Source organism: Oncorhynchus gorbuscha, linkage group LG04, assembly GCF_021184085.1.
Source record: "Oncorhynchus gorbuscha isolate QuinsamMale2020 ecotype Even-year linkage group LG04, OgorEven_v1.0, whole genome shotgun sequence".
Lineage (NCBI taxonomy): Eukaryota > Metazoa > Chordata > Actinopteri > Salmoniformes > Salmonidae > Oncorhynchus > Oncorhynchus gorbuscha.
The window spans coordinates 77,054,415-77,198,593 of NC_060176.1; the positions used below are offsets into that span (position 1 = coordinate 77,054,415).

Sequence of the window (144,179 nt, forward strand, 5' to 3'; positions counted from 1 at the left end):
CCTCATTTACTGCCTTAAAAAAAACAAAGCTAATATGGCTGACTTGCTTAAACAAATGTTTTTTCTACTGACAATTGAGTTGTACAAACTATGGCATTCGAGGACGACCAGTGTTTAAGAGGCAATCTGTAATTTCAATTAAGACATTAATGAGTGAGCTAGGATTAACAGTCAATATAACAATTTGTTCAGGACTTTTGAAATGTTTTTATTTTTTATTTAACCTTTATTTAACTAGGCAAGTCAGTTAAGAACAAATTCTTATTAACAATAACGGCCTAACAAATTCTTATTTACAATGACTGCCTACCCCGGCCAAACCCAGGATGACGCTGGGCCAATTATGCGCCGCCCTATGGGACTCCCAATCACGGCCGGTTGTGATACAGCCTGGAATTGAACCAGGGTCTGGAGTGACACCTTTAGCACTGAGATGCAGTGCCTTAGACCACTGTGCCACTCGGGAGCCCCTGAAGTGTACAGCGACAGAATTCAGAATCATTCTTACAGTATTCTCCCTGTACACCAAGTCAGAACCGTAGGATAAATAAAGGGGGCATTTAAGCAGACAATGAAAGCTCTTACAATATTCAATTGTTACATTTCTCTAAAACAGGCTAAAGGCTACATGTGCACCACCAAGCCAGAACTGTAGGCAAAATTAGGAGGGGAAACGGGACCAAACTATTATGATGAGGCACGTGAGCTACGTACAGCTTACTGCACAACAAAAAACGTAGTATTATTTTCTTAGCTACAGTATAAATATCTCCCATATTACATCATTCATGAAGCAACATACAATACATTTTTGGACTCACCTTGTTGTGCTATGATCACTTGAACAAGAAGGTGGCGTGGTGGTCCTTCGTGATTAAATGTTGTCATCAAACTTTGTCAACAAAGTCTGGCATTCTCTGGATTGATGATGATTCAAGACAACTGGGAACCCAGAAAAAAAGGTAGAATCGTGATGATGTCAGTGATCTTCAGGTCAGAGCTCTAGAAAGAGGCCCGAGTTCCCGACTTGCAATTCCGAGTTAGAGGACCGTTCAAAATGTATTTTCCCAGTCGAAGTAAAAAAATTTCAGAGTTTCCAGTTGTCTTGAACTCACTAAAATCAGATTTCCTAAGTTCTGAGTTTCCAGTTGTTTTGAGCGCAGCAGAAGACGTGCTGGATTGACACCATAGCCAATGTTGAATGTTTATAATTTTAAGCTTGGAAAAGAGACCCTTAAACCCAGACTTGGGGCCAAACACCCACTCCACTGAACACCAATTCCTTCCAAACCACTCATTGTTGAATTTGCGATTTCCAACTTATGTAATGTTTATGTCCAATGGCCGATGAGCACCGATACGTTTGATTTGGTACGGCAACTGCACCGCCCTCAACCTCAACCGCAAGGCTCTCCAGAGGGTGGTGCGGTCTGCACAACACATCACCTGGGGCAAACTACCTGCCCTCCATGACACCTACAGCACTTGATGTCACAGGGAGGCCAAAAAGATCATCAAGGACAACCACCCGAGCCACTGCCTTTTCACACCGCTATCATCCAGAAGGTGAGGTCAGTGCAGGTGCATCAAAGCTGAGACCGAGAGATTGAAAAACAGCTTCCATCTCAAGGCCATCAGACTGCTAAACAGCCATCGCTAACTCAGAGAGGCTGCTGCCTACATTGAGACCCAATCACTGGACACTTTAATAAATGGATCACTAGTCACTTTAAACAACGCTTCCATTAATTCCACTTAAATGTTTACATATCTTACATTACTCACATCACATGTATATACCGTATTTTATACCATCTACTGCACCTTGTCTACGCCACTCGCTCATCCATATATTTATATGTATATATTCTTATTCTATCCCTTTAGATTTGTGTGTATTAGGTAGTTGTTGAGGAATTGTTAGATTACTTGTTAGATATTACTGCACTGTTGGAACTAGAAGCACAGGCATGTCGCTACACTCGCATTAACATCTGCTAACCATGTGTATGTGACTAATAAAATTTGATTTGATTTTCAAGCTCTACCCTTAGATTTGGTGAAGACGTAGTGTCCCCAAGCTACTAGAGAACATTACCAACCCAAACACTCCGTATTTCCACTGGCTGCCCCACCACCACAGAAAGCACTGAGCTAGGCTGAAACACCTGCATTTTGGAGCTGCCTTACGCAAGAAAGCAAAAAGGAGATCTTAGTTTGTATGCTGCTTTATTAACTAAATTGTTGTATATATATTTATTACAAACTGATATGTGACACGTATTAATGCCAAAGTGCAAAACAGGCATGTTTTTGTTTTTATAGCTAGCTAGAAAGGTGGGGCACTGCTCTGATTGGTCGCCACTACCCCGTTGGCACAAATTTGAGGGAGTTGGAATTTTACTAACAAATTAGTTAAAGAAAGCGTACGCTTAATCCATTATAAACCGATCTATATAATTTATTATACAAGAGACAAAATCCACAAAATCTACAGCACAACGACAGAGTCATGTCTTCAGTACACTGGACATGAATACGACCTTTAGATCGCGAAAACGTCCATCAAACATGTCAGATTTCAATACTGGTCGATGTCATGAAGCGGGAGGTTGTCTTCTCTCGAATGAGACATTGGTCATACTTTTCTGCGATATTCCTACCTCTAGAAATGTGTAACTTAACAGAGAGTCTACACATATATTTGTGCATTGCATAGTGCCGTCGCGAAGGTCAGACTCCACTCTTTGAGCCACATCGACCTGCAAGGTGAACGTGATGAGATTGTAGACCCCATAAAAAGCAATCCAACCAGCCCATAGAGAGAACATTACATTCTGGGTTTTGTTGTCGACTTCAGCTGCAACATATTTCAGCAACGAGTTTCACCAACCTTATTATAACGACAAAATAAAAAATATTGTTCTCATATATTAGTGTTATGTAACACTGTAAAGTATATGAATGAGTGTATTTTTCCTTTAATGTTTAGTGATACTTCTCTACTACTGATACTTCTCTACTACTCGAAATTCCGTTACCCGGAAGTAATTTTTAAGTGTTACTGACGAGACGCTGATCCAGTCTGGATTCATCAGTCTTCACAACGGTATCGCCAGTATTTATCACTTCTTCCACCTTCAATCCATTTCACCCTCAAAATGTCTAAACTACAGCTGCTTAATGTGATTCTCAAAGAAAAATTAACTTCAGTCCCTTTGGAGATATCAGTGGCAGTCCAAAAAACGATGGCAGAGTACCTAGAAGAAATCATCCGTTTGAAACGGGCGAATGCACGTCTACGAAAACTGCTGGATTTGGTTTTTAAACCAGAGATAAAGTTGCATAGATTAGCAGGTTTGTGTCTTTTTGGCATTCATTATGCATTGTAGCCTAATTGTCGTCATTCACATTTTAGATGTATATCATATATGACCGCGTTATTCATGAATCTCATGATATTTTGAAGCATTTTCAAAACTGTGGTACTGGATACCGGAAGTAAAGCAGAAATTGAAGTAACTGTCCCTATTTTTAGTGGAAGTCACTAGACCTATTTCTTGTCTCTTTTCAGTGTTTACGGTTTAATGAAATGTCATCCTTTCTCGTTCCCTCCAGTCCTCCAGCAGCTCAGTCTCACTGAAGAGGAGATTAACCCAGAGCAGCAGGAATGGAACCCTGGTCTGGGTCCAGTGGAGTCTGATGTAGAAGAGTCTATATGGGACTCTTTCAACATCATAACTGAAGAGAACCAAACAGAATCTGATGGCGAGAGCTACGATGAGTCCGAATTAACCAGTGATTATGAGCCCCCCTCTGAAGTAAATGCAGACAGTGACAACAGTGGAAGTCATAAAGGAAAAAGGGATGGAGTGGAGAAGAGAATATCACTGTCAGGGTTAAAGCCTCTTAAATCAAAGCGAAGAAGAGGTCGGCCAAGAAAAGAAACCAGTGAGTTGCCTGATCTGATATGTGACGTGTGCGGGAAATGCTTGGCTAATGAGCGTAGTCTGAAAAGGCATCGGCAAAGCCGGCACAGTAAAGACAGACCGTACATGTGTGACACATGTGGACACTGTTTTGCCATGAACTGCTCCCTGAGGAGGCACATGAAGATTCACATGGAGGAGAGACAACATGGCTGCACCGAATGTGGCAAGCGTTTTTTTCACAAGAAAAGCCTGAAAAATCACATGGATACTCATAAAGGGCTAGTTTTTAAATGTGATTTTTGTGGAAAATGTGTGACGACAAAAGCAAGTCTGAAACTGCATCGGCGAATTCACACTGGGGAGAAATCGCATCCGTGCAAAGAATGTGACAAAGCCTTCTACCGTGAGTCAGACTTGATAAAGCACACGAGAACTCACACTGGGGAGAAACCATTCCGGTGCAAAGAATGTGGCAGATGCTTCGTGGAGAAGGGAACCCTAACAAAGCATATGATGACTCACACAGAGGAGAAACCACATCGCTGCAACATATGTGGCAGATGCTTCGGTCTGAAGGGAAACCTGACAGTGCATATGAGGACCCACACAGGGGAGGGGGTTCAGTGTCATATGTGTGGAACTCACTTGAAATTAGCATCAAGTCTGAAAAGACATCTACAAACACACAGAAGGAATATTAACAATAACGCACTCTCCCCTGGTTCCCAGTCGAAGCGTACATCCTCTTCAATACCCTGGTGCTTGCCTACAGAGCAACAAGGGGAACTGTCCCTCCCTACCTTCAGGCTATGCTCAAACCCTACACCCCAATCCGAGCATTCCATTCTGCCACCTCTGGTCTCTTGGCCCCCCCATCCCTATGTGGCCCACCCATCCCTATGAGGGGCTGGCCCCCGCTCATACCAGTCAAACTCTTCTCTTCCCTGGCACCCAAATGGTGGAACAAGCTTCCCCCAAATGAAAATGACTGAAAACCTACTTCTTCACTAAATATCTTGACTAAATCCCACACCCCCCCCCCAACATTTTTTAAATAAAAACAATAACAAACAAGCATTTGCACTTGTCATTTCTAGCACTGACCTTGCTGACTACTTTGAGGTAAAATGTACTTACTAAGACTGATATGTGGTTGTCTCACTGAGCTGTCTTAAAGCTATAATCAGCAGTTGAAACATTAACCAAGCGGCACCCTACCACTGTTTTGGTAAACAACTGAGGGAAGGGCCTGGAGAAATGTAACCAGTCAGATTCATAGACCGAGGTATGGATGCAAGTTTTAACCATGCTTTGAGTCTATGCAGTGTTCATATTTAAGTTGTTTACAAACATTGGAGTAAAACAAGCTTATATTTTGGGTTCTGAAGTGAACTAAGTTGAACAGTTGAACTAAGCTATTTTATTTATTTAACCTTTTTTTAACTGGGCAAGTCAGTTAAGAAAAAAATGTATTTTCCAATGACGGCCAAACCCTCTATTAACCCGGACGACGCTGGGCCAATTGGGAATCCCGATCACATCTGGTTGTGATACAGGCCCGGGATCGAACCAGGGTCTGTACTGACGCCTCTAGTACTGAGATGCAGTGCCTTAGACCGCTGCACCACTCGGGATCCTTATAATGATGCATTTAAAGTTTTATATTCTTCAAGAATCAATGGGTATTTCTAAATCATTTCTAAATCCAAAAATGGATGTAGCAACGAAGGACTTGAGCTTTAAGTCGAATGCACTAACTGTAAGTCACTCTGGAGAAGACCGTCTGCTAATGTTAATGTCTGAGAACACGTAACAATGCCTTTTGTGTAAAATGGGTTTGTTCGAAGATCGAAGAGACAACTATCAAGAGGACATACCCATCAGGTAGGTCACTGCTCTTGGTTAAAAGAACAGCCTGCAATCTTGGAATCTGTTCAATGGTAATTTGAATTAATACAGCCTACCCTATTCATTTCTAACATATGTAACTTTGTAATGCACAACTGAAACTCAGAATATAATATTATATTAATATGTTGTTTACTAACAAGAAGAATGTAAACAACCAATATCTTCAAAATGTTAATATCATGTGGATGTTATGGCTGTCAGTCTTTGTATATAGAGTGCTGTCTATGAATGTAAGGGGGTTACATTTCCCTATCCCCATTTTTGTTGGAAAAACAATTGGTGGGGGCAATTATAGCCTTGCATACCTTTGGCATTCTAGTTGTCAATTTGTTGAGGTAATCTGAAGAGATTTCACCCCATGCTTCCTGAAGCACCTCCCACAATTTGAATTGGCTTGATGGGCACTTCTTTCGAACCATACGTTCAAGCTGCTCCCACAACAGCTCAATAGGGTTGAGATCCAGTGACTGTGCTGGCCACTCCATTATAGACAGAATACCAGCTGACTGCTTCTTCCTTAAATAGTTATTGCCTAGTTTGGAGCTGTGCTTTGGGTCATTTTCCTGTTGTAGGCTCCAATTAAGCGCCACCCACAGGGTGTGGCATGGCGTTGCAAAATGGAATGAAGATCCCTTCAAGATTCCTTTTACCCTGCACAAATCTCCCACTTTACCACCAACAAAGCACCCCCAGACCATCACATTGCCTCCACCATGTTTGACGGTTGGCATCAAGCACTCCTCTAGCATCTTTTAATTTTTTCTGCGTCTCAGGAATGTTCTTTGTGATCCGAACACCTCAAACTTAGATTTGTCTGTCCATAACACTTTTTTCCAATCTTCCTCTGTTCAGTGTCTGTGTTCTTTTGCCCATCTTAATCTTTTAATTTTATTGGCCAGTCTGAGATATGGCTTTTTTTCTTTGTCCAGCCTCCCGGAGTCGCCTCTTCACTGTTGACGTTGAGACTGGTGTTTTGCTGGTACTATTTAATGAAGCTGCCAGTTGAGGACTTCTGAGGCGTCTGTTTATCAAACTAGATTCTAATGTACTTGTCCTCTTTCTCAGTTGTGCACCGGGGCCTCCCACTCCTCCTTTCTATTCTGGTTAGAGGCAGTTTGCCCTGTTCTGTGAAGGTAGTAGTACACAGCGTTGTACAAGATCTTCAGTTTATTGGCAATTTCTCACAACTTGGATAAGCTAACATAACGTGACATTGGAACACAGGAGTGATGGTTGCTGATAATGGGTCTATAGATATTCCATTAAAAATCACCAGTTTCCAGCTACAATAGGCCTTTACAACATTAACCATGTCTACACTGTATTTCTGATCAATTCGTTATTTTAATGGACAAACAAAAAGCTTTTCTTTCAAAAACAATGACCTTTCTAAGTGACCCCAAACTCTTGAACGGTAGTGTATATACAGTAACATGCTGGATATTGCACAGCTTTTTTATTTTAAAGAATCTCGTGGGTAAAAGGGATGTACAGTTGATAACCAAGTGCTAAAAATCCAATCTTACTGAAACATATGGTTGGTTTATACCTCTGTACTGGTACAGATCTATTACTCACACCACTCCTCTCAGGATCCCTTCCCCTTGACCCATCTTCCTCTACTTTCTTCACTGCCTCAGCATATGACAACTTCTGCACGACTCTAACCCTGGAAACCTCAACCTGCCTCTTTTTTTTTGCACAGGACATTTCTGATTCCCTATAATTAACACATACCAATACTTTCCCCAGTACTACACATTCCTTTGTCTCATACCCTTCTGCACACTTCTCACACCTAGGAACCTCCCCCCTACACACTGCTGCCACATGCCCATAAGCTTGACACCTGTAACAACTGTGGATGCACGATATATCAGTGAGCATTTCAGAATCGACCGATATTAGCTAAAAATGCCGCTATCAGCATCGACCCGATGTCTAGTTTAACGCCGATGTGCACAACTGATGTCAAAGCTGACGTGCATATATAACGTAGGTAGATGACGTGCATACCTATATAACGTAGGTAGATGACGTGCATACCTATATAACGTAGGTAGATGACGTGCATACCTATATAACGTAGGTAGATGACGTGCATACCTATATAACGTGGGTAGATGACGTGCATACCTATATAATGTAGGTAGATGACGTGCATACCTATATAACGTAGGTAGATGATGTGCATACCTATATAACGTGGGTAGATGACGTGCATACCTATATAACGTGGGTAGATGACGTGCATACCTATATAACGTAGGTAGATGACGTGCATACCTATATAACGTGGGTAGATGACGTGCATACCTATATAACGTGGGTAGATGACGTGCATACCTATATAATGTAGGTAGATGACGTGCATACCTATATAACGTAGGTAGATGACGTGCATACCTATATAACGTGGGTAGATGACGTGCATACCTATATAACGTAGGTAGATGACGTGCATACCTATATAACGTGGGTAGATGACGTGCATACCTATATAATGTAGGTAGATGACGTGCATACCTATATAACGTAGGTAGATGATGTGCATACCTATATAACGTGGGTAGATGACGTGCATACCTATATAACGTGGGTAGATGACGTGCATACCTATATAACGTAGGTAGATGACGTGCATACCTATATAACGTGGGTAGATGACGTGCATACCTATATAACGTGGGTAGATGACGTGCATACCTATATAATGTAGGTAGATGACGTGCATACCTATATAACGTAGGTAGATGACGTGCATAGATGATGACGTGCATACCTATATAACGTGTAGGTAGATGACGTGCATACCTATATAACGTAGGTAGATGACGTGCATACCTATATAACGTGGGTAGATGACGTGCATACCTATATAACGTGGGTAGATGACGTGCATACCTATATAACGTAGGTAGATGACGTGCATACCTATATAACGTGGGTAGATGACATACCTATATAACGTGGGTATACGTGCATACCTATATAATGTAGGTAGATGACGTGGTAGATACCTATATAACGTGGGTAGATGACGTGCATACCTATATAACGTGGGTAGATGACGTGCATACCTATATAACGTAGGTAGATGACGTGCATACCTATATAACGTAGGTAGATGACGTGCATACCTATATAACGTAGGTAGATGACGTGCATACCTATATAACGTAGGTAGATGACGTGCATACCTATATAACGTAGGTAGATGACGTGCATACCTATATAACGTAGGTAGATGATGTGCATACCTATATAACGTAGGTAGATGACGTGCATACCTATATAACGTAGGTAGATGACGTGCATACCTATATAACGTAGGTAGATGACGTGCATACCTATATAACGTAGGTAGATGACGTCATGACGCCACAGAAAATACAGCGCTACACAGATCAAAAGCAGAAAAATACTAAGCGCACACTTCCAAATAAACAAGTTCAAGTCCAGCAGTCATTTGAAAGAGTAAGAACATTTCAGCGAGACAACTCAAAAGGCGAAATCCATTAATGCCAAGATAATGAATTTCATTGCCCTTGACAATCAACCATTCTCTGTCGTGGATGATGTTGGCTTTCGCCGACTGGTCGAGCACCTCGAGCCCTGGCACACAATGCCAAGTAGGTGCTATTTTTCAGCTGTTTCCCTACCGGAGTTACACAGTATTTGAGCTACTTGCTATGGGCGTCACTGCTATTAGCTTCACGACTGACATTAGGACCAGCGACGTCAGCCCCATGACCATGCTGAGTCTGACAGCACAGTGGGTCGTCGAGGATCTCGTACTGAGGAAAGCCGTATTGCATGCTCAAGAATGTGCTGGTTCTCATACCACTGCTGCCATTTTCAATGGCATTTGAGAACATGTTTGAAACTTGGAATGATGAACACACAACTAGCTCCATTCGAACAACTGACTGGAGAAATAAGCTCATCAACTGTGCCTGCAGCAGAAGTGATACCCTCTGACATGGTATTGAAATGCCTGCTCAACAAAACTGCCGACACAGACCATGGGGTTAACACTTGCAAAAGTACTGTACTAGAGGCTGTGAACAAATCAAATCAAATCAAATCAAATTTATTTATATAGCCCTTCGTACATCAGCTGATATCTCAAAGTGCTGTACAGAAACCCAGCCTAAAACCCCAAACAGCAAACAATGCAGGTGTAAAAGCACGGTGGCTAGGAAAAACTCCCTAGAAAGGCCAAAACCTAGGAAGAAACCTAGAGAGGAACCGGGCTATGTGGGGTGGCCAGTCCTCTTCTGGCTGTGCCGGGTAGAGATTATAACAGAAAATGACCAAGATGTTCAAATGTTCATAAATGACCAGCATGGTCAAATAATAATAAGGCAGAACAGTTGAAACTGGAGCAGCAGCACAGTCAGGTGGACTGGGGACAGCAAGGAGCCATCATGTCAGGTAGTCCTGGGGCACGGTCCTAGGGCTCAGGTCTGGAGCAGGAGCATGGCCAGGTGGACTGGGGACAGCAAGGAGTCCTCATGTCAGGTAGTCCTGGGACATGGTCCTAGGGCCCAGGCCAGTTGAAACTGGAGCAGCAGCATGGCCAGGTGGACTGGGGACAGCAAGGAGTCATCATGTCAGGTAGTCCTGGGGCATGGTTCTAGGGCTCAGGTCCTCCGAGAGAGAGAAAGAAGGAGAGAAGGAGAGAATAAGCGATTCAGTGGCATTCTCTCCGAGCCTCTTTACTGTGTCGCCACCATGCTCGATGCTAGGTACAAGGACCGTTACTTCGATGCATACAAGAAACAGGGTTTACGTGAAATGTTAGACACAGCTGGACAAGATGGAAATGGACACAGTGACAGTGAAGCACAGAGGAAGAGAGACCACGAACAGACAGAGCTGAAACTTCGCTGCTTGACATGTATGATGAAGTCCTGGTTGAGACTGAACAAATTAACAATGAAACAGCACAGCAAGTAGGTGAAAGAAAGAGGTTTTGATTATGTTTTACTGGTAATGGGGACATACCATGGGGCGGCAGGGTAGCCTAGTGGTTAGAGCGTAGAGGTGGCAGGGTAGCCTAGTGGTTAGAGTGTTGGACTAGTATCCGGAAGGTTGCAAGTTCAAACCCCCGAGCTGACAAGGTACACATCTGTTGTTCTGCCCCTGAACAGGCAGTTAACTCACTGTTCCTAGGCCACCATTGAAAATAAGAATTTGTTCTTAACTGACTTGCCTAGTTAAATGAAGGTAAAATAAATTTAAAAAATACCGAAATGCCAACTAAATTTCCTTGCGAGCAAAACAATTCACATCTCTTGCCCCAGAAAAGTGGGATGCATGCCAGCAAAGCCACTAAACAATACATTAATTGCACTATAACGGTGCCAAACTGTGCCCACAAACTGTTAGGGACCACATAAAGCTGTCCCAACATCTTACCGCTGCTACACCTGGCTATCATTGAAACAGTTCATTTACTGCCTTAAAAAAAACGTGGTTTCTAATAACAATTGAGCTGTATAAACTATGGCAGAAGGGGACGACCAGCAGATAAGCGTAATTTCGATTAAGAAATTAATGAGCGAGCAAGGATGGACGTCAACTATGTAAAGAAAAAAGTATTTAATAAGAATATTTCATTCATTCAGATCTAGGATGTGTTATTTTAGTGTTCCCTTAATTTTTTTGAGAAGTGTATATATATATATATATATATATATATTAGTATGTTGTTTGTTTGCTGATGTGACACATATTAATGCCAAAATAACATGCTAAACGGGCAGCCCCCCCCCAAAACTGTATATATATATATATATATTATTTTTTTTAAGTCGGCTGTTTGCATACACATTAGCCAAATATATTTAAACTCCGTTTTTCCACAATTCCTGACATTTAATCCTAGTAAATATTCCCTGTTTTAGGTCAGTTAGGATCACCAATTTATTTTAAGAATGTGAAATGTCAGAATAATAGTAGAGAGACTGATTTATTTCAGCTTTTATTTCTTTCATCACATTCCCAGTAGGTCAGAAGTTTACATACACTCAATTAGTATTTAGTAGCATTGCCTTTAAATTGTTTAACTTGGGTCAAACTTGGGTTTTCAGGTAGCCTTCCACAATAAATTGGGTTCATTTTGGCCCATTCCTCCTTACAGAGCTGGTGTAACTGAGTCAGGTTTGTAAGCCTCCTTGCTCACACACACCTTTTTGTTCTGCCCACAACTTTCCTATGGGATTGAGGTCAGGTATTGATGGCCACTCCAATACCTTGACTTTGTTGTCCTTAAGCCATTTTGCCATAACATTGGAAGCATGCATGGGGTCATTGTCCATTTGGAACACGAATTGTGATACAGTGAATTATAAGTGAAATAATCCGTCTGTAAACAATTGTTGGAAAAATGACTTGTGTCATGCACAAAGTAGATGTCCTTGCGAAAACTAACTTTAACAAACCAACTTGCGAAAACTATAGTTTGTTAACAATACATTTGTGGAGTGGTTGAAAAACGAGTTTTAATGACTCCAATCTAAGTGTATGTAAACTTCCGACTTCAACTGTACATACATACGTGTACAGTACACTTGTACTGTATGTACTTGTACTGTATGTATGTACAGTACACTTGTACTGTACATACATTCAAAACTGCCCCCCCCCAAAAAAAAATTCATCCTCCATATTCCAAGTATACGTCTCCTTATTATGATAATACTGAACTTCTCCTGACAAACATCTTGTTCTTACCCTCTCAAGGGACGCGATTTTACTGGCTGTCACAATCTCCGTACAATCAGCACGAACCCCTCGAGATGTAGCGCTCAACTGTGCATCCCACTTGTAAAGTCATTGTGAATATTTTCCATCATTTGCGCCTTAATTACTGGTATTAATTTAGTGACCCGGCAGGGGTTTAACTATGCCGCGTTCATGTACTAGTCGGAACTACTTCACTTGGAAATGTCAGACTTGCTAACTGGTTGTAGTTATACACGTGCTGCGTTCAAATCAGCAAGTCGGACATTTCCGAGTTTTCTATTTGCGACTAGCACGTGAATGCGGCATTATTCTTGCTGACTTCATAACGGTGTTTCTTCCGGGATCACCGTCATCACTCCGCTACGGAGGTGTCCTTACTGGCAGCTAATTGTTAATCTGTATTTAAACGGACCTAATTTAATACAATTGACGACTGGAGTAGTATTGCACATCTGAAATATGAAGGGAATGAAACCGCACCTCATTCTGTTGCTGCTCTTCGCGTCTTTGCTTTGTGCAGAGACGGCCAGAAGCCGGAAAGATTCCACCAACCAGAATAGTTTCAGAAGGGCGGCTAACGGATTCTACCAAATGTTAAGCAATATTTTTGGAGAGGACAACATCAGAGGTCTTTACAAGGTTAGTAATGATTGATCAGCAAACCAAGTGTTCCGTCCGATTTAAGCTCATGTTATATGACAAGAGGTGTACAAAGAAATGGTGGTAGTAGCTAAAGGGCAGGTAGAGAGCTTGCTAACCAAGGGCGCCTAGACATTAAATGCATAAATGGTTGCCATTTTGAAAATAGTCTTGCTAGCAAGATAAGATGGACAAGCCGATAAGTAATATATTTAGATATCTCATTTTTATGTGGCACGACACATTTTCATGACTATTTATAGGTAGAAGAAACTACCTGACACAGACTTCATGCACCTGACCTAGCCTCCGAGAGGAAAGGGGAATACCTAGTCCGTTGTACAACTGAATGCATCTTCCGCATTTAACCCAACCCCTCTGAATCGGAGCGGTGAGGGGAACTGCCTTAATCGATATCCACGTGATCGGGAAACGTGGGTTCACTTCCTTGCTCAGGCGCAGAACGACAGATTTTTACCTTGTCAGCTCGGGGATTCGATCCAACAACCTTTCGGTTACTGACCCAACGCTGTGTCTCGGTTTCGGCCACTCATCTGCCTTGGCAACATTTCAGTGTTCTCCTGGAATCGCATCTTTAAAAAAAAATGAAAGCCTATTTGAGTTGTCCCTGTTGAAATTCGAGACATGAGGCTATCATAGCGTCTCCCTCTCCATTGAATACCGTCACATTTTATATCTATGTATCTCACACACACACTGGATTTGACTGTATAATTTAAAACAGATATGTCCATTCAGGTCAACGTTCTCTGATGTGCGCACCAATTATCTTTGTGGTATCATTTGAATGTTTACATTTGAATTTATTTATATTTTCATTTTAGTTCGGGCTGTGAAGATATCAATATCACTATTTTTTTCTCCCCGTGGATAAAATGAAACCACAAAGCAAACTCTGGTCCTTTTATAAACCTGCTATATGCAAAATAATGTGTGCTATATCTTGGAAATAAATACAATTTAATCTAGATGAAAACATAATGATGTTTGTTTCCAATATTAGGGCTGTTTGCCTAAAGAAGTAAAATTATTTTTTGTTTAATTGCCACGACACTATCAAGCATCTTGATTAGAGGTCGCCCGACTAATCGGCATGGCCGATTTGATTAGGGCCGATTTCCAAGTTTTCATAATAATCAGACATTTTGGACGCCGATTCTATTGCACTCCATGAGGAGACTGCGTGGCAGCCTGACCACCTGTTATGCGAGAGCAGCAAGGAGGTGAGGTAAGTTGCCAGCTAGCATTAAACTTACCTCATAAAAAAACAATCAATCTGAACATAATCACTAGTTAACTACACATGGTTGATGATATTACTAGTTTAACTAGCTTGTCCTGCGTTGCAAATAATCAATATGGTGCCTGCTAATTTCTCGTCGAATCACAGCCTACTTCGACAAACTGGTGATGATTTAACAAGTGTATTTGTGAAAAAAGCACTGTCGTTGCACCAATGCACCTAACCATGAACATCAATGCCTTTCTTAAAATCAATACACAATATATTTTTTAAAACCTGCATTAGTTAAAAGAAATTCATGTTAGCAGCCAATATTAACTAGGGAAATTGTGTCACTTCTCTTGCGTTCTGAACAAGCAACGTCAGGGTATATGCAGCAGTTTGGGCCGCTGGCTCGTTGCAAAATGGGTAAACTTTAAGCACCTCTTCAGTGTTTTGGCATTCAGTTCCAAAAAGTACATTTTACAACGGGCAAATACATCTGGAAGGTTTCGTTCAAATCAAAAGGGGTGCTGTCAAGAAGTGATTGAAGTCAAATGGATTTCCCCAAAATGTCACCTCTTTGTTTACAGTTCTTCTCCAAGACGACGGAACGCTTTGTCCATGGTGTCGACTCTTTCCTGGACACTGTTTGGAAGATGTGGACAGATCTGTTGGATGTGATGGGCATTGATGGTAAAGTGGATTTTTATTTAGTGGGTATGTTTGATGTCAGGACATGTCTGTGATATGTTGTAAATTATGACTGTGCCTGGGAAGTTTGTCCATTGTCCTCTGTTATCCATGTACTGTTGCTCATTCTTTCCTCTCTCCCCAGCCTCCAACCTGAGCCACTACTTCAGCCCAACGTCTTTGACAAACTCCCCGGCTCGTGCCCTGCTCCTAGTGGCTGCTGTGTTGGTGGCTTACTGGTTCCTCTCCCTGTTTCTGGGGGGATTCTTCTACCTGCTGCACATCGTATTTGGCCGCTTCTTCTGGCTGGCCCGAGTTACACTCTTTGCCCTCTCTTGCCTGTATATCTTGCAGAAGTTTGAGGGGGACCCAGAGCGTGCTGTGCTCCCTCTCTGCTTCGTAATGGCCGTGTACTTCATGACGGGGCCTGTGGGGGCGTACTGGCGTAGAGGTGGGGGTACTGCCTCTCTGGAGGAGAAGATCAATCACCTGGACACCCAGATCCGCTTGCTCAACATCCGGCTGAGCAGGGTCATCGACAGCCTGGAGCGCGCCGGGGAGAAGTAGAGCTGACTCCACACCCCCACTGCTGACAACGGCTGTATCCATAGGGTGGCTGGAGGTTTGGGTGTAATAAGGGCAGGAAAATCTAAGCAGATCGAGGCTTTCTGTTATGAGAAAGAGCTTGTTTTTTAGTGTTTTTTATTTTATTTGTATTTTTATCCTGACTTGTTGATATTTTGTTATATTGTTTAACAACTGCTGATAGTTGCTCTTTTTGGAAATTGTGTTCAATGAAAAAATGGGATGGATGTTTGTTTTGGGTATGTGATGGTGTCATAGCGGGACCAGACACAACTAAGTATTTCATCCCAGTTAGCTCAGTAGTTAGTAGACCAATGGCAGTTTTTACTTATTGCATTTTTTCCGTCCTGACACTGAGATGTATAGTCAAAAATAATGTCACCATTCCATTTTAGCAGTCGGTCATTCCTGGCGTATTTCAGGACCTCTCTTTCTATATAATGGACATACTGTGTGTGTGTGTGTGTGTGTGTGTGCAAGCGTGTGCGTTTCATGCATGTGAATCATTTGAAAAGCAAAAGTTAAGACTGGCGAAACCTGGGCAGGCACGAAAATCTCAGGGAGACATTTGTCAAGAATATCAAGAACAATTATGTGAATATACCCCACATCAATATCAACTTAACCCTTTACACTCATGGGAATTGACCTATATGGATCGGGCTAAATTGGTAGCAATTGAAAGGGAACAGTTTGGCGATTAGGGGGAAATGATTAAGACAAGTTGAGGACACAATAGTTCACACGACTGAATCCAAACATTACACTGTCGATTTTATGTTCATTTTACATTGACTGTACTTTTCACCCCATTTGTTGATAACGAAATCTGAAAATACTCTGGATACATTCAGTAACATGATGAGAATATTCCTGAATTACAAATAAATAAAAAATCCTCTCACTAATAGGTCTGTTGACCAGGGAAACGGATCATATTTTTGGTGCACATAGAAAAGAGTCACTAGTGTATTCAGGTGTGTGTTCTTCAGCGATATGTTTTTTCTTCACAATAGACAAACGGGCTCATTTTGTTTAAAACAACCCAGGGTATGACGCCATGTCATCTTGTAAACTATCCATCAAACAAAGTGATCATAAACGGTGACACTGTATATATCAGTTTAATGAGATGGAAATGTGAAGGGCACATTTGGACTCACAGGTGTTTGGCTTGTATCACATCAGTGGTATTTATTCTGATCCTCAATGTCTCATCTTTGAAAATACATAGAGTCCTCTTCATTTACAGCATTTCCCTCGGACAACAGAAAAAACAGAAGTTGCCAAATTAGTGGGAGGGATGGTGACCACTTCTTGTCGCTTGAGGTGCTCAAGTTCAGAACATCTGTCAGTCAAAACCCAAACAGAGCTGTGAAGCGCAGAGCCTGAGCTATGATGTCATGTATAGCATGTTACTGTATAGACACTGAGCTATGATGTCATGTATAGCATGTTACTGTATAGACACTGAGCTATTATGTCATGTATAGCATGTTACTGTACAGTCACTGAGCTATGATGTCATCTGTAGCATGTTACTGTACAGTCACTGAGCTATGATGTCATGTGTAGCATGTTACTGTACAGTCACTGAGCTCTGATGTCATGTATAGCATGTTACTGTACAGTCACTGAGCTATGATGTCATGTATAGCATGTTACTGTACAGTCACTGAGCTATGATGTCATGTATAGCATGTTACTGTACAGACACTGAGCTATTATGTCATGTATAGCATGTTACTGTATAGACACTGAGCTATGATGTCATCTGTAGCATGTTACTGTACTCACTAAGCTCTGATGTCATACAGTCACTGAGCTATGATGTCATGTGTAGCATGTTACTGTACAGTCACTGAGCTCTGATGTCATGTATAGCATGTTACTGTACAGTCACTGAGCTATGATGTCATGTATAGCATGTTACTGTACAGACACTGAGCTATGATGTCATGTATAGCATGTTACTGTACAGTCACTGAGCTATGATGTCATGTATAGCATGTTACTGTACAGTCACTGAGCTATGATGTCATGTATAGCATGTTACTGTACAGTCACTGAGCTCTGATGTCATGTATAGCATGTTACTGTACAGTCACTAAGCTATGATGTCATGTACAGCATGTTACTGTACAGTCACTGAGCTATGATGTCATGTATAGCATGTTACTCTACAGTCACTGAGCTATGATGTCATGTATAGCATGTTACTGTACAGTCACTAAGCTATGATGTCATGTATAGCATGTTACTGTACAGTCACTGAGCTATGATGTCATCTGTAGCATGTTACTGTAGTCACTGAGCTATGATGTCATCTGTAGCATGTTACTGTACAGTCACTGAGCTATGATGTCATTTATAGCATGTTACTGTATAGACACTGAGCTATGATGTCATTTATAGCATGTTACTGTAGTCACTGAGCTATGATGTCATCTGTAGCATGTTACTGTACAGTCACTGAGCTATGATGTCATTTATAGCATGTTACTGTATAGACACTGAGCTATGATGTCATTTATAGCATGTTACTGTAGTCACTGAGCTATGATGTCATCTGTAGCATGTTACTGTATAGACACTGAGCTATGATGTCATTTATAGCATGTTACTGTACAGTCACTGAGCTATGATGTCATTTACATTTACATTTAAGTCATTTAGCAGACGCTCTTATCCAGAGCGACTTACAAATTGGTGCATTCACCTTATATGTCATGTATAGCATGTTACTCTACAGCCACTGTGTTCCAATTTAGGCGTATATCAGTGCCCAAATCTGTCATTTTCAACCCGTATTATAGGTGTCAGTGTAAAGGCCTACTATGTTACAGTGACACTGGTTTTGTTGCACAGCCGTGTTTGAATCGTGGCCAGCCATCTGCAGAAGGATGGAAGGTCTACCTTTATACTCGGGCTCATCATCCACATTGAGATAAGGGTGTTAATGGTAGAAATACCATAATAAAGTATAGTTATAATGGAAGCGTATTAGTAGTTCCCATAAAAACAGAATTCTATTTGCCGTGTGACAAGTCCTCCCTGTTTCCGTGGATGGCACATTATGCATGCCTAGACTATATCTGTATTTGTTGTGAATTTGGATGCACTTTTTGGTCATTCCTGCTTTGCATAATTGTACATCGCAAAGTGTACATTTTTATAGGGCCATAGTGTGTAATTTCTTAAAAGGGAATTTTATCATTTAACTCTATATATATATATATATATATATATATATATATATATATATATATATATATATATATATATTGTCCCATAGAAGTCCATTTTGTTGGGCGGGTGTTCAGTAAGTGGTTTGGTTTAGTTGGTGCCAGTTCAAATGTTGTCATTGGCTACCATACCATCTCTCCAGCCCCACCCCTCCAGAAGTGAACTTGTCTACACAAATGTAGTTTTGATTATGTACTGTATAGCGTATGTGCTATTCTTTAGCAAAATGTTACAATGTTGTATTTGTTTAAGTCAGTATTTTAACATTGTAAACGTTGGAAATATTTAAGAATTTAATGAGTATTAAATGTGTATTGATTTGTAAAATAGGTAATCTTGGATCATTTTGTACTGATTCATGTACTGTAGAGACAACCATGTATTTTCCAGCCAACACACATCATGCTGTCATCCATAGGTTCATCACAGCAGAGGGTAGCCTTGAGTATTTGCAACAACTGTAAGATGTAGTCTGCTGCTGAGTTGTCATACAAATCCTCAATAATAGAATTCTCAACATTTTATCTTTATTTCAGGTTTGAGAAAGGACTAGGCCCAATATTGAATGATGGTGTATGAGGTCCCAACTTCTTATTCATTATCTTGTCTCTTTCTCTCTCTCTGTCTCTCACTGTCTCTCTGTCTCTCTTTCTCTGTCTCTCTCTTTTGCTCTCTTTCTCTCTCTCTCTCACTGTCTCTCTGTCTCTCTCACTGTCTCTCTGTCTCTCTTTCTCTGTCTCTCTCTTTCGCTCTCTTTCTCTCTCTCTCTCACTGTCTCTCTGTCTCTCTCACTGTCTCTCTGTCTCTCTTTGTCTCTCTCTTTGTCTCTCTCTGTATCTCTCACTGTCTCTTTCCCTCTCTGCATCTCTCTCTCTTTCCCTTTCGCTCTCTCTCTCTCTCTCTCTCTCTCTCTCTCTCTCTCTCTCTCTCTTGTCTCTCTCTGTCTCACGCTGTCTGTCTCTCTCGTGCCTCCTTGGCCTTGACACTGCAGCAGATTTAGTCAGATCTTTACTATCCATCACCTTGATGATGTTGACACAGTAAAATGGCAGCAGAATGTCTAGACTTGATGAACTTTAAATCTCTCACTGAGTAGAGTAATAACTATAACGGTCAATAAGACCCATATTCATTCCAACTGAACATCCGTTCTTTTCTGTCTATGTAGTCCCCACATGTGCTGTGCCAAAATGAACGTTCTTCGTCTTTCTGTTTGAAGCACTTAGTCTTGTGAAACTTGAGTATATTTCCCTGTAGTTCTTATTTCCTTATGTGTTCATATCTTGTTTTTCTACCTCTGTTTTCCTTTGTGGGGATGTTCTTCTACCCTACTGCCTGCTGTTGAACCGTGTCATGTATTGAAAAGTGTTGTGGAAATGAGTCTTCGAGAGGAGTCATTTTGAAGTGAAATTGAGGTCCCAAGATTTGAATAAATCAACTTTATCACCACATTAAGGCTTGACTGTTTGCTTTGCACAAAGTCAAAAACATAAGCAATTCAAAACATAATTTGAGTGACGTGACCACTAAGTACATGTTCTCTTCACTCTCTTTGTGTTTTGCGTAATGAATGCTGAATAACTAGAAGGGTTTGGTTTCCACATAAGTGTAACTGATTTGTAAAGTACAGACAAAAAAAGTAAAGAGACATCTTGCACATCACATCATTGCTCAAAATTGGCAGTGGCTATCTTTCAAGTGATGTAATTGTGATTTGGACACAGGAGTACACTCACTCACTCCCGGCAATTGCGGCCTTGACAATGACCTTAGGCCACTGTTACAGGAGCCTTTTCCAAACTTTTACTTTGGCTGTCCCTTCGTTCATATTTCAGCCAATCCCACCAAACCGGGCGTTTTTGGCAGGTGGAACAGGTCTTTCACATCTTCCCAAGCCATGTACAAAGATCTTTCCCAATTGCTGCACTTCAAGCCAGCTTGTTTGTCTTCTCACTGCATAGGCTGAGTGTACTCCAATGCTTCCCGCAGTTGTGTCAAGTTGGCTGGATGTCCTTTGGGTGGTGGGCCATTCTTGATACACATGGGAAAAACACAGCAGTGTTGCAGTTCTTGACACACTCAAAACGGTGCGCCTGGCACCTACTACCATACCCCATTCAAAGGCACTTAAATATTTTGTCTTGCCTATTTACTCTCTGAATGGCACACATACAAAATACATGTCTCAAGGCTTAAAAATCCTTCTTTAACCTGTCTCCTCCCCTTCATTTACATTGATGGAAGTGGATTTAACAAGTGACATCAATAAGGGATCACAGCTTTCACCTGGATTCACCTGGTCAGTCTATGTCATGGAAAGAACAGGTGTTCCTAATGTTTTGTCTTACTCAGTGTATAATGAGCATGTGTTGGTACAGATGGCATTGATGCCCTCAACCTATTGATTCAAATCTATAGGCTAATTAGGCTTGATTTACTTACTCATCAGTGAATCAAGGTCTATTCTTTCATTAGGCTGAGTTGTTCATTCTTGCTTTATTTGCACTATTATTTAGGATTTCTCATATCCAAGGAATGCTTCCATACACTAATGGTCATGCAAACAGATGGACAGTGGGCTTTCATTTTTATGGCCTCACTAATACTCATGTTGGTAAGTCAAAAACATACCAATTTATGAATTTCTCTCTTAAAAGGTGCAATCTGCAATATTATAGTGCTCTTGAATGGTCATTTCAATTCATAATCTATACCCATTGCTGAAGAATAGAATTTATAAATTCCCAATGAGCTTTACAACGGTCTCAAGTGTCATAAGCAAGCAATGCCTTTAAAAACAAGTAATTTATAGGTTCAATGTGTTATATGTTTCGAACAGGGGTGTCAAACTCATTCCCCGGGAAGGCCTGAGATTCTGCGGGTTTTCTTTCAATTACGACCTAGACAACCAGGTAAGGGGAGTTCCTTACTAATTAGTGCCCTTTATTCATCAATCTAGTACAAGGGAGGAGTGTGAAACCCCACAGACACTCAGCCCTCCGTGGAATGAGTTGGACATGTGGTTTAGAACTGTCATGTTGATTGAAGTCCTGGACTGTCAGTCCTTGTGTTCATAATTCTGTCAATTTGGCGGAATTCCCCTAAGCTTTGTATCAAACCAAGTGGTGGGGTTGCTGTACGACTGGAAAACAAATTAAGGATGGTGTCTTTAACTGTAACAAATGAGTGATATCTACACATCCTGTTAGAGGAAGCTGGTGATGAGATACCACTTTTCATGTGTATTAACTAGTTCACTCACTCACTGTTAAAAATGGAATTAGTATCAAACACTGTATGCTAATATTAACAATCAAGAACGTGAGATATGTGCTAAATAAAAGTTGACCGTGTTCAGTGCTACTTTTACTGTAGTCGATGAGCAGGACACAGGTACAGCATCTACTGTACATGGTGCTGGGATCTTTTGTGGGTTTCACAATCTGATATAAACCAAAGTTTGAACTATTTCACAGTTTTTCTTACTTGGGTAGAAGGTGGCAATGGATGTTATCTGACCTGCACTGGGCTTTATGTTGCTGGTCCATCAACTAGCTACACAGGTCTCCGTTCTAAGTCCAGGGCGTAGTGCGTTTTCCTCCACTCGTAATCACACCATGACCTGGACCAGAGCTATAATATGGCATGTTGCGTTAGACACACTGATCTACAGACTCCCTCTCATTGATCTTTCACAACACACGTTCTCGCTCTCTTTTCACTTGCATCATCGCTCCGATCCATAATCAGACTTTGATTTGGCATTCAAGAGTAATGAAAATCCATCCACTCAGCTCTTTTTTTTTTCGTAAACTGGACTGCTGCTTTAGAAATAATTATCTAGGTGTTTCAAAACTCTTTGCTTTTCAAAACTATTTTCTCTTTCACTGTGAAACAACAAAGCATATGTGTCTACCTCATGCTGTAGCAGTCTGAGAGTATTAAGAAAAACAGTGAAATTATTTATTGAATGTAAGCATTTGATATAGTTTATTTTCTGAAAATAAACAACTGATCTTCTCTTTCACGGTTCTGGACAGTGAACGTGACTGAGGAGGGGCATGACATATAGCAATTTGATTGGGAACACCTCTAAAACGCTCTCTAGTTCTGAGAGTTTTATTGGTGAATCCCCTCATTCGAGAGCTGTCACTGATCAAGATTGTATATTTCATTGGACATCAGTGCCGCCAGTCAACACGGTCGACCCACTCTTTTGCATACGACGTGTCTCGGCTGATGTGGAGCCAGTTTTTATTCGACCAATCAGGTTGCAGACAAACTGGTGGCGTGCCCCCGCGTGATATTATTCCGCTTGAACGTTCTGACCCCCAAAGATCACAGTCTTTTTGCATGTATTTTGATCAAACATATTTTGTACCTTGAACATATTATGCAATTGCAACCATTCTACAAAGTTAACAGCGTATTGTCATGATTTTGTAGAAAAGTGTGCTTGTTTGTATTTAAAAATAAATTTACCCAAAAAATATTCATAACAATGCACAACACCCGTTTATGCCCCAAGTGCATGTTTTTTTGTGAAAGAAATGAGGCTGAGGTGGGACAGTTTAAACAGGACTTGAACCAAACCCGATAGTCAGGGGTCCGCACAATACCATCTGTGCTAAAAAGGTCCAGACCTATTGGCAGAGGCCTCAGTGCACATGCCACGCATGCATTTTGCTCTCTCAAAAAACAGCCTGCCATTAAAATCCCTTTGGAACAGTAGGTCAATAATTCTGATGAGAAAGGACAGGTACACCATCCCTTGCCACCAGTGATTGAGGGAAAGTACTTTTGTAATGCAATTTACTCGTATTTTTTTTTAACAGTTTGTATGTAATAATCATGCACAATTCGAGGATATTGGTTAGATATCACACTGGTTTGACACTAAATTGATTTATTATGCAAGAAATAGATTGCGTCTTTAAGCGGAAGGATACTTTGTGTTATTGTGACAGCCGCGTCACCTCACGGTGGGAGGGATCTTTACTGGCTTTATCCTTGCAGTTTGTCCGCATGGAATGACAGTCCAATCTGGCCTTCTGTCTCATACTCATTCTTGGAAGTGTTTTTGCTACAGTAGCTAGCTTGCTATAAAGGACGACAGACTCATTTTTTTTTTAACGGAGGCGACAACAAGGCAACAACAATGTCAAAAGACACCGAACGTATGAGCGAGAAGATAATGGAGTCGAAGGTATTATGGTACCCAGACTCAAAGAAGAACACACAGATGGACAGATTCAGGACACAGGTGAACAGAGACTTTGGGCTTAATCTAGGTGAGTGACCCGGCGAGGGAGCAGCTTTTCAGACGGAGGACAGTCATGCTAGTCACCTCTAATTTTAACGTCATACATTCGGTACCGATCGATTCATTTTGCTAGGGAGAATCAACACACTGCATCATTAGCAAATGTAGCTGTGTGCATATTTTATAATATTGCTATAAGGTAGCCTAAGTACTGTAGTTGTCCCACGATGGAGCTGTCATCATTTCCAATCGTTTTTCCACCATACATGTTTTTCCCCATAGGGAATTTTAGAAACACTGTTTCGTGTAGGTTTACCGTGGCGTGTTTTGATAACTATGTAAATGTCTCTCGGACAATTTATCAAATTGCTCAGCTGTATTCACTCTCAGATTCGGAAATGTTAATTAGCGTCAAAGTAGACGAGATACATAACAACAAATCCCTGCAAGCTATCTCTAGCCGACACCTTTGCTAACCGGTATTGTGTCAATTTAAAACTTGCACAAGACCGCTTTCAGAATTGTCCATTTAAAAAAAAAGACTTTATTAATGACTAATTGGTTAATCCAGAAATTCTGACAGTACCGAATCGAACCGAATATCGTCCAAAGCATGGCATTTGTAGTTCTTTATGATAGCCACATTAGAAGTTTAACATTTCATTTTGCCGGGGTGTGGTGAATATATTGATGTCACCTTGTCCTAGAGAGATTGACAGTTATCAAAACATCACGCCAGGGTAAGCCTACACAAAACACATACCTTATTTTAAGTGTTTTTAAAATCCCCCTATGGGGAAAATTGAATAGTGGAAAATCGATTTGAACCATTTCCTTGTATGACCGCTAGGTTTTATGGGTATTATGAAACATACTGTGGTTCTCTATAGTTATTTAACCAAGCATGCCATGACAATGGTATATTCTGAATCAGGGGAGGATGGCGAACAATCAACACCTTTTTTTTTATTGTGACTTATATTCTTCAGAAGATTTAAATCTGTAAAAATGTTGTTTTGCTTGATTGGTTCAATAGCTATTGACGAGGGAACTGAACATCCAAATATAAAACTAACTTTACCAAGGTGCAAAACCAAACCATTTACAAAATAGGGCAAACGGTACGTTCCTGTAATTATTTTTTGTCTAAAATGTGTAGCAGCTGGAGGACAAACCTCATGATTGATCTCTCTGATGTCATTCCCCCTTGCAGCCAACTACAATGACCTGTACCAGTGGTCTGTGGAGAGCTACCCTGAGTTCTGGGCTGAGGTGTGGCGTTTCTGTGGGGTAGTAAGCTCCAGGATGTATGAGGAGGTGTGTCTACCCACTGTTTCCTGCTCTCTTATGTACATAACACTGAATAAGTGGATGGGTGCATCCTAAATGCCACCCTAATCTCTATAGTAGTGCACTTATTTTGACCATGGTCCATAGGACTCTGACAGCTGTTTGGGACATAGACATTGCCTTTTTTTATTGTGCTTTTTCATCCATCTAGTGCAGTAACACCTTCTACAATGTGATCTCTCACAATTTGTGTCATTATGATTAGGTAGAGTTTATAAAGTTCTTTGAGGGGTCCAATCGATTTTATCTATTCAGTCATTTACTTATCGGTACCCTTGTGCTTAGAGCAGAGCAGTATTACGCTGTAGTCGTTATTCCCTTACCCCAGGTTTGAACCATGTAGAACATTAGCCATTTCCCATCTTCCTCAGGTGGTGGATATCTCCAAGAGGATATCGGACGTCCCAGAGTGGTTCAAAGGAAGCCGCATGAACTATGCTGAGAACCTGCTAAAGCACAAAGACCAGGACAAGGTGGCCCTCTATGCTGCTAGTAAGTACGGCTGGGGCAATTCAGTCCATCTATTAGGCTTTTTTCCCTCCATTTTTATTGGTCAGTTTCCAAGATCCCATTCATCTGCAGTTGAGTAAATGTCCTAAATCAGCACCAGCACCCTGTGCTTCCAGACATGTTTTTATACTATAATTATTGTGCTTAAAAAATATATATTTATAGCTAGTGTGTCAACTATGAAATAAAGGGTCACAATGATATTCTTAATGGCCATTATAATTCCTTAGCTTAATTCCTGCTGGGGCCACGCAGACTGTACATTTCTTTGGATAAAAATGTCTGCTAAATGGCATATCTTAAACATATAGATCATTTTCTGAAGCACTGAGAAGATTATTCCAAAGGTCACCTTGACAACCCCCGTCCAAAATAGCACCTGTAATTCTGCTGTTTTATTTCCCCCAATAAGTTCTCCTAATTCAACATGTTTTTGGCCGACGACGGGTCCATACGGTATGCAGGGCAGTGTGATTTCATTAGGAGCCACAGGGTTTTCAGGCTCCTGCTCGCTCCTTGGGTTTTTAATATCCTGATGGGGATCCTCTTGTTATCATTCGATGCGGTCTCCACCCCACCCACCGCCCGCCCACCTCCTGTAAGTTGATTAGGAGAGGAGCGCTATTACTTAGGTGGCAGTGCACTACTGCTTAATGTGTCCTGTATTGGCACTGTAGGTCAGAGCAGGTTCCTGTATCGGCCCTGTAGGTCAGAGCAGGTCCCTGTATCGGCCCTGTAGGTCAGAGCAGGTCCCTGTATCGGCCCTGTAGGTCAGAGCAGGTCCCTGTATCGGCCCTGTAGGTCAGAGCAGGTCCCTGTATCGGCCCTGTAGGTCAGAGCAGGTCCCTGTATCGGCCCTGTAGGTCAGAGCAGGTCCCTGTATCGGCCCTGTAGGTCAGAGCAGGTCCCTGTAGGTCAGAGCAGGTCCCTGTAGGTCAGAGCAGGTCCCTGTAGGTCAGAGCAGGTCCCTGTAGGTCAGAGCAGGTCCCTGTAGGTCAGAGCAGGTCCCTGTAGGTCAGAGCAGGTCCCTGTAGGTCAGAGCAGGTCCCTGTAGGTCAGAGCAGGTCCCTGTAGGTCAGAGCAGGTCCCTGTATCGGCCCTGTAGGTCAGAGCAGGTCCCTGTATCGGCCCTGTAGGTCAGAGCAGGTCCCTGTATCGGCTCTGTAGGTCAGAGCAGGTTCCTGTATCGGCCCTGTAGGTCAGAGCAGGTTATTACTCGGATAGCTTTGCATACACTAACTATAGCCCTATTCTCTGTAATTTGGTCTGGTAAAGCACAGGACTAGTATTACAAGAGAACGTTGGTTATGTATTTATTACCCCAGAATGTCCATTATTCCAGAGGACGATTCGGCCTGGATTTGTGTTATTACCAAACTGACCCACTGTAATTCACGTTCATTGATTTATTTTTAATTAAATTGACAGATATGACTGAAGCCTGGAGATTTGTCATCTAGATGTGAAGATATTTCACCATGTCTAGGTGATTAACAGGCAACGCTGATCACTCCAGTTTGGCTCCTAACGTTCTAGAAACATAGCGACGCGTTCTAGAAACATAGCGACGCGTTCTAGAACCATACCGACGCGTTCTAGAACCATACCGACGCGTTCTAGAACATAGCGACGCGTTCTAGAAACATAGCGACGCGTTCTAGAAACATAGCGACGCGTTCTAGAAACATAGCGACGCGTTCTAGAAACATAGCGACGCGTTCTAGAAACATAGCGACGCGTTCTAGAAACATAGCGACGCGTTCTAGAAACATAGCAAAGCGTCCTCGCTGTAGTGTCGCCACAATGTCTGGACTGAGGAAGTTTAATCATTAGGATAGTTTAGTGCTCTGCAGTACAAGACTTCCTAAATGGCCCCATGCCTGCAGATGCAGTTTAGCTGCTTTGCGATGTATTAACCACAAGGGTTGCGTTAAATGGGCGTAATGGTTTTTATACAGACTCATTTGGCGACGTGCAATTCATTGGCGCACAACCTATAAGCACAAGCATTCACTGAAACGCTCTTCATATATTGTCTACTTTGTTATATTTTTTTTTACCCCCTTTTTCTCCCCAATTTCGTGGTATCCAATTGTTAGTAGTTACTGTCTTGTCTCTAGAACTTCCGTACGGGCTCGGGAGAGACTAAGGTCGAAAGCCATTCGTCCTCCGAAACACGACCCAACCAAGCCGCACTGCTTAACACAGCGCGCGTCCAACCCGGAAACCAGCCGCACCAATGTGTCGGAGGAAACACCGTACACCTAGCCAACCTGGTCAGCATGCACTGTGCCTGGCCCGCCACAGGAGTCGCTAGTGTGCGATGAGACAACAAGGATATCCTTACCGACCTAACCCGGACAACGCTAGGCCAATTGTGCGTCGCCCCATGGACCTCCCGGTTACGACAGAGCCTGGGCGCAAACACTGAGTCTCTGGTGTCACTGCACTTTGTTTTTAAGCTCCATTTATCAAATCAAGTTACTGTTTTTTTTTTTTCTTGCTGAAACTGCGATAAACACTTGTCAAACATTTCTCTCATTTCTCTTCGCACGGGACTAATGTTATCAGAGGACCTTAGAATTAGTCGATTCGGACGGGATTTAACTTACGGATGTGCTGATTTGTGATCATGCACCTAGGTTATGTAATTGTCTCCACCAGCAAATCTAATCCAGTGCGAATAGGGCTTTAGTTTCTGTCTACCTCTCATTTTCTCTCCCTCCTCTCTCTCTCTAAGCCGAGGAAAATGACGAGATCACCAAGGTTACTTTCGGGGAGCTGAGGCGCGATGTGGCGCTGTTCGCCGCCGCCATGAGGAAGATGGGTGTCGGGACAGGCGACAGAGTCGTAGGTGAGTCACCATGTAGCATTACCACCAAACCCCTACACTCACAAAGGTCAAGAGGAGAGGCTCTCTGTCTGACGACAGTGTGACAGTCCAGCTAGAAATATGCACACCACAAATCACCCCGACGTTTCGTCAAGCACTAGGCTCTGCATCTGAAATGGCACCCTACTCTCTATACCGAGTGCACTACTTTTGACCGACCAGGGTCCAAAGGGAGAGTCCTACCATAATCTCCCACCTCTGTAGAGTCCTACTATCATCTCCCCTTCTCCCTCACTCTGGGCCCCCTGCATGGAGATTGTCAGACCTTCTCTTCTGCAATTGGTCAAGAAACACCCCAGCCTGCTTCATGCTGACCTGTGATTGGTGCAGATTTTAACCCCCCCGCTGGCCTCTGTCTATATAGAGGCCTTTGTTGGCATGGGGTAACTGCAGCAAATTCTAAATGGCCCTATTCATCCATCCCTACTCCTCACCACAGTAGAACACTGTAATATAACGCAGGCCGTCTAACATGTTTCACCCGACTAGTCCTACTTGAAGAGCTGGTTTACTTTGATTTGATCCAAAGCAATATGTTTTGGTACTTGACTCGAACCCAGTATCCTGGTGTGGCAGCAATATGTTTTGGTATGGGACTCGAACCAGTATCCTGGTGTGGCAGCAATATGTTTTGGTATGGGACTCGAACCAGTATCCTGGTGTGGCTGCAATATGTTTTGGTATGGGACTCGAACCAGTATCCTGGTGTGGCAGCAATATGTTTTGGTATGGGACTCGAACCAGTATCCTGGTGTGGCAGCAATATGTTTTGGTATGGGACTCGAACCAGTATCCTGGTGTGGCTGCAATATGTTTTGGTATGGGACTCGAACCAGTATCCTGGTGTGGCAGCAATATGTTTTGGTATGGGACTCGAACCAGTATCCTGGTGTGGCAGCAATATGTTTTGGTATGGGACTCGAACCAGTATCCTGGTGTGGCAGCAATATGTTTTGGTATGGGACTCGAACCAGTATCCTGGTGTGGCAGCAATATGTTTTGGTATGGGACTCGAACCAGTATCCTGGTGTGGCAGCAAAATGTTTTGGTATGGGACTCGAACCAGTATCCTGGTGTGGCAGCAATATGTTTTGGTATGGGACTCGAACCAGTATCCTGGTGTGGCAGCAATATGTTTTGGTATGGGACTCGAACCCTGTATCCTGGTGTAGCAGCAATATGTTTTGGTATGGGACTCGAACACAGTATCCTGGTGTGGCAGCAATATGTTTTGGTATGGGACTCGAACCCAGTATCCTGGTGTGGCAGCAATATGTTTTGGTATGGGACTCGAACCCTGTATCCTGGTGTGGCAGCAATATGTTTTGGTATGGGACTCAAACACAGTATCCAGGTGTTGCAAGCCCCAACTGAGGCAGACCGGACCGTCTTCCCTCTTCACAAGACACTAGTATTTATTAAAGACGCTGCTTCCAGGAGTAGTACTTCTATTCAGTTACTGTTAATCCGCCTTGCGGGGGCGTCCAGTATGCCAGTGGGGGGCGGGGCTCAAGCTCTAGGCGCCAGTGTTCAAAAGCTCATATCAGACCGAGAGCCTAATGCTTCTTATGTAGTTATGAGTTTTAGTTTAGAAAATTCTCTCTCCACAGAAGCGACAGTTACAGGGGTGGTTAAAAACAGCTTGGTTACCGTAAGAACATCAGGAGAAACTGTACGGAAGGGAGGTGTGCTTCAAAATAGCCCTTTTACATAGACAACAGAGGGACAACCACTGACCGAGAGCTTTTTAACAGACAGAATTAGGGAAAAAAGAGACACACAGAGAAACAGCCAGGAGGACTTCTCAAGTTTACCTTAATTGCAGCATATTTGTGTAGTCTTTTAGCCAGACAACCTGCTGAGTTCAACTGTAAATAGAAGCTACATTTATCCTCAAGCTGACTACTACCCCCCCCCCCCCATTTTGATGTGTAATTTTTATTCAAGTTTATAAATAGCAGCTAAATACTGCATAAATCTATAGATAGTAGGCTACCCCGCCTAATGAAACCATCCTGAGTAAGCCCGTGTTTTGATGGTGGGCTGACTGTATTATTTGGTGTTAATAGATGGGGTTTTTTAACCCACAACCACTTTATATTCACTCTGGAACAGCGCGTGAATACAACTCAAATCATGCAGGGTCAGGTAGGCTACATAGGAGCGGCAGGGTAGCCTAGTGGTTAGAGCATTGGATGAGTAACCAGAAGGTTGCAAGTTCAAACCCACAGTTAACCCACTGTTCCTAGGCCGTCATTGAAAATAAGAATTTGTTCTTAACTGACTTGCCTAGTTAAATAAAGGTTAATATATATATATATATATATATATATATATATATGACAGTTTATTATATATACAGTTGAAGTTGGAAGTTTACATACACCTTAGCTAAATACATTTACAATCCGTTTTCCACAATTCCTGACATTTAATCCTAGTAAAAATTCCCTGTTTTAGGTCAGTTAGGATCACCACTTTTTATTTTAAGAATGTGAAATGTCAAAATAATAGTAGAGTAATTATTTATTTCAGCTTTTATTTCTTTCATCACATTCCCAGTGGGTCAGAAGTTTACGTAGTTGCAATTAGTATTTGGTAGCATTGCCTTTAAATTGTTTAACTTTGGTCGAATGTTTTGGGTAGCCTTCCACAAGCTTCCCACAATAAGTTGGGTGAATTTTGGCCCATTCCTCCTTACAGTCAAGGAGGTTTGTAGGCCTCCTTGCTCGCACACGCTTTTTCAGTTCTGCCCACACATTTTCTATGGGATTGAGGTCAGGGCTTTGTGATGGCCACTCCAATACCTTGACTATGTTGTCCTTAAGCCATTTTGCCACAACTTTGGAAATATGCTTGGGGTCATTGTCCATTTGGAAGACCCATTTGCAACCAAGCTTTACTGATGTTGCTTCAATATAGCCACATCATATTTCGTTCCTCACGATGCCATCTATTTTGTGAAGTGCACCAGTCCCTCCTGCAGCAAAGCAACCCCACAACATGATTCTGCCACCCCTGTGCTTCACGGTTGGGATGGTGTTCTTTGGCTTGCAGAGCTCCCCTTTTCTTCCAAACCTAACAATGGTCATTATGGCCAAACCGTTATATTTTTGTTGCATCAACCCAGAGGACATTTCTACAAAAAGTACGATATTTGTCCCCAGGTGCACTTGCAAACCGTAGTCTGGCTTTTTTTTTATGGTGGTTTTGGAGCAGTGGATTCTTCCTTGCTGAGTGGCCTTTCATTTTACTGCGGATATAGATACTTTTGTATTACAGAACGCACACACCCTCACAGAGATACATCTAGCATTACAGCACGCACACACAGAGATACACCTAGCATTACAGCATGCACACACAGAGATACACCTAGCATTACAGCACGCGCGCACACAGAGATACACCTAGCATTACAGCACGCGCGCACACAGAGATACACCGAGCATTACAGCACGCGCGCACACAGAGATACACCGAGCATTACAGCACGCACCGAGCACACACAGAGATACACCGAGCATTACAGCACGCGCGCACACAGAGATACACCGAGCATTACAGCACGCGCGCACACAGAGATACACCGAGCATTACAGCACGCGCGCACACAGAGATACACCGAGCATTACAGCACGCGCGCACACAGAGATACACCTAGCATTACAGCACGCGCGCACACAGAGATACACCGAGCATTACAGCACGCGCGCACACAGAGATACACCGAGCATTACAGCACGCGCGCACACAGAGATACACCGAGCATTACAGCACGCGCGCACACAGAGATACACCGAGCATTACAGCACGCGCGCACACAGAGATACACCTAGCATTACAGCACGCGCGCACACAGAGATACACCTAGCATTACAGCACGCGCGCACACAGAGATACACCGAGCATTACAGCACGCGCGCACACAGAGATACACCGAGCATTACAGCACGCGCGCACACAGAGATACACCGAGCATTACAGCACGCGCGCACACAGAGATACACCTAGCATTACAGCACGCGCGCACACAGAGATACACCTAGCATTGTAGGGGCAGTTTCACCACATAACAAGGCAAGAATACCGACATGGGCTAGTCTGCTAGTTCTATGGTAGCTTCAGTAGGAGAGCTGAACAAACCTTTTTGAATCACAGAAAAAGACCAACGACTGTGACTTGTATTATTATTTTTAGAAATGGACTCTCCTTGCTGTTCTGTGTTGTCATTTTGGGTTTTCAATTTGTGCATAATATTCTTCAATCATGTTTTCAAATTGTCCGGTGCAAACCTAAAGATGGCGGAAGCAGTATATCATAACATTACTCAACCTGTAGGTGCACTGTATCTGCACAGTGTACAGTAAACCATAATTGGTGATATGTGTGCGTTCTGTAATACTAGGTGTATCTGTGTGTGCGTCTACGTGCTGTAATAGTAAGTGTATCTGTGTGTGTGCTGTAATACTAGGTGTATCTGTGTATGGGTGTGTGCGTGCTGTAATGCTAGGTGTATCTTGGGTGTGTGTGCTACGTGTCCTTGTCCCACTCTGTTTGATAAAGTGTGGACTTCCTTTTCAGTGTGGGGGGAGAGAGAAATATAACCACTCAGCAGATGAAACCAGTCAAGGTTTATGGCTGCAGTCAAAACACACCTCCATCTATCCTTCTAGAAATGAACCCTTCAGCTGCAGACTGCTGGTTCTCACTGTTCTATCCTTCATTTAACCTTGTGTGTATTACATAGAAATGTCATTCTAGTTCTGTGGTGTGCTGCTTGACCTGTGTCTGTCTATTAATATCACATGTAAACTGCAGATCAATTCATTTGGTAAGAGAAACATGAATACGTGTATTGCTGAGTAAGTTCCAGTTAAATGTGTTTCTCTCAGAAGCTTTTGGAAGATGGACATGTAAACTCAGCAAAAAAAAAAAAGAAACGTCCTCTCACTGTCAACTGCGTTTTTATTTTCAGCAAACTTAACATGTGTAAATATTTGTATGGACATAACAAGATTGACCAACTGAGACATAAACTGGACAAGTTCCACAGACGTGACTAACAGAAATGGAATATTGTGTCCCTGAACAGAGGGGGGGGGGGGGGGGGTCAAAATCAAAAGTAACAGTCAGTATCTTAATATAATAATAATAATATATGCCATTTAGCAGACGCTTTTATCCAAAGCGACTTACAGTCATGTGTGCATGTGTGGCTGCAATGTACTGCAGTGTATCTCCTCCTCATTGACTGTACCAGATTTGCCAGTTCTTGCTGTGAGATGTTACTCCACTCTTCCACCAATGCACATGCATTTTCCTGGGGGGAATGGCCCTAGCCCTCACCCTCCGATCCTACAGGTCCCAGATGTGCTCAATGGGATTGAGATCCGGGTTCTTCGCTGGCCATGGCAGAACACTGACATTACGGTCTTGCAGGAAATCATGCACAGAACAAGCAGTGTGGCATTGTCATGTCAGGATGAGCCTGCAGGGAGGGTACCACATGAGGGAGGAGGATGTCTTCTTTGTAACGCACAGCATTGATATTGCCTGCAATGACAACAAGTTCAGTCTGATGCTGCGACACACAGACCATGACGGACCCTCCACCTCCAAATTGATCCCGCTCCAGAGTACAGGCCTCGCTGTAACGCTCATTCCTTCGACAATTAACGCAAATCCAACCATCATCCCTGGTGAGACAAAACCGTGAAGAGCACCTTTTGCCAGTCCTGTCTGGTCCAGCAATGGTGGGTTTGTGCCCATAGGTGACGTTGTTGCCGGTGATGTCTGGTGAGGACCTGCCTTACAACAGGCCTACAAGCCCTCAGTCCAGCCTCTCTCGGCCTATTGCGGACAGTCTGGGCACTCATGGAGGGATTGTGCGCTGCTGGTGTAAGTCTGAGTTGTTGCCATCCTGTACCTGTCCCACAGGTGTGGCGTTCAGATGTACCGATCCTGTGCAGGTGTTGTTACACGTGTCTCCCTGTTGTAGCACTGTCTTAGGCATCTCACAGTACAGACATTGCAATTTATTGCCCTGGCCACATCTGCAGTCCTCATGCCTCCTTGCAGCATGCCTAAGGCATGTTCACGCAGATGAGCAGGGACCCTGGGCATGTTTCTTTTGGTGTTTTTCAGAGTCGGTAGAAAGGCCTCTTTAGTGTTCTAAGTTTACATTACCGTGACCTTAATTGCCTACCGTCTGTGGCTGTTAGTGTCTTAACAACCGTTCCACAGGTGCATGTTCATTAGTTGTTTATGGTTCATTGAACAAGCATGGGAAACGGTGTTTAAACCCTTTATAATGAAGATAATGAAGATCTGTGAAGTTATCTTTGAAAGACAGGGTCCTGAAAAAGGGAGTTTTTTTTTTTTTTTGCAGAGTTTAAACACTAATACTTTGACCAGGCCTATATCTAAACTGTATGATCAATGCCCCAACTAAGCAATACCTACAATATGCTTTACTGTTGAAGACAAACCAATCTCCTCTTGACTATCTCCCGGGACTTCCTCATTGTTCAGACTGATACTGTATCCTCTTAGCACTTCCTTATTACCCCAGGCTCATTAACATGGTTGTACACTCACAACTTTATCACAGTCAGTTTCTCTCTACCACACTAGTTCCATCTAGTTTGTGGAGGGAGGAAGTAGGTTACACAATATAATTAAAGTTATTTAAAAAAAAAAATTTAGGATCACAATAAGCTATTGCCAGTGGCGGCAGCTAGTCGTAATGGAGTCCAGTGTTGTAGGTTACATTAATTGGCCCAGTGGATCCTGGTCCTGGGGGCTGTCCAGTGTAGTAGGTTACATTAATTGGCCCAGTGGGTCCTGGTCCTGGGGGCTGTCCAGTGTTGTAGGCTACATTAATTGGCCCAGTGGGTCCTGGTCCTGGGGGCTGTCCAGTGTTGTAGGTTACATTAATTGGCCCAGTGGGTCCTGGGGGGTGTCCAGTGTTGTAGGTTACATTAATTGGCCCAGTGGGTTCTGGTCCTGGGGGCTGTCCAGTGTTGTAGGTTACATTAATTGGCCCAGTGGGTCCTGGTCCTGGGGGGTGTCCAGTGTTGTAGGTTACATTAATTGGCCCAGTGGGTTCTGGTCCTGGGGACCCAAAGGGTTGCACAGTTTATTTATTTTTTCACACCTGATTTCAAATAATCAAAGGGTTGGTGATGAGTTGATTAATGTGTTTGTACGAGGACCAAAACAACTGAGTTCTTAGTGTCCCAGGAACAGGATTGCGAGTCTGACAGCCTATAGGTGTGGCTCTTGCTGTTGAAGGTTTCCACCGAGTAAGTGCAAGGGGTGTGTGTGTGTCACAACTCTACAGACAGTCATGAAGGCTTCTACATTTGTTTTATTTTAAGGCTTGGATTGTGTCCTTTCTCCCTACCCCCTCTGTGTGCCTCTAAACCAGTTAGGGGATTACCTGATCACCAGGATATCAGGTCAGTCCGTTTGCCACACTGACTACCTGGATTAACCTACCTGAGACACACACACACACACACACACACTCATACTGGTTATCTGATTTATCAGACACTCTTACTGTAAGGCGCTAGGTAAAACTACACGGCACAGTTCATGTAAGTCCATTTTTGTTTTTCAATAAAGCAGCTATCGGCTAAATCAGTCCGAGTAATAAAAAACAGACAAGTGCAGAACACACAATAGCCAGCGAAAGTGTGATTTGTGACAGGGTTATGGTTGCAGGCCGATGCTTGACATTGCTGGCATACTTGTTTTGCCACCTAAACAGGCTGCTGTTCACCTAAGTTAGCGTATGCTTCCCAGACAACATTTTATTTTAGGTTTGTTTTGGTGTTTTTCTGTGGGGCTGTTTGAGCACATTTCTTTCTGGAGGCAAGCTGACGTTCGGTAGCCGAACGTACTTGTACATTAAACACCTTTTTCTCCCCAATTTCGTGATATCCAATTGGTAGTTAGTCTTGTCCCATTGCTGCAAATCCGTACGGACACGGGAGAGGCGAAAGTCGAGTCATGTGTCCTCCGAAACACGACTGTTTCTTGACACACTACTTGCTGTACCAATGTGTCGGAGGAAACCCCATCCAGCTGGGAACCAAGTCTGCTTGCCCGGCCCGCCACAGGAGTCGCTAGAGCGCGATGGAACAAGGACATCCCAGCCGAGTCTGTAGTGACGCCTCTTGCACAGCGATTCACTGCCTTAGACCGCTGCTCCACTCGGAAGGCCTGTCGACGCCCCTTTATCGGTGATTGGTCGACTGTAGGGAATCTTCAAGTCTTTGTCTCTGCAAAAATGTACGTTTAGGGCAGATTTTTTGATTTATCTTAGATTGGTTTTGACTTTTGAAGAAGTGTTAGTGGGTACGCTGTTGATACGGTGTCTCAAGAGGGACAAATTAGTAATATTGCGTTTTTTTCCCCCCTTGTTTTTCAAGAGGTGTTTTAGGGAGTATGAGAGACACGGACTTGCACTTCACCTAGCCCAGTTCTGCTAGGAGCAAACTGAACCTAGCCCAGTTCTGCTAGGAGCAAACTGAACCTATGTATGCAGACACCTTCTTTAGACGGCGTACATATCACTGCTGATACCTGACTCCTGACCTGAGGCAGCACTCAAGCTGCTGGAGCCATGTAGGACTCAACTAGGGCTTGCGTCCCAAATGGCACCCTATCCCTTACAGAGCTCTGGTCTAAAGTAGTGCACTATAAGAGGGGAAAGGGTGCCATTTAGGATGCTCTCTGATTTTTCACTCTTATTGGGTTCTTCCGGGGATGACTACCTGTTCCTAGAATGAATGCTCTCTGTTCCACAACCTGTCCTTTATTCTCCTGCTCTTTTCCAAGACCTGTCCTTTTATCCTGCTCTCTGTTCCAAGACCTGTCCTTTTATCCTGCTCTCTGTTCCAAGACCTGTCCTTTTATCCTGCTCTCTGTTCCACGACCTGTCCTTTTATCCTGCTCTCTGTTCCACGACCTGTCCTTTTATCCTGCTCTCTGTACCACGACCTGTCCTTTTATCCTGCTCTCTGTACCACGACCTGTCCTTTTATCCTGCTCTCTGTACCACGACCTGTTCCAGTTCCCTAAGCTGCTGGTTTCTCTCCACCCTATGAAATTAGATTTGTGTCCTGGTGAGTAACAAGTAACAAGGGAGATGGCGTCCTGACGGAGAAAGGATTCATGAGTTATCGTAATATTGATCATTTGAATGCCCTCCACAATAAACCATCTCTTTTTCCTCTCTCCTTTCTCCCCTCTCTCTGTCGCTCTCTCAGGCTATCTACCCAATGGGATCCATGCGGTGGAGGCCATGTTGGCTGCGGCCAGCATCGGGGCCATCTGGTCGTCCACATCTGTGGACTTTGGAGTCAACGTAAGGATGACCTCGACTGCATCTTATATGACACCCTATTCCCCATCCAGTCCACCACTTTTGACCACGGGGAAGTGAGGGAGGGAGTGTAAGGTCTAGGTCAGCAGTCATGGTTAATGGGCAGGTGAGGGTTTCCTCTAATTTAGGAATAGTACTTTGTTCGTCTTGCTAATGGCTCCTGGGGGGGAGGGGTGTTAAGCTCTGTTATGGCCCCTAGTTCGATATACAGTACTTTTGGGACTCTCTGAATGATCTTTTACTGCCCCCTTGTGGCGAAAAGAGATTATTTCAACACCAAGCAGTGGAGCACATCAGCATTGTCAAAATGCACGTTAGATATGGCTTGTATGTAAAACTAAAGGGAAAGTCTTGTCTATTTGTAGTGTTTCACTGCCGTTTCGTATGATTTGGATCACAGTTCCCTAGCTGACTGTCGAATAGGAATTTCCAGGTGAACAAGGAAGAGCACTTGTTGATAATATCCATAAGAAATGACTAGTTTGGAAACAGGGAGAACAATATCCCACACAGGAGCAGAGAATGTCTAGTTGGCCTTCTTTGAGGAGAACATTTTTAAATCTTATTTCAAAATAGTTTAAGCTAATTTACTTTAAATTTATCATTTTAAAAACTTCATGCTTTGTGGAGAACAGTAGAAATGGCCCCAGTCATTATCACAATGGTTGCTGTAGCTTCGTTCACCTCAGGCGATCTACAAACACACAGCCTATTGGCTATACGATTAGCCGCTACCCATTAACTCCGCACCAGGATTAAAAACTATAATTGAATAAGTTCACAGGGATCTGTTAGCAGAGTTTTTTTTTAAAGCATTTATTACAATTTTTTTTTTCTATTTCTACAGCTAATATTTCTGCACATTTTGCCGTAGATAATATATTAACATGGCATAAGCTGAGTGAGAGTAACTAAAAAATCTGTGGGGGCACCCTGGAGGTCAGGGGGCACCCTGGAGGTCAGGGGGCACCCTGGAGGTCAGGGGGCACCCTGGAGGTCAGGGGGCACCCTGGAGGTCAGGGGGCACCCTGGAGGTCAGGGGGCACCCTGGAGGTCAGGGGGCACCCCGTGCCTAGTTTTGAATTTTTCCATGATAGCTGACTAGACTAATTTGACCAATCTACATTTAAAAAATATATATATACATTTTTTTTTTACTAACATGGTCTATCTAATTGGGGTGACTTTTCTTTGAGTGACAGATAACATGTGGGGAAATACTGGTGCACGTTGTGTATTCTACTATTCTAACTGTCAACCGGAAGTTGAAAACAAGACTTATTTCCTCATGTATCTACGGCCCAGTTGGAACTGTATGTATGTATGTATGCTCCGTGCTCATTAGAAACCCTTTGTGACTAACGTCCATACTGAGGACCACATTAAACTCAGTGTGACTGTAAAGTCCACATTAGAAACTAGTAGAAACCAGTGTAATCAATGTCATCCTCTGGGATTCTTTTTTCATTTTATGTTTAACTGTATGAATAGTTTTTTTCCCAAAATGTATCCATTGTCTCTGTGCTCTCTCTCTCTCAGGGTGTGTTGGACAGGTTCTCTCAGATCCAGCCAAAACTCATCTTCTCAGTTGCAGCGGTGGTGTACAACGGCAAACAGCACGACCACATGGAGAAACTACACAGTGTGGTCAAAGGTAGTGCAATACCTTGTTTCTGGGTCCTTTTGTGTGTGTGTGTGTGTGTGTGGTTAGTTAGTATTGGGGTGTGTGTATAATGTCACTACCACGGTCTGTTCATAGGACTGCCCGATCTCCAGAAGGTGGTTGTCATTCCCTACGTACGAAGCAAACAAGACACTGATCTTTCCAGGATCCCTAATAGGTGTGTGTTTCTGACTGAGTCAGGTTGACCCTTTTATGGGAGCTGGTCAAACGTAGTGCTCTAATATAGGACACAAGGTGCAGTTTGGGATGTACTTTCTGTGTTTTCTCGTTTACCCTCGTTTACCTAATGTGAAGTGTTTGTGGTATGTTAATTTCCTTCAATATATAACTAATACTCTTGCAGTCTCTCCTACTTGGGCTAAACATTTATCTGAGTTGTCTCTTTTTAACCTCTTCCTGTTTTTACTCTTTTACCATGTCTACATCTCTTCTTTTTCCCTCCCTCCCAGTGTGTATCTGGATGACTTTTTGGCCACAGGGAAGGAGGGGGACCAGGCCCCTCAGCTGGAGTTTGAGCAGCTGCCCTTCTCTCACCCCCTGTTTATCATGTACTCCTCTGGGACCACCGGATCCCCCAAGTGTATGGTGCACTCGGCAGGGGTAAGATACAGCTGTCTCTCTGATACCCACGCACACATATGGCTGCTGGGTCAGACCTCATCTGTACACAGTTCTGTCACCCACATCACACTGAACTCCAACAGACATTGGAACACAAAGTAGGATTCTGAAAATGAATAACATTCCAGAAGAAATGCCAAACCAAAGCAACTATCCTGCATTGTTGGGTGCATAACCGTGTGACTTTTTAAAACCGTTATTATTTCTAAATTAAAACCACATTCAAACAATATCCTTGCTACAAATTAGGCCACAACACTGCCCTGGTTTCTTCCACCAGATGGCAGCAACTGTCCATCAGACAACTTTCCCCATTTTTTTGTATTTTTTTGTTGTTGGTCTGTCACATAAAGGCCTGTTTTTATAGAGGCGTATTAATCTATGTTTTTATTAGGAAAATAAACTGTAGACAACACTATTTTAAATGGATGAAATAAGGCTTGAGCAGATGAATGTGGATGTTTTTAGTTATGGTGAGCTGTTTAAAAACACTGGAGTGTACTGTATGTCTAATTCACAATCATTTATCCTTAAAGGGGCAAAACAATTGACATTTCCCCCCCCCCACTAAGTTCACTTGTTAGTTCAGACATCTGTGTCTGTTTGAGGGTTTCTACACCACTTTTAGCTTCTCTCGGTCTCCCTCTCTCTCTGCGTCCTCCTTTCCTTGCATTGTACAATTTCCACTTCGTTCTCTCTCGCTCTTTCCCTCCTCTCCACCCCTTCTCCGGATAATTAGATAGTTATGTGGCATTCGACTCTGGTGGTGCCCGCCAGCACAGGCAATTAAACTGGCACTAGAGGCACCTTGTTAGGCTTTGTTAGGAATGCTGTCAAACCCAAACATCGCCCGCTATGGAAACAAGAGAAGAGGCATGGCATCTCTCTCACAAATCAGCCATCGGAGCACGCTCTCCGCATACACTTCTCATCCCGCTCTCCTCATCTCGTAATTACTTACCCCCCCTCCGGCTCCAACGGCCCTGGCACTCACACAGTCACTTAAACGCCAAAAGTCCTTCTGCCAATGCACACTTAGATGAGAGACAAAGGGATCCCGTTGTGTCAGGGATGTCAACTTTTTTAATTTTTTTTCCCTCAGGCATAAGGACAATGTAGGAATGTTGAGGGCTGCACTGACAAATGATTAGCTAGCCTATTTTCCCAGACTGGGACATTTAGGCAACACACACTGAAAAATATAATAAATAAAAAAATCTACATTTCCATAATTTGACTAAACGCTGTTTAAACAACAATCTTTGTTTTAAGGAAAGGCTTTGAAGTGTTTGTCAAAGATATTGGGATGTTCAGGAAAGGACAATCAACATGTCAAAACACTCTCCGACCATCTTGGTTGGACACACGTGGTACGTTTATGTAGTGAAGTGAACTAGCAGTTTATCTCGTGTAGATTTTGGAGAGAGAGGCCCTGGACTGAGAGGCACGTCGTGAGCTGATCTACTGTAGGGTCAGTTCAGAGAGAGGTGCCTCTCAGTCCAGGGCCTGTAGAGGGCTGATCTACTGTAGGATCAGTTCAGAGAGAGAGGTGCCTCTCAGTCCAGGGCCTGTAGAGGGCTGATCTACTGTAGGGTCAGTTCAGAGAGAGAGGTGCCTCTCAGTCCAGGGCCTGTAGAGGGCTGATCTACTGTAGGGTCAGTTCAGAGAGAGAGGTGCCTCTCAGTCCAGGGCCTGTAGAGGGCTGATCTACTGTCGGGTCAGTTTATCCTTTTAGATCATAATGAACCAGATGATATGGACAAGAGACGCCTCATTCTAGATTATTTCTTCACATTCCCAGTGGGACAGAAGATTACATACTTGCAATTAGTATTTGGTAGCATTGCCTTAAACAATTTAAACTTGGGTCAAACATTTTTGGGTAGCCTTCCACAAGCATCCCAAAATAATTTGGGTTAATTTTGGCCCATTCCTCCTTACAGAGCTGGTGTAACTGAGTCATGTTTGTAGGCCTCCTTGCTCGCACACACTTTCAGTTCTGCCCACAAAAGTTCAATAGAATTTAGGTCAGGGCTTTGTTATGGCCACTCCAGTACCTTGACTTTGTTGTCCTTAAGCCATTTTGCCACAACTTTGGAAGTATGCTTGGGGTCATTGTCCATTTGGAAGACTCATTTGCGACCAAGCTTTAACTTCCTGACTGATGTCTTGAGATGTTGCTTCAAAATATCCACAATCTATTTTGTGAAATGCACCAGTCCCTCCTGCAGCAAAGCACCCCACAACATTGCTGCCACCCCCTAGCTTCACAGTTGTCATGATGTTGGCCTGGCGGTAGGTTTATGACAGTCATAAATATCCCCCCCCCCCCCCCCTTTGTCCTCTCTCTACCCTACTGTCCTCTCTCTACCCTACTGAGGTTACATTTTCAAACCCCTTGGTTAATATAGGGATTCTGGGAACATCAGAAGGTGGGGGGAAATGAACAATATTCTGGTAATCCGACCAATTGAACATATGCGGTGGTACTTAATGAATATGATGTCAGTTCGGTTGTCATCTGAGACATTCTCATCAATGATAGGATGACAACTCAGTGGACAGTCTGCACATTGTAGTTATCGGGTTCACATGGAATTGTTGTTCAATTTAAATGCTTGAAAAAAAATATTGGTGAAGAGATTAAATGTAATTTTAGCTTCCAAATGAGAGATTTGGGTTTTCATAAGGTTAGGGCTCTGCTCAATCAGTGGCCCGCCCCTGTGAAGAGACATGGGTTAAAACCTTTCAAACACGCCCTCCTCTCCCTTCCTATATAAAGCCTTGACGACAATAAAACTCAGAGGATGACGGTCCAATGCCAGAATGGTTCAGATGATAACTACAGAACGAAGCCAACATCGGCGTGAGCTTTGGTTGCGAATGGTATGAACTTTGAACTCTTATTCACTACAGAAGTGATACCTCCCAGCTGTTGAGTTAGCAACAGCAGCTGCAAATGAGGGTTAGGAAGGAACAGACAAGAGTATCACATCTATTACACAACAATGTTAGTACAACGTATCCAATTGACCACCAGAGACATTCTTCAAAGTACTCGGTTTGGCAATACGGCCTTCCATCTACCACCAACCTACTGAAGCGCAGCTCAGAGTAAATATTTATTGCATTTTCCTTTTCCAAATGGGCGGTAATTTAGAATGCATAAGATACTGTATTTACGAAAGCACAGCTTCTTCCTTTGTTTCTCAGTCTTCCCCCTCTTTCACTCAAACCCAGCCCCTTTTCTTTTGTGTACCAAGCTGTCATATCTGTTACGCCCGCTAGGGATGTTTTCCTTTATGACGTAATTTGTAATCAAGTTGTGATTAATTATTTGTATGTGTGTTTAGTTAGGTATTTAGCAAATAAATAATTAAACCCAATTTTGTATTGCTGATTCAACTTGTTAGCCAGGGTTCGTGCAGATATCTGAAAGTTGTAAATTCTTAGTTGAGACTGAATTAAGATGACGATTAATATCGACTGCTATTGATGTAAAATATTACTACGTCTTTAAGTTTATTCGGAAGATAACCGCTCTAAATATTATTTCGGGGTGCCCCGACTCTAGTTAATTACATTTACATGATTAGCTCAATCGGGTAATATTAATTACAGAGAAATGATTTTATAGAATAGCATGTCATATCACTTAATCCGGCATAGCCAAAGATGCAACAGTTGATGGTGTTCTTTGGCTTGTTAGCCTCCCCCTTTTCCTCCAAACATAACGATGGTCATTATGGCCAGACAGTTTTTTTGTTTCATCAAACCAGAGGACAATTCCCCAAAAAGTACAATCTTTGCCCCCATGTGCAGTTGCAAAATGTATTCTGGCTTTGTTATGGCAGTTTTGGAGCAGTAGTTACTTCCTTGCTGAGCGGCCTTTTAGGTTATGTCGAAATAGGACTCGTTTTACTGTGGATATAGATACTTTTGTACCGGTTTCCTCCAGCATCTTCAGTCCTTTGCTGTTGTTCTCGGATTGATTTGCACCAAAGTACATTCATCTTCAGGAGACAGAACGTGTCTCCTTCCTGAGTGGTATGACAGCTGTGTGGTCCCATGGTGTTTATACTTGCATACTGTTTGTACAGATGAACGTGGTACCTTCAGGCATTTGGAAATTGCTCCCAAGGATGAACCAGACTTGTGGAGGTCTACAATTTGTTTTCTGTGGTCTTGGCTGATTCCTTTTGATTTTCTCATGATGACAAGCAAAGAGGCACTCAGTTGGAAGGTAGGCCTTGAAATACATCCACAGGTACACCTCCAATTGACAGTTAGCCTATCAGAAGCTTCTAAAGCCATGATGTAATCTTCTGGACATTTCCAAGCTGTTTAAAGGCACAGTCAACTTAGTGTATGTAAACATCTGACTCACTGGAATTGTGATACAGCGAATTATAAGTGTAATAATCTGTCTGTAAAAAAATTATTGGAAAAATTACTTGTCATGCACAAAGTAGATGTCCTAACGGACTTGCCAAAACTATAGTTTGTTAACAAGAAATTTGTGGAATGGTTGAAAAACGAGTTTTAATGACTCTAATCTAAGTGTATGTAAACTTCCAACTTCAACTGTAGGTGTGATCTAAAATCGTGTGCGTATTTGGTTGATGATGGACGGACCTGTTCCGGGTCCAGCCACACTAGTCAGATGAAGCTAGCCAGCTGCTTATAACATTGACTTGGGGCAACATGGTTAGGTAGCTGGCAAGCTTCTTTAGTTTGTTATTTAGCTTAGGGCTGTCCCTAACTTTAAAAATCTATATATTAATCAACCGACAGTCTGACCAATTTAATTGGTTGAAAGAACAATTTTTCAAATGTGTAATTTTCCATACAGTGCATTCCTAAAATATTCAGACTCCTTTTTCCACATTTTGTTACGTTAGTCTTATTCTAAAATGCGTATATATATTTTTTTAAAGTCCTCATCAATATACATCCAATACCCTAAAATGACAAAGCGAAAACAGGTTTCTAGAAATGTTTGACTAAACTATTCTGACCCTTTGCTTTGAAAATTGAAATTGAGCTCAGTTGCATCCTGTTTACATTGATCGGATCTTCAGATGTTTATTTAGCTTGATTTCAATCCACCTGTGTTAAATTTAATTGATTGGAAAGGCACACAACCACGAGGTCAAAGGAATTGTCCGTAGAGCTCAGACAGGATTGTGCCGAGGCACATCCCTACAGTGAATCATCATGCTGTGGGGATGTTTTTCTGCGGAAGGGACTGGGTGACCAGGATCCTGGGTAAGATGAACGAAGCAAAGTACAGAGATCCTTGATGAAAAGCTGCTCCAGAGCAATCAGGACCTCACTGTTTGATTAAAATAACTAAGACAAACAAATGACTTGGGAGCCAGAGGTCAAGATAACCAGAAGGGGGGGGGGGATATATCTCTCTGTCGCTCGTCATGTTAACTCTGTCTCTCTCCTCCCCCGTAGGGGACTCTTATCCAGCATCTAAAAGAGCACATTCTCCATGGCAACGTGACCAGCAGTGATGTCGTCATCTACTACACCACGGTGAGTCATTTTTTTCAGATCAAAACGTCTTCCTGTCGTCGCTAAAACCACAAGTTGACAAAACGCCCCATTATAACCCGATCAAGTCGGCAACACAAAACGTCCCAATGACAACCCCCCCCCCACCCCCAAAAGAGGTATTCGCAACCTGTTTTGCCAGTCCGAATACAGGTTGACAAGTAACTAACCAATCAGAGTTTTTTTTTCTTCAAAGACTACAAACACACAGGATGCTAAAAGTTAGAATCCTATTCGTGAAGTGGTTGAAAACCTTTGGGGAAAGGTCAAGACTGATGAAAAGTGCAACCTCGCCGCAATGTAATTGACAGCCACGTACTGACAGGGGTACCAGAGAAATCAGTGGAATTCATTCCTTACACATAGAAGGGTAGCAATTTTTTTTTTTTTTTTTACAGAACAGACTCATTCACGTACGTCACATACCACAAATATGCTCTCTTTTGCATTCCTACCATGGGCCTATGAGGGTGGGAAGCCTGGGTGTTTCCTGACGGTCCCTTCCCCTCTTGTTTCCATCAGACGGGCTGGATGATGTGGAACTGGCTGGTGACGTCGCTGGCCATAGGGGCCTCTGTGGTTCTGTACGACGGCTCACCTCTCATGCCCACACCCAACGTCCTCTGGGACCTTGTGGACCAATTGGGGTGAGTCTAATCTTTACCAACTTCCCTAACTAAATACGTCTGTTGGGAAAATGGGGGATACGAGCGAACAATTCTTCTGATGTGCTGGTTTTTTTTCCACGGGGAGGTCTGCACCTGGCATTTGTGGCATCTATCACATTATGGAACGTGTTCATCTGGCCCATAGGGCAGAGACGAGTAACAATCCACATAGCAGGGCCTTGCCATTCGCAGTATGTCAAACATCTCAACCCCCCCCCCCCGAACCTAATCCAGTAGCTGTTCTGGGATTGGGGGAGGAAGGATGACAGTTTTATGGATGGCATTACCTAGACCAGTGTTTCCCAACCTAGTCCTCAGGGCCTGCCCAACATTCAACAAGATTTCAATGATGTACAAATGTCTGTTCTGTTAGTTCTATTCTGCCACAAGCTCACCTGATCCATGATTTAGTTGATTAGATAAATTGGGTGTGATCATGCTGAAAAGGCCCATAGGGGGAATGGCTCGGGGGGGTGACGTTGGTAAGCACTAACTTACTGCATGTAGCAGTCCACTCAGGTCCCCAGTGTCTGCACCAGTGCCCTCTAGGTTGCGCTTCCCCAATCCTAACTTTAACCATTAGTAGGGAAATGATTCAACATGCTCTGCAATCTAGGGCAAACTTCACCCTAGAGGGAAGGTGGGCTGTTAGCTGGCAGTTACCGTGGAGACTGACAAGCCTGTAAACCAAATGGGAGGTGTGGTGGGTGACATTTATTTAAACGATGTTGAGGGTGGGATGAAAACAACTTGGATTCCACTAGGCTGAGCGCAAGAATATTTTGGGTTTTATCGATTCATCCTTGGGAATCATTCCTCGTCTAGGTATATGTAATAGTAGTCGCCTGTTGAGACTCCCCTCAGAACACACGTGTGTGTGTGTGTGTGTGTGTGTGTACACACCTAATCCTGTGTCTTGGCTGGGATGAAGCGGCCCCTTGTTTTCTCATTGTGTTCCCACCACTGTTCCCCCTCAAAGGGGGGAAATCGACAAAAGAAACTGTTATAAAAATATCTAGTTGTAGCAGCCACTGGTGTACTGCAGGACGTTCAGGCCTATGCACACCAACCTATTTGATGTACATACAGCCTGTATGAAACATCCTCACACTCGTAGTTTATACATCATTATTATACATCTCAAATGAATCCCTAGTCTGCTGTATCTTTATTGAGGGACCACTAGACTCTGTGGGGTTAATCCAGACATTTTGGCTGCTCTTCATCCCACCTTCCTCTGTTCTTTCTCTTCTGCATCCATCTATATTCCTCATGAGTGTGTTATGTTTTCCTGATTATGGTTGTCCAAAGAGGTATCTCACATTGTGGTCGTCTGAGTGTTCAACACTATCTTGCTGCTGCTTTCCAGCATTTCAACAAAAAATGAAAAAATAACCTTTGACCAATGTCTATTTTTCAAGGGAGCAAATGGTTAAAAAAATTAACTAGGCAAGTCTAGGCAAACACATTCTTATTTACGACTGCTTAGGAACAGTGGGTTAACTGCCTTGTTCAGGGGCAGAAGGACAGATTTTTAACTTGTCAGCTCGGGGATTCTATCTAGCAACCTTTCGGTTACTGGCCCAACGCTCTTGCATGACAAGACCAGCAGCAATTAGGTCCTCTACCAACAATCTGTATTGGTGGCTGGCATGTGAGAGCCACGTTTTCCTTGCAGATGAAATCACAACATGTCATCTTTTTTGACTAACATTCTACTAACCTTATCGTCGAGTTACCTTCACGAGCAAAGTTGATCTCGAGTCGAATCCCGAATGTTAGCTCTCTCGCTCTGTAACTCCCTGTTCTCCCCATCCCGCTTTGTGACCTGCTGGTGGAAGGTTGTTTGGGGATTGTCTGAAGGTTTTCAATGGGTTCTCTGATACATGGTGCTTGTCTGAGGAATTGAGAGAGCAGGAGGAGACCTCTAGGAGGAGCTCACACTACATAAATGGCTGATCATTGATTCCCTATGGAAGAAACATGGACAGAGACTGTGGACATGGACAGAGACTGTGGACATGGACAGAGACTGTGGACATGGACAGAGACTGTGGACATGGACAGAGACTGTGGACATGGACAGAGACTGTGGACATGGACAGAGACTGTGGACATGGACAGAGACTGTGGACATGGACAGAGACTGTGGACATGGACAGAGACTGTGGACATGGACAGAGACTGTGGACATGGACAGAGACTGTGGACATGGACAGAGACTGTGGACATGGACAGAGACTGTTCAGCTGTGCAAAGGGATCCCAATGAAGCACTCATTCAGGCAGCCCACTCTAAAAACAATCCCCTTTTTCTTAATATCTCTCCCATTGAATGGTGGAAGTAGATGGTAAAACAGGGTCGATACATGCGATTGTCTTCCTCTTGTATTCTACCTGAATGAGAAGAGGAAAAGAAGGGCGGGTGCGTGTAGTCGAGGACAAAGGAGAGTTGTTCCTCTTCGGCAGAGTCCGAAGACTTTGGGTCCTATTGTGTCTCTGACAATGAATGGGCGACATACACCTAAATAGAAACTGATAATTGTGCACGACTTCAGTATTACTTACTGAAACTGTTACACTAAGGTTTTTATTCTTTAATTTTGGTTTTACTGTAGTACTGTAGCCCACTCCCGATCAGTCATATTGTACAGTGCCTGAGTGGCCCAACGGTCTAAGACAATGCATAACAGTGTCTTGCTACAGATGCTGGTTCAATACCGTGCTGGCCTTGACCGGGAGACTCGAGACTGTCGATTTTTGGTTTCTCTCCCTCTAAAAACAAAAATTATTCTAAATAACAAACGGGCTATATTTACAAATTAGTAACAATGTCTCACCCCATGTTCAAAAATTGCCTTTTTCTCACTCGTTGTATGTTAGTTGAAAACCAAATCATCTCCAAAAATATATATATTTTTAAACAAAGCGATTTATTATTAATTTAGAATTATATAAAACCCTGTTGGATATTCTCACAGATGTGTTATTAGCAGGACAATATATATTGGTCGTATTGGTCATGGCTCCCGAGTGGCGCACAATGGCCTTGCAGTTCTCCAGCTGTATCCACTGAAAGTGCTCAAGGTTCAGAGCACGGGATGGTCCTCAGAGCCGCGCACAGAAGACGTACCTAGCCCATGGGGAAGGACCCCCACCCCGCCACAATAGCAACACGTTAAGGGGCATTAATAATGGCGCCGACTAAGGAAACGTTCGCCCTGTTCTTAGTGCCAGTCTGCACATTCAAACTAAAACAATATAACTAATAATGGCATCTTTATGCTTTAATAAAATAATGATAAAAATAGTCTTTCAAAATGCAAATGTTTATTTAGTTATGGATCCATAATGAATTACTATGGGAATAAATAGCACTGAGTTACAGAAATATCCTCTATGTAGTTATTGGCGGAGAGTCACGTCATATTTTTCGATATACTGTAGGCCTACCGTAGGTGACAAGTCTTCTCTAGTGTTGCGTAATGTGCTGTTAAGTGGTGTAGGTGTTATTTAACTAAAGAGCATATTGAAGTCAGAAGCAATATGATTTATTTAACTAGGCAAGTCAGTTAAGAACAAATGTATTATTTACAAGGACAGACTTCTTCCCTGTCGGAGAATTGAACCCCGATCTCCCGCAGGACACTGGATTCTTTAGCTAAATAGACCAGTACTGTCCTCCCAACCTTCACGTTGTACAGTGCACTCTTTTCCATTCCATCCTAACAGAAACCCAGATGCTTTTTTTGTTTTCCATTGAATAGAAATACCATATTAATCTAATGAATGATATATATATAATTATTAGTACCAGTCATGTCTGGACACACCTACTCATTCCAGTATTTTTCTTTATTTTTACTAATTTCTACATTGTCGAAATAATAGTGAAGACATCAAAACTATGATATATTTTATTTATTTATTTAACCAGGTAGGCAAGTTGAGAAGTTCTCATTTACACACATGGAATCAGTTAAGAACAAATTCCTATTTACAAGGACAGCCTAGTCCTCCCCCCATTGGGAAATTGAGCCCCGGTCTCCCGTGTGCTCGCAATCCTTATTACAGCCATTATCGAAGGCTACCAAATGCTTTTCAAAGATGCCCTCTGGTGGTCAAACTAGCATTAATGGTACCGGTGGTTCACACCGTAAATAACGTGCCATAGAATTCTGCGGCACTGTTCAAGCTACGCCTCAACTTTTAGAGGAGCAACAACCGTATCCTGTCCTAATGAGGTGACAGGTGTCTTGTTGGCATATACACTGCTTGGTCTTAACATGAGTGTAAGCTAGTAATGATATTTAAATACACACAATATAAAAATCCATTTGAGTCTTATTGCCGAAGGCAACTATTTGGCCAATATTAAGGGCTCAATATAGTTTGTTCTAATGATTTGTTGTTGAAACATCATGGCTCATAGCTCTCCCAGGGGCATTGATGTGCAGTGAGTGTGCGAAATGCACTCTACACATTTTAAATATTATTATTGATGTGTACAGCTGGGTGTTTAGTGAAGCGAACAGCGCCATCTAAAGGTTACAGGTGAAAGGTCAGGCCCAAACACAGCTGGCTTTATATCATTATTCTGCCATAAGAAAAAAAAGAGAACTACCTTATGCCTATAAAATATCCAAATAAATGTTGGATAATGTATGGCTGCTTTTAGCTAATATTACTATATTCAGCGCCTTCGGGAGGTATTCAGAGCCCTTGACTTTTGCCACATTTTGTTGTTCCTGCCTGATTTGAAAGTAAATTCAATTTGAGATTTTTGTTTTCTCACTGGTTTCCACACTACCTCATGTCAACGTGGAATTATGTTTCTAGATTATTTAAAAAAATTAAAACAATTAAATAAAAAAATGAAAAGCTGAAATGTCTTAAGTATTCAACCCCTTTTGTTATGGCAAGCCTAAATAAGTTCAGTAAACATTTTCTTAACAATTGTCATAATAGTGATGTAACATTTTTCTAATAACTACCCCAGCTCTAAGGTCCTCTCTAACATACGTCTTAATCCATTCCTCACGTACATGTTGTTGAAACTGTTTGATATTACTGCACTGTCGGGAGTTGGAAGCGACACATCTGCTGAACACGTGTATGTGACCAACACATTTAATTTGTCTTTGTTTTGAAACATATTTTCACTTTGTCATTACGTGGATGGTAGATGGTTGAGGGGGGAAAAAAATGTTTCATCCATTTTGAATTCAGGCTGTAACATAATAAATTGTGGAATAAGTCAAGGGTACCTATACTGTTGATATCCTGGATGATCAGTCCTTGCATCCATAGCTCTGTCTATGAATTTGAGTGGTTACATTTTCTCCATCCCCATCCCTCAGCTTTTTACCAAAATAGGGGTAGATATTTTTGGAAAACTAGATGAATCTGATTACAATATTTTTGCTGGTTTTGTAACTGATTAGTTAAATTTTTTTGTTATCAGATTACATGTATTCAGTCACTCCCCAATCCTGTCGGTATGGAGGAACGGTCTAAGATCCTTCACAATGTTTTCCAACTAATAACACATTATAGAAAAAGGCTGTGCCATTATCCTCGCAAGGAGAGGAATTGAAAACGGGTGTCAAATGTTTACCCCAATTTTTTAGTTTTTTTGTTGAAAAAAAACAATTACTTGTTAAACCAAAAACATTAAACAAATATATTAGTAAAAGTTAAAATAATCTCAAGCTTTTTTTCATACAATATAGCTTAGTATTTTATACATGAATGTTTGCTCTTTTATCAAAAGTGTCAATCATTTCTGTCCCCTCAATGTGTGAGACTGGCTGGTCTAATGAGGTAGGTAAAATTGGGTGGGCTATTTACCGATGGACTATGTACAGCTGCAGCGATCGGTTAGCTGCTCAGACTGGCTGGTCTAATGATACAAATGAACAGTCACATGAGACATTGTAGGAAAAGCATTAAAGGTCCAATGCAGCCATTTTTATCTCAATATCATTTCTTGGTAACGATTTAAGTACCTTACTGTATTTGGTATTTCATTAGGATCCCCATTAGCTGTTGCAAAAGCAGCAGCTACTCATCCTGGGGTCCACACAAAACATGAACCATAATACAGAACATTAATAGACAACAGCTCAAGGACAGAACTACGTACATTTTGGAAAGTGACAAAAACACAGCCTACATATCAATACAAACTATCTAGGTCAAATAGGGGAGAGACGTTGTGGTGAGGTGTTGCTTTGTCTGTCTTTTTAAACCAGGTTTGCTGTTCACTTGAGCAATATGAGATGGAGTTCCATGCTATAATGACTCTATATAGTACTGTACGCTTTCTTGAATTTGATCTGGACTTGGGGATTGTGAAAAGACTGGTGGCATGTCTGGTGGGACGTGTGTGTATTATCAGTGCTGTGTGTAGTTGACTATGCAAACAATTTCGGATTTGCAACACGATGTTTCTTATAAAAAGAAGTGATGCAGTCACTCTCCACTTAGCCAAGAGAGACTGGCATTCATAGTGATTGTTTTCAATTAAAATGGTCAAAAAGGAACAACTTCTCAGCAAAGAGCAATTTCTCAAGCATCAATTTAGCTAGGACTGTCTGGGAGTGGTCTGAGGGGGCGGGACAACTGAAATGGTGCTGTTATTGACCGAAAGGTTTGGAACTCCTTATTGGTCTATTGACTAATTTACTGTCTGGTGACGTCACCATGGAAGGGGAAAACTGTCCAACCAAATACAGGCTGACAATTCAGGCGGTGTTTTTCAAACAGCTCTTACACTAAAGGGGTATTTTCATAATTTTCACTATTGTTTCAACCTCTATATTGTGGAAGTATAAATATATGTAAAACACAGGAAAATCACGTTTTTCACTGCACTGGGCCTTTTTTAAAGCACAGTTCTGATTTTGACGATGTGTGGTTGAAATGAGTAACGAGCTGTCGCTTGTCTTAAGGCCATTCAACCTTTTCAATGCATGCATCCCTATGGAGCCTGATCTAAAGTACTATATAAGCACTATATATAGGGAATAGGGTACCATTTGGGGGACAACTCAGCTGCTCATTTATTTTGTCGGGGCTGTGGTGGGCGGGGCAACAGGACAGGGGTGGGACCTCGTCACCTCATCCATACTACGATATTGCTTTGTCATGAACAGGCTCCATCTGAGCCCCCCCCCCATCGTGTGACCCTCTCACAGCCTTGGTTGGGGGCTTCCATTTACGGGTTATCGATTGCCATCAAGACATGACAATCACGGTCACCAATCAATGTCTGTTTATTGCTGCGGGTCGTTATGTGCTCCACCTGAACAGAACAAGGACCATTTTATATTAATTTGTGTCGCTTACTGTCACAATAGAAACTGTATACATTTGTTGACTGGTCAGGTGGTTGTCGTCCAGATTTGAGTCGTTTTGTCGATTTCAGAGCATTTTATTTACGCATTAAGAAATGTTGCACTCCCCTGGACTTTTTCCACATTTTGTTGCAACAACCTGAATTTAAAATTACATTTTACATTTTGTCACTGGCCTGCACACTGTTCTATAATGTCAGTGGAATCACGGCTTGGAAAGGGAAATCCAACCACGTCACGGACACCGTCTGGCTTCTGGACATGTTTAACATCTTCTTCCCTGGCTTTGAGGATGATACAGCGTCATCGACGCGGTCCGCTATCAGGGACTGTGGGCTCTCCTTCTCCGTGGCCGACGTGAGTAAGACAGTTTAAGCGGGTTAAACCTCGCAAGGCTGCCGGCCCAGATGGTATCGCTAGACGCGTCCTCAGAGCATGCGCTGACCAGCTGGCTGGTGTGGTTACTGAATATATATCCATCTCTCACTATCCCAGTCTGTACACATCACTGACAAACTGAAATGGTCCACCCACACAGACAGTGTGGTGAAGAAGGCTAAACAGTGCAACAGGAGGCTGAAGAAATTTGGCTTGGCACCTAAAACTCTCACAAACGTTTACAGATGCTCAATTGAGAGCATCTGTCAGGCTGTATCACCGCCTGGTACAGCAACTGCACCGCCCACAACCGCAAAGCTCTCCAGAAGTTGGTGCGGTCTGCGGGAGAACTTCCCACCCTCCTGGACACCTATAGCACTCAATGCCATAGAAAGGCCAAAAAGATCATCAAGGACATTAACCACTGGAGGCACTGTCTGTTCACCCTGCTATCATCCAGAAGGTGAGGTCGGTACAGGTGCATCAAAGATGGGACCAATAGACTGAGAAACAGCTTCAATCTCAAAGCCATCAGACTGTTAAACAGCCATCACTAGCACATCAGAGGCGGCTGCCTATAGACATAGATTAGGAATCACTGGCCACTTTAATAATGTCTTCGTATCTTGCATGACTCGGCTCATATGTATAAACTGAACTCCTATTCTACGGTATCTTAGTCTCTTTAATTGTGTGCAAATATTGCATCACCCATCTCTTATGTATATAGTGTATTCTATACTATGCCACTCTCTTAGTCCAATGCCACACATGTATGTATATATTCTTAATCCATTCCTTACACCCAACATAGACGTAAATCGAAGTATGTTACGAAACTGTTACTTTTTAAAATATTTTTTTAATTTTTATTTCACCTTTATTTAACCAGGTAGGCTTGTTGAGAACAGGTTCTCATTTGCAACTGCGACCTGGCCAAGATAAAGCATAGCAGTGTGAACAGACAACAGAGTTACACATGGAGAAAACAATTAACAAGTCAATAACACAGAGAAAAAAGGGGAGTCTATATACAATGTGTGCAAAAGGCATGAGGAGGTAGGCGAATAATTACAATATTGCAGATTAACACTGGAGTGATAAATGATCAGATGATCATGTACAGGTAGAGATATTGGTGTGCAAAAGAGCAGAAAAGTAAATAAATAAACTGTGGGGATGAGGTAGGTGAAAATGGGTGTGCTATTTACCAATAGATTATGTACAGCTGCAGCGATCGGTTAGCTGCTCAGCTAGCTGATGTTTGAAGTTGGTGAGGGAGATAAAAGTCTCCAACTTCAGCTTTTTTTTTTTTTTTTTTTGCAATTCGTCACAGGCAGCAGAGTACTGGAACGAAAGGCGGCCGAATGAGGTGTTGGCTTTAGGGATGATCAATGAGATACACCTGCTGGAGCGCGTGCTACGGATGGGTGTTGTCATCGTGACCAGTGAGCTGAGATAAGGCGGAGCTTTGCCTAGCATGGCCTTGTAGATGACCTGGAGCCAGTGGGTCTGGCGACGAATATGTAGCGAGGGCCAGCCGACTAGAGCATACAAGTCGCAGTGGTGGGAGGTATAAGGTGCTTTAGTGACAAAACGGATGGCACTGTGATAAACTGCATCCAGTTTGCTGAGAAGAGTGGAAGCAATTTTGTAGATGACGTCGAGGATCGGTAGGATAGTCAGTTTTACTAGGGTAAGCTTGGCAGCGTGAGTGAAGGAGGCTGTTGCGGAATAGAAAGCCGACTCTTGATTTGATTTTCGATTGGAGATGTTTGATATGGGTCTGGAAGGAGAGTTTGCAGTCTAGCCGGACACCTAGGTACTTATAGGTGTCCACATATTCAAGGTCGGAACCATCCAGGGTGGTGATGCTAGTCGGGCATGCGGGTGCAGGCAGCGATCGGTTGAAAAGCATGCATTTGGTTTTACTAGCGTTTAAGAGCAGTTGGAGGCCACTGAAGGAGTGTTGTATGGCATTGAAACTCGATTGGAGGTTAGATGGCACAGTGTCCAATGACGTGCCGAAAGTATATAGAATGGTGTCGTCTGCGTAGAGGTGGATCAGGGAATCGCCCGCAGCAAGAGCAACATCATTGATATATACAGAGAAAAGAGTCTGTCCGAGAATTGAACCCTGTGGCACCCCCATAGAGACTGCCAGAGGACCGGACAACATGCCCTCCGATTTGACACACTGAACTCTTTCTGCAAAGTAATTGGTGAACCGGGCAAGGCAGTCATCCGAAAAACCGAGGCTACTGAGTCTGCCGAGAAGAATATGGTGATTGACAGAGTCGAAAGCCTTGGCAAGGTCGATGAAGACTGCTGCACAGTACTGTCTGTACTATCGATTACTTGTTAGATATTACTGCAATGTCGGAACTAGAAACACAAGCATTTCGCTACACCCGCAATAACATCTGCTGAACACGTGTATGTGACCAATAACATCTGATAACCATGTGTCTGGGACCAATGAATTTGATTTGATTTTGAGTGTCTTAGCCTTTGTCTTATCCTTTGTTCTTATTATCCGTTGTCTTATTTTTCCCACCTTGTTTTGTTTTTCTCTTCTTTAGCATCACTATTTTTGGGACCGGGGCAAAATGGCTGGCCGTTCTGGAGGAGAGGGATCTAAAGCCTGGTGAGTAGACCGACAGAGACCCGCAAGACTAGTGGACAGGTATAGCAATGGTTTTATGTGACTCCGTTGTTAAAGGCACGGCGCTTACAACTCCAGGGTCACGAGTTCCAAACTGCTGCTAAATGACATCCTGTATAGCAGCGCATCTGAACCTACCGTCTCCAGGTAACTGCCAGAATAAAGGAAATGCCCATATAAAGAGTCTTAATAGGGCGTTGGGTCACCACAAGCCAGAACATTGGACTGAGATCTGAGACTGAGAATTATGGCGTATGGCTTACAACATCTTCATGCTAATCAAACCATTCAGTGACCACTCGTGCCCTGTGGATGGAGGCATTGTCATCCTATGGTGGCATAGCCATGGTAGTCAAAATAATGGCCTGCCCAGCATTTTTCCGACATGACCCTAAGCATGATGGGATGTTAACTGCTTCATTAACTCAGGAACCACATCTGTGTGGATGCACCTGCTTTCAATATACTGTACTTTGTATCCCTCGTTTACTTACAGGCTTCTGTTATTTTTGACAGTTACCTGTAGCTCTTCGAGGCTTCAGCCTGAGTGTGGCCCAGTAGGATGCTTGTTAAAAGCAAGGACTGCGCTCCTTGTCACCTCCCCAAGTATTCATTCATTTAAAACTCCTCTCTGCTGTTCAGACGCTGGGTGAGTGCGTTGGAAGAGGAATGATGATGAACTAAATTAGTGGAGAGGCCCATCTCTCCTCCTCCCTCGTTTAAACATGCAGATGAGCTTTAATAGCGGAGATGTATTCTACAGTCGGCTCTAGGGGCTCCACAGTCCCAACCCACTGTTATAATCACAACCCCATCTTTATTCAGTGTGTGTGTGTGTAGGCCTAGTGGCTATCTCAGTGGGGAGTTGGTGTGTTGGCATATGCTCCTGGTGAGTCGCTGATATTTTAGGGGATGGGGGATGCTTCCTGGCCCCTCCGGAGGTCCTGTGCCTGGGTTGACATTTTTGACTGACACCTGGTGGCCTGGTGGGGCGTGGCGACTCCTGTGGTGGGCTCAGATCTGGGAGGTACACCCCTCCCAACCCGCCCAGCGGGGAACACTGGCACATCGCCCAACTTCTGTGTGTACGCCGTCCCCGTCTTGCCCTGTTCATCCCAGTCAGTTGTAGTTCTGTGCTGTAGTCTGTTCTGTGCTGTTCTAGATGTCTCTGAGAGATCTGGGCCTATATTCATGAAGTGTCCTAGAGATTTAAAAGGCTCTACTCCCCTCTGTTGAGTACTGGTCTGTCGTCTCATGTCTCTCTCCTTTCTTTCGTTGCAGCGAACACACACGCGCTGCAGACCCTGCACACCATCCTGTCCACGGGTTCTCCCCTGAAGCCCCAGAGCTATGAGTATGTCTACCGCTGCATCAAGAACAACGTGCTGCTGGGCTCCATCTCAGGTGAGACGCACACCACGACACCGTACAACGCAAAGCATCTGACGACTCACACTCATATATGTGTTTTACATTTGACACGGTACCAAACCGAGGGGGAGGGAGAGGGAGTCAAGTGGGAAGGGAGGATTGAGGGTCTTGAACCTCCGGTCTCCGTTGGGGAGTATTATATATCTGTGTGTGAGAGATCATCCTTACCACTAGACGACCGGTTCTGAACAAATCACAGCGGGTACGCTCGACTCAATACAGAAATGGCATTATGTTTGCCAGGTAAAGGAACATGCAGCCTTTTTAACTAGAAGATTCTCAGTACTGCCAGACGACTGGTTGCCTGTCCGTTCGTCCCGATTTTAACTGCACCATTTAATTGGACGTTGCACCCCATATGAAAGCGGCAGGTGTGTATCAGGTCAGGTGGAGTCCACGACTCAATCATTCACTCCTGAAGGAAACGACACCTTGTGATGTCCCTGTATGCGTGCTGTCTGTGTCACTTTCCCATCGGGGGCGTCGGGCACAAAGGAAGGAGAATTGACACAGTAAGCTATGCCGTTGGGCACGTCTGATCCGCTCAACAGCACTCCTAAAATAACATTATCACTTGAAGCTGCTGCCACTCAAGTCCACCGTGTGCATCTGACAGTGGGAACAACTTCCTGCAAGATTAGTTCTGTCTTAGAAAAAGTTTATTCTCAAGGCAGCCAGGACCCAAATACTCCAGGCTTCAAGTGGCACATTTTGGTTGCATTTATACCCATGCAGACCGACTGGCCTGTTACACACTGTCCGTTTGTCCCGATGCAGACCGACTGGCCTGTTACACACTGTCCGTTTGTCCCGATGCAGACCGACTGGCCTGTTACACACTGTCCGTTTGTCCCGATGCAGACCGACTGGCCTGTTACACACTGTCCGTTTGTCCCGATGCAGACCGACTGGCCTGTTACACACTGTCCGTTTGTCCCGATGCAGACCGACTGGCCTGTTACACACTACCATACACACTACCAGTGAGTTAAAGTGTACAGTTTTTCCTACCACACTTCCATCATCTAAGCCTTGACATTATTGTAAATGAGTGTGGGTGTGAGCCCTGTTCCAGGAGTCTGCCTGTATCCCAAATGACATCCTATTCCCTAGATAGTGCACTACTTTAGACCAGGCCCCATATGATCACATGGCCATAAGGTTCTGGTGGAAAAGTAGTGCACTATATAGGTAATAGTGGCATTTAGGACAAACATGTCATTGGTGGTGGGAGTATTTCTTCAGTAGAGAGAAAGGTTCAGCTTTCTACAGTGCTTCGTGCTCGGTTGACAGACGGGCTTTCAGAGAAGTCTCTGACACCCTTAGCACCACTCGGCACTTAACATTTACAAGATGGATTTGAGCGACGTTTCGTGGCAGTGGACGCCATGTGTCTTTCATCAAAATGTCAGCTGCCGCAGGCACAAGTGTCTGCTGCCTGAAAGGAACACACACAAGCAAAGCAGACTGAGGAATCTTGTGTGTGACTGAACGCATGACTGTGTTTTTACAATGTGAACGTACGATGCATTCGGAAAGTATTCAGACCCTTGACTTTTTCCAAATGCTTATTCTAAAATTGAATTTTCTTTTTTTTACTTACCCTCATCACACAATACTCCATTAATGACAAAGCAAAAACCAGTATTGTAGAAATTTTTGCTTATAACAAAATTAAATCACATTTTCTTAAGTATTCAGACCATTTACTCAGAACATTGTTGAAGCACCTTTGACAGCGCTTACAGCCTCGAGTCTTCTTGGGTATGATGCTACAAGCTTGGCACACCTGTATTTGGGGAGTTTCTCCCATTTCTTCTCTGCAGATCCTCTCAAGCTCTGTCAGGTTGGATGTGGAATGTTGCGGGCACAGCTATTTTCAAGTCTTGAGATGTTCAATCAGGTTCAGGTTAAAAAATTCAGAAACTTGTCCCAAAAGCACTCCTTCGTCTTGTTTGTTTGTGTGCTTAGCGTCATTGTCCTGTTAGACTGGGGCGAAAGTTCCCCTTCCGAGGTCCAGAGCGCTCTGGAGCAGGTTTTCATCAGGGATATCTGTACTTTGCTCCGTTCATCTTTCCCTCGGTCCTGACTATTCTCCCTGTCCCTGCCGCTTAGAAACATCCCCACAGCATAATGCTGCCACCACCATGCTTCACCGTAGGGATGGTACCGGTTTCCTCCAGACTTGACGCTTGGTATTCAGGCCAAAGAGTTCAATCTTGGTTTCATCAGACCAGAGAATCTTGTTTCTGGTCAGAGTCCTTTAGATGCCTTTACGCAAACTCCAAGCGGGCTGTCATGTGCCTTTTACTAAGGATTGGGTTCCGTCTGGCCACTCTACCGTAAAGGCCTGATTTGGTGGAGTGCTGCAGAGATGGTTGTCATTCTGGAAGGTTCTCCCATTGCCACAGATGAACTCTGGAGCTCTGCCAAAGTGACCATGGGGTTCTTGAAAACCAGGATGCACCTGAGCTAAATTCTAAATTCTTGCCCCAAGTCCTGGTTAAATACCTACGCTGGTCTGTCTGCGCATGTAAACTCAGCAAAAAAAGAAACGGCCCTTTTTCAGGACCCGGTCTTTCAAAAATAATTTGTAGAAGTCTAAATAGAGCTTCAATGTAAAGGGTTTAATCACTGTTTCCCATGCTTGAACCATCAACTAATGAATATGCACCTGTGGAACGGTCGTTTATTAAGACAATAACAGCTAATGTCACATGAGTTATGAAAACTTAGGACACTAAAGAGGCCTTTCTACTGACTTTGAAAAACACCAAAAGAAAGATGCCCAGGGTCCCTGCTCATCTGCGTGAACGTGCCTTAGGCAAGCTGCAAGGAGGCATGAGAACTGCAGATATGGCCAGGGCAATACATTGCAATGTCTGTACTGTGAGACGCCTAAGACAGCGCTACAGGGAGACGACAGCTGTTCGTCCTTGCAGTGGCAGACCATGTGAAACAACATCTGCACATGATCGTTACATCCTCCTCCCTCGTGGTACACTTCCTGCAGCCTCATCCTGACGTTACCCTCCAGCATGACAATGCCACCAGCCATACTGCTCGTTCTGTGTGATTTCCTGCAAGACAGGAATGTCAGTGTTTTGCCAGTGACGAGCCCGCATCTCAATCCCATTGAGCACATCTGGGACCTGTTGGATTGGAGGGTGAGGGTTATGGCCATTCCCCCCCCCCCCCCCAAACAGGAACTTGCAGGTGCCTTGGTGGAAGAGTCTCACAGCAAGAACTGGCAAATCTGGTGCAGTCCATTAGGAGGAGATGCACTGCAGCTGGTGCTTGGAATCATTGTTCTTCCCATGTCAACCATTGTTACCTGCAAGGAAACATGTGCCGTCATCATTGCTTTGCACAAAAAGGGCTTCACAGGCAAGGATATTGCTGCCAGTAAGATTGCCCCTAAATCAACCATTGATCGGATTAAGAGCGTCAAGGAGAGTGGTTTAATTGTTGTGAAGAAGGCTTTCAGGGCGCCCAATAAAGTCCAGCAAGCACCAGGACCGTCTCCTTAAGTTGATTCGACTGCGGGATTGGGGCACCACCAGTACAGAGCTTGCTCAGGAATGGCAGCAGGCAGGTGTGAGTGCGTCTGCACGCACAGTGAGGCGAAGACTTTTGGAGGATGGCCTGGTGTCAAGAAGGGCAGCAAAGAAGCTATTTCTCTCCAGGAAAAGCATCAGGGACACACTGATATTCTGCAAAAGGTAAAGGGATTGGACTGCTGAGGACTGGGGTAAAGTCATTTGCTCTGATGAATCCCCTTTCCGATTGTTTGGGGCATAAGAAAAAAGCTTGAGCGTTACCATCAGTCCTGTGTCATTCCAACATTAAAGCATCCTGAGACCGTTCATGTGTGGGGTTGCTTCTCAGCCAAGGGAGTGGGCTCACTCACAATTTTGCCTAAGAACACAGCCATGAATAAAGAATGGTACCAACACATCCTCCGAGAGCAACTTCTCCCAACCATCCAGGAACAGTTTGGTGACGAACAATGCCTTTTCCAGCATGATGGAGCACCTTGCCATAAGGCAACTAAGTGGCTTGGGGAAAAAAACATCGATCCATGGACAGGAAACTCCCCAGACCTTAATCCCATTTAAGAACTTGTGGTCAATCCTCAAGAGGCGGTTGGACAAACAAAAACCGACAAACTCCAAGCACTGCTTATGCAAGAATGGGCTGCCCTCAGTCAGGATGTGGCCCAGAAGTTCATTGACAGCATGCCAGGGCAGAATGCAGAGGTCTTGAAAATGAAAGGTCAACACTGCAAATATTGACTCTCTGCATCAACTTCATGTAATTGTCAAAAGCTTCAGTATTCCATAGTAACACCTGACAAATCTAAAGACACTGAAGCAGTAAGCTTTGTGGAAATATGTCATTCTCAACTTATGGCCACAACTGTGTGTGTGCATGGGTCTTAGCATAGGACAGCAGTGCCTGATTCAGTCAACCTTTTAGCAGCCAGGACCACGGGGACCACGGGGAGGCCACCCCTACAGGCTGCTGACAGGGGTCTGCCTTAGCATAGGACAGCAGTGTTCACTTCCTTCTGCTCCTCCTGTCCCCCTGCTAGCCGGATCCCTGTAGACTTTAACACATTCACGGCTAAGACTCCCAACTCTATACTTCCAGCTGACTGCCACATGGCCCCTTCTCTTCTCTACTGCTCCCCCCACGTGTGTGTGTGTGTGTGTGTGTGTGTGTGTGTGTGTGTGTGTGTGTGTGTGTTGTATTTACAATGGTGTTTATTCTTCAGTGGTTGCCCTTTTCTCATGGCAACAGGTCACAAATGTTGCTGCTGTGATGGCACACTGGTATTTCACCCAATAGATATGGGAGGCAATCAAAATTGGATTTGTTTTCAAATTCTTTGTTGGACTGTGTAATCTGAGGGAAATATGTGTCTCTAATATGGTCATACATTTGGTTAGGAAAGCATGAGGTTCAGAAGTGCAGCTCAGTTTCCCCCAGATGATGGATGTGGACAGTGTGCACAGAGCCAGGTCTGCCTACAACTGCCTTTCTCAATAGCAAGGCTATGCTCACTGAGTCTGTACATAGTCAAAGATTTCCTTAATTTTGGGTCAGTCACAGTGGTCAGGTATTCTGCCACTGTACTGTCTGTTTCGGGCCAAATTGCATTCTAGTTTGCTCTGCTTTTTTTGTAAATTCTTTCCAATGTGTCAAGTAATTCTCTTTTTGTTTTCTGATGATTTGGTTGTGTCTAATTGTGTTGGTGTCCTAGGGCTCTGTGGGGCTTGTTAACAGAGCACCAGCTTGCTTAGGGGACTCTTCTCCAGGTTAGTTTCTCTGTTCGTTACTCTCTTTGTTATGGAAGGTTTGGGAATCATTTCCTTTTAGGTGTTTGTGTAGAATTTAGCAGCTCTAATCAGGATCTTGACCATTAGCGGGTGTTGCCCTTCCGCTCTGCATGCATTATTTGGTGTTTTACGTTGTACACAGAGGATATTTTGTTGCGGAATTCTGTATGCTGTCTCTCAATTTAGTGTTTGTCCCATTTTGTGAAATCTTGGTTGGTGAGCGGACCCCAGACCTCACAACCATAAAGGGCAATGGGTTCTGTCACTGATTCAAGTATTTTTATCCAGATCCTAATTGGTATGTTCCTTTTGATGGCATAGAAGGCTCTCCTTGCCTTGTGTCTCAGATCGTTCACAGCTTTGGAAGTTGCCTGTGGCGCTGATGTTTAGGCCGAGGTATGTTTAGTTTGTGTGCTCTTGGGTAATGCTGTCTAGATGGAATATGTATTTGTGGGTCCTGGCAACTGGACTTTTTTTTTTTTGAAGCCATTATTTTGGTCTTACTGAGATTTACTGTCAAGGACCAGGTCTGATAGAATCTGTGCAGAAGATCTAGGTGCTGCTGTGGGCCGTCCTTGGTTGGTGACAGAAGCACCAGATCATCAGCAAACAGACATTTTACATTAGATTCTTGTAGGCTGCATCCCGGTCTTATCCACAGCACTGTGGAAAGAAATGTGTATCTTTTGTCAATTTTAACCGCTTGAGGAGACTTTGCCTTTGTTTTTGTTTGTTTGTCAATTAGGAGTGCAGGTGAACACGGTCTGTCGTATGGTAATTTGGTAAAAAGCCAATTTGACATTTGCTCAGTACATTGTTTTTCGCTGAGGAAATGTACAAGTCTGCTGTTAATGATAATGCAGAGAATTATCCCAAGGTTGCTGTTGACTTGTAGTTATTGTCAAATTTGTCTCTAATTTTTGTGGCTTGGGGTGATCAGTCCTTGGTTCCAAATATTGGGGAAGATGCCAGAGCAGAGGATTATGTTTAAGTATAGAAAATTTGAATTTGTGTTCTGTGTTTTCATAGTCTCCATCCCGTTCATTCTTTGTCTCCCACCTCTTGCTGCTGCTCTCCTGATCAGATCTGGTTTCTGGTGTCTGTTATTTCTCTGCCCTGGTTTCCTGTGTAGTTTGTGTGTGTGCGCTCGCTGGGTGCCACTCCTCAACGGGGAGTTTATTTTTGGAACAGAACAAACCCCTCTCTGACTTTAAAGCGCACCAGAGGATGTTCAAAGTTTTCCTCAGCAAAAATTGGAATATTCATAAGAGCAAGAGGTAACCAATAAGGATGTCAGGAATGTGGGGGGGAGAACAAAACAATTGTGACTGGCTGCTGTAGTGATACTGAAGTGTGCCTAAACTGAGAGGCAGGCATGGCATTTTCCCCACGGATCCAATTAAGCTCCACTAAAGAGCCAGGCAGAATTTGGGGATGCGACGAAGTGACTGATAGGTGGAGGGGTGGCTGGATGGATGGATGAATGGAAAGGTGGGAGGAGAGATGAATAGAACATCTGTCAGAAACAGCAGATTTAAGAGGTGGATAGAGAGAGGTATCACCCACAGATAAAGAGGGGGTGGGAATAGCTCCATGTTGGCTCCATGTTGCGTAACTGTACTACTGTAGAATAACAAGCCTGCACCACAACACTATCCCACACCATATCACACTTTACAATACGATGTCCGTCGCACATCACCTTACTGAATTCCCTAACCATGACCGTATTCTCTACGTTGATCACTACACCCCTCATCACTGTCAAACGCTCCCTAAAACACTTCAGCGAGCAGGCCTTTCTAATCGACCTGGCCCGGGATTCCTGGAAGGATATTGACCTCATTCCGCCTGTAGAGGTTGCCTGGTTATTCTTTAATTGTGCCTTCCTCACCATCTTAAATAAGCATGTCCCATTCAAAACATGTAGAACCAGGAAGAGATATAGCCCTTGGTTCACTCCAGACCTGATTGCCCTTGACCAGCACAAAAACATCCTGTGGCGTTCTGCTTTAGCATCGAATAGCCCCCGTGATATGCAACCTTTTCAGGGAAGTTAGCTTTCCTAACTGCTTGTGTATATAGGTTCCTAAGGCTAGCTTTTTCAAGCAGAAATTTGCATCCTGTAGCACAAACTCAAGTTCTGGGACGCTGTAAAGTCCATGGAGAATAAGAGCACCTCCTCCCAGCTGTCCACTGCACTGAGGCTAGGAAACACTGTCACCACCGATTTTAAAGCCACTATAATTGAGAATTTCAATAAGCATTTTTCTACGGCTGGCCATGCTTTCCACCTGGCTACCCCTACCCCGATCAACAGCCCTGCACTCCCCACAGCAACTTGCCCAAGCCTCCCCATTTCTCCTTCACCCAAATCCAGATGGCTGATGTTCTGAAAGAGCTGCAAAATCTGGACCCCTACAAATCAGCCGGGCTAGACAATCTGGACCCTCTCTTTCTAAAAATTATCGACCTAAATTGTTGCAACCCCTATTACTAGCCTGCTGAACCTCTTTCGTATCGTCTGAGATTCCCAAAGATTGGAAAGCTTCCGCGGTCATCCCCCTCTTCAAAGGGGGAGACGCTCTAGACCCAAACTGCTATAGACTTATATCTATCCTACCCTGCCTTTCTAAGGTCTTCGAAAGCCAAGTCAACAAACAGATTACCGACCATTTCGAATCCCATCGTACCTTCTCAGCTATGCAATCTGGTTTCCGAGCTGGTCATGGGTGCACCTCAGCCACACTCAAGGTCCTAAACGATATCATAACCGCCATCGATAAGAGATGATACTGTGCAGCTGTATTCATCAACCTGGCCAAGGCTTTTGACTTGGTTTCTGAAATGACTGCCTCGCCTGATTCACCAACGATTTCTCTGAGAGTTCAGTGTGTCAAATCGGAGGGCCTGTTGTCCGGACCTCTGGCAGTCTCTATGGGGGTGCCACAGGGTTCAATTCTTGGACTGACTCTCTTCTCTGTATACATCAATGATGTTGCTCTTGCTGCTGGTGATTCTCTGATCCACCTCTACGTAGACTACACCATTCTGTATACCTCTGGCCCTTCTTTGGACACTGTGTTAACTAACCTCCAGACGAGCATCAATGCCATACAACTCTCCTTCCGTGGACTCTAACTGCTCTTAAATGCAAGTAAAACTAAATGCATGCTCTTCAACCGATCGCTGTCCGCCCGTCCAACATCACTACTCTGGAAGGTTCTAACTTAGAATATGTGGACAACTACAAATACCTAGGTGTCTGATTAGACTGTAAGCTCTCCTTCTAGACTCTCATTAAGCATCTCCATTCCAAAATTAAATCTAGAATCGGCTTCCTATTTTGCAACAAAGCATCCTTCACTCATGCTGCCAAACATACCCTCGTAAAACTGACCATACTACCGATCCTCGACTTTGGCGACGTAATTTACAAAATAGCCTCCAACACTCTACTCAGCGACTTGGATGTAGTCTATCACAGTGCCATCTGTTTTGTCGCCAAAGCCCCCATATACTACCCACCACTGCAACCTGTACGCTCTCGTTGGCTGGCCCTCGCTTCATACTCGTCGCCAAACCCACTGGCTCCAGGTCATCTACAGGTCTCTGCTAGGTAAAGCCCCGCCTTCTCAGCTCACTGGTCCATAGCAGTGAGCAACACCCACCTGTAGCAGCACCCACCTGTAGCACGTGCTCCAGCAGGTATCTCATTGGTCACCCCCAAAGCAAATTCCTCCTTTGGCTGCCTTTCCTTCCAGTTCTCTTCGGCCAATGACTGGAACGAACTGCAAAAATCACTGAAGCTGGAAACACTTATCTCCCTCACTAGCTTTAAGCATCAGCTGTCAGAGCAGCTCACTGATAACTGCACCTGTAAATAGCCCATCCAACTACCTCATCCCCATACTGTATTTATTTATATATTTTGCTCGTTTGCACCCCAGTATCTCTACTTGCACATTCCACCATTCCAGTGTTTAATTGCTATATTGTAATTACTTTGCCACCACGGCCTATTATTGCCTTACCTCTCTTATCCTACCTCATTTGCACAAACTGTATATAGACTTTTCTACTCTATTATTGACTATGTTTGTTTATTGACTGTTTGTTTATTCCATGTGTAACTGTGTGGTGTTGTATATGTCGAACTGCTTTGCTTTATCTTGGCCAGGTCGCAGTTGTAAATGAGAACCTGTTCTCAACTAACCTACCTGGTTAAATAAAGTTGGAATAAATCAAAACGTAACTTATTAGCTACGTTGTTCTTTACACGTAACGTATTAACTACGTTGATCTTCCAACGTGAAAGAAATAAAGTTTTTTTTTTTGTGTGTAAAGGTGGAACCGATATTGTGTCCTGCTTTATGGGCCAGAACGTGACGGTCCCCGTGTACAGAGGAGAGATTCAGACCAGGAACCTGGGCATGGCTGTGGAGGCCTGGAGCTGTGACGGTGAGTGTCGTTGGTCAACTGAATTCAGTCACAGGCCTACTTATTTATTTCATTCAAATCATTTCAATTCATCGTGCAGATGGTCAGGGGGCTGGAAAGTAATTACCACAAGAATCCCAAATGAATATAATACTTTCAAACCTTGCGTACATTTGTATGGATCACATGCTGTACTATATGTCTCTATTATGCATGGCAATACTTTGGAACACATTTCCAAAGTTAAAATCACTTGGAGCTGGTGTTTGAGGCGGTTAAATAAATCACCAGAGGGCCATATTTGGTGCACAAACCGCCAGTTGGGGATCCCTGCTCTATATGGTAATTCACCTTGTGTCATTTGTAAATGGTATCCCCACTCTAGGACATGCATGATGACACGTGTGTTTCCCTCCCTCAGGAAAGCCAGTGTGGGGGGAGAGTGGTGAGCTGGTGTGTCTGAAGCCAATCCCCTGTCAGCCCACCCACTTCTGGAACGACGAGAATGGGAGCAAATACCACAAGGCTTACTTCTCTTCCTTCCCAGGTCAGTCCATTAGAGATGGAGCTTCTCCTCCTTCCCAGGTCAGTCCATTAGAGATGGAGCTTCTCCTCCTTCCCAGGTCAGTCCATTAGAGATGGAGCTTCTCCTCCTTCCCAGGTCAGTCCATTAGAGATGGAGCTTCTCCGGTCAGTCCATTAGAGATGGGGCTTCTCCCCGGTCAGTCCATTAGAGATGGAGCTTCTCCTCCCATTCCCAGGTCAGTCCATTAGAGATGGAGCTTCTCCTCCTTCTCCGGTCAGTCCATTAGAGATGGGGCTTCTCCCAGTCCATTAGAGATGGGGCTTCAGTCAGTCCATTAGAGATGGGGCTTCTCCCGGTCAGTCCATTAGAGATGGGGCTTCTCCGGTCAGTCCATTAGAGATGGGGCTTCTCCTCCTTCTCCGGTCAGTCCATTAGAGATGGGGCTTCTCCGGTCAGTCCATTAGAGATGGGGCTTCTCCGGTCAGTCCATTAGAGATGGGGCTTCTCCGGTCAGTCCATTAGAGATGGGGCTTCTCCCCGGTCAGTCCATTAGAGATGGGGCTTCTCCGGTCAGTCCATTAGAGATGGGGCTTCTCCGGTCAGTCCATTAGTTGGAGCTTCTCCTCCTTCTCCGGTCAGTCCATTAGAGATGGGGCTTCTCCGGTCAGTCCATTAGAGATGGGGCTTCTCCTCCTTCTCCGGTCAGTCCTGTCCATGTTTAAATGCTAAATTGTAATTATTTCGCCACTGGCCTATTTATTGCCTTACCTCCCTAATCTTACCTAATTTGCACACACTGTATATAGACTTTTCTATTGTGTTATTGACTGTACGTCTGTTTATTCCATGTGTCACTCTGTGTTTGTCACTTTGCTTTATCTTGGCCAGGTCACAGTTGTAAATGAGAACTTGTTCTCAACTAACCTACCTGTTTAAATAAAGGTGAAATGTAAAATTAGAGCTGGATAGACAGCTTTTCCTTTCCATAGGAGATGAGCGCTCTAGTACATCTCTCTTTGCAATGGCTGCTTCTGTGATGGCATGTACAGCACCATTTGAGGGCTATTTCCATTGTAAAGGAGTCTGTACATGATCCATATCCGTCTCAGTTTACTAACAGGCCTGCTCCTCTGCAGGTGTTTGGGCCCATGGTGACTACTGTAAAATCAACCCAAAGACAGGAGGAGTTGTCATGCTTGGCAGAAGGTGAGTCATCGGGCTTACTAATTACCTCAGGGGACCATAAGCGACTATGCCACCATAGTTTTTTGTTTGGTTACTTTCAACTCATTCTTGTCTCGATCACAGCGATGGAACTTTGAACCCCAACGGCGTGCGTTTTGGGAGCTCGGAGATCTACAACATTGGTGAGCTATGGGTTTTCCTTACCCCCCTACAATGGTTTGTGGTAACATCAGTTTAGTCTCATTTAGCTGGTCATCATTGATATGACGGAATGTAACAGCCCTCTTCTTTCTCTGGTGTTGTTCTTGTTGTCCTTATGAATACTAACGGGCCTAGGCTACATCCCAAATAGCACCCTGTTTCCTGTGTAGTGCACTACTGTTGACCAGAGGCCTATGGGAATAGGTTGACATTTTGGACGCAACCAATATACCGGTATCTGACACTAATCCTGAAGTGTCAGCCGGTATCTGACACTAATCCCGACGTGTCAGCCGGTATCTGACACTAATCCCGACGTGTCAGCCGGTATCTGACACTAATCCCGACGTGTCAGCCGGTGTCTGACACTAATCCCGACGTGTCAGCCGGTATCTGACACTAATCCCGACGTGTCAGCCGGTGTCTGACACTAATCCCGACGTGTCAGCCGGTGTCTGACACTAATCCCGACGTGTCAGCCGGTGTCTGACACTAATCCCGACGTGTCAGCCGGTGTCTGACACTAATCCCGACGTGTCAGCCGGTGTCTGACACTAATCCCAAAGTGTCAGCCGGTATCTGACACTAATCCCGACGTGTCAGCCGGTATCTGACACTAATCCCGACGTGTCAGCCGGTATCTGACACTAATCCAGACGTGTCAGCCGGTCTGTCAGATATTTTCTAAGTGTGTATGCTTTTGTTCTCATCTTCTCTCCAGTGGAGGCCTTTGAGGAGGTGTCCGACAGCCTTTGCGTTCCACAGTACAATGGGGACGGTGAGGAGCGAGTGATCCTGTTCCTGAAGATGACGCCCAACCAGTCCTTCGGCCCGGAGCTGGTACACAAAATTCGCGGAGCCATCCGGAAAGCCCTCTCCGCACGCCATGTACCAGCGCTGTTCCTGGAGACCAGAGATATTCCCGTGAGGACTTTCTTCTGTCGTCATTTTCAATGTGTTAAATAGAGAAGAACCCTAATGTTGATGGGCAGAGTAATGCTAACATTTCCATTATTGTACACGTGTGTACCAGGACACACACACACACACACAGGCCCGTAAGTGCTGTTATGCATCCCTGGGGCTGTATTCACAGACTGTCTCAGAGTAGGAGTGATGATTTAGGATCAGTTTGGCCTTTTGAGATCACAGTGAATAAGATTACATGGACATAAGTGGGAACTGATGCCAGATCAGCACTCCTACTCAGAGAAGCTTGGTATATGTCCCATGACCCTTTGTGTTATGCTTTCTGTCTGTCCAGTACACCCTCAGTGGGAAGAAGGTGGAGGTGGCTGTGAAGCAGGTGATCGCTGGGAGGGAGGTGACCCAGAGAGGGGCCTTCTCCAACCCGGACTCCCTTGACCTCTACAAGAACCTGCCAGAGCTCCAGAACTTCTGAACTTCTACAGTACACATGAAAAACAAACAACGAGGAGAGAAAAAAAAAGACAGTTTCCCCCAGAAACTCTTGTCCAGTTGAAGAGGAGAGGAGCTGGGTCGTTGGGTACAGGCCATTGAATGGTGGCCCTGGTTTCTCTTCCGCCTCTAACTCTTCAGAGACCACCTGACCTCACCTGGCCATCCCATTGGCTCCCTCTGGGTTCAGGACTGACCAATAAAATCCAGAACAATGCGACGTACTAACATCCCCCATTGCCCTTTTGAGAATGCCTTTGCTTTGGCTTGTGTACATTTCTAGATATTCCTCTTTTTACGGGACTGGAGATGTGCTTGTGGTGTTAACGTTGTGGCCTAACTTATTATGATAAAACGGAGGTGAGTAAGTATGGACCTGCCAATGGGACCCAGGTGTTTTAAAAGAACGTGGCCTTTTTGTTTTTATAGCTTTATTGCTATAAAGGGATGAGGGAGTGGTGGTGTTGAAAGATCATTTTGATCACATTTTAACTTTACTGTTAACTTTTTTTAAATGAACACAGCCAGTCAATCTTCAAAACAGAGTTTAAAAAAAAAAATAGCATCCCGTCCCACTTAACACATTGTAGTCGTACCCACCTGCTAGTCCCACCCACACAAACGTCGTTAAGTTTGTTGCAAAGAAGAGCGTGGACTTTGTTATTATTACTCTGGCTATTCACCCTTATTTATGGCAGCTCCTCAGTGGGTGGAAGAGATACACTCTTTTCCAAATGACCAATGAAAAGGCTGTGATGAATACACAGCAGATTTCAGCCAATTAACGAGCCCCCTAGAGACTTCCTGGTTTTATGTTATTACGGCGATCACAGCTGAGCTGGTATTATACTGTATGGGGGTCCCCCCCATAGAGTAAGGCTTTGTTGTTTAACTCTAAAACAGATTTTTAGACACTACTGAACGCTAGTCATTGGCACTGAGATGTTCCTTGATTTTTTCTTTTTTTTTTCTTTGATTTTAATGTTATTTTTTTTAGTTGTGTCGTCAGTTTATATTAAAATTTGTGTTTAGATGCATGTCTCCAAACAGCTATACTTATCTCTTGTTGTGGTGAGCCATGAAATCACCTCAGTTAAACACTGTTGATGGTGGTGTTGTGCTGTAGTCAGTTGACCAATCACTACACTAATTCTACATAAAATGGTCAAATCATCTGTTTTCCTTTTATAAAACTGACCCATCACTGCAGTACAAAAATAAAGCTTGCCATTTCAACCAATCACCACACATTTAGTACGTTTCAATCAAGCCACACGTCAACAAACGTTTTTCCGTCGTCAGCGTATTTTCACCACAAGTTAGACAACGTCATCGACAGTTACTGATATGGACATCGTTCCAAAGTGACCTCGACGGAGACTGAGTTGGGTTTAAGACCCTCGTAAATTGTGTTTAGGGTGGGGGAGCTTTCATGGTTTTACTACAGGGTTTTATTCTCTGTTTAGGGAATCAACTAAGCACTTAGGTCACAAAACATGAATTCTCTTTGTCCATGTCCCAAATGCCATCCTAAATGCTCTACATTTGACCGGGAGTTTAGAGTGCCATTTGGGACAGAACCCTCCGTCAGATTCACATTCCTGAGAATATTCCATTTTAGTCTTCTTTCATCTGGTTTCACTTCTGTTGCTGTACCTTCCTGCCAGAAACCTATCATGTCTATTTGAATGCGTTCATTTCCTCCTAACCTGTTTTTGATTCATATATTTTAAGGTACAGCCTTTTAAAAAATGTAATGTGTTTTTGCGTAAACAATTATATTGGTCCATGTATGATGAATGTGTCATTGACTGTGATACAGTATATGGCGATATATATACGGATATGTAATGTGTTCTTGTACCGTGAACTACTTTGCATTGTCCCTGTAACCAATAAATGGACAAAGCTGCATATTCTATTCAATACAGCACCTGTTGGTGATCAAAAAAAATGTAACAACTCTTAATTTCATCACCGTTGCACGGGTTACCAAGTGGCGCAGCAGACTTAAGCACTGAGGCGTCACTACAAACACCCTGGTTTGAATCTAGGCTGTATCATACCTGGCATTGGTTGGGAGTCCCATAGGGCTGCGCACGCTCTGCAGCATCCGGATTTGGCTGGGGCAGTCATTGTAAATAAAAATGTAACTGAAGTTTAAATAAAATGACTGTTTCAAATACTGTTGTCAAACACCACTTTTGGAAAATGGTACCAGAACTGCACAAACCGGATCGTAATTCATTCAGGTATATCAAATGAAAAACAGAATTTCAATATGGGGTATCCTTGAGAATGAGGGATCCTTTAAAAATAGTTTTCCTTTTGGAAATTAATGGGTGAATTCATGTCATTCACCAACTACAACGAACAGGCACTTTTTAAAAATGTACCTTTAAGAGCAAATTCTTATTTTCAATGACTGCCTAGGAACAGTGGGTTTACTGCCTGTTCAGGGGCAGAATGACAGATTTGTACCTTGTCAGCTCGGGGGGTTTGAACTTGCAACCTTCCGGTTACTAGTACAACTCTCTAACCACTAGGCTACGATGCCGCCACTTAAAGCACACTTGAGTTGTAGACTGATACTGGTTCGGTCCCCTTGGGCCTGGAAGGTTGAATTAGGGTGACGTGGCACCAAGAATCAAAGCTGATTTAAAAAATAATAATAATGTATGTATAGCAGAAGGTGAAATGTCTTGCAGGATTTATTTTTACAAACAAAATAATTGTTGATTCATCAAAAGGCGACGGTGACCCCTGCTTTACATCCTGATGACAATGGAGTCGGTGGAGGAGCACTGTTACCCCACAAGCCTGTTCCTGCTTCAGTCCTTCCTCAGTGTCATATCAGAGGGGGATGAAGTGCAGGAAAAGGCCACGGCTACACAGAGGATCTATATATAGTGTCCAACCCCATGATTGATTGCTGCGACGCGTGATACATGCTTTGTGATGAAAAGATCCGTCAACAATACAACCCCCAGATGCACAACAACCCCGCACAGGTCAGGGATTTCCCTGACTGCAAATCAAGATTCCTCCACCGTCCAATGGATGATATACTAGGGCCATTCTATTGTAAATGAACACACAAAAAAAGAAATAGCATTTGGACTGGCTTGTTTAATTGACATGGACGGACCCATTTAAAGAGGCGGTACATTATTTGCTGAGGCAAAAATGTTCTGTATCTTTAACTGATTATGAAACGGTGTTCACTTTGATTCTGATGCAGTCTGCTGGGAGACTGTAGATATAGTCTGTAGATGCAGTCTGCCGGGAGACTGTAGATGCAGTCTGCCGGGAGACTGTAGATGCAGTCTGCCGGGAGACTAGATGCAGTCTGCCGGGAGACTAGATGCAGTCTGTAGATGCAGTCTGCTGGGAGACTGTAGATTCAGTCTGTAGATGCAGTCTGCTGGGAGACTGTAGATGCAGTCTGTAGATGCAGTCTGTAGATGCAGTCTGCCGGGAGACTGTAGATGCAGTCTGCCGGGAGACTGTAGATGCAGCATGTGACTCCGTGTGCCAGCTCAACATGTTCAGATTTTCCACAGGAGCAGCCAGAGCTGTGTTCAGTGGGGCCCAATGCATAGAAACACACAATGTAAACCTACACATACATACTTGATTACAATACAAACACAGATACACACACACACACACACACACACAATCATGCACTTACAATACAAACACAGATACACACACACACAATCATGCACATTCATATATAATGACATTAGGAGTATATGCCATAGAATTGGATTATTTTAATAGTTCCTTTTCATAGAATTTATTTTAATTTATTTAACAAGGCAAGTCTTAGAATGTACCTAATTATGAAATAGCCACTCAATTGTAATGAGGATTTTGGGTGACAGAAATGCAATTAAATTTACACACACACACACACACACACACACACACACACACACACACACACACACACACACACACACACACACACACACACACACACACACACACACACACACACACACACACACACACACACACACACACACACACACACACACACACACACACACACACACACACGGTCCTTCTGTAGCTCAGTTGGTAGAGCATGGCGCTTGTAACGCCAGAGTAGTGGGTTCAATCCCGTTTGTATGCACACATGACTGTAAGTCGCTTTGGATAAAAGCGTCTGCTAAATGGCATATATTACTATATTACACACACACACACACACACACACACACACACACACACACACACACACATGTTTGTTTTACTATCCTACTGGGGACCAAACAATTGATTCTCATTGAAGATCCTATTTTCCACCAACACCTAAACCTTAACCTCCAAACCTTAATTCTAACCCTATAAAAGAGCCCTTTTCTTTGTGGGGACCGGTGAAATGTTCCCACTTTAATTTTATTTGTTTTACTGTCTTTGAGAACTTTTGGTCGTCACAAGGATTTTAAAACCAAACAAACACCAAGCAACACTTTACTTGAAGGAGGTATAGACCAGCATTCATAACACGCCATCATTCACACATGTGTTCAATACCAATGGAAAGAGATTTCTTTTAAATAAAAATCCTCACAGAAACACATCTTTGTTTGGCCGTTGTACAACTGGAATGTTTTGGTGTCACAGTACCCAGTCCCCTGAATCACCACCACACACACATCAGACAATACGTTATTACATTATTGAAAGGTATTATGTTATCCTGTACTATTAGTTTAGGCCTATTCATTCTTACAAGCCTCTGACTCTTTTTACTAGCCACATTTCACACGAGTATCCATGTTGTTTTTTTTTAAATGGCGTTTTGTGTGCACAGCGGGATCCGATATCTTCGCCATTTGTTTAAAATTGTAAATCGACAGATTGAGAAACGAGGAGATTCAGATTGCGGTTGGAAAGCCGCCCACAGAGCTCCAACTGAAAGGTGCAGGATGAGTCTCGACAAGGCGTTGTCAGTGACAGCACAACCACATCCGGAAATAAATTGGAAGGAATCGTGACGCTCAACCCATCTTGTCTGTGCAATCTCAAATATGATTAATCTACCCCTCTTTCCCTCTCGCTTGTGTGTTTTTTTCACTCCTGACAGACACGGTGATCAAAAAGGCAGGATGAACAGGATCGGCTTCAAAAGATCAGGGGATGCTCTCTCCATGTTAATGCTGTCATTTGTAGCAGTAGGACAGGCAAATACACACATTCCATTTGGAGCTCGGTGCCCTATTGAGAAAGCTAGGAGGCGGGTGTGGGTCACCCACTGGCAGATACGGTGTGTCAAGCTTTCCTATCGCCTCGCCAATATCCCAATCTGATTGAAATGTTAAACGCATGCTCTTCTGTAAATTGCCCGTGCTTAACATGCAATCTCTGTTCTAGGCCTCTGCACAGTGGGAAGTTGTTCATTTTACATCTCTGGTATAATGTTACATGGATGTCTTCTTCTTCTCTGGTATAATGTTGACATGGATGTCTTCTTCTTATCTGGTATAATGTTGACATGGATGTCTTCTTCTTCTCTGGTATAATGTTGACATGGATGTCTTCTCTGGTATAATGTTGACATGGATGTCTTCTTCTCTGGTATAATGTTGACATGGATGTCTTCTCTGGTATAATGTTGCCATGGATGTCTTCTTCTCTGGTATAATGTTAACATGGATGTCTTCTTCTCTGGTATAATGTTGACATGGATGTCTTCTTCTCTGGTATAATGTTGACATGGATGTCTTCTTCTTCTCTGGTATAATGTTGACATGGATGTCTTCTTCTCTGGTATAATGTTGACATGGATGTCTTCTTCTCTGGTATAATGTTAACATGGATGTCTTCTTCTCTGGTATAATGTTAACATGTATGTCTTCTTCTTCTCTGGTATAATGTTGACATGGATGTCTTCTTCTTCTCTGGTATAATGTTGACATGGATGTCTTCTTCTTCTCTGGTATAATGTTGACATGGATGTCTTCTTCTTCTCTGGTATAATGTTAACATGGATGTCTTCTTCTCTGGTATAATGTTAACATGGATGTCTTATTCCTCTCTGGTATAATGTTGACATGGATGTCTTCTTCTTCTCTGGTATAATGTTGACATGGATGTCTTCTTCTTCTCTGGTATAATGTTGACATGGATGTCTTCTCTGGTATAATGTTGACATGGATGTCTTCTTCTCTGGTATAATGTTGACATGGATGTCTTCTTCTCTGGTATAATGTTGACATGGATGTCTTCTTCTTCTCTGGTATAATGTTGACATGGATGTCTTCTTCTCTGGTATAATGTTGACATGGATGTCTTCTTCTCTGGTATAATGTTACATGGATGTCTTCTTCTTCTCTGGTATAATGTTGACATGGATGTCTTCTTCTTCTCTGGTATAATGTTGACATGGATGTCTTCTTCTTCTCTGGTATAATGTTGACATGGATGTCTTCTTCTCTGGTATAATGTTGACATGGATGTCTTCTTCTTCTCTGGTATAATGTTGACATGGATGTCTTCTTCTCTGGTATAATGTTACATGGATGTCTTCTTCCTCTCTGGTATAATGTTGACATGGATGTCTTCTCTGGTATAATGTTGACATGGATGTCTTCTTCTTCTCTGGTATAATGTTGACATGGATGTCTTCTCTGGTATAATGTTGACATGGATGTCTTCTTCTTCTCTGGTATAATGTTGACATGGATGTCTTCTCTGGTATAATGTTGACATGGATGTCTTCTTCTTCTCTGGTATAATGTTGACATGGATGTCTTCTTCTTCTCTGGTATAATGTTGACATGGATGTCTTCTTCTTCTCTGGTATAATGTTGACATGGATGTCTTCTTCTTCTCTGGTATAATGTTGACATGGATGTCTTCTTCTTCTCTGGTATAATGTTGACATGGATGTCTTCTTCTTCTCTGGTATAATGTTGACATGGATGTCTTCTTCTTCTCTGGTATAATGTTGACATGGATGTCTTCTTCTTCTCTGGTATAATGTTGACATGGATGTCTTCTCTGGTATAATGTTGACATGGATGTCTTCTTGGTATAATGTTACATGGATGTCTTCTGGTATAATGTTGACATGGATGTCTTCTTCTTCTGGTATAATGTTGACATGGATGTCTTCTCTGGTATAATGTTACATGGATGTCTTCTTCTTCTGGTATAATGTTGACATGGATGTCTTCTTATAATGTTACATGGATGTCTTCTGGTATAATGTTGACATGGATGTCTTCTTCTTCTCTGGTATAATGTTGACATGGATGTCTTCTTCTTCTCTGGTATAATGTTGACATGGATGTCTTCTTCTTCTCTGGTATAATGTTGACATGGATGTCTTCTTCTTCTCTGGTATAATGTTGACATGGATGTCTTCTTCTTCTCTGGTATAATGTTGACATGGATGTCTTCTCTGGTATAATGTTACATGGATGTCTTCTTCTTCTCTGGTATAATGTTGACATGGATGTCTTCTTCTTCTCTGGTATAATGTTGACATGGATGTCTTCTTCTTCTCTGGTATAATGTTGACATGGATGTCTTCTTCTTCTCTCTGGTATAATGTTGACATGGATGTCTTCTCTGGTATAATGTTACATGGATGTCTTCTTCTTCTCTGGTATAATGTTGACATGGATGTCTTCTTCTTCTCTGGTATAATGTTGACATGGATGTCTTCTTCTTCTCTGGTATAATGTTGACATGGATGTCTTCTCTGGTATAATGTTACATGGATGTCTTCTTCTTCTCTGGTATAATGTTGACATGGATGTCTTCTTCTTCTCTGGTATAATGTTGACATGGATGTCTTCTTCTTCTCTGGTATAATGTTGACATGGATGTCTTCTTCTTCTCTGGTATAATGTTGACATGGATGTCTTCTCTGGTATAATGTTGACATGGATGTCTTCTCTGGTATAATGTTACATGGATGTCTTCTTCTTCTCTGGTATAATGTTACATGGATGTCTTCTTCTTCTCTGGTATAATGTTACATGGATGTCTTCTTCTTCTCTGGTATAATGTTGACATGGATGTCTTCTTCTTCTCTGGTATAATGTTGACATGGATGTCTTCTGCTTCTCTGGTATAATGTTGACATGGATTTCTTCTTCTTCTCTGGTATAATGTTGACATGGATGTCTTCTTCTTCTCTGGTATAATGTTGACATGGATGTCTTATTCCTCTCTGGTATAATGTTGACATGGATGTCTTCTTCTTCTCTGGTATAATGTTGACATGGATGTCTTCTTCTTCTCTGGTATAATGTTGACATGGATGTCTTCTTCTCTGGTATAATGTTAACATGGATGTCTTCTCTGGTATAATGTTGACATGGATGTCTTCTTCTTCTCTGGTATAATGTTAACATGGATATCCTCTTCTTCTCTGGTATAATGTTGACATGGATGTCTTCTTCTTCTCTGGTATAATGTTGACATGGATGTCTTATTCCTCTCTGGTATAATGTTGACATGGATTTCTTCTTCTTCTCTGGTATAATGTTGACATGGATGTCTTCTTCTCTGGTATAATGTTGACATGGATGTCTTCTTCTTCTCTGGTATAATGTTGACATGGATGTCTTATTCCTCTCTGGTATAATGTTGACATGGATGTCTTCTTCTTCTCTGGTATAATGTTGACATGGATGTCTTCTTCTTCTCTGGTATAATGTTGACATGGATGTCTTCTTCTCTGGTATAATGTTACATGGATGTCTTCTTCCTCTCTGGTATAATGTTTACATGGATATGGAGCGGGAAAAGACTGTAGCAGGAACGAGCAATGCAGATCAGAAGAGGTAGATTGATGGTTATTGGCACTATACTATTAATAATGTGTCACCAGGGGCTTGTGTTGTTCTGAATGGAAATGATGGAAATGCTCAGTATACTATGGAAATGTTTATGCTGTTTATTACATTATTTCACATTACACTTGTTGACTGATGCAGTATAACGGTGCGGCAGGTAGCCTAGTGGTTAGAGCGTTAGGTCACTAACTGAAAGGTTGCTTGGATCAAATCCCCGAGCTGACAAGGTAAAAATCTGTTGTTCTGCCTCTGAACAATGCAGTTCCTAGGCCGACATTGTCAATAAGAATGTGTTCTCAACTGACTTGCCTAGTTAAATTTAAAAAATAATGATAATTTCCTGTCTCTGGAAGGTGCAGGCAACAGCATGTAAACGAGTCAGTGTGTGTGAATGCACAACCACGAAGTGGTTGAGAGAGAGAGAGAGGTCACAGCTGATTTAGATATGGAACATAAAATGTAGCAAAAGTCCATTTTACACCCCATTAGTTTTATTACACAAAGGGCTTTGACAGTCTCCCCAGCGAATCATCTGTCAGCCTTTTAGCTTATTTTATGAATAAGAAGTAGCGGCGACGGATCTACTACTCTTAGGTTAACCACTGCTGCCTGGGACATTACAGGGAAATAGCATAGTCGTGTGGGACAAGCCAAGAACACCATTGTGACAAGCTCCAAGATTGATTGACAAATTGGGGCTGCTGTGAAAGTTGTCACACTGGCTCCAACCATTACATTCAGCGCCTGACCACTGTTAGTGCCCAGCCAGCCAGCAGGAGCATCTCAGCTGTGAATGTACCCTTTACAAACGACACAAAGGAGATGTTGAAAGTGGTTTGCAGGCAGCTAACTAGAAATGACGTTTTACATGGGCTTTGATATGGCTGAGAGACTGCTGCAACCCTGTAAAAGAGAGACCTAGGGTCTCAGTCTGTATGACTGCTGCAGCCCTGTAAAAGAGAGACCTAGGGTCTCAGTCTGCATCCCTGTAAAAGAGAGACCTGACTGCTGCATCCCTGTAAAAGAGAGACCTAGGGTCTCAGTCTGTATGACTGCTGCATCCCTGTAAAAGAGAGACCTAGGGTCTCAGTCTGTATGACTGCTGCAGCCCTGTAAAAGAGAGACCTAGGGTCTCAGTCTGTATGACTGCTGCAGCCCTGTAAAAGAGAGACCTGGGGTCTCAGTCTGTATGACTGCTGTAGCCCTGTAAAAGAGAGACCTGGGGTCTCAGTCTGTATGACTGCTGGGGTCTCAGTCTTGAAAGGATGCCACTGATGCCTAGAATTTGGTGGTGAAGTGAAAGGTGGAATCCACAGTTTTTTCTTCTTCTCTTAAAAGGTTCAAAAAAGCAATTAAACCAAACATCTATTTTAAAAGCAAAAATTAAGTTGATTCATGAAAAGCAAAGCTAAACAGCTACTTTAAATAATCCTGTTTAATGTTTGCTCTCTGCTAAAGTTGCCTTTCTGGCTTTTTATACTGCAGGTTTTTGCTTGTTGGCTAGATGCAGCCATACTGCCCCAATAGTTCTTCATGAGGACGACAGATAGCTTCTTATTTAGCCCATACCTGGAAGACAACAAAGGCACCCAGGTAAGTAGGCCTAAGGAATGGAGTCAATCCGTATTGTTGAAGTATGGCGAAGATCCGCGTTTATAGATTCATTTAAAGGAAATGTTTGCGGAGACTGCATTCAAGGTAAATGCTGCCTATGTCAGCTCAATCCATTTGAACTCAGATCTTCTTCAGATTGAATCCAGCCCAACTTTATATTTTTAACCTTTTTTTGACAGGAAGTCAAAGCTGAGACCAAGGTCTCTTTTACAGGTGAGCCCTGTTTAGCACAACAATACACATCAAAATACACATCCCAATGTATACATTAATATACACGCTAATATGTACAACTATACACATTGAACTTCACATCCCAATGTATACATTAATATACACGCTAATATGTACAAATATACACAAACTTTACATCCCAATGTATAACTATACATATCAAACTTCGCATCCCAATGTATACATTAATATACACGCTAATATGCACAACTATACACAAAAAGCTAAACACAATCAGTCTTAAAAAAACAAACATTGTTCTTCAGTAAAAAAAGGTCCTGTTAACAGCTGTCTGCCATAAAAGCACCAATTCGTCAACTTTTAGAGCGTTTTGGAGATTATTCCACACGTAAGGTGCAGAAATACAAAAACATAATCACATCTTTCAAACATTAATATTTCCAAAGCATAGAATGCACTTTTAAATTCTCTTAAACTTTTTAAACATATATTTTAGATTATTTATTCAAAATATAAATTCTGAGCATGATAGTTTTACAAAGCAAAATAATTTATAATCCAAAAAGATAACGCATAGTATAGCTGCAGCTCTCTGGCTGCTCCCTACTCGGCTATGGGGGGAGAAACGCACAAATAAATGAAAAGACAAGAAGGTCAGACAATGGAAATTAATCTGCTTGAAAGAGTCTAATAAAGAGTACATCAGGCTCAGTTAAATGTTTTAATTTAGTTATGCAATGTTTAATTTGAGCCAGATCCTGTTCACCTCTCAGATTTGGACACCTACTTACCCAGATCCATTACCTCTCGTGACATGATTTATGAATTAGTTCACTGTTTGCACTGTAGACATTCTAATAACCGCGGTCAGAATTACATCAAGTTGCCTCCCAGAAAGACCATCGCGTAAAAGCTTAGTGATCTTTCTATGTTGTCATCCTATCCTGCCACACTGATTTCAGACCTGCTCTCTTATTTGCACATAGAGGTTATGGGGAGGGCCAGTGGGGTATGTAACTGATCTTGACACAGGTCTTGGTAGTGGTGGTCAGCTAGTGAAGAGGTCCCTAAATAAAATATAAAATAAAAATCAAATTTTATTTGTCACATGCACTGAATACAACAGGTGTAGTAGACCTTACAGTGAAATGCTGAATACAACAGGTGTAGTAGACCTTACAGTGAAATGCTGAATACAACAGGTGTAGGTAGACCTTACAGTGAAATGCTGAATACAACAGGTGTAGTAGACCTCACAGTGAAATGCTGAATACAACAGGTGTAGTAGACCTCACAGTGAAATGCTGAATACAACAGGTGTAGTAGACCTTACAGTGAAATGCTGAATACAACAGGTGTAGTAGACCTCACAGTGAAATGCTGAATACAACAGGTGTAGTAGACCTTACAGTGAAATGCTGAATACAACAGGTGTAGTAGACCTCACAGTGAAATGCTGAATACAACAGGTGTAGTAGACCTCACAGTGAAATGCTGAATACAACAGGTGTAGTAGACCTCACAGTGAAATGCTGAATACAACAGGTGTAGTAGACCTTACAGTGAAATGCTGAATACAACAGGTGTAGTAGACCTCACAGTGAAATGCTGAATACAACAGGTGTAGTAGACCTCACAGTGAAATGCTGAATACAACAGGTGTAGTAGACCTCACAGTGAAATGCTGAATACAACAGGTGTAGTAGACCTCACAGTGAAATGCTGAATACAACAGGTGTAGTAGACCTTACAGTGAAATGCTGAATACAACAGGTGTAGTAGACCTTACAGTGAAATGATGAATACAACAGGTGTAGTAGACCTTACAGTGAAATGCTGAATACAACAGGTGTAGTAGACCTCACAGTGAAATGATGAATACAACAGGTGTAGTAGACCTCACAGTGAAATGCTGAATACAACAGGTGTAGTAGACCTCACAGTGAAATGCTGAATACAACAGGTGTAGTAGACCTCACAGTGAAATGCTGACTACAACAGGTGTAGTAGACCTGACAGTGAAATGCTGAATACAACAGGTGTAGTAGACCTCACAGTGAAATGCTGAATACAACAGGTGTAGTAGACCTCACAGTGAAATGCTGACTACAACAGGTGTAGTAGACCTCACAGTGAAATGCTGAATACAACAGGTGTAGTAGACCTCACAGTGAAATGCTGAATACAACAGGTGTAGTAGACCTCACAGTGAAATGCTGAATACAACAGGTGTAGTAGACCTCACAGTGAAATGCTGAATACAACAGGTGTCGGTAGACCTTACAGTGAAATGCTGAATACAACAGGTGTAGTAGACCTCACAGTGAAATGCTGAATACAACAGGTGTAGTAGACCTCACAGTGAAATGCTGAATACAACAGGTGTAGTAGACCTCACAGTGAAATGCTGAATACAACAGGTGTAGTAGACCTCACAGTGAAATGCTGAATACAACAGGTGTAGTAGACCTCACAGTGAAATGCTGAATACAACAGGTGTAGTAGACCTTACAGTGAAATGCTGAATACAACAGGTGTAGTAGACCTCACAGTGAAATGCTGAATACAACAGGTGTAGTAGACCTCACAGTGAAATGCTGACTACAACAGGTGTAGTAGACCTCACAGTGAAATGCTGAATACAACAGGTGTAGTAGACCTCACAGTGAAATGCTGAATACAACAGGTGTAGTAGACCTCACAGTGAAATGCTGAATACAACAGGTGTAGTAGACCTCACAGTGAAATGCTGAATACAACAGGTGTAGTAGACCTCACAGTGAAATGCTGAATACAACAGGTGTAGTAGACCTTACAGTGAAATGCTGACTACAACAGGTGTAGTAGACCTCACAGTGAAATGCTGACCTACAACAGGTGTAGTAGACCTCACAGTGAAATGCTGAATACAACAGGTGTAGTAGACCTCACAGTGAAATGCTGAATACAACAGGTGTAGTAGACCTTACAGTGAAATGCTGACTACAACAGATGTAGTAGGCCTCACAGTGAAATGCTGACCTACAACAGGTGTAGTAGACCTCACAGTGAAATGCTGAATACAACAGGTGTAGTAGACCTCACAGTGAAATGCTGACCTACAACAGGTGTAGTAGACCTCACAGTGAAATGCTGAATACAACAGGTGTAATAGACCTCACAGTGAAATGCTGAATACAACAGGTGTAGTAGACCTCACAGTGAAATGCTGACCTACAACAGGTGTAGTAGACCTCACAGTGAAATGCTGACCTACAACAGGTGTAGTAGACCTCACAGTGAAATGCTGAATACAACAGGTGTAGTAGACCTCACAGTGAAATGCTGAATACAACAGGTGTAGTAGACCTCACAGTGAAATGCTGAATACAACAGGTGTAGTAGACCTTACAGTGAAATGCTGAATACAACAGGTGTAGTAGACCTCACAGTGAAATGCTGAATACAACAGGTGTAGTAGACCTCACAGTGAAATGCTGACTTACAACAGGTGTAGGTAGACCTTACAGTGAAATGCTGAATACAACAGGTGTAGTAGACCTCACAGTGAAATGCTGAATACAACAGGTGTAGTAGACCTTACAGTGAAATGCTGAATACAACAGGTGTAGTAGACCTCACAGTGAAATGCTGAATACAACAGGTGTAGTAGACCTCACAGTGAAATGCTGAATACAACAGGTGTAGGTAGACCTCACAGTGAAATGCTGAATACAACAGGTGTAGTAGACCTTACAGTGAAATGCTGAATACAACAGGTGTAGTAGACCTTACAGTGAAATGCTGAATACAACAGGTGTAGTAGACCTTACAGTGAAATGCTGAATACAACAGGTGTAGTAGACCTCACAGTGAAATGCTGAATACAACAGGTGTAGTAGACCTCACAGTGAAATGCTGAATACAACAGGTGTAGTAGACCTCACAGTGAAATGCTGAATACAACAGGTGTAGTAGACCTCACAGTGAAATGCTGAATACAACAGGTGTAGTAGACCTCACAGTGAAATGCTGAATACAACAGGTGTAGTAGACCTCACAGTGAAATGCTGAATACAACAGGTGTAGTAGACCTCACAGTGAAATGCTGAATACAACAGGTGTAGTAGACCTCACAGTGAAATGCTGAATACAACAGGTGTAGTAGACCTCACAGTGAAATGCTGACTACAACAGGTGTAGTAGACCTCACAGTGAAATGCTGAATACAACAGGTGTAGTAGACCTTACAGTGAAATGCTGAATACAACAGGTGTAGTAGACCTCACAGTGAAATGCTGAATACAACAGGTGTAGTAGACCTCACAGTGAAATGCTGAATACAACAGGTGTAGTAGACCTCACAGTGAAATGCTGAATACAACAGGTGTAGTAGACCTCACAGTGAAATGCTGAATACAACAGGTGTAGTAGACCTCACAGTGAAATGCTGAATACAACAGGTGTAGTAGACCTCACAGTGAAATGCTGAATACAACAGGTGTAGTAGACCTTACAGTGAAATGCTGAATACAACAGGTGTAGTAGACCTCACAGTGAAATGCTGAATACAACAGGTGTAGTAGACCTCACAGTGAAATGCTGACTACAACAGGTGTAGTAGACCTCACAGTGAAATGCTGAATACAACAGGTGTAGTAGACCTCACAGTGAAATGCTGAATACAACAGGTGTAGTAGACCTCACAGTGAAATGCTGAATACAACAGGTGTAGTAGACCTCACAGTGAAATGCTGAATACAACAGGTGTAGTAGACCTCACAGTGAAATGCTGAATACAACAGGTGTAGTAGACCTCACAGTGAAATGCTGAATACAACAGGTGTAGTAGACCTCACAGTGAAATGCTGACCTACAACAGGTGTAGTAGACCTCACAGTGAAATGCTGAATACAACAGGTGTAGTAGACCTCACAGTGAAATGCTGAATACAACAGGTGTAGTAGACCTCACAGTGAAATGCTGAATACAACAGGTGTAGTAGACCTCACAGTGAAATGCTGAATACAACAGGTGTAGTAGACCTCACAGTGAAATGCTGAATACAACAGGTGTAGTAGACCTCACAGTGAAATGCTGAATACAACAGGTGTAGTAGACCTTACAGTGAAATGCTGAATACAACAGGTGTAGTAGACCTCACAGTGAAATGCTGAATACAACAGGTGTAGTAGACCTCACAGTGAAATGCTGACTACAACAGGTGTAGTAGACCTCACAGTGAAATGCTGAATACAACAGGTGTAGTAGACCTCACAGTGAAATGCTGAATACAACAGGTGTAGTAGACCTCACAGTGAAATGCTGAATACAACAGGTGTAGTAGACCTCACAGTGAAATGCTGAATACAACAGGTGTAGTAGACCTTACAGTGAAATGCTGAATACAACAGGTGTAGTAGACCTCACAGTGAAATGCTGAATACAACAGGTGTAGTAGACCTCACAGTGAAATGCTGACTTACAACAGGTGTAGGTAGACCTTACAGTGAAATGCTGAATACAACAGGTGTAGTAGACCTCACAGTGAAATGCTGACTTACAACAGGTGTAGGTAGACCTCACAGTGAAATGCTGAATACAACAGGTGTAGTAGACCTCACAGTGAAATGCTGAATACAACAGGTGTAGTAGACCTCACAGTGAAATGCTGAATACAACAGGTGTAGTAGACCTCACAGTGAAATGCTGAATACAACAGGTGTAGTAGACCTCACAGTGAAATGCTGAATACAACAGGTGTAGTAGACCTCACAGTGAAATGCTGAATACAACAGGTGTAGTAGACCTCACAGTGAAATGCTGAATACAACAGGTGTAGTAGACCTCACAGTGAAATGCTGAATACAACAGGTGTAGTAGACCTCACAGTGAAATGCTGAATACAACAGGTGTAGTAGACCTCACAGTGAAATGCTGAATACAACAGGTGTAGTAGACCTCACAGTGAAATGCTGAATACAACAGGTGTAGTAGACCTCACAGTGAAATGCTGAATACAACAGGTGTAGTAGACCTCACAGTGAAATGCTGAATACAACAGGTGTAGTAGACCTCACAGTGAAATGCTGAATACAACAGGTGTAGTAGACCTCACAGTGAAATGCTGAATACAACAGGTGTAGTAGACCTCACAGTGAAATGCTGAATACAACAGGTGTAGTAGACCTCACAGTGAAATGCTGAATACAACAGGTGTAGTAGACCTCACAGTGAAATGCTGAATACAACAGGTGTAGTAGACCTCACAGTGAAATGCTGAATACAACAGGTGTAGTAGACCTCACAGTGAAATGCTGAATACAACAGGTGTAGTAGACCTCACAGTGAAATGCTGAATACAACAGGTGTAGTAGACCTCACAGTGAAATGCTGAATACAACAGGTGTAGTAGACCTCACAGTGAAATGCTGAATACAACAGGTGTAGTAGACCTCACAGTGAAATGCTGAATACAACAGGTGTAGTAGACCTTACAGTGAAATGCTGAATACAACAGGTGTAGTAGACCTCACAGTGAAATGCTGAATACAACAGGTGTAGTAGACCTCACAGTGAAATGCTGAATACAACAGGTGTAGTAGACCTCACAGTGAAATGCTGAATACAACAGGTGTAGTAGACCTCACAGTGAAATGCTGAATACAACAGGTGTAGTAGACCTCACAGTGAAATGCTGAATACAACAGGTGTAGTAGACCTCACAGTGAAATGCTGACTACAACAGGTGTAGTAGACCTCACAGTGAAATGCTGAATACAACAGGTGTAGTAGACCTCACAGTGAAATGCTGAATACAACAGGTGTAGTAGACCTCACAGTGAAATGCTGACTTACAACAGGTGTAGTAGACCTCACAGTGAAATGCTGAATACAACAGGTGTAGTAGACCTCACAGTGAAATGCTGAATACAACAGGTGTAGTAGACCTCACAGTGAAATGCTGAATACAACAGGTGTAGTAGACCTCACAGTGAAATGCTGAATACAACAGGTGTAGTAGACCTCACAGTGAAATGCTGAATACAACAGGTGTAGTAGACCTTACAGTGAAATGCTGAATACAACAGGTGTAGTAGACCTCACAGTGAAATGCTGAATACAACAGGTGTAGTAGACCTCACAGTGAAATGCTGAATACAACAGGTGTAGTAGACCTCACAGTGAAATGCTGAATACAACAGGTGTAGTAGACCTTACAGTGAAATGCTGAATACAACAGGTGTAGTAGACCTCACAGTGAAATGCTGAATACAACAGGTGTAGTAGACCTCACAGTGAAATGCTGAATACAACAGGTGTAGTAGACCTCACAGTGAAATGCTGAATACAACAGGTGTAGTAGACCTCACAGTGAAATGCTGAATACAACAGGTGTAGTAGACCTCACAGTGAAATGCTGAATACAACAGGTGTAGTAGACCTCACAGTGAAATGCTGAATACAACAGGTGTAGTAGACCTCACAGTGAAATGCTGAATACAACAGGTGTAGTAGACCTCACAGTGAAATGCTGAATACAACAGGTGTAGTAGACCTCACAGTGAAATGCTGAATACAACAGGTGTAGTAGACCTCACAGTGAAATGCTGAATACAACAGGTGTAGTAGACCTCACAGTGAAATGCTGAATACAACAGGTGTAGTAGACCTCACAGTGAAATGCTGAATACAACAGGTGTAGTAGACCTCACAGTGAAATGCTGAATACAACAGGTGTAGTAGACCTCACAGTGAAATGCTGAATACAACAGGTGTAGTAGACCTCACAGTGAAATGCTGAATACAACAGGTGTAGTAGACCTCACAGTGAAATGCTGAATACAACAGGTGTAGTAGACCTCACAGTGAAATGCTGAATACAACAGGTGTAGTAGACCTCACAGTGAAATGCTGAATACAACAGGTGTAGTAGACCTCACAGTGAAATGCTGAATACAACAGGTGTAGTAGACCTCACAGTGAAATGCTGAATACAACAGGTGTAGTAGACCTCACAGTGAAATGCTGAATACAACAGGTGTAGTAGACCTCACAGTGAAATGCTGAATACAACAGGTGTAGTAGACCTCACAGTGAAATGCTGAATACAACAGGTGTAGTAGACCTCACAGTGAAATGCTGAATACAACAGGTGTAGTAGACCTCACAGTGAAATGCTGAATACAACAGGTGTAGTAGACCTCACAGTGAAATGCTGAATACAACAGGTGTAGTAGACCTCACAGTGAAATGCTGAATACAACAGGTGTAGTAGACCTCACAGTGAAATGCTGAATACAACAGGTGTAGTAGACCTTACAGTGAAATGCTGAATACAACAGGTGTAGTAGACCTCACAGTGAAATGCTGAATACAACAGGTGTAGTAGACCTCACAGTGAAATGCTGAATACAACAGGTGTAGTAGACCTCACAGTGAAATGCTGAATACAACAGGTGTAGTAGACCTTACAGTGAAATGCTGAATACAACAGGTGTAGTAGACCTCACAGTGAAATGCTGAATACAACAGGTGTAGTAGACCTCACAGTGAAATGCTGACTACAACAGGTGTAGTAGACCTCACAGTGAAATGCTGAATACAACAGGTGTAGTAGACCTCACAGTGAAATGCTGAATACAACAGGTGTAGTAGACCTCACAGTGAAATGCTGAATACAACAGGTGTAGTAGACCTCACAGTGAAATGCTGAATACAACAGGTGTAGTAGACCTCACAGTGAAATGCTGAATACAACAGGTGTAGTAGACCTCACAGTGAAATGCTGAATACAACAGGTGTAGTAGACCTCACAGTGAAATGCTGAATACAACAGGTGTAGTAGACCTCACAGTGAAATGCTGAATACAACAGGTGTAGTAGACCTCACAGTGAAATGCTGAATACAACAGGTGTAGTAGACCTCACAGTGAAATGCTGAATACAACAGGTGTAGTAGACCTCACAGTGAAATGCTGACTTACAACAGGTGTAGTAGACCTCACAGTGAAATGCTGAATACAACAGGTGTAGTAGACCTCACAGTGAAATGCTGAATACAACAGGTGTAGTAGACCTCACAGTGAAATGCTGAATACAACAGGTGTAGTAGACCTCACAGTGAAATGCTGAATACAACAGGTGTAGTAGACCTTACAGTGAAATGCTGAATACAACAGGTGTAGTAGACCTCACAGTGAAATGCTGAATACAACAGGTGTAGTAGACCTTACAGTGAAATGCTGAATACAACAGGTGTAGTAGACCTCACAGTGAAATGCTGAATACAACAGGTGTAGTAGACCTCACAGTGAAATGCTGAATACAACAGGTGTAGTAGACCTCACAGTGAAATGCTGAATACAACAGGTGTAGTAGACCTTACAGTGAAATGCTGAATACAACAGGTGTAGTAGACCTCACAGTGAAATGCTGAATACAACAGGTGTAGTAGACCTCACAGTGAAATGCTGAATACAACAGGTGTAGTAGACCTCACAGTGAAATGCTGAATACAACAGGTGTAGTAGACCTTACAGTGAAATGCTGAATACAACAGGTGTAGTAGACCTCACAGTGAAATGCTGAATACAACAGGTGTAGTAGACCTTACAGTGAAATGCTGAATACAACAGGTGTAGTAGACCTCACAGTGAAATGCTGAATACAACAGGTGTAGTAGACCTCACAGTGAAATGCTGAATACAACAGGTGTAGTAGACCTTACAGTGAAATGCTGAATACAACAGGTGTAGTAGACCTCACAGTGAAATGCTGAATACAACAGGTGTAGTAGACCTCACAGTGAAATGCTGAATACAACAGGTGTAGTAGACCTCACAGTGAAATGCTGAATACAACAGGTGTAGTAGACCTCACAGTGAAATGCTGAATACAACAGGTGTAGTAGACCTTACAGTGAAATGCTGAATACAACAGGTGTAGTAGACCTCACAGTGAAATGCTGAATACAACAGGTGTAGTAGACCTCACAGTGAAATGCTGAATACAACAGGTGTAGTAGACCTCACAGTGAAATGCTGAATACAACAGGTGTAGTAGACCTCACAGTGAAATGCTGAATACAACAGGTGTAGTAGACCTCACAGTGAAATGCTGAATACAACAGGTGTAGTAGACCTCACAGTGAAATGCTGAATACAACAGGTGTAGTAGACCTCACAGTGAAATGCTGAATACAACAGGTGTAGTAGACCTCACAGTGAAATGCTGAATACAACAGGTGTAGTAGACCTTACAGTGAAATGCTGAATACAACAGGTGTAGTAGACCTCACAGTGAAATGCTGAATACAACAGGTGTAGTAGACCTCACAGTGAAATGCTGAATACAACAGGTGTAGTAGACCTCACAGTGAAATGCTGAATACAACAGGTGTAGTAGACCTCACAGTGAAATGCTGAATACAACAGGTGTAGTAGACCTCACAGTGAAATGCTGAATACAACAGGTGTAGTAGACCTCACAGTGAAATGCTGAATACAACAGGTGTAGTAGACCTCACAGTGAAATGCTGAATACAACAGGTGTAGTAGACCTCACAGTGAAATGCTGAATACAACAGGTGTAGTAGACCTCACAGTGAAATGCTGAATACAACAGGTGTAGTAGACCTCACAGTGAAATGCTGAATACAACAGGTGTAGTAGACCTCACAGTGAAATGCTGAATACAACAGGTGTAGTAGACCTCACAGTGAAATGCTGAATACAACAGGTGTAGTAGACCTCACAGTGAAATGCTGAATACAACAGGTGTAGTAGACCTCACAGTGAAATGCTGAATACAACAGGTGTAGTAGACCTCACAGTGAAATGCTGAATACAACAGGTGTAGTAGACCTCACAGTGAAATGCTGACCTACAACAGGTGTAGTAGACCTCACAGTGAAATGCTGAATACAACAGGTGTAGTAGACCTCACAGTGAAATGCTGAATACAACAGGTGTAGTAGACCTCACAGTGAAATGCTGACCTACAACAGGTGTAGTAGACCTCACAGTGAAATGCTGACCTACAACAGGTGTAGTAGACCTCACAGTGAAATGCTGAATACAACAGGTGTAGTAGACCTCACAGTGAAATGCTGAATACAACAGGTGTAGTAGACCTCACAGTGAAATGCTGAATACAACAGGTGTAGTAGACCTCACAGTGAAATGCTGACCTACAACAGGTGTAGTAGACCTCACAGTGAAATGCTGACCTACAACAGGTGTAGTAGACCTCACAGTGAAATGCTGAATACAACAGGTGTAGTAGACCTCACAGTGAAATGCTGAACTACAACAGGTGTAGTGAAATGCTGAATACAACAGGTGTAGTAGACCTCACAGTGAAATGCTGAATACAACAGGTGTAGTAGACCTCACAGTGAAATGCTGACCTACAACAGGTGTAGTAGACCTTACAGTGAAATGCTGAATACAACAGGTGTAGTAGACCTCACAGTGAAATGCTGAATACAACAGGTGTAGTAGACCTCACAGTGAAATGCTGAATACAACAGGTGTAGTAGACCTCACAGTGAAATGCTGAATACAACAGGTGTAAGACCTTACAGTGAAATGCTGAATACAACAGGTGTAGTAGACCTCACAGTGAAATGCTGAATACAACAGGTGTAGTAGACCTCACAGTGAAATGCTGACTTACAACAGGTGTAGTAGACCTTACAGTGAAATGCTGAATACAACAGGTGTAGTAGACCTCACAGTGAAATGCTGAATACAACAGGTGTAGTAGACCTCACAGTGAAATGCTGAATACAACAGGTGTAGTAGACCTCACAGTGAAATGCTGAATACAACAGGTGTAGTAGACCTTACAGTGAAATGCTGAATACAACAGGTGTAGTAGACCTTACAGTGAAATGCTGAATACAACAGGTGTAGTAGACCTTACAGTGAAATGCTGAATACAACAGGTGTAGGTAGACCTCACAGTGAAATGCTGAATACAACAGGTGTAGTAGACCTCACAGTGAAATGCTGAATACAACAGGTGTAGTAGACCTCACAGTGAAATGCTGAATACAACAGGTGTAGTAGACCTTACAGTGAAATGCTGAATACAACAGGTGTAGTAGACCTCACAGTGAAATGCTGAATACAACAGGTGTAGTAGACCTCACAGTGAAATGCTGAATACAACAGGTGTAGTAGACCTCACAGTGAAATGCTGAATACAACAGGTGTAGTAGACCTCACAGTGAAATGCTGACCTACAACAGGTGTAGTAGACCTTACAGTGAAATGCTGAATACAACAGGTGTAGTAGACCTTACAGTGAAATGCTGAATACAACAGGTGTAGTAGACCTTACAGTGAAATGCTGAATACAACAGGTGTAGTAGACCTTACAGTGAAATGCTGAATACAACAGGTGTAGTAGACCTCACAGTGAAATGCTGAATACAACAGGTGTAGTAGACCTCACAGTGAAATGCTGAATACAACAGGTGTAGTAGACCTCACAGTGAAATGCTGAATACAACAGGTGTAGTAGACCTCACAGTGAAATGCTGAATACAACAGGTGTAGTAGACCTTACAGTGAAATGCTGAATACAACAGGTGTAGTAGACCTCACAGTGAAATGCTGAATACAACAGGTGTAGTAGACCTCACAGTGAAATGCTGAATACAACAGGTGTAGTAGACCTCACAGTGAAATGCTGAATACAACAGGTGTAGTAGACCTCACAGTGAAATGCTGAATACAACAGGTGTAGTAGACCTCACAGTGAAATGCTGAATACAACAGGTGTAGTAGACCTCACAGTGAAATGCTGAATACAACAGGTGTAGTAGACCTCACAGTGAAATGCTGAATACAACAGGTGTAGTAGACCTTACAGTGAAATGCTGAATACAACAGGTGTAGTAGACCTTACAGTGAAATGCTGAATACAACAGGTGTAGTAGACCTTACAGTGAAATGCTGAATACAACAGGTGTAGTAGACCTCACAGTGAAATGCTGAATACAACAGGTGTAGTAGACCTCACAGTGAAATGCTGAATACAACAGGTGTAGTAGACCTCACAGTGAAATGCTGAATACAACAGGTGTAGTAGACCTCACAGTGAAATGCTGAATACAACAGGTGTAGTAGACCTCACAGTGAAATGCTGAATACAACAGGTGTAGTAGACCTCACAGTGAAATGCTGACTACAACAGGTGTAGTAGACCTCACAGTGAAATGCTGAATACAACAGGTGTAGTAGACCTCACAGTGAAATGCTGAATACAACAGGTGTAGTAGACCTCACAGTGAAATGCTGAATACAACAGGTGTAGTAGACCTCACAGTGAAATGCTGAATACAACAGGTGTAGTAGCCCTCACAGTGAAATGCTGAATACAACAGGTGTAGTAGACCTCACAGTGAAATGCTGACTACAACAGGTGTAGTAGACCTCACAGTGAAATGCTGACTACAACAGGTGTAGTAGACCTCACAGTGAAATGCTGACTTAAAAGCCCTGAACCAACAAAGCAGTTTTAAGAAACATAAGCGTTAAGAAAGTATTTACTAAAACAAACTGAAGTAAAAAATAAAGAAATAAAATACAAAATAATATTAACAAATAATTAAGGAGCAACAATATAATAGCAGTAACGAGGCTATATACAGGTAGTACCGGTAGAGAGTCAATGTGCGGGGGCACAGGTTAGTCGAGGTAATTGAGGTAATATGTACATGTAGGTAGAGGTAAAGTGACTGGATAATAAACAGAGTGGGGGGGGGGGGGTGCAAATAGTCTGGGTAGCCACTTCATTATCTTTTCAGGAGTCTTATGGCTTGGGGGGTAGAAGCTGTTATGAAGCCTTTTGCACCTAGACTTGGTGCTCCGGTACTGATTGCTGTACGGTAGCAGAGAGAACAGTCTATGACTAGGATGGCTGGAGTGGCTGGAGTCTTTGGCAATTTTTAGGGCTTCCTCTGACACCGCCTGGTATAGTGGTCCTGGATGGCAGGAAGCTTGGCCCCAGTGATGTACTGGGCCGTACGCATTACCCTCTGTAGTGCCTTGCGGTCAGAGGCCAAGCAGTTGCCATACCAGGCAGTGATGCGACCAGTGATGCGACCAGTCATGCTCTCGATAGTGCAGCTGTAGAATGTTTTGAGGATCTGAGGACCCATGCCAAATGCTTTTCAGTCTCCTGAGGGGGAATAGGCATTGTCGTGCCCTCTTCACGACTGTCTTGGTGTGTTTGGACCATTCTAGTTTGTTGGTGATGTGGACACCAGGGAACTTGAAGCTCTCAACCTGCTCCACTGCAGCCCCGTCGATGAGAATGAGGGCTTTCTCGGTCTTCCTTTTCTTGTAGTTCACAATCATCTCCTTTGTCTTGAACACGTTGAGGGAGAGGTTGTTGTCCTGGCACCACACTGCCAGGTCTCTGACCTCCTCTCTATAGGCTGTCTCATCGATGTTGGTGATCAGGCCTACCACTGTTGTGTCGTCGGCAAACGTAATGATGGTGTTGGCGTCATGCTTGGCCACGCAGTCATGGGTGAACAGGGAGTACAGGAGGGGACTGAGCATGCACCCCTAAGGGGCCCCCGTGTTTAGGATCAGCGTGGCAAAACTTGTAGACTTGTTTACATGCTGAGGTGCGGTTTGATGCCAACCTTACTTTGCTACCTGACAACTTTATGGTTTTTACTTTTTAATTCCCGTTTATATTTTTAGTTTTTCCTTCACTCAACTTTTTTCATTCAACTTTTTCACTCCGGACGCTTTATCTGGACATGGTTCGTCAGGACCTCCACCAGCCGAAGCTAAGTAGTAACATTAACATGATGTCTTCTAATTGCAGTCACTGTACTCATAATATACAGGAGAAGGATCGCCTTACGGCGAGGGTAGCTGTGCTGCAATCCCAGCTTCAGACGCAATCGTTAGGCAAGGGTCATTTCAGTGTAGGAAAGGATGAAACCGCATCTGTGCCACCAGTAAGTACAGATAGTAGTTTAAATCCCCTCTCACAGTCCCCGCAGCTGGACAATTTTCTCATGGCTTCTGGAAGGAAATGCTGTAGGAATGCTCAACCGGTGTCGCTCATTCAGCCGACAGAAACTTTCAACCGGTTCTCCCCATAAAGCAACGGGTCAGAGGCTGAGCCTTCTCTGGTCTCTACACCTCCCGTTACGGGGTCTGAGACGCTGAAGCCTCCCACCATTAGCTCTGACAAATTTAAAACCCTCGTCATTGGCGACTCCATTACCCGCAGTATTAGACTTAAAACTAATCATCCAGAGATCATACACTGTTTCCCAGGGGGCAGGGCTTAAGGCTTATCTGAAGATGGTGCTGGTTAAAGCTAAAACTGGCGAGTGTCAGAGAGTATAGAGATAGTGTTATCCACGTCGGCACCAACGATGTTAGGATGAAACAGTCAGAGGTCATCAAGCGCAACATAGCTTCAACGTGTAAATCAGATAGAAAGATGTGTCGGCATCGAGTAACTGTCTCTGGCCCCCTCCCAGTTAGGGGGAGTGATGAGCTCTACAGCAGAGTCTCACAACTCAATCGCTGGTTGAAAACTGTTTTCTGGCCCTCCTAAAAGGGGGAGGAAAATTATTTGTAGATAATTGGCCCTCTTTCTGGGACTCACCCACAAACAGGACCAAGCCTGGCCTGTTGAGGAGTGACGGACTCCATCCTAGCTGGAGGGGTGCTCTCATCTTATCAACCAACATAGACAGGGCTCTAACTCCCCTAGCTCCACAATGAGATATGGTGCAGGCCAGGCTGTAGGCTGTTAGCCAGCCTGCCAGCTTAGTGGAGTCTGCCACTAGCACAGTCAGTGTAGTCAGCTCAGCTATCCCCATTGAGACCGTGTCTGTGCCTCAACTAGGTTGGTCAAAACTAAACATGATGGTGTTCGCTCTAGCAATCTCACTGGAATAAAGACCTCCTCCATTCCTGCCATTAATGAAAGAGACTTAATGTTAGATCCTTCACTTCCAAGGCAGTTACAGTCAATGAACTAATCACTGATCACAATCTTGATGTGATTGGCCTGACTGAAACATGGCTTAAGCCTGAAGAAATTACTGTGATAAATGAGGCCTCACCTCCTGGTTACACTAGTGACCATATCCCCCGCACATCCCGCAAAGTCGGAGGTGTTGCTAACATTTACGAAAGCAAATTTCAATTTACAAAAAAACATGACGTTTTCATCTTTTGCGCTTCTAGTCATGAAATCTATGCAGCCTGCTCACTTTTTATAGCTACTGTTTACAGGCCTCCTGGGCCATATACAGCGTTCCTCACTGAGTTCCCTGAATTGCTATCGGACCCTGTAGTCATGGCTGATAATATTCACATTTTTTGGTGACTTTAATATCCACATGGAAAAGTCCACAGGCCACTCCATTAGGCTTTCAGAGCCATCATTGACTCAGTAGGTTTTGTCCAACATGTCTCCGGACCTACTCACTGCCACAGTCATACTCTGGACCTAGTTTTGTCCCGTGGAATAAATGTTGTGGATCTTAATGTTTTTCCTCATAATCCTGGACTATTGGACCACCATTTTATTACGTTTGCAATCGCAACAAATAATCTGCTCAGACCCCAACCAAGGATCATCAAAAGCCGTGCTATAAATTCTCAGACAACCCAAAGATTCATAGATGCCCTTCCAGACTCCCTCCACCTACCCAAGGAAGTCAGATTACAAAAATCAGTTAACCACCTAACTGAGGAACTCAATTTAACCTTGCGCAATACCCTAGATGCAGTTGCACCCCTTAAAACAAAAACAAATTGTCATAAGAAACTAGGTCCCTGGTATAGGGAAAATGCCCGAGCCCTGAAGCAAGCTTCCAAAAAATTTAAACAGAAATGGCGCCACACCAAACTGGAAGTCTTCCGACTAGCTTGGAAAGACAGTACCGTGCAGTATCGAAGAGCCCTCACTGCTGCTCCACCAAACTGGAAGTCTTCCGACTAGCTTGGAAAGACAGTACCGTGCAGTATCGAAGAGCCCTCACTGCTGCTCCACCAAACTGGAAGTCTTCCGACTAGCTTGGAAAGACAGTACCGTGCAGTATCGAAGAGCCCTCACTGCTGCTCCACCAAACTGGAAGTCTTCCGACTAGCTTGGAAAGACAGTACCGTGCAGTATCGAAGAGCCCTCACTGCTGCTCCACCAAACTGGAAGTCTTCCGACTAGCTTGGAAAGACAGTACCGTGCAGTATCGAAGAGCCCTCACTGCTGCTCCACCAAACTGGAAGTCTTCCGACTAGCTTGGAAAGACAGTACCGTGCAGTATCGAAGAGCCCTCACTGCTGCTCCACCAAACTGGAAGTCTTCGGACTAGCTTGGAAAGACAGTACCGTGCAGTATCGAAGAGCCCTCACTGCTGCTCCACCAAACTGGAAGTCTTCCGACTAGCTTGGAAAGACAGTACCGTGCAGTATCGAAGAGTCCTCACTGCTGCTCCATCATCCTATTTTTCCAACTTAATTATTGAAAAGAACAACAATCCAAAGCTAACTAAAAAGCAGCATTTCCCAAAGAGAGGATGGCTTTCACTTCAGCAGTGATTAATTCATGAACTTCTTTGAGGAAAATATCATGATCATTAGAAAGCAATTACGGACTCCTCTTTAAATTTACATTTACATTTAAGTCCTTTAGCAGACGCTCTTATCCAGAGCGACTTACAAATTGGATCTGCGTATTCCTCCAAAGCTCAGTTGTCCCGAGTCTGCACAACTCTGCCAGGACCTAGGATAAATGGAGACACTCAAGTTTTTTAATAATATATCTCTTGACACATTGATGAAAATAATCATGTCCTCTAAACCTTCAAGCTGCATACTGGACCCTATTCCAACTAAACTACTGAAAGAGCTGCTTCCTGTGCTTGGCCCTCCTATGTTGAACATAATAAATGTCTCTCTATCCACCGGATGTGTACCAACCTCACTAAAAGTGGCAGTAAGAAAGCCTCTCTTGAAAAAGCCAAACCTTGACCCAGAAAATATTTAAAAACTATCAGCCTATATCGAAACTCCCATTCCTCTCAATTTTTTGGGAAAAAGCAACTCACTGCCTTCCTGAAGACAAACGTACAGTGCCTTGCGAAAGTATTCGGCCCCCTTGAACTTTGCAACCTTTTGCCACATTTCAGGCTTCAAACATAAAGATATATATATTTTTTTGTGAAGAATCAACAACAAGTGGGACACAATCATGAGGTGGAACGACATTTATTGGATATTTCAAACTTTTTTAACAAATCAAAAACTGAAAAATTGGGCGTGCAAAATTATTCAGCCCCCTTAAGTTAATACTTTGTAGCGCCACCTTTTGCTGCGATTACAGCTGTAAGTCGCTTGGGGTATGTCTCTATCAGTTTTGCACATCGAGAGACTGAATTTTTTTCCCATTCCTCCTTGCAAAACAGCTCGAGTTCAGTGAGGTTGGATGGAGAGCATTTGTGAACAGCAGTTTTCAGTTCTTTCCACAGATTCTCGATTGGATTCAGGTCTGGACTTTGACTTGGCCATTCTAACACCTGGATATGTTTATTTTTGAACCATTCCATTGTAGATTTTGCTTTATGTTTTGGATCATTGTCTTGTTGGAAGACAAATCTCCGTCCCAGTCTCAGGTCTTTTGCAGACTCCATCAAGTTTTCTTCCAGAATGGTCCTGTATTTGGCTCCATCCATCTTCCCATCAATTGTAACCATCTTCCCTGTCCCTGCTGAAGAAAAGCAGGCCCAAACCATGATGCTGCCACCACCATGTTTGACAGTGGGGATGGTGTGTTCAGGGTGATGAGCTGTGTTGCTGTTACGCCAAAGATAACGTTTTGCATTGTTGCCAAAAAGTTCAATTTTGGTTTCATCTGACCAGAGCACCTTCTTCCACATGTTTGAGGTGTCTCCCAGGTGGCTTGTGGCATACTTTAAATTACACTTTTTATGGATATCTTTAAGAAATGGCTTTCTTCTTGCCACTCTTCCATAAAGGCCAGATTTGTGCAATATACGACTGATTGTTGTCCTATGGACAGAGTGTCCCACCTCAGCTGTAGATCTCTGCAGTTCATCCAGAGTGATCATGGGCCTCTTGGCTGCATCTCTGATCAGTCTTCTCCTTGTATGAGCTGAAAGTTTAGAGGGACGGCCAGGTCTTGGTAGATTTGCAGTGGTCTGATACTCCTTCCATTTCAATATTATCGCTTGCACAGTGCTCCTTGGGATGTTTAAAGCTTGGGAAATCTTTTTGTATCCAAATCCGGCTTTAAACGTCTTCACAACAGTATCTCGGACCTGCCTGGTGTGTTCCTTGTTCTTCATGATGCTCTCTGCGCTTTTAACGGACCTCTGAGACTATCACAGTGCAGGTGCATTTATACGGAGACTTGATTACACACAGGTGGATTGTATTTATCATTATTAGTCATTTAGGTCAACATTGGATCATTCAGATATCCTCACTGAACTTCTGAAGAGAGTTTGCTGAACTGAAAGTAAAGGGGCTGAATAATTTTGCACGCCCAATTTTTAATTTTTTGATTTGTTAATTTTTTTTGAAATATCCAATAAATGTCGTTCCACTTCATGATCGTGTCCCACTTGTTGTTGATTCTTCACAAAAAATACAGTTTTATATATTTATGTTTGAAGCCTGAAATGTGGCAAAAGGTCGCAAAGTTCAAGGGGCCGAATACTTTCGCAAGGCACTGTATATGAAATGCTTCAGTTTGGTTTTAGACCCCATCATAGCACTGAGACTGCACTTGTGAAGGTGGCAAATGACCTTTTAATGGCATCAGACCGAGGCTCTGCATCTGTCCACGTGCTCCTAGACCTTAGAGCTGCATTTGATACCATTAATCACCACATTATTTTGGAGAGATTGGAAACCCAAATTGGTCTACACGGACAAGTTCTGGCCTGGTTTAGATCTTATCTGTTGGAAAGATATCAGTTTGTCTCTGTGGATGGTTTGTTCTCTGACAAATCAACTGTAAATTTCGGTGTTCCTCAAGGCTCCATTTTAGGACCACTATTGTTTTCACAATATATTTTATCTCTTGGTGATGTCATTCAGAAACATAATGTTAACTTTCACTCCTATGCGGACGACACACAGCTGTACATTTGGATGAAACATGGTGAAGCCCCAAAATTGTCCTACGTGGAAGCATGTGTTTCAGACACAAGGAAGTGGATGGCGGCACATTTTCTACTTTTAAACTCGGACAAAACAGAGATGCTTGTTCTAGGTCCCAAGAAACAAAGAGATCTTCTGTTGAATCTGACAATTAATCTTGATGGTTGTACAGTCGTCTCAAAACTGTGAAGGACCTCTGCATTACTCTGTACCCTGATCTCTCTTTTGACGAACATATCAAAACTGTTTCAAGGACATCTGTTTTCCATCAATGTAACATTGCAAAAATCAGAAACTTTCTGTCCGAAAAATGTATCCATACTTTTGTCACTTCTAGGTTGGACTACTGCAATGCTCTACTTTCCGGCTACCCGGATAAAGCACTAAATAAACTTCAGTTAGTGCTAAACACGGCTGCTAGAATCTTGACTAGAGCCAAACAATTTGATCATATTACTCCAGTGCTAGCCTCCCTACACTGGCTTCCTGTTAAGGCAAGGGCTGATTTCAAGGTTTTACTGCTAACCTTCAAAGCATTACATGGGCTTGCTCCTACCTATCTTTCCGATTTGGTCCTGCCGTAAATACCTACACGTACACTATGGTCACAAGACACAGGCCTCCTTATTGTCCCTAGAATTTCTAAGCAAACAACTGGAGGCAGGGCTTTCTCCTGTAGAGCTCCATTTTTATGGAACGGTCTGCCTATCCATGTGAGAGACGCAAACTCGGTCTCAACCTTTAAGTCTTTATTGAAGACTCATCTCTTCAGTAGGTCCTATGATTGAGTGTAGTCTGGCCCAGGAGTGTGAAGGTGAACGGAAAGACACCGGAGCAACGAACCGCCCTTGCAGTCTCTGCCTGGCCGTTTCCCCTCTCTCCACTGGGATTCTCTGCCTCTAACCCTATTACAGGGGCTGACTCACTGGCTTACTGGTGCTCTTCCATACTGTCCCTAGGAGGGGTGCATCACTTGAGTGGGTTGAGTCAATGACATGATCTTCCTGTCCGGGTTGGCGCCCCCCCTTGGGTTGTGCCGTGAGGGAGATCTTCAAGGGCTATACTCGGCCTTGTCTTAGGATGGTAAGTTGGTGGTTGGAGATATCCCTCTAGTGGTGTGGGGGCTGTGCTTTGGAAAAGTGGGTGGGGTTATATCCTGCCTGTTTGGCCCTATCGTCGGACGGGGCCACAGTGTATCCCGACCCCTCCTGTCTCAGCCTCCAGTATTTATGCTGCAGTAGTTTATGTGTCGGGGGGCTAGGATCAGTCTGTTATATCTGGAGTATAACTCCTGTCTTGTCCTGTGTGAATTTAAGTATGTTCTCTCTAATTCTCTTTCATTCTTTCTTTCTTTCGGAGGACCTGAGTCCTAGGACCATGCCTCAGGACTACCTGGCCTGATGACACCTTGCTGTCCCCAGTCCACCTGGCCATGCTGCTGCTCCAGTTTCAACTGTTCTGCCTGTGGCTATGGAAACACCTGACCTGTTCACCAGACATGCTACCTGTCCCAGTCTTGCTGTTTTCAACTCTCTAGAGACAGAGGGAGCGGTAGAGATACTCTGAATGATCGGATATGAAAAGCTGACATTTACTTCTGAGGTGCTGACCTGTTGCACCCTCTACAACCACTGTGATTATTATTACTTGACCATGCTGGTCATCTATGAACATTTTAACATCTTGGCCATGTTCTGTTATAATCCCCATCCTGCACAGCCAGAAAATAACTGGACACCCCTCATAGCCTGGTTCCTCTCTAGGTTTTTTCTTAGGTTCTGGCCTTTCTAGGGAGTTTTTCCTAGCCATCGTGCTTCTACACCTGCATTGCTTGCTGTTTGGGGAGTTAGTGTGGGTTTCTGTACAGCACTTTGGCTTTATAAATACATTTGATTGACATTTGATTGTTACCTACCCTTACCACCTGGGGGCGGCCCTTTAGGAAGTGTATGACGGGTCGCCACAAATTGGAAAGGGGATTTTTTTCTCATACGTTCCGGTAGGTCAGATCTCCCCAGGCCACACCCCTCTAGCACTCACTTTTTGTTCCGGCACTTCCCGATTTACAAATTAAGCCCTGGCTATGACCAAACAAACAAACAAAACCAAAAACGATGAACAATGCCACACGCAGGGCAATGTACAGATCTTTCAGGGGGCAGGTGCTCAAGCAGGTGGTTGGAAAAATTTAAATCTCAAAATTCATAACATACCAAATGCCTCTGTAGTGAAATGTATATATATTTTTGTTGCATAGGCCTATGTATTTGTCCACCCACTGGGCACAGACGTCAATTCAAATTCTATTTCACAGTGTGTGCTGTCGTGGAAAATTGCAAGATTGTTATAATGCTTGTATTGCATTATAATGGTTGTTTTATTCGACAGAATAGAATATTATGTTAACTATTGTGTGTGTGTGTGTGTGTGTGTGTTCTACAGAGGATGGGCCTCTATGAGATAACACTGACAGAGGAGATTTACGATGTCTTTGGGTATTAAAGCCTAAAGAGCATTCCAGATAACATGAGGTAATGTTTTTGTGCTATACCGTACCAGGGTGAGACGGGTTCCAGGTTGGAGTAGGAGGGCCAGACACTGGTCTATACAATGAAAACTGTTGACACAGCAGTAACTGTCTGGTATGTATTATAGATACCTTTCATACAAATCTTAACCTTGTGGCCATTCTATGTATCTGTTGTTCGTCGTGTAGGTTGAGAGTGGTGTATCTTGGCTATAAAAGATCTCTGTACTTTTGTGTTGACACTTTCAATGGTTCATTAGAAATGGAGCATCATTGAAAGTCAAAGGCTATTGCAAAGCTCTTATTATTATTAAAGATGTAGTTTAAGTATAACTCTGACTGGTGTGTGACGTTTGTAACTCCCTCATTTGGCAAAGCAGAAATACAATACACTCCACTCATCATCACATTGTAAGCAAGCTCGTTACAGTGGCTCATTAAGACATGATTGACATGGGAAAATCAGCTGATCAATTATGTTGATGATTGACGTAAATCTGCTAGTCAGCTAGCTAGCTCCATTTCTTTAACTGGTTGTGATTTATCTTTAATGCTCGTATTAAATAATAACCTCATAGTATAACATTCAGAATCTTCTAACTCATGATGTATGACTGGCTGGCTAGTGGCTTGTGTGGATACTTTAGTATATGGTGGTTATCTAGCGTGTACACCATTCATAGATGCTAACTACTTTAGCACTTATTGACGATAGTATCTTCTGACGTGGAGTTTAGTTAAGAGTCCCGACGCTTCCTCTAAACATTAACACGCTTTGTTTGCGGTAAGGTAAATTACTGCACACCTTTTTTCAGGGTTAGGATTGGAAGGAGGGTTTCGGAGGCTAGCAAGAGTGTAGATTCCCTGTGTTGCCACTCCTCTCTGTCTCTTCGCAGCCAACCAGACCGAATATTGATGCTGATGATGTAGGCTAAATCAAGTGTTAAACAAATGTTATGCTGCTGTGGCAGTACTGTTGATATTTAAACTCTGTAGCAACACACACTCATTTACATTTACATTTAAGTCATTTAGCAGACGCTCTTATCCAGAGCGACTTACTCGACCGGTGACCGCATTTCTCAAGCCATGCATGTTTGGATACCAGGCGCTGGCAATCTCTGTACAGGGCAGACGGGGAAACAGACCCGCGTGAGCTGCCATACAAGGCGGATCAACAGGCGCAACCAACAGATGAGGTAGGGGGAGGCGAACTTGACATCACGATGACTCGTGGGCAGTGGGTTCCAAACAACAATGACCAAAAATGTATACAAAAATAATTTTGTGGGAAATTATACCACCACCCAAAAGGGAACTTTGGAGACTGGAAGAGCCCTAACTGTGCACGTGCCTGACTGGACAGTAACAGTTGATAAGGCTCCGGGCTCTGCGTATTTCAATGCAACAATGTTTTAAACTTAATCATCGCCAAACAAACAAATCAATATCTCATGGCATTATGACCGGCATTAAGCTTCCAGGCTGGATCACAACTGGCCGAGATTGGGAGTCCCATAGGGCGGCGCACAATTGGCCCAGTGTCGCCCGGGATAGGGTTTGGCCGGGGTAGGCCATCATTGTAAATACGAATTTGTTCTTTACTGTCTTGCCTAGTTAAATAAATACAGTGGCTACCGCTAATTGGAACAATGGAACAGTGTGAGCCTAACGTGAAATGGAGGAGCGCTCTACGCCTCACAGGCCCCTGGGTTCTTTGGAACCAGTGCTTAGTTAGACTGTTTGGAAACATATTCACTTTGGACCTCTAAAATAATAGATTTGCCATCTGCCATACCTACTTTTGTGGTCTGGGCAGACCAGGAATTACTGTATTTTCTTCTGTCCATTTCTTCAACAGAACCTTACTGGTGTGACTGTGACCTGGATAAAACATGCCCCGAACCGAGTAAAAGGCAGGACATTTATCAATGTCCGAAACTCCTTATAGGAAGTAAGTCACAACCCATCTTACACCTTGGAGTACATACCCATTTCGAAACAAGCGTGAAAACCCAGAGTAAAACATTATACTCGGTAAAAGTATAAATCATTCATAACTCTTCAGTGTGATCAAACTGAGCAGTTGAGCATCAGATTTATTTTCCCAGGACTTTGCTTCATTAACAGATCTTGGTATTGACTGGGAGCGGGAGTGTATCCTTCTCCCTCTGTCACGGCTCTGAGATTATAGGGATAACTCTCATAACTCATATTGACTCAATGTACCTGCTCTGGCTCTCTCTCTCCTGCCCTCCAGCCACATGAAGACAGTCTCTCTCACATCAGTAATTAAAGTGTATTTGTGACATAGCCACTGGCCAGGCCTTGCTCTTTTGACCAATAACAGAGCCCTGAGATCAGAGTTATCAAGGCAAAACGGGGCTGACCCCTCTCCTCCCCTCTATTCCTGGGCTGTTACCTCTCTGCTCTCCTCTATCCCTGGGCTGTTACCCCTCTCCTCCCCTCTATCCCTGGGCTGTTACCCCTCTCCTCCCCTCTATCCCTGGGCTGTTACCCCTCTCCTCCCCTATATCCCTGGGCTGTTACCCCTCTCCTCCCCTCTATCCCTGGGCTGTTACCCCTCTCCTCCCCCTCTATCCCTGGGCTGTTACCCTCTCCTCCCCTCTTACCCTGCCCCCCCCCCCCCAATGGACATTTACCCTGCCCCCCCCTCCTCAATGGACATTAACCCTGCCCCCCCCCCTCCTCAATGGACATTAACCCTGCTCCCCCCCCTCCTCAATGGACATTAACCCTGCCCCCCCTCAATGGACATTAACCCTGCCCCCCCCCCCCTCCTCAATGGACATTAACCCTGCCCCCCCCTTCTCAATGGACATTAACCCTGCCCCCCTCCCCCTCCTCAACGGACATTAACCCTGCCCCCCTCCCCAATGGACATTTACCCTGCCCCCCCCCCCCTCAACGGACATTTACCCTGCCCCCCCCCCCCAATCCTCAACGGACATTAACCCTGCCCCCCCCCCTCCCCAATGGACATTTACCCTGCCCCCCACCCCAACGGACATTTACCCTGCACCCCCACCCCAACGGACATTTACCCTGCACCCCCACCCCAACGGACATTTACCCTGCCCCCCCCTCAACGGACATTAACCCTGCCCCCCTTCTCAATGGACTTTAACCCTGACCCCCCTCCTCAAAGGACATTTACCCTGCCCCCCTCCTCAATGGACATTTACCCTGCCCCCCACCCCAACGGACATTTACCCTGCCCCCCCCCCACCCCAACGGACATTTACCCTGCCCCCTCCTCACCCCAACGGACATTTACCCTGCTCCCCCACCCCAACGGACATTTACCCTGCCCCCCTCCTCAACGGACATTTACCCTGCCCCCCACCTCAACGGACATTAACCCTGCCCCCCCCCTCCTCAACGGACATTAACCCTGCCCCCCCCCCTCCTCACCTCAATGGACATTTACCCTGCCCCCCTCCTCAAAGGACATTTACCCTCCTCAATGGACCCCCCCCCCTCAAAGGACATTTACCCTGCCCCCCCTCCTCCTCAACGGACATTTATCCTCAAAGGACCCTGCCCCCCCCTCACCCCAACGGACATTTACCATTGTTAGTGTTAAATAAATATAAATAATATATTTTATATTGTTTGTTATTACAGTTATTGTTTTTAATTCGCTTTCACCTGCGTTGTTGGAGCTCGGAGCTTAAGATTTTTCCTGTACCTTAAAACTTCTAATATCATTTAAATGGCATTATAATTTAACAATTATTGTCCAAAAAGTGTTTAGTGCTTGTGTTGTTTAATTTGAAAATAACCCTTTTAAAATCTATAACGCAAATCTCCAAACTTTTTGTTTTGATTTATAGTTTTGAAACTGGGCATGGTGCCACACTGACAAAAACTCCCCATAATTGTGAACAGAACAAAATGGTGTGTGTGTAAGTGTGTGTGTGTGTGTGTGTGTGTGTGTGTGTGTGTGTGTGTGTGTGTGTGTGTGTGTGTGTGTGTGTGTGTGTGTGTGTGTGTGTGTGTGTGTGTGTGTGTGTGTGTGTCCTGATCACTCCTACCCGGTACCAGTTTACAGGATGATAGAGCCGAAAGGGCCTGGAACCGCCTCAATTGCACAAGGGTTAAATTTGGCGCCTAGATTTCAATGTATACCAGAGTATTAAAGGGCCTTTGTTCTCGGGCAAATCCAAAAACCTGCTGTGGATCAAGCGTTCCTTTAATCCTGCCTGGATTACAATGATAAAATGTTCTTTGCAAGTGAATACGCTGACCGTTTGACAATGATTTTATTCCCTCAGGATGATACAAATAGCGCTGTCTAACATGGGGAAATACAAAACAAATATAGCCTGCATTTTCAGAGGCACCGATTTCTGAAGAAGCCTAGGATGAAACAGGAGACGCAATGACATTCAGGAGGCCTCTCATTCCAACTCCTAAATCTTGATTCCTTATGGAAGGAAAAATGAAAAATAAATGCATATTCGGCTACTAAAACAGACCGGGACAAAAAGCAAGAACACAGGACAGTAGCTGACATATGAAAGAATATGAAAAGGTATGTGTGAGTCTTTTCTCACTTTAAGGCCTAGTTCACCCAAATCACAATATTCCATATTGCTCTTCCTTATCCATAAACCATATTTAGATACAGACGGACAGAAATCCATGCTTTTTGTGGTTTACCTGGCTACTGTTGCTGTCAATGCACATTTTTTGTGTATTTTTCCAAAAGCCAATATCCCCTAAATTAGCATGTTTTTGAATGAGAACGTACCTCCTATGAGTCATCTGTAAGACTGTGGGAAGGGTGTGAATTCCTCACCTCTCAGTTAGCTAGAGATCGATAGTCAGCATCTAAAATAATAGAGGAGACTCTGTAGCAGGGATCATTTTCCACGTGAAGACCTCAGGGAACATTCCAGTACCTCATCTTCACTAATAAGTATATCTACGATTCCTCTCACCTTTAATGCTGATTTCTGTTCCCACCGCCACAACCTAAGGTGTATCAAGCAGGCCTCCTCTACCAGGATTATTTTGAAAGCCTTCCGTCCGTCCAAAACGTGAAAGAAACATTTAATTGGCCTGAAAATAGCAGCAGAGAAGAGAATCCAAGGCCTAGCCTCCCTCCTTCCCTCCCTCCACTCACTGATGGGATGAATAAGAGGATGTGTTGAGATGGTTGTTGAAGGTTCGTAGTTCGCATTCTCCCAGAGCTGCACAAACAAACTGGAAATGGTCAATACAAAAAAACTGACTGCATACATTTCTTACAGCCCGATCGGTTATACTAATGCCTCCATCACACCTACAGCCTCATTACGCAAAGCTACAACTCGATCACACCTACAGCCTCATTACGCAAAGCTACAACTCGATCACACCTACAGCCTCATTACGCAAAGCTACAACTCGATCACACCTACAGCCTCATTACGCAAAGCTACCATTTCTTACAGCCCGATCGGTTATACTAATGCCTCCATCACACCTACAGCCTCATTACGCAAAGCTACCATTTCTTACAGCCCGATCGTTATACTAATGCCTCCATCACACCTACAGCCTCATTACGCAAAGCTACAACTCGATCACACCTACAGCCTCATTACGCAAAGCTACCATTTCTTACAGCCCGATCGGTTATACTAATGCCTCCATCACACCTACAGCCTCATTACGCAAAGCTACAACTCGATCACACCTACAGCCTCATTACGCAAAGCTACCATTTCTTACAGCCCAATCGGTTATACTAATGTCCCATCACACCTACAGCCTCATTACGCAAAGCTACCACTCGATCACACCTACAGCCTCATCGGTTATACTAATGCCCCGATCACACCTACAGCCTCATTACGCAAAGCTACCATTTCTTACAGCCCAATCGGTTATACTAATGCCCCGATCATACCTACAGCCTCATTACCCAAAGCTACCACTCGATCACACCTACAGCGTAATTACAGAAAGCTACCATTTCTTACAGCCCAATTGGTTATACTAATGCCTAGATCACACTCATTACGCAAAGCTACCATCTACACATTCCATTTGTTGCATACGTTTGATAAATCCAATGTATTCACCACACAGAATGCACTGCAGCTGCCTCTGCAAATGCCTTGTACCATGGCAAACACAGCGTTCCATTTGGAAATGAATGTGCTTCTGGTGTTCCATAACACAATGACGCAGTCTGTGTGATCGAGGCATAACCGTAGTTATTACCCCAAATGTTCATGATGCGCAGACTGATAAGGATGCTATCCATGTGAAAGGGGCATATTCCCTGAACGTGTCAAAAATGCTGATTGGGCCAAAGTACTGTCTAATCCCTTTAGTCATTGTGAGTTGCATCAGCTAATTACAAAACGATTTCATTATCTATACCCATCCAATTAGCGCATGATGTTACGCTAGCAGAAACCACTTTGTCATGAATTACAACTATTAGTGCTCATGGTCTCTGAAATGTACAAACAGGACTGGTATGTAATCCATGTTTAATCGCTGTTTTAGTCAGCGGGTCGCATTTAAAGCAGAGACTGACGGCAGCACTTCCCATTCGTTTAAATCGGCCTTTTCTCCAGACAGATTCAGCGGGCTAAAGTACCTGGCTCAACTGGTGGCACTCGACTGGCGCTGTGCTTTCATACAGCCTCACAGACTAACCGTCCAAAATGGCTTCCCCTCAGGGTGCCTCTGTAGACCCGGATTATCCAATCCGGTGTCCATCACCGAAAACAAAGCTGACACTGGCACTGAATATTCATGAGAAGCTGTTGAATCTCTGGTCCTCGTCCAAGAATCAGCCACCGTATGCAAGATAAATAAATAAACACATTATCCACTCGCACACAAACAACCTGCCTAAGTGTGCTGTAGGGGGTAGGTAGGGGTGGTGAGAATGGAGGCGGTGGTGGGGCGAAGTGGGGATTGGATAAAGATAAGAATGGGGAGGGGATTGGGGTGTTCGCTGCAAAACGTGCGTTCCAAGTGTGGTGGGCACATTTGGTGCTGTGCGGCGGTTTATGTCCCACAGACGCCCTGGTTTAATGGCTATTAGATGGATTAGTGCCACAATCTGTGACAAGAATACCATTCTACTGTGGACGTGTGCCACCCACAAACATGAGCTCCTCAAAAAACTTTGAAAGTTCACTTGCCAAACAGTCTTACTGCTCATGATGACGTATGATTACATAACATGGGCTTGCGTCCCAAATGGCATGCTATTCCCTATACAGTGCACTACTATTGACCAGATCCCTATTAGATCCCTATTTATACTGTAGTGTACTACAGTATAAAGGATTCGGGATGCAGTCAAGGACTCTGCGGTTGTGACTGCTTTGTGTGTAGTCAGAACCTCGGTTGTCTCCTAAGACAGGAACCTGGGTGGTCACCTAAGACAGGAACCTGGGTGGTCACCTAAGACAGGAACCTGGGTGGTCACTTAAGACAGGAACCTGGGTCGTCACCTAAGACAGGAACCTGGGTGGTCACCTAAGACAGGAACCTGGGTGGTCACCTAAGACAGGAACCTGGGTGGTCACCTAAGACAGGAACCTGGGTGGTCACCTAAGACAGGAACCTGGGTGGTCACCTAAGACAGGGGCTCCCAAACATTTCAGAAATGTTATAAATACCTTTCTAAGGCAATTACCAATGCACCTTGTGTATTCTACTATTACACATTTCAAGAGTAAGTCGAACGCCGGACTGAGTTCCTTTAAAAATAGTAATTCATTATAAAAAAATGTTTAAAAAATGTTGGCCACCCCTGTCGATCCCCCCCAGAGGGTGGGAACTACTGGCATAATAGACCCATGTATGGTTTGTAAGCATTGTTGCCTAAAATGTTCATCTTTATTGGTTATTCACTGGAGGTATCTAACCAGGCAGGACCTAGAGAGAAACATGTTCAATACTGTCTATATTCTGATATGTACAAAACACTAGAACACATCGGCACTGCCGTTTAGGGGCCTTGGCCTTTATACAATGAACAGTTCACAGTCCTACAGTACGTCAAGCTCACATCAAGCAGCCTGAGAGAGTGGGTTTACCCACCTCACCCTTTCACTCACAGGCAGCTGTGGGCTCAGAGCTGGTCCACCCTCATAGTAGCAGGCAGCTGTGGACTCTGAGCTGGTCCACCCTCATAGTAGCAGGCAGCTGTGGGCTCAGATCTGGTCCACCCTCATAGTAACAGGCAGCTGTGGACTCTGAGCTGGTCCACCCTCATAGTAGCAGGCAGCTGTGGACTCTGAGCTGGTCCACCCTCATATCTGGTCCACCCTCATAGTAAGGCAGCTGTGGGCTCCGATCTGGTCCACCCTCATAGTAACAGGCAGCTGTGGGCTCAGAGCTGGTCCACCCTCATAGTAGCAGGCAGCTGTGGACTCTGAGCTGGTCCACCCTCATAGTAGCAGGCAGCTGTGGGCTCAGAGCTGGTCCACCCTCATAGTAACAGGCAGCTGTGGACTCTGAGCTGGTCCACCCTCATAGTAGCAGGCAGCTGTGGACTCTGAGCTGGTCCACCCTCATAGTAGCAGGCAGCTGTGGGCTCAGATCTGGTCCACCCTCATAGTAGCAGGCAGCTGTGGGCTCAGATCTGGTCCACCCTCATAGTAGCAGGCAGCTGTGGGCTCAGATCTGGTCCACCCTCATAGTAACAGGCAGCTGTGGGCTCAGATCTGGTCTGGTCCAGGCCGCTCATCAGTAGTCAGGCAGCTGTGGGCTCAGAGCTGGTCCACCCTCATAGTAGCAGGCAGCTGTGGGCTCAGAGCTGGTCCACCCTCATAGTAACAGGCAGCTGTGGACTCTGAGCTGGTCCACCCTCATAGTAACAGGTAGCTGTGGACTCTGAGCTGGTCCACCCTCATAGTAGCAGGCAGCTGTGGGCTCAGATCTGGTCCACCCTCATAGTAGCAGGCAGCTGTGGGCTCAGATCTGGTCCACCCTCATAGTAACAGGCAGCTGTGGGCTCCGATCTGGTCCACCCTCATAGTAACAGGCCGCTGTGGGCTCAGAGCTGGTCCACCCTCATAGTAGCAGGCAGCTGTGGGCTCAGAGCTGGTCCACCCTCATAGTAGCAGGCAGCTGTGGGCTCAGAGCTGGTCCACCCTCATAGTAACAGGCAGCTGTGGACTCTGAGCTGGTCCACCCTCATAGTAACAGGCAGCTGTGGACTCTGAGCTGGTCCACCCTCATAGTAACAGGCAGCTGTGGGCTCAGAGCTGGTCCACCCTCATAGTATCAGGCAGCTGTGGGCTCAGAGCTGGTCCACCCTCATAGTAACAGGCAGCTGTGGGCTCAGAGCTGGTCCACCCTCATAGTATCAGGCAGCTGTGGGCTCAGAGCTGGTCCACCCTCATAGTAGCAGGCCGCTGTGGGCTCAGAGCTGGTCCACCCTCATAGTAGCAGGCAGCTGTGGGCTCAGAGCTGGTCCACCCTCATAGTAGCAGGCAGCTGTGGGCTCAGAGCTGGTCCACCCTCATAGTAGCAGGCCGCTGTGGGCTCAGAGCTCGGCTAATGCTGGCTCACCCTCCCCGCTTGCCTTGGCACCCCACACCTTAAAATTACTGCTGAAATGGGGGGGGGGGACCAGATGGTGAGGTGGCCAGGTGGCACTAGGCACCGCCGTGTGTTTGATAAACACACGTTTCCTTTCCCTCTCTTCCCCCTCCTCCTCTAACAAGCCGCCTCTGTCAGCCGAACATCTGGAGCATGGCGTCTCGTTAGTTCTCCTCTTTGACTAGCCGTGACATGAGGCGACGCCCCTAAAAAGTTCTGCCGATGCCTGACGCCTCGATGAGTGACATACAGTTCTCTGTTCTCGTTTCAGGTCATTAGCGATGTTTAAAATGTGCCATTGTTGTCATTAGCATTAGCATAACATTAGCATCAACAAACATTATTCTTTCATTTCATTTCACCTATATGTTTAAATATTTCCAATTTTATTACAATTTTTTGCTACATGTAATCTTTTGGTTCAACCGTAATAAGCATCATAAACAGGGGGAACATATTGGGTGTACACTGATAAGCTGTAGAAATAATGTATTCATTTACAAGACTTGTTCACAGAAAATATAATTGTTCATAAGAAGGGCCTGAGATCAAAGTCAATATTCAGACCACTAGGGGTCAATGTTTTTAAATAAGATAGCCAGTATGCCCAGGATCTCAGTGTTTCCTCCTGTCCTTGGTAGAGCAACATGCTCAATACCCGTGTATTTGAGGTAGGAGATGGGATGGTTAGCTTCAACAAAGTGATCTGCTACTGGATAGTCATTGTTCTTACACCTGATTGAGCTGCGGTGTTCAGCTATGCGTTGTTTTAATTGTCTTTTCGTGTTGTCCTACGTAGGCTTTTCCACATGAACAGGTTATGAGATAGATTACTCCCGTGGTCTTGCATGAGATGATCCTCCTAACAGGGATTTATCTACCTGTATGTGGGTGTCTGAAGAAGGATGTTTTATAGTGCTGTTGCACTGTGTGCATTAGCCACATTTGTAGTTCCCATTTGGATTCGGTGTCAAGAGTGTCTCAAGTGGGCTCAAGGGGCAGGTCAGATCTCACCAAAATATCTCTAATATTGTGACCACGCTTATACACCACCAGTGGGGGCTCCTTGAAGAGGTGTGCGATTTTTTGTTGTTGTCTGATTGCAGAATATACCAGTGCCTTTTCAGGATTGCTTTCATTTTCTCTGAACACTTGGTGTACTTAGTGCAAAACACTTTTCTTTTCTTCATTGGTTTTTTGTTTTTAGCAATTCCTCTCCTGGTTTTTGAGATATTTTCATCATTGCAACATTAAGAGTTTTGTCCTTGTTGCGACTCATTTTGAATTCATTTGTACTTTTCTTAGCATTGCTGTCAAAATCTGACTGATGGCCACAGATTGGTTTAACCTGCATAACTGGCTATATTCTAGACCATTCCTGAGGGCAAGGGGATGCACACTATCTGCACGTAGCAGGGTATTTGGGTCTGTGGGCTTTGTGTTTAAGTCTGTGTGTAAATGCATGTCAAAAACCTTCCTTGGCCAGAAGTCCTCAACAGAGTGGAACTATTTTCTTTAGCTGACAGAACAGAGAGACATTTTTTTTTAATTCTCAGGTTTTCAGGGAGACAAATTGAGGTGGTTGTGTTCCCTAATACGCATGCACGCACGCAAACACACACACACACACACACACACACACACACACACACACACACACACACACACACACACACACACACACACACACACACACACACACACACACACACACACACACACACACACACACACACACACACACACACACACACACACACACAAAGACTCTCTTCAGAGAATAGCCAAAGAAAGGAGAGTGACACTTGTTTTCCCTGTAGGTTTGCCAAAACACGAAGCACCTTTCAGCTGTTATTTCTCGCATAAAGGAGGTAATGAGGGTGCGTATATGCATGAGCCACCTTATGAATATCAGATGGAAGGAGACTACAAGGTATCTCCAGCATCCTGATACCCACCTTTCACAAACAGAAGGTGGAAGAGTGTCAGAGAGAGAGAGAGAGAGTGTGTATGTATGTGTGGCTGTGTTTATGCAGCTGTGTGTGTGGCTGTGTGGCTGTGTTTATGTAGGTGTGTGTGTGGCTGTGTTTATGTAGGTGTGTGTGTGGCTGTGTTTATGCAGCTGTGTGTGTGTGGGTGTAGCTGGGTGTAGCTGTGCAAACACGGCTGTTTTTTCCATTATTGTGCACACAGTGTCATCTATTCAGCCAATAATTAGCACACAGCAGAGCAATCTGTCTAAACATTTGGACATTTTCTGAAACACTCGTTTGAACTCATTTCCACAATAATTTCTCCTCTCCATTTTGATTATCTACCTCTTGTTGGCCATCCAATACCAAGAAAAACACTTGGCTTACTGTCAATGCACTCCAGTTCAGATAGAGCCAGTTGGGGACCTTTCACCAGTGTTTTCATCATACCTGAGTCAGTCGCTGTTACATTTACAAGCCTCACGTATGCTCCCCTGACTGTCCCTTCTGCTTTGATTGGCTATGTGAACGGTGGCTATCCGTGCTGCTGAAATTGCAGTTCAGAACATCTAACCATTTCCACTCCAGTCGTTCATACTGCAATGCCAACCAATCTTTCGTCATTTCAACAAAATTGCTTTTGAGAGATAGAATTCTTTATGCCCTAACTTGGCCTTTATAAATAACACGTCACTGTGCATCAGGTGCCAAATGTATTAAACTTCTCAAAGTAGGAGTGCTGATCTAGGATCAGGTCCCGCCCTGTTCATCTAAACTTAATCATTATGATCTAAAAGGCTAAACTGATCTCCGACCAGCACTTCTATACTCTGAGACGCTTTATGAAAACGATATCAGTTATTTGAAATGTAGCCAGATGTAACATCCAGTCACTATCAGGAAAGGCACAGTATTAATTAGTCTCATCAACAGTGTTGTGAACGGGCCTCTCACTCGGTCTGAGACAGTCATATCAGCAGTGTTGTGACCGGGCCTGTCTCACTCTGTCTGAGACAGTCATATCAGCAGTGTTGTGACCGGGCCTGTCTCACTCGGTCTGAGACAGTCATATCAGCAGTGTTGTGACCGGGCCTGTCTCACTCGGTCTGAGACAGTCATATCAGCAGTGTTGTGACCGGGCCTGTCTCACTCGGTCTGAGACAGTCATATCCACAGTGTTGTGAACGGGCCTGTCTCACTCTGTCTGAGACAGTCATATCAGCAGTGTTGTGAACGGGCCTTGACCGACTCGGTCTGAGACAGTCATATCCACAGTGTTGTGAACGGGCCTGACCGACTCGGTCTGAGACAGTCATATCAGCAGTGTTGTGAACGGGCCTGTCTCACTCGGTCTGAGACAGTCATATCAGCAGTGTTGTGAACGGGCCTGACCGACTCGGTCTGAGACAGTCATATCCACAGTGTTGTGAACGGGCCTGTCTCACTCTGTCTGAGACAGTCATATCAGCAGTGTTGTGACCGGGCCTGTCTCACTCTGTCTGAGACAGTCATATCAGCAGTGTTGTGAACGGGCCTGTCTCACTCTGTCTGAGACAGTCATATCAGCAGTGTTGTGACCGGGCCTGTCTCACTCTGTCTGAGACAGTCATATCAGCAGTGTTGTGAACGGGCCTGTCTCACTCTGTCTGAGACAGTCATATCAGCAGTGTTGTGAACGGGCCTGTCTCACTCGGTCTGAGACAGTCATATCCACAGTGTTGTGAACGGGCCTGACCACTCGGTCTGAGACAGTCATATCCACAGTGTTGTGAACGGGCCTGACCGACTCGGTCTGAGACAGTCATATCAGCAGTGTTGTGAACGGGCCTCTCACTCGGTCTGAGACAGGGACAGAGCCCTTTTCTTCTAATTAGAGGTATATCATTCCAAGTAGAACCAAGGCTTGGGCTCTTTGTCTAAATAGTCTGTCTTACTCTTTTCTCCAATCTTTTACTGCACTGATCTGAATGAACTGATGGTGTATTCACTGGGAACCAAACGGAAGCAGACAGGCCAGAACAGAGAGGGACCCACCTACATTTATTTGTACAATAAGAAACACATGTCTTTCTTCTTCGTGTGAATACACCCCAGGTGTTTTTCTTCTTCGTGTGAATACACCCCAGGTGTTTTTCTTCTTCGTGTGAATACACCCCAGGTGTCTTTCTTCTTCTTGTGAATACACCCCAGGTGTTTTTCTTCTTCGTGTGAATACACCCCAGGTGTTTTTCTTCTTCTTGTGAATACACCCCAGGTGTTTTTCTTCTTGTGAATACACCCCAGGTGTTTTTCTTCTTCGTGTGAATACACCCCAGGTGTTTTTCTTCTTCTTGTGAATACACCCCAGGTGTTTTTCTTCTTCGTGTGAATACACCCCAGGTGTTTTTCTTCTTCGTGTGAATACACCCCAGGTGTTTTTCTTCTTCGTGTGAATACACCCCAGGTGTTTTTCTTCTTCGTGTGAATACACCCCAGGTGTTTTTCTTCTTCGTGTGAATACACCCCAGGTGTCTTTCTTCTTCTTGTGAATACACCCCAGGTGTTTTTCTTCTTCGTGTGAATAGACCCCAGGTGTCTTTCTTCTTCTTGTGAATACACCCCAGGTGTTTTTCTTCTTCTTGTGAATACACCCCAGGTGTTTTTCTTCTTCGTGTGAATACACCCCAGGTGTTTTTCTTCTTCTTGTGAATACACCCCAGGTGTGTTTCTTATTCGTGTGAATACACCCCAGGTGTTTTTCTTCTTCTTGTGAATACACCCCAGGTGTCTTTCTTCTTTGTGTGAATACACCCCAGGTGTTTTTCTTCTTCGTGTGAATACACCCCAGGTGTTTTTCTTCTTCTTGTGAATACACCCCAGGTGTTTTTCTTCTTCTTGTGAATACACCCCAGGTGTTTTTCTTCTTCTTGTGAATACACCCCAGGTGTTTTTCTTCTTCTTGTGAATACACCCCAGGTGTTTTTCTTATTCGTGTGAATACACCCCAGGTGTTTTTCTTCTTCTTGTGAATACACCCCAGGTGTTTTTCTTCTTCTTGTGAATACACCCCAGGTGTTTTTCTTCTTCTTGTGAATACACTCCAGGTGTTTTTCTTATTCGTGTGAATAAATCCCATGTGAAAGACAGACTAATTTACGAGATTCCATCATAGTGTTTACCCATCTATCAATCAGTGCAGATTAAGGAAAGTGAACAAGGAAAGGAGGGATTTGTAAGATAGAGCCTTCACCTCATTGGCAAGATGCTTCTTAAGTGGTGCTTTCCTGATCAAGAGAAAACTGAGGGATGGGTCTAAGGCTCTGAAAGAAAGGACTGAGGAGGAGAGAGGGCACAATTCTACATTAAATGTTGTCATCTCATTTCCCCCAAACCCATCTCTTACTTCTGTGTGTGTGTGTGTGTGTGTGTGTGTGTGTGTGTGTGTGTGTGTGTGTGTGTGTGTGTGTGTGTGTGTGTGTGTGTGTGTGTGTGTGTGTGTGTGTGTGTGTGTGTGTGTGTGTGTGTGTGTGTGTGTGTGTGCGTGTCCACCTTTGTACTTTGTTTTTGTTTGTGTGTGTGTGTGTGTGTGTGTGTGTGTGTGTGTGTGTGTGTGTGTGTGTGTGCGTGTGTGTGTGTCCACCTTTGTACTTTGTTTTTGTTTGTGTGTGTGTGTGTGTGTGTGTGTGTGTGTGTGTGTGTGTGTGTGTGTGTGTGTGTGTGTGTGTGTGTGTGTGTGTGTGTGTGTGTGTGTGTGTGTGTGTGTGTGTGTGTGTGTGTGTGTGTGTGTGTCTATACTTCCCCCGGGGGACATGTGTCTAAGAGTTAACTCAGGATATCACATTGGTATTCTCAGCATGCCCAACAGAACTGTGTTTACGTCAGTGGAAGGTGGTGAAAATAAGACATGAAAACAAGACTGTTCAGAGAAGGGTATAATTGTGTCTCTCTCTTCTATAGACCTCCGCTGTAGAAGCTGGGGGAGGTGCGGATTGTAACCGTTGGCCACAGTTTAGCCCAGCAGCCATTCTGTTTCACCTCCAGTATACCTGTGTCCCAAATTACACCCTATTCCTTGCATAGTGCACTATAAAGGAAATAATTTGAGGCACAGCCATACATAAACAGCAGTATACTGTAGGGCATGTGTGGAGAGGATCAGAGAGGATTGCGGTAGAGTTCGGAGAGGATTGCGGTCGAGTTCAGAGAGGATTGCGGTCGATGTTCAGAGAGGATTGCGGTCGAGTTCAGAGAGGATTGCGGTCGAGTTCATAGAGGATTGCGGTCGAGTTCAGAGAGGATTGCGGTCGATGTTCAGAGAGGATTGAGGTCGAGTTCATAGAGGATTGCGGTCGAGTTCATAGAGGATTGCGGTCGAGTTCAGAGAGGATTGCGGTCGAGTTCAGAGAGGATTGCGGTCGATGTTCAGAGAGGATTGCGGTCGAGTTCAGAGAGGATTGCGGTCGAGTTCATAGAGGATTGCGGTCGATGTTCAGAAAGGATTGCGGTCGAGTTCAGAGAGGATTGCGGTCGAGTTCATAGAGGATTGCGGTCGATGTTCAGAGAGGATTGCGGTCGAGTTCAGAGAGGATTGCGGTCGAGTTCATAGAGGATTCCGGTCGATGTTCAGAGAGGATTGCGGTCGATGTTCAGAGAGGATTGCGGTCGAGTTCAGAGAGGATTGCGGTCGAGTTCAGAGAGGATTGCGGTCGAGTTCAGAGAGGATTGCGGTCGAGTTCAGTGGTTTTGTAAACCTCATGTTTGCCCTTTCACTTTGATTCACTCAATGTGATGATTTGATGTGATTTTATTTTATTTGAGTAGTTCCACCATCGGATTGTTAATTTTTAAATTAATTAAGATATATAGGCCTATGGTCTACATTGGGCCCACAAATTAATTGCATTTATTTCAATGTTTTTAACAAGTAAAACAAATAGTCTGATCATCTACACAAAGAAAAGTGTCTCAGCTCAACTAAATGGTCTTTGGACAGGTTCAAATGCATAAACAGCTTCACGAAATGAGATATTAAAGCCACACAATACAGGCTTTCAATCCACAGCAATGATGACTTACAATGCCGGCGTCACATTGAAAGTACATTAGTCCTATGCTACTGTAGCCGGCGCATAACAGTTTAGCAATGGAAACCTCACCTACTGTACCTACTGGGTAATCGACACCAGAGACCATGACTACATGTGTATAGCGCATTCAGGAAAGTATTCAGACACCTTGACTTGTTCACATGTTGTCACATTACAGCCTTATTTTAAAATGGATTCAATTAAACAATTACTTGTTAATATACACACAATACCTCACAATGACAAAGCGAAAACAGGTTTTTAGAAATTTTGGCAAACGTATAAAAAAAACAATTTTAAGTATTAAGACCCTTTGCTGTGAGACTCGAAATTGAGCTCAGGTGCATCCTGTTTCCATTGATCATCATTGAGGTGTTTCTACAACTTGACTGGAATCCACCTGTGGTAAACTCAATTGATTGAACATGATTTGGAAAGGTAGACACCTGTCTATTAAAGGTCCCACGAAAACGAAAGTCTTGAGGTTGAAGGAATTATTCGTAGGGCTCCGAGACAGGATTGTGTCAAGCCACAGATCTGGGGAAGGGTAACAAAACATGTCTGCAGCATTGAAGGTCCCCAAGAACACAGTGGCCTCCATCATTCTTAAACGGAAGAAGTTTGGAACCACCAAGACTCTTCCTAGAGCTGTCCGCCCGGCCGAACTGAGCAATTGGGGCAGAAGGGCCTTGGTCAGGGAGGTGACCAAGAACCCGATGGTTACTCTGACAGAGCTCCAGAGTTCCTCTGTGAAGATGAGAGAACCTTCTGAAGGACAACCATATCTGCAGCACTCCACCAATCAGGCCTTTATGGGAGAGATGCCAGACGGTAGCCACTCCTCAGTAAAAGGCACATGGCAGCCTATTTGGAGTTTGCCAAAAGGCACTTAAAGGCTCTCAGACCATGAGAAACAAGATTCTCTGGTCTGATGAAACCAAGATTGAACTCTTTGGCCTGAATGCCAAGCATCATATCTGGAGAAAACCTGGCCCCATCCCTACGGTGAAGCATGGTGCTGGCAGCATCATGCTGTGGGGATGTTTTTCAGCGGGAGGGACTGGGAGACTAGTCAGGATCGAGGGAAAGATGAACGGAGCAAAGTACAGAGAGGTCCTTGATGAAAACCTGCATTAATATGTGTCACACATCAGTTTGCAAACAATGTAAAAAACAAAACAAAATCATTATTAATAAAGCCGCATACAAACATGGTCTCGTTTTGCTTTCTTGAGTAAGGCAAGCCCAAAATGCAGGTGTTTCAGCCTTGCTCAGTGCTTTCTGTGGTGGTGGGGCACTCATGGGGACACTATGTCACCGCCAAGTCTAAGGGTAGAGTTAGAAAATTCAAGATCCCTGTGGTGCTGCCATAGTTACATTAGGAGTGCCCATCCAAGAAGTCTCTGTCATTGGCCACAGATAAAATTACGTCAAATCGCGTTACATCTACAGCAGCTTTGATTGGACTGATCATGTCAACATCATACCTTCAAAATGTTAGCTAGCTAGCATCAACATGAATCAAGTTGAAAATTTGGTGGAGGCGGTGGAGGTGGAGGTGGCGGTGGTGTGGTGGAGGTGGAAGCGGTGGAGGTGGTGGAGGTGGTGGTGGAGGTGGTGGTGGTGGAGGTGGAAGCGGTGGAGGTGTTGGAGGTGGTGGAGGTGGAAGCGGTGGCGGTGGTGGAGGTGGTGGAGGTGGTGGAGGTGGTGGTGGTGGTGGAGGTGGTGGAGGTGGAAGCGGTGGCGGTGGTGGAGGTGGTGGAGGTGGTGGAGGTGGTGGTGGTGGTGGTGGTGGTGGTGGAGGTGGAAGCGGTGGCGGTGGTGGAGGTGGTGGTGGAGGTGGTGGAGGTGGAAGCGGTGGAGGTGGTGGAGGTGGTGGAGGTGGTGGAGGTGGTGGTGGTGGTGGAAGCGGTGGAGGTGGAAGCGGTGGAGGTGGTGGAGGTGGTGGAGGTGGTGGAGGTGGTGGTGGTGGTGGAAGCGGTGGAGGTGGAAGCGGTGGAGGTGGTGGAGGTGGTGGAGGTGGTGGAGGTGGAAGCGGTGGTGGAGGTGGAGGTGGTGGTGGAGGTGGTGGAGGTGGAAGCGGTGGAGGTGAAGGTGGTGGAGGTGGTGGTGGTGGTGGAGGTGGAAGCCGTGGAGGTGGAAGCCGTGGAGGTGGTGGAAGCCGTGGAGGTGGTGGAGGTGGTGGAGGTGGTGGTGGTGTATCTCGATCTGCGTCAGAGGGTTGGTCCCCAAGGAGACAATCACATGGAAGTGAGTGTAATTAAGTCCCCTCACACACAGTGGGAGCCCATCACAATTAATATTTACCAACGGCCTAATGAATTTCCTCCTTCTCCTCGCAGGTGGGACAGCCACCAATGGCCCCCTGGGTAATTTGCCAACAAATTGGATGTTTGTTTGAATCACTTAGCCGCTGTAGCCGCCACAGCCGCTACATGCAAAATAGAGGAAAGGTATCATTATCATAATTATCCTTGTTGATGGTTATTATTTCTATTTTATGATGTTTGTTTGATCAGCTTTGGGGGAGCGAACAGTGTTCCTCCTCCCAGATTAATAGGCCGGTCCTCGGGGAAGAGCAACAGGAATACTGTGACCCCTTCATAGCTATATGGCAAACATTGCACTCTCGCCGTCCAAATTCGGAAATAACTTTAATTCTGTCTTTTGAAAAGACTCGACAGATTATTGGAAAACTATTTGGGATTTAGATTTGATGTTGAAAAAAAACAATAATTTGAGAATTGGTTTTGGGGAGCACATCTCACCTGGTCTAACTGTCTTATTGTGGTCTGCACTGCAGATGGAAGCTTTATTAAGCATTATTAAAGGGATAGGTCACAATTTTGTTAATCCCAACATGTTTGCATGTCAGCGGTCAAGTTTTCAAGATAGCACGCTTGCAGTACAGAGAAAAATGGAGGATGTTGCGTTTTGGATACACAACACTACATATAGTTTTGAGTCAACTATCCCTTTAATGGATAAGGTATGACATCTGCTCAGCATTTCTCATCCATAAAATTGGCACAGTGTTCCCTGAGGGTCAAACCCCAGGAATCAGGAACTGTCTTGGAGTGAGTGTGTCTGCGTCCCAGCTCCCAAACAGCATCCTATTCTCTTCATAGTGCATTGCTTTTGACCAGGGACCCATAGGGAATAGGGTGCACTACTATTGACCAGGGCCCCATAGGGAATAGGGTGCACAACTATTGACCCGGGCCCAATATGGGAATAGGGTGCACTACTATTGACCCGGGCCCCATAGGGAATAGGGTGCACTACTATTGACCAGGGCCCCATAGGGGATAGGGTGCACTACTATTGACCAGGGCCCCATAGGGAATAGGGTGCTATTTAGGAAGCTACCTGAGTGTTTCAGCATAGAAACAGTTCATTATTTAGTGGACGCTATGACAGGTGTCATAAAGGGAAATTATACAGAAGGAAAATAGAAGCAAATTCTTTCCAATATCACTGATCCCATACTAACTCACTCTAGTACACTCAGGCTTAAGCCTGTGCTATAGTTGCTTAAGCCTGTGCTGTAGTTAGTTGATTAAGCCTGTGCTGTAGTTAGTTGCTTAAGCCTGTGCTGTCGTTAGTTGATTAAGCCTGTGCTGTAGTTAGTTTCTTAAGCCTGTACTATAGTTAGTTGCTTAAGCCTGTGCTGTAGTTAGTTGCTTAAGCCTGTGCTGTAGTTAGCTGCTTAAGCCTGTGCTGTAGTTAGTTGCTTAAGCCTGTGCTGTAGTTAGCTGATTAAGCCTGTGCTGTAGTTAGTTGATTAAGCCTGTGCTGTCGTTAGTTGCTTAAGCCTGTGCTGTAGTTAGCTGCTTAAGCCTGTGCTGTAGCTAGTTGATTAAGCCTGTGCTGTAGTTAGTTGTTTTAGCCTGTGCTGTAGTTAGTTGCTTAAGCCTGTGCTGTAGTTAGTTGCTTAAGCCTGTGCTTTAGTTAGCTGCTTAAACCTGTGCTGTAGTTAGTTGATTAAGCCTGTGCTGTAGTTAGCTGATTAAGCCTGTGCTGTAGTTAGTTGCTTAAGCCTGTGCTCTAGTTAGTTGCTTAAGCCTGTGCTGTAGTTAGCTGCTTAAGCCTGTGCTGTAGTTAGTTGATTAAGCCTGTGCTGTAGTTAGTTGCTTAAGCCTGTGCTGTAGTTAGTTGCTTAAGCCTGTGCTGTAGTTAGCTGCTTAAGCCTGTGCTGTAGCTAGTTGATTAAGCCTGTGCTGTAGTTAGCTGATTAAGCCTGTGCTGTAGTTAGCTGCTTTAGCCTGTGCTGTAGCTAGTTGATTAAGCCTGTGCTGTCGTTAGTTGATTAAGCCTGTGCTGTCGTTAGTTGATTAAGCCTGTGCTTTAATTAGTTGATTAAGCCTGTGCTGTAGCTAGTTGATTAAGCCTGTGCTGTAGTTAGCTGCTTTAGCCTGTGCTGTAGCTAGTTGATTAAGCCTGTGCTGTAGTTAGTTGATTAAGCCTGTGCTGTCGTTAGTTGCTTAAGCCTGTGCTGTAGTTAGTTGATTAAGCCTGTGCTATAGTTAGTTGATTAAGCCTGTGCTGTAGTTAGTTGATTAAGCCTGTGCTGTAGTTAGTTGCTTAAGCCTGTGCTGTAGTTAGTTGATTAAGCCTGTGCTGTCGTTAGTTGATTAAGCCTGTGCTGTAGTTAGCTGCTTAAGCTTGTGCTGTAGCTAGTTGATTAAGCCTGTGTGGTAGTTAGCTGATTAAGCCTGTGCTGTAGTTAGCTGCTTTAGCCTGTGCTGTAGCTAGTTGATTAAGCCTGTGCTGTCGTTAATTGATTAAGCCTGTGCTGTAGTTAATTGCTTAAGCCTGTGCTTTACTTAGTTGATTAAGCCTGTGCTTTAATTAGTTGCTGAAGCCTGTGCTGTAGTTAGCTGCTTAAGCCTGTGCTGTAGTTAGTTGATTAAGCCTGTGCTTTAGTTAGTTGATTAAGCCTGTGCTATAGCTAGTTGATTAAGCCTGTGCTGTCGTTAGTTGATTAAGCCTGTGCTGTCGTTAGTTGATTAAGCCTGTGCTGTAGTTAGCTGCTTAAGCCTGTGCTGTAGTTAGCTGCTTAAGCCTGTGCTGTAGTTAGCTGCTTAAGCCTGTGCTGTAGTTAGTTGATAAAGCCTGTGCTATAGTTAGTTGCTTAAGCCTGTGCTGTCATTAGTTGATTAAGCCTGTGCTTGTAGTTAGTTGATTAAGCCTGTGCTGTAGTTAGTTGATTAAGCCTGTGCTGTCGCTCAATCTCACACAAATCATCAAGGAACCCACCAGGTACAACCCTAACTCTGTAAGCAAGGGCACCCTCATAGACGTCATCCTGACCAACTGGCCCTCCAAATACACCTCCGCTGTCTTCAACCAGGATCTCAGCGATCACTGCCTCATTGCCTGTATCCGCTACGGAGCAGCAGTCAAACGACCACCCCTCATCACTGTCAGACGCTCCCTAAAACACGTCTGTGAGCAGGTCTTTCTAATCGACCTGGCCCGGGTATATTGGAAGGACATTGACCTCATCCCGTCAGTTGAGGATGCCTGGTCATTCTTTAAAAGTAACTTCCTCACCATTTTAGATAAGCATGCTCCGTTCAAAAAATGCAGAACTAAGAACAGATACAGCCCTTGGTTCACTCCAGACCTGACTGCCCTCGACCAGCACAAAAACATCCTGTGGCGGACTGCAATAGCATCGAATAGTCCCCGCGATATGCAACTGTTCAGGGAAGTCAGGAACCAATACACGCAGTCAGTCAGGAAAGGTAAGGCCAGCTTCTTCAGGCAGAAGTTTGCATCCTGTAGCTCCAACTCCAAAATGTTCTGGGACACTGTGAAGTCCATGGAGAACAAGAGCACCTCCTCCCAGCTGCCCACTGCACTGAGGCTAGGTAACACGGTCACCACCAATAAATCCATGATTATCGAAAACTTCAACAAGCATTTCTCAACGGCTGGCCATGCCTTCCGCCTGGCTACTCCAACCTCGGCCAACAGCTCCGCCCCCCCCGCAGCTCCTCGCCCAAGCCTCTCCAGGTTCTCCTTTACCCAAATCCAGATAGCAGATGTTCTGGAAGAGCTGCAAAACCTGGACCCGTATAAATCAGCTGGGCTTGACAATCTGGACCCTCTATTTCTGAAACTATCCGCCGCCATTGTCGCAACCCCTATTACCAGCCTGTTCAACCTCTCTTTCATATCGTCTGAGATCCCCAAGTATTGGAAAGCTGCCGCAGTCATCCCCCTCTTCAAAGGGGGAGACACCCTGGACCCAAACTGTTACAGACCTATATCCATTCTGCCCTGCCTATCTAAGGTCTTCGAAAGCCAAGTCAACAAACAGGTCACTGACCATCTCGAATCCCACCGTACCTTCTCCGCTGTGCAATCTGGTTTCCGAGCCGGTCACGGGTGCACCTCAGCCACACTCGAGGTACTAAACGATATCATAACCGCCATCGATAAAAGACAGTACTGTGCAGCCGTCTTCATCGACCTTGCCAAGGCTTTCGACTCTGTCAATCTCCATATTCTTATCGGCAGACTCAGTAGCCTCGTTTCTTTGGATGACTGCCTTGCCTGATTCACCAATTACTTTGCAGAAAGAGTTCAGTGTGTCAAATCGGAGGGCATGTTGTCCGGTCCTCTGGCAGTCTCTATGGGGGTGCCACAGGGTTCAATTCTCGGGCCGACTCTTTTCTCTGTATATATCAATGATGTTGCTCTTGCTGCGGGCGATTCCCTGATCCACCTCTACGCAGACGACACCATTCTATATACTTTCGGCACGTCATTGGACACTGTGCTATCTAACATCCAAACGAGCTTCAATGCCATACAACACTCCTTCCGTGGCCTCCAATTGCTCTTAAACGCTAGTAAAACCAAATGCATGCTTTTCAACCGATCGCTGCCTGCACCCGCATGCCCGACTAGCATCACCACCCTGGATGGTTCCGACCTTGAATATGTGGACATCTATAAGTACCTAGGTGTCTGGCTAGACTGCAAACTCTCCTTCCAGACTCATATCAAACATCTCCAATCGAAAATCAAATCAAGAGTCGGCTTTCTATTCCGCAACAAAGCCTCCTTCACTCAAGCTGCCAAGCTTACCCTAGTAAATCTGACTATCCTACCGATCCTCGACTTCGGCGTTGTCATCTACAAAATTGCTTCCAACACTCTACTCAGCAAACTGGATGCAGTTTATCACAGTGCCATCTGTTTTGTCACTAAAGCACCTTATACCTCCCACCACTGCGACTTGTATGCTCTAGTCGGCTGGCCCTCTCTACATATTCGTCGCCAGACCCACTGGCTCCAGGTCATCTACAAGGCCATGCTAGGTAAAGCTCCGCCTTATCTCAGTTTACTGGTCACGATGGCAACACCCATCCGTAGCACGCGCTCCAGAAGGTGTATCTATCTCACTGATCATCCCTAAAGCCAACACCTCATTCGGCCGCCTTTCGTTCCAGTACTCTGCTGCCTGTGACTGGAACGAATTGCAAAAATCGCTGAAGTTGGAGACTTTTATCTCCCTCACCAACTTCAAACATCAGCTATCTGAGCAGCTAACCGATCGCTGCAGCTGTACATAGTCTATTGGTAAATAGCCCACCCATTTTCACCTACCTCATCCCCACACTGTTTTTATTTATTTACTTTTCTGCTCTTTTGCACACCAATATCTCTACCTGTACATGACCATCTGATCATTTATCACTCAAAATTGTAATTATTCGCCTACCTCCTCATGCCTTTTGCACACATTGTATATAGACTCCCCTTTTTTTCTACTGTGTTATTGACTTGTTAATTGTTTACTCCATGTGTAACTCTGTGTTGTCTGTTCACACTGCTATGCTTTATCTTGGCCAAGTCGCAGTTGCAAATGAGAACTTGTTCTCAACTAGCCTACCTGGTTAAATAAAGGTGAAATAAAAATAAAAATAAAATAAAATAAATCCTGTGCTGTAGTTAGTTGCTAACACACCTATAGCACAGACTTAATCAACCATAGCCTGCCAATCCATAAATTGTCAACACTAGGTCTACAAATATCTCCATTAGGCTATGGTTACATCCCAAATGGCACCCTATTCCCCATATAGTGCACTACTTTAGACCAGAACCCTATTCCCTGTATAGTACACTACTTTAGACCAGAGCCCTATTCCCTATATCGTGCATTGTTTGACCAGAGCGCTCAAAAGTAGTGCACTAAAAAGGAAAAAGCATGCCATTCAGGAAGATAGACACATTTGATTGATGTTTACATCATTGGCAGATGTCTGAAGTCTGTCTGTATAGCATTGGAGGGAAGGAAAACCCACACCATGCACAGGTTTCCTCTCTTGACATTATCCATCAGCCGTATTAGCTTTTTAAATGGCTGCTGTCCATGTTGCTGAGACACGTAGTGCTGAGGAGGAAGTTTACAACGGGTGACATGTCAAACGGTTTTAAAAAATGCAGAATGACAATACAGTGAAATTGTTTGCCAAACATTGTGGTTGACATTCAGATCTTCTACAAAATCGTATATTGACTGTGGTAGCCAAACAGTAAAAAGACAATAATAAGAAAACACCACAACAATAAGAAAACCACCACAACAGCATAAATAGTATGCAATGACATGAGACAAGTTTAAAGAGCCCAGGGTTGCAGGTGGTGAACGTACTTTACTTGAGATAGTGTCTCATAGGAGGGACAAAGACACCACATACACGATATTTGGAGATGTATTTAAACCTGTCTGGGGCCTCTCTTCCTCACACACACACACACACACACACACACACACACACACACACACACACACACACACACACACACACACACACACACACACACACACACACACACACACACACACACACACACACACACACACACACACACACACACACACACACACACACACACACACACACACTTACACTTACACTTACACTTACACTTACACTTACACTTACACTTACACTTGTCTTATCTGTAGGAAGTGAAAAGCCTTTGTTTGGGGTGTGGCGAGCCTGCACCCAAATCTGGTGCTGCGTTTAAGGGTCTAATGGACTGGAACTCTTCCTCCCCGCGTTCCCTCTGTAATTGATAGTGCACGGAGCCATTATTTCATTTGAAGGGCCTAGTAAACAAACCACCTCGGACAGGTACAATATGGAAATTTTGCCACCGTATCGGAAGCGCCACGAGTTATGGGTGCCGGCGCTGCTATTCTGTTCCATGTAATATACTCCTAACAGATTTAGTCATTAGGTGCAGCTGGGGTCAAGGCCAAATTGACATCAAACGGTTTAAATTAGCCCCACTTGTCCGTATTGATTTATGCGCAGTGGTAAATTGCATCTGTTGAGGAGGGTCTTTTCAATCAAAAGGCTCTTCTCATTAACTGATCTAAGGGGCATCATTACACTGAAGCAGGTCGGAGTTTCCAGCCCAGGGAAATACTACGCTGATCTAAGGGGCATCATCACACTGAAGCAGGTTGGAGTTTCCAGCCCAGGGAAATACTACGCTGATCTAAGGGGCATCATCACACTGAAGCAGGTTGGAGTTTCCAGCCCAGGGAAATACTACGCTGATCTAAGGGGCATCATCACACTGAAGCAGGTCGGAGTTTCCAGCCCAGGGAAATACTACGCTGATCTCAAGGGCATCATTACACTGAAGCAGGTCGGAGTTCCCAGCCCAGGGAAAAACTCCTCTGATCTAAGGGGCATCATTACACTGAAGCAGGTCGGAGTTTCCAGCCCAGGGAAATACTACGCTGATCTCAAGGGCATCATTACACTGAAGCAGGTCGGAGTTCCCAGCCCAGGGAAAAACTCCTCTGATCTAAGGGGCATCATTACACTGAAGCAGGTCGGAGTTTCCAGCCCGGGGAAATACTACGCTGATCTAAGGGGCATCATCACACTGAAGCAGGTCGGAGTTTCCAGCCCAGGGAAATACTACGCTGATCTAAGGGGCATCATCATACTGAAGCAGGTCGGAGTTTCCAGCCCAGGGAAATACCACACTGATTACTTGAAGAACGGCCTGAATGAGGACAGCATCTCTTTGTGTTAAAAAAGGCCAAATTCAATATTTTCATCAAATCTTTTATTTTTATACATACAATTCTAACTCAAATAACTAAATGATCCATGGTCTAACCATGTTAAAACAATTTCATATGTCAGTTTATGGAATTGTTTTAGACTTTTAGTGGTTAAAGGAGAGCAGGATCTGTGGAACAGGAGTTTAACTATCCCAGTATAGCCTCTCCTCTAGTAGGTATAGCCTAGGTGACATGACCCTGTTCTGAATCCAGCCCAAACTCTAGCATAGTGGATTAGCCTCTCCTCTAGTAGGTATAGCCTAGGTGACATGACCCTGTTCTGAATCCAGCCCAAACTCTAGCATAGTGGATTAGCCTCTCCTCTAGTAGGTATAGCCTAGGTGACATGACCCTGTTCTGAATCCAGCCCAAACTCTAGCATAGTGGATTAGCCTCTCCTCTAGTAGGTATAGCCTAGGTGACATGACCCTGTTCTGAATCCAGCCCAAACTCTAGCATAGTGGATTAGCCTCTCCTCTAGTAGGTATAGCCTAGGTGACATGACCCTGTTCTGAATCCAGCCCAAACTCTAGCATAGTGGATTAGCCTCTCCTCTAGTAGGTATAGCCTAGGTGACATGACCCTGTTCTGAATCCACCCAAACTCTAGCATAGTGGATTAGCCTCTCCTCTAGTAGGTATAGCCTAGGTGACATGACCCTGTTCTGAATCCAGCCCAAACTCTAGCATAGTGGATTAGCCTCTCCTCTAGTAGGTATAGCCTAGGTGACATGACCCTGTTCTGAATCCAGCCCAAACGCTAGCATAGTGGATTAGCCTCTCCTCTAGTAGGTATAGCCTAGGTGACATGCCCCTGTTCTGAATCCAGCCCAAACTGTATGGGTAAAAATTATGAATGACGCCACTAGTATTGAGGCAGTTTGTGTTGGTTTGTAAATGACGGCTGACCGGTCATGTTGACATGTCGTATTTGGTTCGACATGGCCACTCATAATTCTGGAAGCCTGTGTTGTTTTAAATAACCACTAAGACACACCCAGCATCTGTCTGTGTTAAAACACTCATTCATTACACCAGCATCTGTCTTTGTTAAAACACTCAATCATTACACCAGCATCTGTCTGTGTCAAAACACTCATTCATTACACCAGCATCTGTCTGTGTTAAAACACTCCTCCATTACACCAGCATCTGTCTGTGTTAAAACACTCAATCATTACACCAGCATCTGTCTGTGTCAAAACACTCATTCATTACACCAGCATCTGTCTGTGTTAAAACACTCCTTCATTACACCAGCATCTGTCTGTGTTAAAACACTCATTCATTACACCAGCATCTGTCTGTGTTAAAACACTCCTTCATTACACCAGCATCTGTCTGTGTTAAAACACTCATTCATTACACCAGCATCTGTCTGTGTTAAAACACTCATTCATTACACCAGCATCTGTCTGTGTTAAAACACTCCTCCATTACACCAGCATCTGTCTGTGTCAAAACACTCCTTCATTACACCAGCATCTGTCTGTGTTAAAACACTCATTCATTACAGGACAATAAAATGAGGAAGAGACATGATTTCAGCCTTTGTTAACTACCATCCTTCAGCCTCTAGACTTCACATGTTTCTGTTCAGCTGGTGATTTGTTGATTGCATGTTTCTCCCACCTCCAAGTTGAACAATGTCTGCAGGAGGCCATAGTCATTGCCCCAACGGCTTATTGATTTATATTTGCTGGGTGTCAGTCAACCAGTGTTCTGCATTGTATGATGGGCAATGAGCCTACTGTAGTGTAATGAATTAGTCCTCAAAAGCCTGGCTAGGCCTAGATCACACACACACACACACACACACACACACACACACACACACACACACACACACACACACACACACACACACACACACACACACACACACACACACACACACACACACACACACACACACACACACACACACACACACACACACACACACACACACACACACCCTTGTCAAGTCCGTGGCTGAGCACAACAAGCCTGAGCAGCTCTCTTCACTTCACTTAATTGGATTCTAATGTATTCGACTCGCTCGAGTGAGCATGTGTAGATGGCAACCAGCACATTCCAACTGAGTTGAGCCGAGGAGAAGGAGAGAGAGAGAGAGGTCATGAGCAGATGAGCTCCTGAATCTTTCAATATTTTTCTACGAAAAGATAGATTTAGAGTTGGATAAATATATATATATATATATATATATATATATATATATATATATATCAGAGCAATTCTGACTGACTTATTTTTCTCCATCTCTGGATTCCTACCGCAAGTTCTGAACCTTTTTCTTCACCTGGATCACCTGGATCATCAAAAGCCAAGTCAACAAACAGATTACCGACCACTTCGAATCCCACTGTATCTTCTCCGCTATGCAATCTGGTTTCCAAGCTGGTCACGGGTGCACCTCAGCCACGCTCAAGGTCCTAAACGATATCATAACCGTGATAGATAAGAGACATTACTGTGCAGTCGTTTTTCATCGACCTGGCCAAGGCTTTCGACTCTGTCAGTCACCACATTCTTATTGGCAGACTCAACAGCCTTGGTTTCTCAAATGATTGCCTCGCCCGGTTCACCAACTATTTATCTGATAGAGTTCAGTGTGTCAAAATGGAGGGCCTGTTGTCCGGACCTCTTGCAGTCTATATGGGGGTGCCACAGGGTTCAATTCTCGGGCCGACTCTCTTCTCTGTATACATCAATGATGTTGCTCTTGCAGCTGGTGATTTTCTGATCCACCTCTATGCAGACGACACCATTCTGTATACTTCTGGCCCCTCTTTAGACACTGTGTTAACTAACCTCCAGACGAGCTTCAATGCCATATAACTCTCCTTCCATGGCCTCCAACTGCTCTTAAACGCAAGTAAAACTAAATGCATGCTCTTCAACCGATCACTGCCCGCACCTGCCCGTCCATCCAGCACCACTACTCTGGACGGTTCTGATTTAGAATATGTGGATAACTACAAATGTCTGGCTAGACTGTAAACTCTCCTCCCAGACTCACATTAAGCATCTCCAATCCAAAATTAAATCTAGAATTGGCTTCCTATTTCGCAACAAACCAGCCTTCACTCATGCAGCCAAACATACCCTCGTAAAACTGACCATCCTACCGATCCTCAACTTCAGCAATGTCATCTATAAAATAGCCTCCAACACTCTACTCAACAAATTGAATGCAGTTTATCATAGTGCCATCTGTTTTGTCACTAAAACACCTTATACTACCCACCACTGCGACCTGTACTCTCTCGTTGACTGGCCATCACTTCATACTCGTCGCCAGACCCACTAGCTCCAGGTCATCTACAAGTCTCTGCTAGGTAAAGCCCCGCCTTATCTCAGCTCACTGGTCACCATAGCAGCACCCACCCGTAGCACGTGCTCCAGCAGGTATATCTCACTGGTCACCCCCAAAGCCAATTCCTCCTTTGGCTGCCTCTCCTTCCAGTTCTCTGCTTCCAATGACTGGAACGAACTGCAAAAATCTCTGAAGTTGGAGACTCTTACCTCCCTCACTAGCTTTAAGCACCAGCTGCTCACAGATCACTGCACCTGTACATAGCTCATCTGTAATTAGCCCATCCAATCTACCTTATCGCCGTACTGTATTTATTTATTTATCTTGCTCCTTTGCGCCCCAGTATCTCTACTTGCACATTCATCTTCTGTACATGCTACCATTCCAGTGTTTAATTGCCATATTGTAATTACTTTGCCACCATGGCCTATTTATTGCCTTACCTCTCTTATCCTACCTCATTTGCACATAGTGTATATAGATGTACTACTGTATTATTGATTGTATGTTTGTTTATTCCATGTGTAACTCTGTGGGGTGGTGTTGTATGTGTCGAACTGCTTTGCTTTACCTTATCCAGGTCACAGTTGCAAATGAGAACTTCTTCTCAACTAGCCTACCTGGTTAAATAAAGGTGAAATAAAAAAATAAAAAAATAAATCCCCATCAGAATTCACACAGGGACAAATGACCTGAGGGCCCAGCAGGAAAGGGAGTGATTTGAAAAAGCTTCTTCCTCATTCCCTAACTCACAAGTGGTCATCTTCACCATACCACCGCAAAAATACTTTCACCTGCCACCATACAGCTGGTGAATGAAAGCATTTCCCGGGACTGTACCTCAAAACTTAACGTCTACCACTCCATCATGGACTTGAACAGCCTTTAAGACCAAGTCCACCTCTACAATGCAGCAGTCTCCACTTTTGCCAGGACATCACCCTCAACCGCAGCCCCAACACCTCACACAAGAGCAACACAGCAATGAACACCCCGCCCAGATCAGAGCTGTGAGATCCCCTCCCAGAGCACCTGCACCAAGAGGATCCACACCAAGAGGACCTACACCAAGAGGACCTGCACCAAGAGGACCTACACCAAGAGGACCTACACCAAGAGGAACCACACCAAGAGGATCCACACCAAGAGGACCTGCACCAAGAGGGTCCACACCAAGAGGACCTACACCAAGAGGACCTGCACCAAGAGGACCTGCACCAAGAGGACCTACACCAAGAGGACCTACACCAAGAGGACCTACACCAAGAGGACCACACCAAGAGAATCCACACCAAGAGGACCTGCACCAAGAGGATCCGCACCAAGAGGATCCGCACCAAGAGGACCTGCACCAAGAGGACCTACACCAAGAGGACCTGCACCAAGAGGACCTGCACCAAGAGGACCTACACCAAGAGGACCTACACCAAGAGGACCTACACCAAGAGGACCTACACCAAGAGAATCCACACCAAGAGGACCTACACCAAGAGGACCTGCACCAAGAGGACCTGCACCAAGAGGACCTACACAAAGAGGACCTACACCAAGAGGACCTACACCAAGAGGACCTACACCAAGAGGACCTACACCAAGAGGATCCACACCAAGAGAATCCACACCAAGAGGACCTGCACCAAGAGGTTCCACACCAAGAGGTTCCACACCAAGAGGACCTGCACCAAGAGGACCTACACCAAGAGGATCCACACCAAGAGGACCTGCACCAAGAGGATCCACACCAAGAGAATCCACACCAAGAGGACCTGCACCAAGAGGATCCACACCAAGAGGACCTACACTAAGCTATATGGAATTGTTTTAAGAAGGTCATACCAAGGTTAATTTTGCTATTTAATTTTGAATTTTAAGACCACTTGAAGCAATTTGTTGATTAATATTTGTATTTGGTGTTACTGCTATTAGCCCATACAAACACATAGAACAACAGAAACACTACATGGAACAACAACAATCCCCCCCCAAAAACAAAATCGAAAGGAAGTTCATTTTGAAGTGTCTGTCCTATATCTGAGAGATACAAGAAAAATCAGGAAACATTTTCTTATTCTTTCAAAACATTATTATTTGTTATTTTTTTTACATGTATTTAACCCCTTATTTAACCACTTATTTAACCCCTTATTTAAGCTAAACACAGTCTCCATATATACAGTACCAGTCAGAAGTTTGGACACACCTATTCATTCAAGGGTTTTTCTTTATTTTACTATTTTCTACATTGTAGAATAACAGTGAAGACATCAAAACCATAAAATAACACGTATGGAATCATGTAGTAACCAAAAAAGTGTTAAACAACATAATATATTTGATATATTCTTCAAAGTAGCCACCCTGCCTTTATGACAGCTTTGCACACTCTTGGCATTCTCTCAACCAGCTTTAGCTGGAATGCTTTTCCAACAGTCTTGAAGGAGTTCCCACATATGCTGAGCACTTGTTGGCTGCTTTTACTTTACTCTGCGGTCCAACTCATCACAAATCATCTCAACTGGGTTGAGGTCGGGTGATTGTGGAGGCCAAATCATCTCAACTGGGTTGAGGTCGGGTGATTGTGGAGGCCAAATCATCTCAACTGGGTTGAGGTGGGGGATTGTGGAGGCCAAATCATCTCAACTGGGTTGAGGTCGGGTGATTGTGGAGGCCAAATCATCTCAACTGGGTTGAGGTCGGGGTGATTGCGGAGGCCAAATCATCAGATGCAGCACTCCATCAGTCTCCTTCTTGATCAAATAGCCCTGACACAGCCTGGAGGTGTGTTGGGTCATTGTCCTGTCATTGGAACATATCCACCCAAAAACACAGAGACCCAGAAAACCTGAGCCTACACCTTCACTATGGTGAATAACTAAAACAAGACAGAAATACACTACAGCAAATCAGAAATCAGTTGAATGCAATTGAAGAATTTATAGACTAAACACTTCTAGGAAAATGGGAATATACTAAACAAACAACATGAAGAATTATCTTTTCAAAACGGAGATGTATGGATCAACCACTTCTCCAATATTAAAGACCAGAACACACTGGATTCTCCAGGTACATTGAATGAACTATAGGACAAAATACAAACCTCTAAACCCAAAAAGGCCCGTGGTGTTGATGGTGGTTTCTATACTGAAGAAAAATATAAATGCAACATGCAACAATTTCAAAGATTTTACTGAGTTACAGTTGATAGAAGGAAATCATTAATAAATTCATGAGGTCCTAATCTATGGATGTCACATTTTAAAAAATATAGATATATTTAAATATTTATTTATATATTTAAACTCTTTATCCTCATCCACAGCTCTGGCATCTTCCCCAATACTTGGAAGCAAGGACTGATCACCCCAAAGACTAATTTGACCCCAATAACTACCGTGGGATATCCGTCAACAGTATTCACATGTATTCACCCTTCACAGCCTTATTGAGAAACAAACAAAAGAAAAGTCTTCTCATACTTTGTTGATTTCAAAAAAGTGTGTGATGCAATTTGGCACGAGGGTCTGCTATACAAATAGATGGAAAGTGGTGTTGGGGGACAAACATACGGCATTATAAAATCCATGTACACAAACAACAAGTTTGGCAAAAAACACAAACATCTTTCCTCAGGGCCGTGGGGTGAGACAAGAATGCAGCTTGAGCCCCACCCTATTCAACATGTATATTCATGAATTGACGAGGGCTCTAGAACAGTCTGCAGCACCCGGCTTCAGCCTATTCAACATGTATATTAATGAATTGGCGAGGGCTCTAGAACAGTCTGCAGCACCCGGCCTCACCCTATTCAACATGTATATTAATGAATTGGCGAGGGCTCTAGAACAGTCTGCAGCACCCGGCCTCAGCCTATTCAACATGTATATTAATGAATTGGCGAGGGCTCTAGAACAGTCTGCAGCACCCGGCCTCACCCTATTCAACATGTATATTAATGAATTGGCGAGGGCTCTAGAACAGTCTGCAGCACCCGGCCTCACCCTATTCAACATGTATATTAATGAATTGGCGAGGGCTCTAGAACATTCTGCAGCACCCGGCCTCAGCCTATTCAACATGTATATTAATGAATTGGCGAGGGCTCTAGAACATTCTGCAGCACACTACTAGAGTCTGGAGTCACATGTTTACTGCTTGCAGATGGTGCTGCTTCTGTCCCCAACCAAGGAGGGCCTACAGCAGCACCTAGATCTTCTGCACAGATTCTGTTAGACTTGGGCCCTGACAGTTAATCACAGTAAGACCAAAATAATGGTGTTCCAAGAAAAGGTCCAGTTTCCAGGACAACAACTACAAATTCCACCTAGACACTGTTGCCTTAGAGCACAAAAAAACTATACCTACCTCAGCCTAAACACCAGCACCACAGGTAACTTCCACAAAGCTTTGAATGATCTGAGAGACATGGCAAGAAGGGCCTTCTATGCCATCAAAAGAAACATTGCATTTGATCCCAATTAGTATCTGGCTAAAAATACTTGAATCAGTTATAGAACCCATTGTGAGGTCTGGGGTCCAATTATCAACCACAAATTCAGAAAATGGGACTAACACCAAATTCAGATTCAAATTGCAGAATTCTGCAAAAACATCTTCCTTGTACAAAGTAAAACACCAAATAATGTAGAGCAGAATTAGAACGACTCCCACTCATGATAAAAATCGAGAAAAGAGCTATTAGATTCTACAACCACCTAAAGGACGTGATTCTCAAACCTTCCATAACAAAGCCATCACCTAAGGAGAGATGAACCTGGAAAAGTGTCCCCTCAGCCAGCTAGTACTGTGACTATGTTTACAAACACAAACAGACCCCACAGAGCCCCAGGACAGAAACACAATTAGACCCAACCAAATCATGAGAAAACAAAAAGATAATTATTTGACACATTGGAAATATTTTTATTTTTTAAATTGAGCAAACTGGAATGTTATTTGGCCCTAAACAGAGAGTAGCAGAATACCTGACCACTGGGACTGACCCTAAACAGAGAGTACACCGTAGCAGAATACCTGACCACTGGGACTGACCCTAAACAGAGAGTAGCAGAATACCTGACCACTGGAACTGACCCTAAACAGAGAGTGGCAGAATACCTGACCACTGGGACTGACCCAACATTAAGAAAAGCTTTGACTATGTACAAACTCAGTAAGCATTGCCTTGCTATCAAGAGGCCGCCATAGCCTGTCTTCTCTTGAGAGCCAGGTCTGCCTATGTGCCCACTGCCCACAAAATTAGGTGGAAAATTAGCTACACTTACTAACCATAGCCAATAATATAACATTTAAAATGTCTATATTATTTTTAAAATTTTGAGAGTTTAATGTTTACTGTTAATTTCTCATTATTAATTTCCCTTTTTAAAAATAGTTTATTTCATTTGCTTTGCCAATGTAAACATATGTTTTGCGAGAGGAGTACTGTGGGCTTTGACTGAGCAGACCTATGCTTGTGTCCTGTATGTGTGTACTGTCTGAGTGTTTCTCTCTGCAATTCTATCATTCTGTCTGTACTTGTAAGATTAAATGGTCCACCTCATTCAAACACAATACAGAATGCCTTCTACTTAAAGACTACACAAGCCTGTGTTGTAAACCCAAATGTGTGCTTTGTTATAAAATAGCCTCCTCCCAGCAAGCACATAATGTTCCCACAACTTTAAAAAAAAAAATGTTTCCGGAACATTCTGGGAACCAACCGTTTTTACATTCATCTTGTGTTGTTGCCTACTGAATATCCGTTTTGTCCCTAAAATAACAGGTTATTGTAGATACCCCAAATAATAGGTTATTGTAGATACCCTAACCCCAAATAACAGGTTATTGTAGATACCCTACCCCTAAGTAACAGGTTATTGTAGATACCCTAAATAACAGGTTATTGTAGATACCCTAAATAACAGGTTATTGTAGATACCCTAAATAACAGGTTATTGTAGATACCCTAAATAACAGGTTATTGTAGATACCCCAAATAACAGGTTATTGTAGATACCCTAACCCCAAATAACAGGTTATTGTAGATACCCTAACCCTAAATAACAGGTTATTGTAGATACCCTAAATAACAGGTTATTGTAGATACCCTAAATAACAGGTTATTGTAGATACCCTAAATAACAGGTTATTGTAGATACCCTAAATAACAGGTTATTGTAGATACCCTACCCCTAAGTAACAGGTTATTGTAGATACCCTAACCCTAAATAGCGGGTTATTGTAGATACCCTAAATATCAGGTTATTGTAGATACCCTAACCCTAAATATCAGGTTATTGTAGATACCCTAACACTAAATATCAGGTTATTGTAGATACCCTAACCCTAAATATCAGGTTATTGTAGATACCCTAAATATCAGGTTATTGTAGATACCCTAACCCTAAATATCAGGTTATTGTAGATACCCTAAATAACAGGTTATTGTAGATACCCCAAATAACAGGTTATTGTAGATACCCTAACCCCAAATAACAGGTTATTGTAGATACCCTAACCCTAAATAACAGGTTATTGTAGATACCCTAAATAACAGGTTATTGTAGATACCCTAAATAACAGGTTATTGTAGATACCCTAAATAACAGGTTATTGTAGATACCCTAAATAACAGGTTATTGTAGATACCCCAAATAACAGGTTATTGTAGATACCCTAACCCCAAATAACAGGTTATTGTAGATACCCTAACCCTAAATAACAGGTTATTGTAGATACCCTAAATAACAGGTTATTGTAGATACCCTAAATAACAGGTTATTGTAGATACCCTAAATAACAGGTTATTGTAGATACCCTAAATAACAGGTTATTGTAGATACCCTACCCCTAAGTAACAGGTTATTGTAGATACCCTAACCCTAAATAGCGGGTTATTGTAGATACCCTAAATATCAGGTTATTGTAGATACCCTAACCCTAAATATCAGGTTATTGTAGATACCCTAACCCTAAATATCAGGTTATTGTAGATACCCTAACCCTAAATATCAGGTTATTGTAGATACCCTAAATATCAGGTTATTGTAGATACCCTAACCCTAAATATCAGGTTATTGTAGATACCCTAAATATCAGGTTATTGTAGATACCCTATATATCAGGTTATTGTAGATACCCTACCCTAAATATCAGGATATTGTAGAAACCCTAAATATCAGGTTATTGTAGATACCCTACCCTAAATATCAGGATATCGTAGATACCCTAAATATCAGGTTATTGTAGATACCCTAAATATCAGGTTATTGTAGATACCCTACCCTAAATATCAGGTTATTGTAGATACCCTAAATATCCGGTTATTGTAGATACCCTATATATCAGGTTATTGTAGATACCCTACCCTAAATATTGTAGGGGTATCCAAGATGATGGAAGGGAGTAATCTGTGGGCAGCTGGATAGTTGTTAGACCAATACCTTTATTGACTCAAATACAGCACTGTCCATTGATTTCCATAAACAAATGAACATAATCAATATTTTGAAAAAATATTTTCATAAACTATTAAATAATTAACATGCATCACGTTCACTTTTTTCTTGCAATTGATATAGTTAAATGACTAAATGTGTGAGAAATCAATATTAGGCTCTATAGACATGCATGGGCATTAATCTCATCTGAGTGTATGGCTGTGCAGTATGAACCCACAAAATCAGTCAAAACATAATTTTTTACTCGTCAATAAATCTTTCATAACATGATTCAACATGGTCTCAAGGCAATTTGTTTTATTCTGTACATAAATATGTGACACTCCATTTAGTATGATATATTGCGTTACGTCATGTTACATTATGAATGGAATAGCGGTCGTAAAATATCATACGAATCAGAGGACGTACCGTATAATACGTATCAAATCAGAGGACGTACCGTATAATACGTATCAAATCAGAGGACGTACCGTATAATACGTATCAAATCAGAGGCCGTACCGTATAATACGTATCAAATCAGAGGACGTACCGTATAATATGTATCAAATCAGAGGACGTACCGTATAATACGTATCAAATCAGAGGACGTACCGTATAATACGTATCAAATCAGAGGACGTACCGTATAATACGTTTCAAATCAGAGGACGTACCGTATAATACGTATCAAATCAGAGGACGTACCGTATAATACGTTTCAAATCAGAGGACGTACCATATAATACGTTTCAAATCAGAGGACTTACCGTATAATACGTATCAAATCAGAGGCCGTACCGTATAATACGTTTCATTTTCAGATAAATGTTCATAGGGGGATCAGCATGTAAGGATGTAAGGTAAGTGACTGTTTTGGGGGGGGTAATGTTCATAGGGGGATCAGCATGTAAGGATGTAAGGTAAGTGACTGTTTGAGGGGGGGATGTCCATAGGGGGATCAGCATGTAAGGATGTAAGGTAAGTGACCGTTTGGGGGGGGGAATGATCATAGGGGGACCAGCATGTAAGGATGTAAGGTAAGTGACCGTTTGGGGGGGGGGGGGATGTCCATAAGGGGATCAGCATGTAAGGATGTAAGGTAGTGACCGTTTGGGGGGGGGGGGGGTGTCCATAGGGGGATCAGCATGTAAGGTAAGTCTCCCCGGCGGCCCCATTGATAAGGATGTGGGCGTGTCCAGTCTAGTTCCTCCTGAAGTACACAATCGGCTTCTTTGTTTTGCTGATGTTAAGGGACCATGCGGTCAGAGTGCCTAACTCCTCGCTGTAGGCTGTCTCGTTGTATGTTGGTAATCAGGTCTACTATTGTTGTGTCGTCAGCAAACTTGATGATGGAGTTGGAACCGAGTGAGGCCATGCAGTCGCAGGTATACAGGGAATACAGAAGGGGACTGAGGACGCACCCTTGTGGGGCCCACGTGTTGAGGATCAGTTTCCAGGAGG

The 144,179-nt window shown here is 43.6% G+C and overlaps 3 protein-coding genes across 3 annotated transcripts; all 3 read left to right on the forward strand.

Annotated features, from left to right (window-relative positions):
- The first annotated feature begins 2,808 nt into the window (after nt 1–2,808).
- On the forward strand, nt 2,809–4,993 carry LOC124034670 (zinc finger protein 771-like). Its single transcript, XM_046348139.1, has 2 exons — nt 2,809–3,357; nt 3,619–4,993. Exons 1-2 carry the CDS (start codon nt 3,162–3,164, stop codon nt 4,833–4,835), a joined length of 1,413 nt encoding a protein of 470 aa, XP_046204095.1. The 5' UTR covers nt 2,809–3,161; the 3' UTR covers nt 4,836–4,993.
- A 7,924-nt stretch (nt 4,994–12,917) lies between these two features.
- LOC124034671 (bri3 binding protein) lies at nt 12,918–16,635 on the forward strand. The gene is made up of 3 exons (XM_046348140.1): nt 12,918–13,235; nt 15,072–15,174; nt 15,317–16,635. The coding sequence occupies exons 1-3, from the start codon at nt 13,056–13,058 to the stop codon at nt 15,736–15,738; spliced, it is 705 nt and encodes a 234-aa protein (XP_046204096.1). The 5' UTR covers nt 12,918–13,055; the 3' UTR covers nt 15,739–16,635.
- Nucleotides 16,636–23,973: 7,338 nt separating this feature from the next.
- aacs (acetoacetyl-CoA synthetase) lies at nt 23,974–73,808 on the forward strand. Its single transcript, XM_046348141.1, has 18 exons — nt 23,974–24,293; nt 25,479–25,582; nt 25,987–26,107; nt 28,866–28,979; nt 38,300–38,397; nt 39,955–40,069; nt 40,175–40,256; nt 40,549–40,699; nt 46,184–46,264; nt 46,805–46,929; nt 57,268–57,332; nt 58,632–58,754; nt 68,471–68,584; nt 68,985–69,110; nt 70,226–70,295; nt 70,398–70,456; nt 71,197–71,399; nt 71,740–73,808. Exons 1-18 carry the CDS (start codon nt 24,161–24,163, stop codon nt 71,875–71,877), a joined length of 2,022 nt encoding a protein of 673 aa, XP_046204097.1. The 5' UTR covers nt 23,974–24,160; the 3' UTR covers nt 71,878–73,808.
- The last annotated feature ends 70,371 nt before the right edge of the window (nt 73,809–144,179 follow it).

Bases quoted from the DNA above. Each gene is read 5' to 3' on its own strand.
- LOC124034670 (XM_046348139.1), top strand. From the start codon at position 3,162: ATGTCTAAACTACAGCTGCTTAATGTGATTCTCAAAGAAAAATTAACT. The intron at 3,358-3,618 runs GTTTGTGTCTTT...CGTTCCCTCCAG, and splicing joins AAAGTTGCATAGATTAGCAG to TCCTCCAGCAGCTCAGTCTC.
- LOC124034671 (XM_046348140.1), top strand. From the start codon at position 13,056: ATGAAGGGAATGAAACCGCACCTCATTCTGTTGCTGCTCTTCGCGTCT. The intron at 13,236-15,071 runs GTTAGTAATGAT...CTTTGTTTACAG, and splicing joins ACATCAGAGGTCTTTACAAG to TTCTTCTCCAAGACGACGGA. The intron at 15,175-15,316 runs GTAAAGTGGATT...CTCTCTCCCCAG, and splicing joins GGATGTGATGGGCATTGATG to CCTCCAACCTGAGCCACTAC.
- aacs (XM_046348141.1), top strand. From the start codon at position 24,161: ATGTCAAAAGACACCGAACGTATGAGCGAGAAGATAATGGAGTCGAAG. The intron at 24,294-25,478 runs GTGAGTGACCCG...TCCCCCTTGCAG, and splicing joins AGACTTTGGGCTTAATCTAG to CCAACTACAATGACCTGTAC. The intron at 58,755-68,470 runs GTGAGACGCACA...TTGTGTGTAAAG, and splicing joins GCTGCTGGGCTCCATCTCAG to GTGGAACCGATATTGTGTCC.